The following is a 144,179-nucleotide window of genomic DNA, read 5'->3' as shown; positions in this document are numbered from 1 at the left end:
CCTGATGCTAATCACTCATACACCAAGCACCTGGGCAAGGCAGGTCTTATCATCCTGAATTTAGAAACTTCAGTTTCCTGTTCATAGGCAGCTTCAGCAGCACCTACATTGTAGGGTGCTGTGTACACAGGAGAGCTAAGATATATAAGAAGTGTAGGCTTCCCACCCTAGAGTGTGACCTCTGGCTCCACCACTAACTAGCTGCATACCCCTAGGCAAGTTTATTTAACTTTGCAGTGTGTTTCCTCATCTGTTTTTGTTGTTGTTGTTGTTTAGTCGCTAAGTCGTATCCAACTCTTTGGGACCCCATGGACTGTAGCCAGCCATGCTCCTCTGTCCGTGGGATTTCCCAGGCAAGAATATTGGAGTGGGTTGCCATTTCCTTCTCCAGGGGATCTTCTTAATCCAGGGATCGAACCCGTGTCTGCTGCATTACAGATCGATTGTTTACTGCTGAGCCACCTGGGAAGCCCTTTCCTCATCTGAAACATGTGCTAATAGTAATACCTATTTTATGGAATTGATGTGAGGGCTAAAGGAGCACATGCATTTAAAGTAGGCATCCCCAACCTCTGGGATCTAATGCCTGATGATCTGAGGTGAAGCTGATGTAAAAATAATTGAAACAAAGTGCACAATAAATGTAATATACTTGAATCATCCTGAAACCAGCCGCTCCCCTCCACCATAGGAAAATTGTCTTCCATGAAACTGGTCCCTGGTTCTAAAAAGGCTGGGGCCTGCTAATAAAGGACTTGGTACAGGCATGCAATAAGCTCTTAAATCACAATTGTAATGATTTTGATTTTGATTACTATTATGGAGAAGGAAATGGCAACCCACTCCAGTACTCTTGCCTAGAGAATTCCGTGGACAGAGGAGCCTGGTGGGCTGCTGTCCTTGGGGTCGCACAGAGTTGGACATGACTGAAGCAGCAGCAGCAGCAAGGAAAGATCAAGAAAAGCAAGAAGATTCAGCAAAGTAAACTGAGAACCAGGCACCAAACAGGTCAGGGAAGGGGGGACCATGAGACAGGGGCATCATGGAAACCAAGGGAAAAGAATGCCAGGAAGGAGGGATCCTTAATGCAGAAAGGCCGGTTTCTTCTGACAAGACAAAAGAGTGATTTTCATCTCTTAGCGACCAATGAGAATGAAGGCAGAAAGGAAGAAAGAAGCTTAGAGTTTGAAATGAAGGCTTTTTTTGGCTAACCCCATTAGTCTGATCTGAATGCTCAGGCATTGGGTCCATGTCTCCTAATTAGGGAGAATATGTATTTCTCAAGTAAAGGAAAAGCCAGTGTCACACAAAGTGAAACAGAAAAGAAATGTCAGATGGCATCAGGTTGGTGAAATAAAAATGTAGACAGTCTCAAATTCATACACCAGAGAGGAGGATGAAAGAGGGAAGAAAAAGGGGGTGAATCACAGAATATATTTTCAAAGCAGTGGTCTAACTGAACTCCCAAGCTAACTCCAGTGAAAAGGAGGTTAGTGAAGTGGGCAGGATTTATTTTTGTCTTATTTCAGCTATCTCTTCTACTGGATACTAGAGAGACATGGCAACATAGAGTGTATCTTTGGGCAAATATTCAACAAGTGTTTATAAAGTAAAATTAAGAAAACAACAGCAGAGATGGAGAGGTAGAGAAGAATTAAAGGTTAAATTCTATGTTATTGTTGATGTTCAGTTGCCCAGTCGTGTCCAACTCTTTGCAACCCCATGGACTGCAGCATGCCAGGCCTCCCTGTCCCTCACCATCTCCCAGAGTTTGCCCAAGTTCATGTCCATTGCATTGGTGATGCCATCCAGCCATCTCATCCTCTGACACCCTCTTCTTCTACCCTCAATCTTTCCCAGCATCAGGGATTTTTCCAACTCTATATGATCTGGGAAATTTTGGGGGTCCATATGGCTTTGGGGGCCTGAGTGGAGCTGCCTCTTGCCTGGAGGTGAGGGAGGGGGTCCCCTTTGGCTCTGGAGAGATGGTGGTGGCTACCAGGGTCCCAGAAGTGCCAGGGATGGATGCAAGGAGAGTGCCTCTGGAGTCTGCACACTGGGCCGGTTCTCAGCTAAAGGGTCCAAGGCAGAGAGGCCCTCCCAGCCTCCCTCTGGTCAGGAGGGTTAAGGAGGCTGAGGCTTAAGGCAAACCTCGGATGCTGGGGTCCGGGGGAGGGGTGATGGCAGAACAAGGGAGGCTGAGCCTGTACCCTTTCCACCGATGGAGAATGTGCCTGGGGGTGGGGGGTAGGGTGTTCTTTCTAAGCAGGTTCTGGAGGCGTGACAGCCCAGGAAAGGCTGCACTGGCTTCTTACAGCACCTGGTGTCTCCCTCTCCTTCCTCCCTCAGTTGCTAACACAATGGGAACCCCACTGTCTCTCTCTGGGCACATCAACCAGTGCACTGCTGGTACCCTCAGCCTGGAGTTGTATACACAACCCCGGGGTCTGTGATTCTGACTAGCCTTCCTGTCACTGTCAGTCTCCTGTGAGTGTCCCTGATGGGCCCTCACTTGCTCTCCTCTTACTCTCTAGCCCCTGGCACACCCTCTCCAGCCGCTGGGCTCCCTCCTCTTGGCTCTGAGGAGCACCGATTTCCTGTACATCAGCTCCTTCAGGTTCTCAGGTGAACCCATTCCTTCCCTCCACCACCTGTCTTAAATGCAGTCCTCCCCACTCCCGTGCCCCCAGCCCTGTGCTGCTCACAGAGGTAGGTATTTATACACCTACAAGAAGCGTTAAGGACCTTGGGGTCTGAGGTCAGATGAGTCCTCTTTAACCCCCTCCAATATCTCCAATATGAGATCGGGAGAAGGGACAGGGCAAGTTCCTGGGAAGATGTTCCCCACCCCCCGCCCCGCCACCCTGCTTCTTCTCTCCAGGACATGAATGTCCTCCACTCCACTAAAATAATGTGGAAGGCTTCCTGGCTTTCTGACCGCGTGTTCCTTCATGTGTATGGGCAACTATATTGCTTTTCATCCCTCCCCAGCTATTCTCAGTTGCGGGATTGAGCGGGGTTGCCTTGAAGTCGTTGGGCTGACAGTGTCCCCTAACATGTCACTTCAGGGCTTCTGGGGGCTGAGGCCCCTGATGCTGGCTCCCACCAGTAGCTGCTCTCTCCTTCCTTAACTGGGGGAGTGGGGTGGGGGAGGGGCCGCATCAGCCCGCAGGAGAGATTTCCTACTGTGACCTGGACGAGAAGCCATGGCAATGGCAATGTCAGAAACCCGCCCAGAGCAGAGAGAGCTGCCCCTCCCCACAGTAATCAGGAATGGACCCCTGGCATCCTCCGTTTGGGCTATTACCTCAGCACCAGCCTCCCCACCCCCCCGTCAGAATCTTCTGGATATGTTAGAGAAGAAAGCCTTTGAACGTTGTCAACTAGCGGGTGCCACAGTTTGGCTCTGTGACCTAAGGGACAGGTCAGCTGTGGTAAGGGGCTCTGTCCATTTACCTCTGAGGAAGATTTCAGCCCATTTCTTCTTCCCTTTTCCTCATCTGCAAAGTGAAGTTAATCAAAAGCCCACCTCAGTGTATAACCCCCCCCCCGTTTATAGCTTTTCACTGTATTTTTCTTATTCCTTTTTTCCTCTACTTCTTCCTAAAATAATACACAGACAGTAAACTAGCTGCTGCTGTTTATTGATATAGAAAGAAGCTCACAACATATATTATTTTCTTAAAAAATACAGACTTTAGAACAACACTTATATTTGCTCACTGTTATCTATACATATATCTATCTGGGTACATAGGTAAACAGAACTACCTAGAAGGACATTCATCAAAGGGTTGACAATGGTTATTTAAGGGTTGAAGGGTTTGGGGTAATTTGTACATTTTGCATTTGTCTTTACTGTTTTAATATTTAACAATGAATTATATCACTTTCACAGAGAGAATAAAGGCATCAAGGAAAGCAGCACGCACAGAGGATTAGGATTAGGCAGCAGGGGATTAGTAGCAAGGATGGAGGTCAGGCCATCTCCCTCCACTATACCAATATTCAAGACCCTCCATCCTTCACCCCAAAAGAAAGCTGCTTTGTGGATTAATTTATGTGGTTAGAAGCATCCTCCCCCCATTTTTCCCATTGCTGGACTCTGCATATAGGTTAGGGTTCACTTAAAGCTGGGGGCTAGCACCTCACTGTAGCTCAAAAGGGTCACTGGGTTCGACAGGGGCCTCTCTTGACCTCTCCTCGCTATGTGCCAGCTCCTGCAGGGTGATGATCAGATTTTCAAACATCTGGGCCTTGTTGCTCTCGTTGTCACAGCTTTCCTTTGAGTGGCCCTCTTCACCACAATATGAACAGCAAATTGTGTGTTTTCGTTTCCTGGTTCTACGCATATTCCCAGGACCATCATTCTTATACCCAGAACCCCCACTGGTGCAAGGAGATGGAGGCTGGGAATTGTTGGGGGAATCAATGATTAGCACTTGATCCTGAGGTCTGGCCCTGCATCTGGGGGGAGGAGAATCCGAGAATGAAAGTGGAAGGTCCTGAGACTCCTCCACCAGGATCACATCCTCATCTGAGTCATCGGGGGTATCATCTATCTCGATCACGTTACAGTCTTTATTATCAATCACTATGGGTGGGGAGCCCCCAAGTGCCACTGGGCTAGTTGCCCTTGCCACCACTGACTCAGATCTCTTGGCCCGCTTCTGTTTAATGAAAGTGTCATCCCAATCCTCTTCCTCCCTTATCATCCTGATTAACTCCAGGAAAGTGGGGAGACGCTCCTGCTCATTTGCATACATCCTGAGAAGATTCTTCAGCCTGAAGCGCAGGTCCCCATTCAGCTCGGCCCCTAAAAGGAACTGGTGCAGGCGAGACTGGTTGGCGTCTTTCTGAGCTATGATCCCTGCCTGAATAGCATTCTGGAGCTGCACCTCTAAACGGATCACATAAAGGGAGGCTTTCTCCCCTTGCGCCTGCAGGGTGTTAAAAAATTTACTATGAGCAGTCACACTGCTTTCAGACTCCCCAAACACCAATTTCATGGCGTGCAAGAAATCTGCCACGCTGAGGTTGGGGTTGGCCGCCTGCAGCAAAAGCATCACCTCCCGTGCGGGGCCCCTCAGGGTTTTAATCAAGCGCCTGAGCTTTTCCTCTTCAGACATATTCCAATCTGGCAAGACCTCATTGACTTGGATCAGCCAGTTCTCAAAGGTTTCTTCCCCCTGGGCTGGCACCACCCTCCCCGAGAACAATTTCAGGTTTCTCTCTGCCAGGATGGCCATTAAAGGACCAAGACTCCTCTCCAGAGACCTTAGCATAGAATGGGCCCAAGGTGGCAAGGGTGCGTTTTGCCGCTGGCTGTTACCCACGCGCGCAATGATGCTAGTCATGACGGACGATGTCCGGGTCTCTAAATGTTAACAAGATTCTCAGGCTTTTACAAAAAGCCTAATCTGCAGGCGTCCTGGGGGATTCTGTAGTCCTCCTACCTCAGTAGAAACTGTAAAAAAGAAACAAATGAGACAAAAGATGGGAGCAGGGGTTATTTTCTCCCTTCCGGAATATCCTGCAGTACATTTTATATCTGCCCACTACCCTAAAAATATCCTCCAGGAGACTGGCAATTAAACCTCACGGAGCCAGCCGGTGTCTCGTGTTAGCACGATGCTTTTTACAGCCACTTCTATCCCTTCCCTCCGTTCCTTCAAGAGGGACGGCAACTGTTGCTTCTAAGTGTAATAGTGTATGGGGAGGATAGTGGGCTCTCAAAATAGAGCACAGCGGTCACAGATTTGTGGGAATAAACAAGATCTCATTAACCTCCTCCGGTCTCAACCACACCCCCTTCTTAAAGTCCACTCCCCAGCCCGCCCCGCTATTTCTCAGATTCTTACAGGAGCTCAGGAGCAAGTGCGCGCCTTTATTTCACTTCCAGCTTCTGCAACCAGTGGCCTCCGTGGGAAAGCTCGCCTCTGGGCTTCAACCGATCGCTGTCCACCGGGGGTCGCCGATCTGGGACCTCAGGGCGTCAAGACTGCGCCGCCGCAGAGGGCAGGGCAGGGTAGGGGAAGGGTCAGAAACAGCCTCACTCCTCATCCCGCTTCCTCCTCCCCGCCTCCCACCCCCCACCCCGCGGCCTCCGCAGCAGCCAGGTGGAAAATTCCTTCTCCCACCTTCTGAATACAAGCCAAAGAAGGCCCCCGCCCCCCATTCCATTTCCCCCGGGGAAATCGTCGTCCTACCAGCTCTGTAATCAGCCGCACAGAATTCAAGTTCAGCTTCGGCTCTGGTGGCCTGCCACCGAGAAAGAGAATCAGAGTTGGAGACGCACACCCACATATTCCTCCCGCCGGAAGGAATGGGGAGATGCAAAGGGGCTTCAAGGCAGTTTGCGATTCTCCCACCTCCCAAACGCGCCCCTTGCCCCCTCCCCCTGAAAACGCCCCCTTTCTCAATCCAGGCAAATCCTACCCATTCGGCAGCATCCAGTGGAACCCCACCTCCTCCCTCAGCGCAGCCAGGCCGCGGGAGGGCTCCTTCCCCTGCCGCGCAGTCCTCCATTCCCTAACCTGGGAGCCGCCAGTCCTGGTAGGGCTTCCCCCTGCTCTCTCCGCGCGGGGCAATCGCGCCCCCCTTTCTTTACCTGTGTTGGGCTTGTGGGCACCGGACGCTTTGGCGTCGACAGCTGCGTCTCCGCCTTCGGTCTCCGCGGCCCTGCAGGGGAAAAAGATGGGCGCCTCCTCAGCCGCTGAGCTAGCCGGGACTACCCGATGAAGCTGCTTCGCACGGCCACCCTGAGACTGGTAGCCGAGTCGAGGCAGCAGTTCCCACGGCAGCCGCGGCAGCTTTTATCCTCAGCTAACCGAGACAAAAGAGCGTGACGGGCGGGCGGGCGCGGCCAATCAACGGGGCGCGGGGGCGGGCTTCCCGCGCAGCCTCGGGCGGGATACAAATGCTCGCCGGCGGTGGAGGGTGGAGATGAGCAGCAGGTCCCCGCGAGGTCAAGTGCGGCTTGGTTGTGGGAACTGGAGTTTTCTCGAGTCTTCCCTTCTCCCTCTCTCTGTCGGTTCAACTTTGGGCCTTGGAGCCATGTACATTAAACATGAGGCGGAATCCAAATCAAATAAGCAGTAAAAGTTCTTCACCTTTGTATCGGGGGAGTGGAAAATAAAAGCATTAGCGTTTTCTTTGTGCAAATAGCTTACACAGACTTTTTTTTTTTTTTTTTTACACTGTGAAGGAGGTGGCAGTACTGCGTCCATTTAACAGTGAGGGGACTTGTGCCCTCAGACTGTTTAACCAGTACTCACCAAAGGATGTGTGCAAGGCTGGCTGCCTCAATCATTTTGGGGTGCTTATTGGAAATGCAGATTCCTGGGCCTGGCCTGTGGGAGATTCTGACTTACTAGGGCTAGAGCTGGAGGGTGGGGGGTTGTATTTTTTTAATTGGTGTTTAGTTGCTATACGATGCTATGTTAGTTTCTGTTGTACAGCAGAGTGAATCAGTTATACATATATCACCTCTTGGTCACTGGAGTATTGAGCAGAGTTCCCTGTGTTACACAGCAGGATCTCATCAGTTATCTATTTTATACATAGTAGTGTATGTATGTCAATCCCAATCTCCCAATTCATGCCCCCTCCTGTCCCCTCTTGGTGTCCATCCATTTGTTCTGTACATCTGTATCTCTATTTCTACTTTTTTAGAAAAAAAAACACACTATATTTGATTTGGAGGTGCCAAGAGGATGGTGAATAATAGACCTGCTTCCGACGTATCTCTGGAAGGACTGATGCTGAAGCTGAAGCTCCAATACTTTGGCCACCTGATGTGAACAGCCAGCTCATTGGAAAAGACCCTAATGCTGGGAAAGATAGAAGGCAGGAGGAGAAGGGGACAACAGAGGATGAGACGGTTGGATGGCATCCCTGACTCAATGGACATGCATTTAAGCAAGCTCCAGCAGATGGTGAAAGACAGGGAAACCTGGCATGCTACAGTTCATGGGCTCACAAAGAGTCAGACATGACTGAACTGAACTTCCAGTGTATATGTTCACAGCATACCTATGCTGACATGCAACGACAGGGCAGATATTCTTCCTGGGGTCCATGATCTTCCTGAAATTGTTTGCAAAGGTTTTGGATTCTGTAGGAGACTGAATAATGTTCACCTAAATATATCAAGTCCTAAGCACTGGAACCTTCCAATGTTACCTTATAAAGTGAAAGAGTCTTTACTGTTCAGTTCTGTTCAGTTCATTTCAGTCGTTCAGTCATGTCTGACTCTTTGCAACCCCATGGACTGCACCATGCCAGGCCTCCCTATCCATCATCAACTCCCAGAGCTTGCTCAAACTCATGTCCATCGAGTCAGTGATGCCATCCAACCATCTTATCCTCTGTCGTCCCCTTCTCCTCCTGTCTTCAATCTTTCCCAGCATCAGGGTCTTTTCCAATGAGTCAGTTCTTTGCATCAGGTGGCCAAAGTATTGGAGCTTCAGCTTCAGCATCAGTCCTTCCAATGAATATTCAGGACCGATTTCCTTTAGGATTGACTGGTTTGATCTTGCAGTCCAGGGGAACATCAAGAGTCTTCTCCAACACCACAGTTTAAAAGCATCAATTCTTTGATTCTCAGCGGTCTTTATAGTCCAACTCACACATCTATACATGACTACTGGAAAAACCACAGCTTTGACTAGACAGACCTGTGTTGACAAAGTAATGTCTGCTTTTTATTAACTTGTCTAGGTTGGTCATAACTTTTCTCCCAAGGAGCAAGTGTCTTTTAATTTCATGACTGCAATCACCATCTACAGTGATTTTGGAGTCCAAGAATATAAAGTCTGTCATGATTTCAATTGTTTCCCCATCTATTTGTCATGAAGTGATGGGACCAGGTGCCTTGATCTTTGTTTTTGAATGTTGACTTTTAAGTCAGCTTTTTTCACTCTCCTCTTTAACTTTCATCAAGGGGATCCTTAGTTCCTACTTGCTTTCTGCCATAAGGGTGGTATCATCTGCATATCTAAGGTTATTGATATTTTCCCCAGCAATCTTGATTCCAGCTTGTGCTTCAACCAGCCCGGCATGTCACATGATGTACTCTGAATATAAGTTAAATAGACAGGGTGACAATATACAGCCTTGCTTCTTTCCCAATATGGAACCAGTCTGTTGTTCCATGTCTGGTTCTAACTGTTGCTTCTTGACCTGCATACAGGTTTATCAGGAGGCAGGTAAGGTAGTCTGGTATTCCCACCTCTTTAAGAATTTTCCACTGTTTCTTGTGATCCACATAGTCAAAGGCTTTGGCATAGTCAATAAAGCAGAAGTAGATATTTTTCTGGAACTCTCTTACTTTTTCAATGATCCAACGGATGTTGGCAATTTGATCTCTGGTTTCTTTGCCTTTTCTAAATCCATGTTGAACATCTGGAATCTCTCAGTTCATGTACTATTGAAGCCTAGCTTGAAGAATTTTGAGCATTACTTTGCTAGTGTGTGAGATGAATACAATTGTGCAGTAGTTAAAACAGTCTTTGGCATTGCTTTTCTTTGGGATTGGAATGAACACCAACCTTTTCCAGTCCTGTGGCCACTGCTGAGTTTTTCAAATTTGCTGGCATATTGAGTGCAGAACTTCCACAGCATCATCTTTTAGGATTTGAACTAGCTCAGCTGGAATTCCATCACCTCCACTAGCTTTGTTTGCAGTGATGCTTCCTAAGGCCCACTTAACTTTGCACTCCAGGAGGTCTGGTTCTAAGTGAGTGATCACACCATTGTGGTTATCTGTTTTGTATCGTTCTTCTGTGTATTCTTGCCACCTCTTCTTAGTATCATCTGCTTCTGTTAGTTCTATACCATTTCTGTCCTCTATTGTACCCATCTTTGCATGAAATATTCCCTTGGTATCTGTAATTTTCTTGAAGAGATCTCTAGTCTTTCCCATTCTATTGTTTTCCTCTATTTCTTTGCATTGATTACTGAGGAAGGCTTTCTTATCTCTCCTTGCTATTCCTTGGAACTCTGCATTCAGATGGGTATATCTTTCCTTTCCTTCTTTGCCTTTAGCTTCTCTTCTAGTCTCAGCTATTTGTAAGGCCTCCTCAGACAACCATTTTACCTCTTTGCATTTCTTTTTCTTGGAGATGGTCTTGATCACTGCCTCCTGTATAATGTCATGAACCGCCACCCATAGTTCTTCAGGCACTCTATCAGATCTGATCCCTTTAATCTATTTGTCATTGCACTGTATAATCATAAGGGATTTGATTTAGCTCATACCTGAATGGTCTAGTGTTTTCCCCTACTTTCTTCAATTTAAGTCTGAATTTGGCAATAAGGAGTTCATGATCTGAGCCACAGTAAGCTCCCAGTTTTCTTTTTATTGACTATATAAGAGCTTCTCCATCTTCAGCTGCAAAGAATATAATCAATCTGGTTTTGGTATTGACCATCTGGTGATGTCCATGTGTAGAGTCTTTTCTTATGTTGTTGGAAGAGGGTATTTGCTATGACCTGTGCATTCTTTTGGCGAAACTCTTTTAGCCTTTGCCCTGCTTCATTTTGTGCTCCAAGGCCAAACTTGCCTGTTACTCCAGGTATCTCTTGACTTCCTACTTTTGCATTCCAGTCCGCTATGATGAAAAGGACATCTTTTTTTTCTTTTTTTTTTTTTTTTTGGTGTTAGTTCTAGAAGGTCTTGTAGGTCATTGCAGAACCAGTAAATTCAGCTTCTTAGACATTAGGTGTTGGGGCATAGACTTGGATTACTGTGATATTGAATGACTTGCCTTGAAACCAAACAGAGATCATTCTGTCGTTTTTGAGATTATACCCAAGTACTGCATTTTGGACTCTTTTGTTGACTATGAGGGCTACTCCATTTCTTCTAAGGGATTCTTGCCCACAGTAGTAGATATAATGGTCATCTGAATTAAATTCGCCCATTCCAGTCCATTTTAGTTCACTGATTCCTAAAATGTCAATGTTCACTCTTGTCATCTCCCGTTTGACCACTTCCAATTTACCTTGATTCATGGACCTAACATTCCAGGTTCCTGTGCAATATTGTTCTTTACAGCATCAGACTTTACTTCCATCACCAGTCATATCCACAGCCAGGTGTTGTTTTTGCTTTGCCTCCATCTCTTTATTCTTTCTGGAGTTATTTCTCCACTCTTCTCCAGTAGCATATTGGGCCACCTACCAACCTTGGGAGTTCTTTCAGTGTCATATCTTTTTGCCTTTTCATACTGTTCATGGGGTTCTCAAGGCAACAATACTGAAGGGGTTTAACATTCGCTTCTCCAGTGGACCACATTTTGTCAGAACTCTCCACCATGATCCCTTCTGTCTTGGGGGGCCCTTCATGGCATGACTGATTGTTTCATTGAGTTAGTTAAGGCTGTGGTCCATGTGATCAGTTTGGTTAGTTTTCTGTGATTGTGGTTTTCATTCTGTCTGCCCACTGATGGATAAGGATAAGAGGTTTATGAAAGTTTCCTGATGGGAGAGACTGACTGTGGGGGAAACTGGGTCTTGTTCTGATGGGCGGGGCCATGCTCAGTAAATCTTTAATCCAATTTTCTGTTGATGGGCAGGGCTGTGTACCCTCTCTGTTGTTTGGACCCAACTATGGTAGGGGTAATGACGGTAATGGCGACCTCCTTCAAAGGAAGAAGAATCCCACAGATAGAGGAGCCTGGAGGGCTACAGTGCATGGGGTCACAAAGAGCCAGACGTGAGTGAGCACACATAGGTGCATCTCTAAATACAGTCACATTCTGAGGTGCTAGGGCTTAGGTCTTCCACATATGAATTTTGGGGAGACACAATTCAGCCCACAACACTATCTTTCCCCTTACTGCTGGTTCTAGGAAAGCATGTTTACTTTCCTTCATGTAGATTGTGATTAGGAGGTCCCTGTGGCAATTGATGCTTTTGAACTATGGTGTTGGAGAAGACTCTTGAGAGTCCCTTGGACTGCAAGGAGATCCAACCAGTTCATCCTGAAGGAGATAAGTCCTGGGTGTTCATTGGAAGGACTGATGCTGAAGCTGAAACTCCAATACTTTGGCCACCTCATGCAAAGAGTTGACTCATTGTTAAAAGACCCTGATGCTGGGAGGGATTGGGGGCAGGAGGAGAAGGGGACGACAGAGGATGAGATGGCTGGATGGCATCACTGACTCGATGGGCATGAGTTTGAGTAAACTCCGGGAGTTTGTGATGGACAGGGAGGCCTGGCATGCTGCGATTCATGGGGTTGCAAAGAGTCGGACACGACTGAGCAACTGAACTGAACTGTGGGGCTTTTGGGGGTCAGGGTGGTGGCAGCATGTGCTGCACAAATGGACTGCCCAAGGGCAATGTTGTTGCTGTTGATCTTGTTCTTGACTGTTCTTGCTTGGAAGAAAGTGAATGATCTGATGTCTTTTGGCTGCTGTGGGGTTCCTCTTTAGCTTGCCAAGGTACTTCATCTGCTCCTTTCTGCTTTCTTATTCCCAATCCCAATAGTTAGAATGCTTTGGAATAGACAGTTCCAATTTGGAGATGAGGCACCTTCCAACTCAGGAGTGTGGCCTTTATCTTGTGGACAGAAGAGTAGGGTGCTGGTGGTGGAGAGTGGAGGGTGATGGAGGAAGAGAGAAGGTAGGTTGGTCACCTGGCAGGGATGAGGATAATGCTGGCAGTAGCTTATGGTTTACCTTCAGACTCTCTCTTCAGCTCCCCAGTGCTGTGAAATCTGACCCTAATCTCTCATCACACCCTTGTTCTGAATTTCTTATTAATTGATGAAATAATTTTTATTTTTGGTTGTGCTGGATCTTTCTTGCTTTGCACAGGCTCTCTCTAGTTGTGGCAAGAGAAGGCTACTCTCCATTGCAGTGCATGGGCTTCTCATTGTGATGGCTTCTCTTGTTGCAGAGCATAGGCTCTAGGGCACGTGGGTTTCAGTAGTTGTGGCACACAGGCTCAGTAGTTGTGGCATAGGCTTAGTTACTCTATGGCATATGGAATCTTCCTGGACCAGGGATTGAACCCATGTCCCCTGCATTGGCAGACAGATTCTTATCCACTGTACCACCAGGGAAGTCCCCTTGTTCTGAATTTAAATAGCTTTAAGGTAGAAATTACTAGGCAGTCAGTGTAGAACTCTGAGACCTCTATCTTGTGATCAGTAAACATCCCACTCCATTGTCCTGAATTTCTGAAATGTGTCTTTAGTCTGATAAATTATCAGCACTCAGATCCAGGGAAGGGCAGTAATTAAATTCTGTTCCATATGCTTGAGGGCAAAACAACTGGTGATCATTATTCTTAAGCCCATACATCTGGTCCATGGTAAAATGGCCAGAAGGTATGAAAAAGGGTGGAGACTTAATCCAAGGATCAAGAGAGGCCATAAAGAAGTTAAGTATTTTGACCTTTAAATTGATTGGTTAGAAATAATGTGATTTAAGGAAGGATATAAAAACTGTTGTAAGTCCCACCTTGTGGAGACTCTTAACCCCTCTGACTGTCTATGCTGAGAGCTTTGTACTTTACTCCTCTTTAATAAATCCTATTCACTTGCTACCACAAGTGTCTGAGTGTTCCTGGATTCCATTCTTCGCTCTGCAGATAAGAACTTGGATTCCCATCTCAGCTTCATCACCAAATCAGGTGACCTGCAGTTGGACATGGTGGCATCATAAAAGACAGACTGGACCTCAGAGATCTGGCAAAATGTTGGAAGAAAATGGATTGTGTATCATGGTGCCTGGGTGGGGTCATTAGAACAAAGACAGGGTCACTCCATGTAGTGCTAGAAGAAGCATGTTGGTTATTGAGCATCATGGTCTCCAGTCTTATCTCTGGTCTCATGTTGCCAGGTGTCAGGGAACACTTCCAATTGCAAAGATTCAGGCTCTGGTGGCTCGGAGGAAGCCACATTTTATTTTCCAATTTCAAAAACATAAACTTTTAAAACCTGAAGGTTAGGAGTTAAAGCTTTCAGTTGAAACAGTATAAGCTACTTTTGACAGCCTTACTCCTCTCTGTTACCTGTTTATCTTCATCTGTTACCTGTTTAAGCTTCTCCTGAAACTTTGTTGAGATAGACACTGTTCCCTCATCAAAGGACTGAGAGCATACAGGCACTTCACACCAGGGCTTTGACTCAGCCCTGGAAGTCAAAGCTGGGGTGAGGATGCTTACAGGAGATCCTGCCCATATGGGACCCTGGGGGCAGCATATTTCATGAAAATCTTCAACAAGAGGGTGAAATAAGGTATTTTTAAACAAACAAAAGCTAAGAGGGTTTGTTACCAGTAGACTGCACTAGTGGAAATTTTAAAGGATGTACTTCAGGAGGAAAATGATTTGGGAAGAACTAAATGCAGGAAAGAATGTAGAGCAAGAAAAGCCATAGTATGTGGACAATGTAAGGGAACATTGACAACAGAAGGGATCATAAAAAAGTCTATGCTATTTTTTTAAAAATAAACTTTAAATACCATACAGTAAGAAAAGACTTCAGAAGGGACATAAATGGAGTTCAACTTTTCTAAGAGACTTGTATCATATCAGAAGTGATTTAGGTATTTATTAAATTTATACTTTGATAAGGTAGCTATCTATGTAAGAATTAATAGGATGTAACTATTAAAATAATAGCGACAGGGACTTCCCTGGGGGTCCAGTGATTCGGACTCTGAGCTCTCATTGGGCACAGTTCAAGTTTGATTCCTGGTCAGGGAACCAAAATATCACAAGCCACATGGCGTGACCAAAATTAATAATAATAATAGTGACAGAATAATTGAATAAAAAAAATTCTGAGTCAATTTTTTAAGTCAAGAAAGAAGAGGTTAAAAGAATAGAAGGGAAAAAAGATAGATGAAAACAATACAAGTACAGAAACCCAAATATATTAATAATTTTATAAATGTTTCTGTACTACATGCTCAAGTTAAAAAATATTGTCAGAAGGAATTACTAAATACACCCATATGCTTTTCAGGAGAGATTAATCCAAAATATAAGGGTACAGATAGGTTGCCAAGAAAAGATGGAGAGAGACAAATCATACAAATAACATTTCAGTGATAGAAAACTTGTACAGCTGTGTTCGTATCAGACAAAATACACTTAAAAGCAAAAAGCATTATCAGAGATAGAAGGTTATTTTTAATGATAAAAGGTTCAATTCACCAGGAATGATTTTGCACTTATAACAAAATCCCAAAATACATAAAGGAAAAGTTAACTTATGTAAAGGAGAAATAGACAACACTCATAGTTGATCAAGGAGAGGAAAAAAATTGTCTCTGAGGATATAGAATATATATATTATATTCAAACAATATAATTAATAATTTTGAGCTAATAGCCAATGTATAGAACACCGCCCACCAACAACTACAGAATACACATACAGAACATTTGTAAAATTTGAGCATGTACTAGGACAGAAAGCAAGTCTCAATACACTTCAAAAATTGAAATCTGATCATAATGCAAATAAACTACAAATCAATAAATAGAAAAGATAACTGGAAAATTTCTATGTTTAGAAATTAAGATACTGACTGAAATAACAGATTGGTCAAAGAAGAATCATAGTGAAATTACAAAAATTTGTAGTTGAATAATAATGAAAATACTCATATCAAAACTTGTGGCATGTAGCTAAAACAGTGCTTAGAAGGAAAAGTATCTTTTGACAATGATGAAAGGCTAAAAGTCCATGTGGTAAGTATCTATTTCAAGACTTAAGAAAGCAAAAAGTATAAGCCCAACAAAATTAGGACAACATGAAATGATAAAATTAAGAATATAAATTAATGAAATAGAAAGAAATAAAGACAACAAGTCAAGAATGTCCTATCTTGAACTGGAGTTCTAGCCAGGGAAATCAGACAAGAAAAAGAAGTAAACAGCACTGGACTGGAAAAAAAGAAGTAATTATAGAGGACGTGATTTTGCATATAGAAAAGACCACAGAAACCATTAAAAAAAACTTCTAGAATGAATAAACTAGTTCAGCGCGATTGTAAGATATAAGATCAAGACTGGATGCTTGGTATACTGGGCAAGTTCATATAGTACAAATAAATGGCAACCCACTCCAATATTCTTGCCTGGAAAATCCCATGGACAGAGGATCCTGGTGGGCTACAGTCCATGGGCATGCAAAGAGTTGGACACAACTGAGTGACTGAGCATACACTCTTTCAGAGAAAACTTTAGTCCCTTGCATTCAGTAGACAAGTGTTCTTAGAAGTTGCTTAAATCATATTGTAAACATTTCTCCAGGGATGGTATAGAAATGGCCAATAAACATGTGAAAAGATGCTCAACATCATTAACCATGAGGGAAATGCAAATCAAAACCACAATGAGATACCACTTTATACCTACTAAGATGTCTGTAATAAAAAAGAGACAAGTGTTGGCAAGGATATGGAGAAACTTGAATCCTCAAATATTGCTGGTGGGAATATAAAATAATACAGCCACTTTGGAAAACAGTCTGGAATTTCCTCAAAACATCATTAAATGTGGAATTACCAGATCATGCAAAAATTCCACTCCTAGGTGAATACTTGAGAGAAATGGAAATGTATATCAATATAAAAACTTGTACATGAATGTTCATAACCGCACTATTAGTAACAAATGGAAACAGCCCAAATGTCCATCAACTGATGAATAGTTAAGAGGAAGGAAGTTCTGATACATGTTACAATATGGATAAACCTTGGGGACATTATCCTAATCCATGAAAGAAGCCAGTCACAAAAAGGTCACATATTGTATGATTACATTTATAGGAAATGTTCAGAACAGGCAAATGTAAAGAGGTCAAAAGTAGATCAATGGTTGCTAGGAGTTGATGGAGGAGGAAAAAGGGGGAGACTGTCAATGAGTTTCTTTCTTTCTTTTTTTTGGCCATGCTTGGCAGCATGCAGGATCTTAGTTCCCAGACCAGGGATAGAACCCATGCCCTTTGCTGTGGAATATAGAGTCTTAACCACTGGACTGCCAGGGAATTCCCCATGGTTTCTTTTTGCGAATATAAAAATATTTGCTGATATAAAAATATTCTAAAATGATTGTGATGATGATTGCACAACTCTGAATTATTTTTAAAAACATTGAGTTGTACAACTTAAAAGAATGAATTTTATGGATGCACACTGTAGCACAATAAAGCTGTTTTAAAAAAAAGAGTACTTGTGGTATGCATCCATTTATATAAAGCTCAAACACAGGTGAGACTATATTGTTCAGACATGTATTCAGAGATCATAAAACTAAAAGAAAGCAAGGAAATATTAAATATATACATATTAAATAAAGTCGGGATAGTGTTTACCCTGCAGGTGAGGGTGGAGTTTTTATTGAAAAGTAACCTCCAGCGGGCTTCCCCAGTATTTTATTCCTGACCTTGATTGGTGGTTACATAGGCATTTTTTTTTCTGTTTGTTAAAATGTACATATGTGTTCTGTGCACATTTCTATGTAAATGTCCTATTTTTGATAAAACAATAAAATTAAATTCATTCACGTGAGTTTATGTGGACTACATCGAACTGTTAAAATGTTGGACTGAGCCAAGTTATTCATTCCAGATATTTAAAGAAAAGAAGTTCTGTATTAACTGTCAGTGAGAGTCAAAGACATCATAGAGGTGGACAGGAAGTAGGGCCGAGGAAGAAAGAAGAGGATTTGACTTTCTTAAGAAGTACTACTACTCCTTGGGGTCCTGAGCAATGCACTGAAGACGGGGTAATTGTGGTGAAGTATCCAGACTCCGCAGCCAAAGCAACTAGGTTCAAATTCTGCAACTGCCACTTAGTTTCTGACTCCTCCTCTGTCTCAGTTTCCATATCTGTCAAGGGAGTTTATAATCCCATCTTGCTTTAAATGTTATTGTGAGGATTAAAGAAGACTACCCTTGTAAGGTCTTGTGTTCTCGGTAACTATCATCTGTTACTATTTCTTCCTAAAGCTCCTAATAGGGCTTCCCAGGTGGCGCAGTGGTCAAGAATCTCCCAGTCAATGCAGGAGACACATTGGGTCAGAAGACTTCCCTGGGTCGGGAAGATCCCCTGGAGGCAGAAAGGGCAACCCGCTCCAGTATTCTCGCCTGGAGAATCCCAAGGACAGAGGAGCCTGGCGGGCTACAGTCCATGGGATTGCAAAGAGTCAGACACAACTGAGCGGCTGAGCACACACAAGTTCTTAATAAGGTGAAGAAATTCATTCTGAGTCCCCGTTGTATGTCTATGAGATACACAAAAATAAGTTCTTGCACTTCTCCACTTGGAGCCCTGTCCCTTTTCTATTGACAAGGTGGTGCCCCACACGTATTAAATATCCAGTGTCCTCATGCTACTGTGTTTTCCCTCACACAGCCCTCTTGGTACCAGTCATGAAAAGAATGAGAGCTGCCATTCATTGAAGGTTTTGATGTCTTTGGCACTATCTTCTACAGGCACATTCTCAGCTTGATCTTTGACTTCACCCCTACGTTTAGTAACTATTTTTTCTTGGGGAAAAATATATGTTAATAGCACTAAAGTTTTCTTATCCAAGCCATAGGGAAAATCCAGCTACAGGAATGGGCATAGTTACCGCTGGAGTTTCCTTTCTCAGAACTCTTCTAAGGCCAACTCAAACTCAGTCTCGAAATTGTGTGGGAAAGGGCCCATCTGCCATTGCTGTGCATCAGGCATGGTTGTGATCACTGGGGGCAAGAGCAAGGGCACGGCAGAAACTGGAGCTCTTTGTTCCTGAGGATGTCTCCAATGTTCTGAGGAATTAGCTAAGGACTCTTACTTTTGGTGGGTTCCAGCCCGTACTGAGGCCCTGAGGCTGTTCTATCTCTCTCACAATTACATTGCTGGGACAGAGTGGCTATCCTTCAAATCCAGGCAATTTTTTTCCAATGTTCTGTGACATTTAAAGAAGCAGATGGAACAACTTGTCAGATGCTTGTCTGAAGCTGCTCACCTGAGCCCCCAAATCCTTCCCCTCAGTCAACAGATTTTTCATAAAGGAACACCAATCTCTCTGGATCACCACCCTTTGCATCCCTACACCCTTAGATGCTGAGGCCATTTCTGGATTCAGAACTTTTGGGTAGGCTCTTTTATACCACCCTCTGCCCTCATGGGCCCCTTGTAATTCTATCACAGTTAGAAAGAATAGAACTAGTTTGTGGAATGATTTTGATTTATTCAAAGTTTCCATGACAGCAGATGGAATTGAGTATCTTCTCTGCTATAGCCACAGTGCCCAGCTTTGCACCTGCCACAAAGCAAATACTCAATCAGTATTTGTCAAAGAATGAATGAATGAACAAGAGAGAGCAAAGTAGAAATGAACAAATGTAATTGTTCTAAAAATTTTGCAGAGCTGTCATACAGAAGACAGAGGATTTTTTAAATTAACTGTTTATTTTGAAATAATTTCAAAGTTACAGAATAGTTACAAGAATATTACAAAGAATTTTCATATGCCATGTTATACAGATCCCACCAATTTAAACTATTTTGGCATTTTATCACTCTTGCTACTTTTTTCTGAACTAGGTCTGTTAAACATACCATGTTACTTTATTTCTTAATATTTTAGTGCATAATTTCAAAGGACAAGGACATTTCCATAGATAACCACAGTCCAGTTATCAAATTCAGTAAGTTTAATGTGATACACTATTGCAGTTCTTATTCCAGTTTTTCCAATTGTAAGGGAAGATTTTTTTTTCCTGTTTGGTTCCCCAAGGCAGAAGGAAGATTAAGAGGTAGACATATGAGGAATGTAATTTTTGGCTATATAATATAAAGATTGTAGAATGGTCTACCAATGAATAAAATGGCCTTTCTCCAAAGATAGGGAACGCTCTGTTGTTGGAGGTATTTAGGTAGAGACTAGATGACCTGTTAGGAATGAAGGAAGAGGAGATGACTTTTGAACATGACCTACAGAACAAGCTTCTATGTACTTCTCTAAACTAGATGACTTACATGCAATATACTGGGCTTGATTCTTTTTTTCCACTTACCATTTCTTTTTTCTTTAAGTTTTTTGATGTGGACCATATTTAAACTCTTTATTGAATTTGTTACAATATTGTTTCTGTTTTATGTTTTGTTTTGTTTTTGTTTTTGTTTTTTTTGGCCAAGAAGCAGGTAAAATCTTAGTTCCCCAACCACGGATTGAACCCATTCCCCCTGCATTGGAAGTGGAAGTCTTAACCACTAGACCACCAGGAAAGTTCCTCATCTAGTGTCAGAGTTGGCCCTATGTGTAGCTGGAGTAGCCAGCCTCTTCCATGACATGGTGTTGAAGCAACCTCAGTGTTCCATTAGCCTGAAACTATTTCCTCTGACATGTTCTATAAACAGGTCAGCTCTGAAATAATAATACTAATGAAAGGTTGCTGCTACAAGCTGTGGATGACGCCAGGATTCTTGGCCTCCAGAGGAGAGGAATTTGATCTGGGGCCAGTGACAAGTCTTGATCACTCAGAGTTTTTTGTGTAGCAAAGTTTTATTAAAGTATAAAAGAGATAGTGAAGGCTTCCGACATAGACATCAGAAGGGGAGAGCGAGAGTGCCCCCTTGCTAGTTTTTAGTAAGAAGTTATATACCTATTAACAAGTTGCAAATTAGAGAAAGGAAATGCCTCAAAATTGAGAGAGTTGCACCAGGCCCTTCACCCACAATATGCATTTTGAGATAGTATTGGCACAAGGTGAGTCATCCCAGGCCATACAAAAATTGACATGAATTTTGAAGAAAGGCAGATTTTCAAGCAAATACATAGTTCATTAAAACATAGCTTAAGGAAGACATTTCCATGAGAGAAACACATTGATTAGCTCAAGGTTTGAGATAAAGTTAAGCTCAGGTGGAACTAGATAACCACAATGGTGTGATCACTCACATAGAGGCAGACATCCTAGAGTGTGTGAAGTCAAATGGGCCTTAGGAAGCATCACTATGAATAAAGCTGGTGGAGGTGATGGAATTCCAGTTGAGTTATTTTATATCCTAAAAGATGATGCTGTGAAAGTGCTGCACTCAATGTGCCAGCAAATTTGGAAAACTCAGCAGTGGCCATAGGACCAGAGGAGGTCATTTTTCATTCCAATCCCAAAGAAAGGCAATGCCAAAGAATGTTCAAACTTCTGCACAATTGCACTCATCTCACACACTAGCAAACTAATGCCCAAAATTCTCCAAGCTAGGCTTCAACAGTACGTGAACCAAGAATTTCCAAATGTTCAAGCTGGATTTAGAAAAGGCAGAGGAACCAGAGTTCAAATTGCCAACATCCACTGGATCATTGAAAAAGCAAGAGAGTTCCAGAAAAACATCTACGTCTGCTTCATTGACTACACCAAAGCCTTTGACTGTGTGGATCACAACAAACTGTGGAAAATTCTTAAAGAGATGGGAATACCATCTGCCTCCTGACCTGCCTCCTGAGAAATCTGTATGCACGTCAAGAAGCAAAAGTTAGAACTGGACATGGAAAAATGGACTAGTTCCAAATTGGGGAAGGAGCACCTCAAGGCTATATATTGTCACCCTGCTTATTTAACTTATATGCAGAATATATCATGTGAAGTGCCAGGCTGGATGAATCACAAGCTGGAATCAAGATTGCTGGGAGAAACATCAATAGCCTAGATATGGAGAAGGCAATAGCAACCCACTCCAGTACTCTTGCCTGGAAAATCCCTTGGACAGAGGAGCCTGGTGGGCTGCAGTCCATGGGGTCGCTAAGAGTCGGACACGACTGAGTGACTTCACTTTCACTCATTGGAGAAGGAAATGGCAACCCACTCCAGTGTTCTTGCCTGGAGAATCCCAGGGATGGCGGAGGCCGGTGGGCTGCCATTTATGGGGTTGCACAGAGTTGGACACGACTGAAGCGACTTAGCAGCAACAGCAGGATATATGCAGATGACATTACCCTTATGGCAGAAAGTGAAAAGGAACTAAAGAGCCTCTTGATGAAAGTGAAAGAGGAGAGTGAAAAAGCTGGCTTAAAACTCAACATTGAGAAAACTAAGATCATGGCATCTGGTCCTATCATTTCATGGTAAATAGATGGGGAAACAGTGGAAACAATGACAGACTTTATTTTTTGGGGCTCCAAAATCACTGCAGATGGTGACTGCAGCCATGAAATTAAATGCTTGCTCCTTGGAAGAACAGCTATGACCAACCTAGGCAGCATATTAAAAAGCAGGGACATTACTTTGCCGGCGAAGGTCCATCTAGTCAAAGCTGTGATTTTTCCAGTAGTCATGTATGGATGTGAGAGTTGGATTATAAAGAAAGCTGAGTGCCAAAGAACTGATGCTTTTGAACTGTGGTATTGGAGAAGACTCTTGAGAGTCCCTTGGACTGCAAGGAGATCAAACCAGTCAATTCGAAAGGAAATCAGTCCCGAATATTCATTGGAGGGACTGATGCTGAAGCTGAAGTTCCAATACTTTGGCCATCTGATGCGAAGAACTGACTTATTGGAAAAGACCCTGATTCTGGGAAAGATTGAAGGCAGGAAGAGAAGGGAACGACAGAGGATGAGATGGTTGGATGGTATCACTGACTCAATGGACATGAGTTTGAGCAAACTTTAGGAGTTAGTGATGGACAAGGAAGCCTGGAGTGCTGCAGTCCAGGGTTCGCAAAGAGTCAGAAACAGCTGAGCAATGAGTTGAAGTGAACTGATGACAATACAGGATTAGAAGAGAATAGAAAAAAAAATGCCTGCCACTTGCAGTTTTATTTCCTCCTGCTGCTTGGGGACTTCTGGCCTCCCTACTGCAGCTATTAACACTCTTACTTAACACGTTCTACGTGCTTAAGGCCAGGCATTGGTGTAACTGCTTTGGATATGTTAATTCATTATGTCTCCAAATCCGCCCCCCCACCCCCCCCCCTCGCCCCACCACATGATGCAGCTCTTATCATTAGCCCTATTTTAACAACAAGGAATCTGAAGTTCAGATAGATTTTGATATATTAACTTGATTCAAGTTCAATGTGCTAGAACACTTAAGACATTATGTTCTAGTTCAAGTGAGTGTATATGGAGATTTTTTAAATTGGTTTAATTCTTAGAAAAATAAAAATGAAAGAAAGAAGTCAAAATCTAGTATTTCAAGACTTCAAGAAAATTAATATTTCTTTATCTACTTATATCTATTCTTTTCTGAAAGGGGCAGCCTAATCTGTAGTTACTATTTAATTTCTACTATGTTTCCTGATTTTCTGATTGTTGCTGTAATTATTATTTTTATTTTAGACACATACTTTTCACTTTAATTGACATGCCAGCTCAGGATTAAAGGGTCTCCTAAGGATTGTCTATGTAAAGCCTGGAATTTCTCTACTGCACTATCATTCTAGAAGACAGGGGAACCAGGAAAATGGTTCCTTCTTTGCCCAGCCTTATGGGATCCATATTCTTCAGAACAGTTAACTCCTGGCTAATTCCACTAATCCTTCAAATTTCAGCTTAAATGTCACCTCCTTAGAAAAGTTTTTGTTACCCTTCAAGACTAGGTCAGATTCCCTTGTTACCTGCTCTCACTGCATCATGAAACTTTCCTTTATAGCAATGATCACATTTTATATGATTATTTTTCTGTCTCTATAGTTAGACGGTAATACAACTTTTTGAGGAGTCCCACTTGTTTAAGTATTTACTGGTATTATTATGAACAACAAGCTCTCTGTCAAATTCAAACCTTTCATTTTTTATTTTACTTATTTACTTATTTGGGATTGTACTGCACAACATGTGGGATTACTTCCCCTACCAGGGATCAAACCCGCTGCCTTGGAACCATGGAGTCTTAACCACTGGACCACGAGGGAAGTCCCAGGGTCCCATCTGTTTTTGCTTCTCAAAGTGTCTTCAGCACCTAGCACACTATCAGTTCAGTCACTCAGTCGTGTCTGACTCTTTGTGACCCCATAGACTGCAGCGCGCCAGGCTTCCCTGTCCATCACCAACTCCCGGAGCTTACTCAAACTCATGTCCATCGAGTCAGTGATGCCATCCAACCATCTCATCTTCTGTTGTCCCCTTCTCCTCCTGCCCTCAATCTTTCCCAGCAACAGGGTCTTTCCTAGTGAGTCAGTTCTTCGCATCAGGTGGCCAAATTATTGGAGTTTTAGTTTCAGCATTGGTCCTTCCAATGAATATTCAAGACTGATTTCCTTTAGGATAGACTGGTTGGATCTCCTTACAGTCCAAGGGACTCTCAAGAGTCTTCTCCAACACCACAGTTCAAAAGCATCAATTCTTCAGTGTTCAGCTTTCTTTATCATCCAACTCTCACATTCATACATGACTACTGGAAAAACCATAGCTTTGACTAGATGGAACTTTATTGGCAAAGTAATGTCCCTGCTTTTTAATATGCTAAGTTGGTCATAGCTGTTCTTCCAAGGAGTAAGTGTGTTTTAATTTCATGGCTGCAGTCACCATCTGCAGTGATTTTGGGCCCCCCCCCAAATAGAGTCTCTTACTGTTTCTACTGTTTCCCCATCTATTTGTCATGAAGTGATGGGACCAGATGCCATGATCTTAGTTTCTGAATGTTGAACTTTAAGCCAACTTTTTCACTCTTCTCTTTCAATTTCATCAAGAAGCTCTTTAGTTCTTCTTTGCTTTCTGTCATAATGGTAACATCATCTACTATCTGAGGTTATTGCTATTTCTCTCTTGATTCCAGCTTGTACTTCATCTAGCCTGGCATGTTGCATAATGTACTCTGCATATAAGTTAAATAAGCAGGGTGACAATATGCAGCTTTGATATACTCCTTTCCCAATTTGGAACCAGTCTGTTGTTTCATGTCCGGTTCTAACTTTTGTTTCTTGGCCTGCATACAGTTTTCTCAGGAGGCAGGTCAGGTTGTCTGGTATTCCCATCTCTTGAAGAATTTTCCACAGTTTGTTGTGATCCACACAGTCAAAGGCTTTGGTGTAGTCAATAAAGCAGAAGTAGAGTTTTTTTCTGGAACTCTTGCTTTTTCGATGATCCAATGGATGTTGGCAATTTAATCTCTGGCAATTTGATGTATAGCATACTATAGCCCGTTTGTTGAATGAATGAATGAAAAGATGAAGGTCCAGTTCCATTACTAAAAAGGAGGCTGGCAAAAGAAAACATTCAACAATTAAGTGGACCCCCTGAATGCTAAATGTGGGATATTCTACAACAGTATCAAAAATCAGGGCAGCCAGTGATTCAGTCAAAACCAAGAATTCGATGGGTCCCACAAGGAATTGCAGTCCAGGCTAGCATTTTGGTCAGTAGCTAGAAGACAACAAGGGCAGCATGAAAGATCTCAATCTAGTGCTGGGATGCCAGACTGGAAGCAGTCTGTGGTCAAGGTCAAGCCCATCAGGAAAGAAATGATACTATGGAACATCTGCCCCCAGGTTTCTTCCCTGGTGACAGAGAAATAGATCTGGCGGAAAAGAATTTGAGGGGGAATTCCCCGGCTGTCCAGTGGTTAGGACTTGGGGCTTTCGCGGCTGAGGGCCTGGGTTCAATCCCCGCTGCGGGAACTAAAATGCCTCAAGCCACGTGGCACAGCCAAAAAAATAATAAATCGAGGAAGAACTGTAAAAGACTTGCGAGAGGCGAGGTCTTTCTTGCTGGCTCCAAAATACGTCCCCTCTCACTAAGTGGTTTCCGCAAAGCCGCCCTTACAGTTTCTCCATACAGCCCCCAGAGGGCAGCAGTGCGTTAGTCTTCAGCTAGAAGGTCCTGCCTAGCGCTCCGTCTCTCCGGCTGTCCCATGACTGCCTCACCGTAAGCTTAGGTTTGGAGTTTCTTCACCCTGTGCCCAGAAGGCTTGCAATGTGTCCTCTTCTGGGAGTGCCCCACATCGGTCTTCCTGGTGTTAGGCTTCCGAGACCCCGACTCTTGAAGTCACTCTCCTCTCACTGTCACCCCTGAGTGCCCTCCACCCTGATGGAAATCATGACCCAGTGGTTCCCTCCACCAATCCATGTCAACATGTCCAAAACAGAATTCCTATTTCTCGTCTGCCCCACCCCCACCCCCACTCAAGCCTGCCCATCTATCATCTTTTGTTTGTTTCTTTTGGCCGCACCGCAATGCATGCGGGGATCTCAGTTCCCCCGACCTGGGATGGCAGCCACATTCCTGGTTTGAAGTGTGGCATTTTAATCCCTGGACCACCCGGGATGTCCCGTCTCTCTGTCATCTTGGACACCTTCCATCCATTCTTGGTGAGTCCACCTCTGAAATATTTCAGATCTGCACCCTCTTCTCCAATTTCGCTGGCACCTCTTGCCTGACCTCCTATCTCATCTGTTTGTCTCCATCATCTCGCCTCCACAATCCATCCTGGTACCGTGATCTCTGCCTTCACTCCAATTTCTCCGAGGATAAGAGCGTCCCTTTTGATAATCTCTTCAAATTCTACTCACACTTCAAATTGCAGATCAACCAGTACTTTCTTTAAGAAATTTTTCTGGCTCTCCTCCCAACCACATAACCCATGTCACTCGTTACCCTGCCTGTCTACAGCACTTTATTTAAACCTCTTTTTCTAGCTCTAATTTTTAGCATTCTGCCTTGCATAATATTTATTATTTATATAGATGAATATTTCCTTCCATCCCTTAGCTCAGGACGGCAACTGCGTGGCACAAATTCTTCAACTCATCCCCCAGCAGCACCCAATAAGAGACATCGTTATTAGATCCTAGCTGTAATCCTACTGGGTCCAAATCCTATCTCAAAATCCTTCTCAAAACAGTGCTCTAGGCAGAACTGATCCACAAGATGAAACAAATTTTCCATCCCTGCCCCGGGCTATGAAAAACATTAAGACAGAAAGCATATGCTATTCTTCTTTTAATAATAGCATCGTGAATATAATCTATACTCATTTAAAGACTTCTTGGATGAATGAATTTAAAAAGTGGAATGGAGCAGACCCTGGCAGCAGGAATGCTGTTCCCAGACTCCAGGGTTCAATTTAATCCATTTTTTTTTCACTCCAATATATCTACTCTATCCTGCTGGTAACAGATATAGTGTATATCAATATTTCCCAATAGTATTCAAGGCAGAAACTTACTGAAAGCTGCATGACTAAGTGTACACTCAGCAGATTTAAGGAGCATGTACTTAACCATGTGTTAACTTTTCTGAGCTTAATATTCAGACTCATAAACCTGTTTTTCTACCCTGCTTTCAGATTTTCAGTGCATTTAAAAATACCATAAAGGGGTTGCACTATTTTGGTCTTAATCCATGCCAAAGTGCTCTTTCAGTGTCACATTTCCAGCATGCTCATATCGGTCATTATCCTGAGGGGAAAAAATGATGCAACACATGTATGCTTTGTACTGCCATTTGCAAGACCATTCCCTACATATATTAAAAGTTGGCAAAAAAAAAAGTTGGCATTTGGGTGAGTGTGTGTATGTGTGTGTTTGCATACAAGCTTGCAGGGTTTTTGTTTTTTGGTTTTTTTCCCAAGGAAAACAATGTTGTGTAAGAACTTTGCGATTTCAAGGCCAAACTTGAGTTTTCACTTATTTCACAGGTGTCTTACTGTTCTTATAACGAATTTCTGGAGTCCAATTGGACATTTAACTAATGTTTAGTCATAGCAATCTGGAAAGGAAAAAAAAAAAGCTACTTTGTGGTAACAGGGTCATATTCTTTACTGGTTGTCAACATCGTATGGTTTGAGGGCCAACGATTGTTTCCAAATCCTTGCCCCTGAGTATCACAGAGCAACAGTATTCAAAATTCCACCTTGAGACTTTTTGGATCTCAACTTAAACAAATTAAAAAAGATTTATGAGACAATTGAGGAAATATGAACATTGACTGGATATTTGGTAGTATTAAGCAATTATTATTCATTTTTAAGTGCAATAATGGTATTGCTGCTGCTTTTAAAATAAAAGGGTCCTCAGCTTTTAGAGATGTATGCCCTGATATGTTTGCTGATGAAATGATAGTGTTTGGGATTTACTGTTTTTAGGTTTTTTTTTTTTTGACATGGACCATTTTTAAAGCCTTTGTTACAATATTGCTTCTGCTTTATTATTATTATTATTGGCCACAAGGCTTGTGGGATCTTAGCTCCCTGACCAGGGATCCGAACCTGCACTCCCTGCATTGGAAGGTGAAGTTTTAACCACTGGATCCACAGGGAAGTCCCTGGGACTTACTTTAAAATAATTTATTGTGTGGGGGGTAGAGAATGGGTGGAGGTTTAGCTGAAACAAGAGTTTCCATGTTGATAATTGTTGAAGCCAGATGATGAGTATATGATTGGTCATTCATTGTAAAAATCTCTACTTTTATGCTGGAACTTTTCCATAATAAATGATTTTCAAAAATATATGAATCTTACCCAGGAACAATTATCCACAAATATCTTGGCCATCCTTGACTTTAGCAAAGATGAACTGATCAAATTTCTTAAAGGAGGTGGAGGCCAAAAGGAAGATAAAATGAGGCAGATAAATCTGAAAAGAGAGGAAGTTGGGAAAGGCCTGGAACATAGACTCTTGCCAGAGTGGACAAGCCACTGCCAGCCACAGAGAGAGAGCATTTGGGAGTGGGAGTAGCTGGAGAGAGAATGCTGTAAGAAAGTAGTAAACTCAAAAGAAGGAAAGGATCCTGTGTATGCATGTTGGTGAGGGCTAGTGAGATGCAGCTGGAATGTCAAAGCTGTAAAACAAACTTACCTTTTGGGTCAAGCTAGCTTTGTCTCCCCTCTAGTGCCTTTGGAAACATCATGGAGATAAGGCATTTAGAATTCACTCCTGGTCCAATTCTCAAGTCAAACAGTAACTTATTGAATCATCTTCTGTTTTTGTCTACATTTTCAAATATACAAGTCTTGGGTCAGCTACTATTTTTCTATATTTGCTTCCATTTTTGGTCTAAAAACACTCAAAAGTTACCATTTTAATGATGGTGGATGGCAGACCTGAAGGGGCTCCTGTAGATCACCTACTCCTTTTCCCAGGAGAGAAAATAGAAACTAAGAGGAAGGAAGTGAGTTCCCTAGCATTGTACAGTGTGGGGACATGGTAGGCACTCAATAAATGTCTGTTGAATCCAGGATTGGTACATTCTAGTATAACTCTTCCCTATAGCTCAAACGGTAAAGAATCTGCATGCTATTCATGTTGAGGTTTGACAGAAAACAACAAAATTCTATAAAGCAATTATCTTTTAGTTAAAAAAATATTTTTTTAAATAAAAAAAAAGGAATCTGCCTGAAGTGCAGGAGACTCAGGTTCGATCCCTGGGTCCAGAAGATCCTCTGGAGAAGGGAATAGCAATCCACTCCAGAATTCTTGCTTGGAAAATTCCATGGACAGAGGAGCCTGGAGGGCTACAGTCCATGGGGTCACAAAGAGTCAGATACAACTGAGCAACTAATACACACTGTATAACTCTACCAAGAAATTACAGCTGGCATCAGATATGATTGGTTGGTGCCCAGCTCACATAGTTGTAATACCATTCCTGGTTGGAAAAAATGAATAAATAAATAGAGAAAGCAAAGTTAGATCATCCCTGACTTACAGGCCTTCTTTCTCTATAATTCTAGTTCTGGTCTCCATGGGATCCCTATGTGCAGGCAGATCCCTATGTGCAGGCTCTTGGCTGTGAAGGTCATAGCTAATCCAGGTCTCTCTTGGGTCTGTTTGTTGATTGTCTGTTAGCCTCCTTAGTGCCACAGGCACTGGCTAGCCTTATTTTGGGCTGCATGGCAGAATGTACATCACTCCATACGTTCAAGGTTTGCACTGCACTCCCATAGTGAGAAAATGGTGAGTTGGGCTCCAAAGTACCTATTTCACTGTCAAGGAGTATTATCATTATTTTTCCAATTTTTGATCTCCCCCAGGGGTGAGGGGAGAAAGTGAAGCTGTGGAGTGTTTTTTTCCCCCCAACAGCTTGAAAAGTAGAAAAAAAAAAGAAAGAAAGGGAAAAAATAACAAACCTACTTTTAATCTTAAGCATTTCAAATGTAAACAAAAGAGTTAAGCTTTGAATTCTAGCATTCTAAGATTCTAATATTGCTAACTAGATTTATACCATATTTTTCTAAAACAGTACAATTAGAAAATGTCATGCCATTACAAATTCAGTACAATGAAGGTTAATAGTATAATAAGATATTGTAAAAGCAAGATATATTGCTGCCACTAGGATTGTCATTTTCACATAAGAAGGAAAAAGGAATTGATGCTAGAAAAACAGTATGTGCAATTATAGCCATCATTTATTGAAGTTCACTTTACACGGTTTATTTCCTCAACATCTCAAAATAACCTGATGAGGTAGGTCCTTTTATCACCATTTTACAGATGAGAACTGAAGCTCAGACAGATGAAGTTGAGGAAACCCCCCAAAAGTGGAACCAAAAGATGATTAGCTAGAGCATGAAAGATGTGAAAATGAGAGAATCAGTCTAAGACATACAATATCCAATTTGTAGGAGTTCTAGAAGTAGAGAAAACAAAAAAGATATTATGTGAGAAATAATACAATGTCTCAAAAAAGAAAGATAAGTTTTTGATTGAAAGGGCTCACGAAAGCCCAGCCCAGTAAATGGAAGATAATGGATAAGAAGGTATATTACTGTTTAATGTTAAAACACTAAAGATCAAAAGAGAACATTTAAAGTTTGTAGGAAAAAAGTGTATCCAAAAAAATAAGAAATCTTTCAAAAAACATAAGAAATCAATAGATGATCAGACTCTTCAAAAGCAACACTAGAACCAAGAACATTGGGATAAGGTTTTCAAAATTCTTACAGGAAATTGTTTCTAATTAAGAATTCTTCAACTGGTGAAACTTTGAATGATGTATGAAGACATATTCAGACACAGAAGGGCTTTATTCAAATTACCTCCCATGCAATCTTTCTAAAGAAGTTAGTGCAGGGTATGGTCCAGCAAAACTAGATCATAAAGCAATCGAGAGGACAACCTGAGATCTAGGAAACAGAATCTAACACAGAAGAGAAGCAAAGAGAATTTCTGGGATGACAGCTGGGTAGCAGACAAACGGGGCAACCCTTCCAGAATGGAGCAGGAGGGCAGCAAACTCCACCAGGGTTGTCTCTAAGAAAAATACATGAATCTCATATATTACCTAATATACTTGACCATACTAAGTGGAGTTTAATGGTTTCGATAAAGTTTGAGCCTGGACTCACAGTAGGTTTATAGAAAAACAAATCAAATCAAATGTACAGTGTGGGGAATATAGTCACTAACTGTAATATCTTTGTTTGGTGACATGTTGGAACTAGACTTACTGTAGTGATCAGTTTGCAATGTATATAAATATCGAATCACTATGTTGTATAACAGGGACCAACATAGGTCAATTACACTTCAAAACCAAACAAATAAAGTCATAGAAAAAGAGATCAGATTTGTGGTTACCAGAGGCAGGGGGCAGGGGAATTGGATGAACACAGTCAAAAGGTACAAACTTGCAGTTACAAGATAAAACAAGTACTGGGTATATAATGTACAACATGACAAATATTGATGTATATATACATCATATAATGATGAAATATAATGTACAACATGATAAACATGGCTGTATGTTATATGTGAAAGTTGTTATGAGAATAGATCCTAAGAGTTCTTACCCCAAGAAAAAAACTGTTTTTTCCTATCTCTTTAATTTTGTATCTATGTGAGATGATGGATGTTTGCTAAACTTACTGTGGAAATTATTTCATGATATATGTAAATCAAATCATTATGTTGTACACCTTAAATTTATGAAGTCAGTCAGTCAGTTCAGTTGCTCAGTCATGTCCAGCTCTTTGCGACCCCATGGACTGCAGCACACCAGGCTTCCCTGTGTTTCATTATCTCCTGGAGCTTGCTCAAACTCATGTCAGTGATGCCATTCAGTCAGTGATGCCATTCAGCCATCTCATCCTCTGTTGTCCCCTTCTCCTCCCGCCTTCAATCTTTCCCAGCATCAGGGTCTTTTCCAATGAGTCAGTTCTTTGCATCAGGTGGCCAAAGTATTGGAGCTTCAGCTTCAGCATCAGTCCTTCCAATAAATATTCAGGACTGATTTCCTTTAGGATTGACTGGTTCGATCTCCTTGCTGTCCACTTATTAAGTACTGTATGACAATTATATCTCAATAAAACTGGAAGAAAAAAAACAAATCAAAGTAAAAGAGACAATTTGGGAATCACAAAATAAAGGCACTGCAGTTAACAGCATTTTACATGGATCAACTGTAGACCAATAATTATACAGTATAATGCAAATATTGAATATTTAAGCCCAAATTTGTTACATTTGCGGAAGGGAATTATGGGTGCACATGGTGTGTATGTAAAGCTAGTTCCTCAGGTTCTATAGTAGAAATTTAGAAATAGATAATCTCTAAGCCTAAGTAAAAATAAGAAATAGCATAAGTATTAGGGTATTATTCCAAAGTAAAGAGTTATATGCCAAAAGAAACAGCTACAAATGTTGAAAGAAGTTTTAAACAACACAGATTTATTAGCTTACAGCAGGTCAGAAGGGCAGCCCAGCACGACTGAATTCTCTGCTCAGGGTCTCACAAGGCTGAAATCACACCAGGCTGGCCAACCTGGGCTCCTCTCTAGAGGCACTGGGGGAGAGTCTGTTTTCAGGCTCATTCAGATTGCTGGCAGGATGCGGTTCCCTCTAACACTTTGTCCATGGCTTCTTCCATCCTTAAGCCAGCAACAACATTTTGGGTCCTTTCTGTGTTTTGAATCTCTCCTCCTCTTATGTTTTCAACCAGAGAAATTTCTCTGCTTCTAGGGGCTCAAATGACCACACCCAACCCACCCTCATAATACAAGATAATCTCACCACTTAAAATTCTGTTATGTTAACCACATTTGCCTAGTCCTTAGAACTGACTCATTGGAAAAGACCCTGATGCTGGGAAAGACTGAAGGCAGGAGGAGAAGGGGACGACAGAGGATAAGATGGTTGGGTGGTATCACCGACTTGAAGGACATGAGTTTGAGCAAGCTCTGCAAGTTGGTGATGGACAGGGAAGCCTGGCGTGCTGCAATCCATGGGGTCACAGAGTTGGACACGACTGAGCAACTGAACTTTGCCATGTAAAGTAACATTGTCATGGGTTCCAAGGATTAGGGTGTGAGCCTCTCTCCTGGGAGGTGGAATCAGCATAAGAGTGGCAGGGAAGGGGAACTGTCTTTTTTTTTTTTTTTTTCCATTTATCTATATTAGTTGGAGGCTAATTACTTTACAATATTGTGGTGGTTTTTGTCATACATTGACATGAATCAGCCATGGATTTACATGTATTCCCCATCCTGATTCCCCCTCCCACCTCCCTCTCTACCCGATTCCTCTGGGTCTTCCCAATGCACCAGGCCTGAGCACTTGTCTCATGCATCCCACCTGGGCTGGTGATCTGTTTCACCCTAAATAATATACATGTTTCGATGCTGGAACTGTCTTTTTTACAAGCCCCGTGGTACTCTTTGAGTTTTAAAATTGTTGTTCAGTCGCTCAGTCATTTCTGACTCTTTGTGACCCCCATGGGCTGCAGCACACCAGGCTTTCCTGTTTTTCATTATCTCCTGGAGCTTGCTCAAACTCATGTCAGTGATGCCATTCAGCCATCTCATCCTCTGTCGTCCCCTTCTCCTCCCACCTTCAATCTTTCCCAGCATCAGGGTCTTTTCCAATGAGTCAGTTCTTTGCATCAGGTGGCCAAAGTATTGCAGCTTCAGCTTCAGCATCAGTCCTTCCAATATTCAGGACTGATTTCCTTTAGGATTGACTGGTTTGATCTCCTTGCTGTTCAAGGGGCTCTCAAGAGTCTTCTCCAGCACCACAGTTTGAAAGCATCAGTTCTTTGGTGCTCAGCCTTCTTTATGGTCCAACTCTCACATCCATACATGACTACGGGAAAAACCATAGTTTTGGCTGTATGGACCTTTGTCCACAAAGACTTTTAAAATTAGGTACATGTTTTATGTTGATCAAATGAAATCCCAAAAGTTAATTGCAATGACCCAATTTCCAAGTATTGAATTCAAAGGGACTATTTTAGAGAATGCATCAGATGTAGTAGCAGATGTACAAGCAATCTGTATTATACAAAGTCCATTTTGGCATTTCTAGCAAAATGACCTAAGACCTGCAAAGTATGTTAAGAAATACTTGTTAGGTACAACCATAGCTGGGCCCTTGGGAAAATTCTGGTTTGGATGAATCACAGTATTCTTCCAATGTATCAATTCCTTTGTTCTTACTGTTGTATGAAGGGCCGACTTTGGTTATTTTTGGCAGATACTGCTGATAGCTAACTATCTCCCGTAGTGAGAATAGGAGGTGACCATAAACATATTCTCTTGATATGTAAAACAAAAGTCATCATCTTAATTTTTGCAGGATATCAGAACAGAGCCAATCTAGTCCAACCTCCTCATTTTACAGATGAGAACACTGAGGCTGAGAGAGAGAAAGGAAGCTGCCTATGGCATTGCTAGTGCACACAGCAAAGATCTTCACTTCTAAATGAGCTCTACAGCTTATGGCCATTGTTATGAGCCTGGATGGGATGATAAATCACTGTCTAACATCTTCACTTTCTAGATGGGGAAGTAGACGCAGACAGGAAGAGATACCTGTCAAAGTCATTTGAAACTCCTAAATTCTAATCCAGGTCTCTTTCCCTGTAGAAAGTAGCCTCTCCCTGACTAACCACCTGAAAGTGAAAGTGTTAGTTGCTCAGGCAGGTCTGACTCTTTGCCACCCTGTGGACTGTATCCCATCCTCTGTCCGTGGAATTCTCCAGGCAAGAATACTGGAGTAGGTAGCCATTCCCTTCTCCAGGGGATCTTCCCAACCAGGGACTGAACCTGGGTCTCCCAAATTGTGGGCAGATTCTTTACCATCTGAGCCACCAGAAAAGCCCACTAACCACTCGATACCAGGACACACCCTGCTGCTGCTGCTGCTGCTAAGTCGCTTCAGTCGTGTCCGACTCTGTGCGACCCCATAGACGGCAGCCCACCAGGTTCCCCCATCCTTGGGATTCTCCAGGCAAGAACACTGGAGTGGGTTGCCATTTCCTTCTCCAATGCATGAAAGTGAAAAGTGAAAGTGAAGTCGCTCAGTCATGTCCAACTCTTTGTGACCCCATGGACCGCAGCCCACCAGGCTTCTCTGTCCATGGGATTTTCCAGGCAAGAGTACTGGAGTGGGGTGCCATTGCCTTCTCCAGGACACGCTTTGCCCACGTCTAAATTTCTAGTGCCTAGCACACTGATTGGCTCATAGAGGAATCACAAATGAATCTTAAGACAGTGTATAAAAGTTTGCTTTGCAATGAAATGATTTATATTCTCAGTCTTCCAGTTGATAAGAAATCTGGTAATAATTTGAAATAAGATGTTTCTTCCTTAGCCTCCTAGGACAAATAAGTACATCACTGGCTATATCATACAGGCTCTAAAGTCAGGTGACTTGTTTTCCAATTCTGTCCCAGTCACGAGCTATGTGATCTTGCACTCCCAACTGAATCACATTATGCCTTGCTTTCTTCATCTGTAACATGAAGATAATAACACAATTTATCTCATAGGACTCATATGGGGATTTAGTGAAATAACACATGTAACTTGGTAGACAGTAGCTACTGGGTAACTATTAATTTTCTCTTTTTATATAATGGTCTACATAGTAAATGTTGAAAACTAACAGTGAAGTATTTTCCTGTTGCTAATGGCAAACTAAGTGTGACCATTAGAAAAGACAGCTAAAAGCCAAAGAACTTTCAGAAAGAAATCATGTTGGGGATTGATATAAAAGTACATCCAAATGTCAGCAAGACTCCTCCCTCACTTGAAGTAGAAGCATGCCAAGACTTTGCTACAGTATTTACAAAAAATGTTATTGCTTGATCTAATCATTAGGGTTTACAAGAAAATAGTCTCTGAAATAAGTGTTCTGTTGTTGTTGTTCAGTCGCTAAGTCATATCAACTCTTTGTGACCCCATGGACTGCAGCACACCAGGCTCCCCTGTCCTTCACTGTCTCCTGGAGTTTGCTCAAATTTGTGTTCACTGAGTTGGTGTTGCTGTCTAACCACCTCACCCTCTGCCACCCCTTTCTCCTTTTGCCTTCAATCTTTCCCAGCATCAGGGTCTTTTCCAATGAGTTGGCTCTTTGCATCAGGTGGCCAAAGTATTACTTTCTTCTAAAACTATTAATATTCTAGTAGCATGAAACACTACTCATGTGAGCACAAAGTTGTGCTTGTAAAAGAGCAGGACTGCATGGAAATGACAAAATGATAAATTATCCTGGAAAGCAAATGGGTTTAGATCATTCTGGCTCCTCTGCCCTGAGATGAGGTGAACACATTTGTAGCTACAGGAATTTGTTTTCTATAGATCTCATACAGATATATAACCTCAAGTGTCCCCAGTTAAATGTTTTCTGTCCTAATAGTGTTGATGTGTTGAGAATCAAAAGGCAGTTTCTTAATCAAAACTATACTTACCTGGAGATGGATTTCCAGAATCTTCCTGTATCATTTTAAATAATTACAGAAGTAACCTGACCAAGACCAGCACTTCCTATCCATACCCTAGGGCTTGGATCCTGGAAAGTTGCAGGGTAAGTGACAAATGTCAGGTTAAAGACCCACTCCTAGAACATAATACAAATGAGAAACTCTCCATGACATTCAAACCATTTTGCTGTAGTTACAGAAAACATGGAAATATATTACTACCTCTTAAAAGGGAAACTTTTGAAAATGGATTTTCTTAGTCTCACATCTAACTTGCTTATGTGATTCATTCATAACTAGAGGTCCCTCATCATGTATATACCATGACAGTCTCCTGAAGTACACTGCACTCTGTGCTGTGCTTAGTCACTCAGTCGTGTCTGATGCTTTGTGACCCCATGGACTGTAACCTGCCAGGCTCCTCTGTCCACGGGGATTCTCCAGGCAAGAAGACCGGAGTGGGTTGCCATGCCCTCCTCCAGGGGATCTTCCCAACCCAGGAATCAAACCCAGGTCTCCCACATTGCAGGCAGATTCTTTAATGTCTAAGCCACCAGGGAGGTCTGAGAATACTGGAGTGGGTAGCCTATCCATTCTCCAGGGGAACTTCCTGACACAGGAATCGAACCAGGGTCTCCTGCATTGCAGGCAGATTCTTTACCAGCTGAGCTACCAGGGAAGCCCACACTGCACTCTATTGGAAGCTTAAAATCAGAAAGGACCAGTTCCCCATTTCCCTTGTTAGAACCATGATTTATCAAATACTTATGTCCCTTTAGGTACTGTTTGCAAAGGCTGTGCTAATATTAAACCACATGCACACCTTTATCAGAAAACCCAGGCATGCCAAGAACAGCAGAGAAGCTCATGATAAATGGTTGTAAGATAAATTAGCAGTCTTGGAATTTTTTCCCAACTTACATTCTTTTAACTCCAATTTTTTCTGCCACCTACTCCTCATAACACTTTCTTTGAAATAAGACAAAAGGAAAACATTTGGGTGACATACAAAAAAACAATATTTATTTTACTCAAGCTTTTCTGCAAGAAGTTAAACAAAATGATCCCCAGTTGAAGGCATTACCAAAAATGTTAACATAGTTTCATGTATCCCTTCTGTGCCAGATGAGGAAAAGACTTATCTGAATGAAAGAATAAGAATGACCATTCTTACAGTGGGTTTACTTAGCTATGTGGAGAAAAAAAAACATATATGTTAGACATCAAATAGTACACAAACCTACTAATTTCCTATAGGTAGTGGGAATTAAGCTGATGTATTAAAGTATCCAATTGCTCTCAAGACCTCGGGATCACTTACCAGGAATTATAAAACAGCCATAGGCACTCCCATAATTCACCGCCCCATTTCCCCCCCCAACTATTTTGCTACCAAAAGAGCAAGATGGAAACAAAACACAATTTTCCCACTCTCAGGCTGCAGGACTGTCTGGCATCAGTAGTTCCTTAGATCATCAGAATATTAGAGCAACCCCCACCACTGCCATCTAAGTAGGATGACAGGAAAAATGGCTTTGGGTGAGGCATTTAGGTGTTGTATTTTCTGGAAGTATAAGATCTGGCTAGGAAATAATGATCCCCTCCCTACACAGGAAAACCAAATATTCTTTCTGGAGAACAGTAGGGCAGAATGGAACATCCATGCCTGTCTTCCAGCCTCAACCTGACCTCAAATATAGAAGTGCAGGGAGGAAACATCTTGACATCAGCCATTGCCATGAGCCCCAATTTCCTCCTCCACTGTGGTGCAAGGACATTGCCACTTTCGCCCAAACCTGTAAAGAGTAGGGATGTCTTATCTCCCTTCCCTCTAAGAGCAGGAATTGGAACTAGCACTATCTTATTAATATGAATGAATGAATGTTTGGAGAACTTGTGACATAGAGTTCTCAAGTTCCTACCAGTAATCTGAGTCTATGTGAGGAAGGGGACTTCTCATTTCCATACTCTGAATATAGAGGAAGTAGAAATAGAGGGAATATATATATACACATATGAATATGTTGTGGGGATGGGTGAGGATGGAGCCCTAACATAGGCAAAAAAAAAAAAAAAAAACCCCACAAAGGACTAACGTTGGAGCCTGGGATGGCTGGCTATCAGTATTAGAAACGAAGCCTGCTAATAACCATTTGGGAGAGTAAGGGAAAAGAGAAAGATACAACTATTCTTTTTTTCTCAAGCAAATATCAAAGTTCTAAGTGAAGAGAATACTTTTCTGTGTAGAAAATGCATAAACAGTAAATGCTGAAAACCTTCAAATAAATGCAGACTCACACAGAAGTTACAAAATATGCGAGAATTAGTCATTGTTTGTCAATCTACTCACACTTTTCCTGAGATGCAAATTACTCCCTGCTCCTCTAGGTGCTGTGAACAGATTTATATTCTAATTGCTAATGAGAGGTGAAAGAATACACAGAGGGAGATGAGGGAGAATGCAAAAGGGGAAATCAGGGTGGGGAGTGGGGAGCTGAAACATCTGAAAAATGACGGGTGGGGAGAAAAAACTGATTGAGCCCCAACTAGACTGTGAATTCTTTGAGGGAGTCAGCACTTCACAGCTGGAGGCCCAATACAATCTGGACATGTGCTAAATACTTGATCTGAATAGCAGTGGTGAAGAAGAAATTCATCATTAGAGATTGTGTCCTTCAAACTCTAATATCCAATAAGTTGTTCTGCCTCCACTGCCATTAAAAGCCTGCAGTGGCTTCAAAAGTTCTCAGTAAAGAAGCTGCCTCTGCTTTTTCTATAGTCACAGCTGGCCGACATGGATGCCTGGGCCTTTCAAAGCAGAGGAAAATGCTGCTGGAGGGGATGAAGATTCCAGACTATTAAAGAGTTTTAATAGCCGTAGCCCCAACTCAATGGGATCCCAAACAATAGATAACAGATTCTATCAATTCTGTTTTGTTAGATGTTCTCTATGACTCAAGTTTGACTTCAGCATTTACACCCAAAATGAGTTCTCCTACAAATAGTATGTGTTGGTATTATCTGAGAAAAAGAATTCAAAGCAGGCATAGATCCCTCAGGAAGTTGTCACAACTCTTGATAAGATTAACTCAACTGCCATCATCACTTTCTAGCTTTTGCCCCCTAGTGTGAAGCCTTCGCAAAAGATGTCTGCTTTTATAATTCAACAAAAATGACTCCGTTCTTTTTTCCAAAGGGCCTATTATTTTTAGTTTTTCGGTGCATGACTCAACAGAAAGACCTGTGGCTCTTATGAGCTGCCTGTTTTAAAATGGTCCAGTAGTCTCAGTTTTCCTTTAACAAGTTCCCAGATAATAAATGGAGAACGGAACGAATCTTCACAAGGTCACATTGAAGGTTAAAATAAATTATCCCCATCACTGAGAGGCTCTCTTCAGGCTTTCTATCAGCACTACAGAGTCAGTTTCTTCTTTGGTTTGTTTCTCATAGATGTCATACTTCTTCCAGTGCTAGAAGGGAAGAAAAAACACATAATGAATTTTCTAAACAGTGTTCTTTTCCTGAGTACCCACAGTAAGTGCCTATTTTTAGATTTGTGTGCATGGAACCCTGAGTGTATATTTTCCTGTTTGTTTCAGGTTTTTTGTTGTTGTTGTTGTTTTGACCCAAGAATCTTCTTCATCTGTTTGGCCAACTGAACGAATTGATCAAGAAAAAAGCATGGGATTGTTACAGGATGTTTAATAACTATCTCAAAAGGTAAACTTATGTGGACATCTCCAAAACTGGAAACAAAGTAATCTGTAGAAGAATGAAAGAGTGACATGTTTTTCTTACTTCAACTGTTTCTATCTTTATTTTTTTACTGCTCAAATTTGACCATTGCTCCAGAGTTGTCGGAGGCTCAGAAAGGCATCAAGGTTTAGGGCAATATACAAAATATCCTAGAAGACAGTGCAGTTAAAAGTTTTGAAAGACCTTGCATTAACAACTTCATGGAACATCATTTGCAAGAACAGGGAATTGTGCATACAAAGTAAGCACATCTTGAACTCAAGTTAAGTGTGTCTCTTATGGTGAAAGCCAATATCCTAGTCCTTGCCTTCCTTCCTTCCAAGTCAGAGGAAAGGGTGAAATGTGAGCTCAGCCCCCTCATCTGTAAAACACAGTTGTTAGACTACACCAGGTGACAGCAAACTATGTTCTAAGGGCCAAATCTAGCAGGCTGCTTGTTTTTGTAAATGAAGTTTTATTAGAACACAGCCATGTCTATTTGTTTCTGTATCATCTATGGCTGTTTTCATGCTACAACAGCAGAGCTGAGTTGCTGTAATAGACCCAATGACTTGTGAAACCAAAACTATTTACTATCTTGTTCTTTACAGAAAAAGTGTGTCAATCCCTGCACTAGATTATTTCTAAGCTCCTTTCTGCTCTGCTGTTTTCTAGTTCTGTAAGACTAGAGAAGTAAATGGAAAGAAGAAAAGCTAAAAACAAATGACAATGATGATTCAGCTGCCTCCTGTTGTGCAACTGGAGATGGACCCAGCAAGTCAGGAGCATCCAGTCTTAGAGCACATATAGAGGGATGAGTTGGGAAACACTGCTTAAAATATCCAAATTATTCTAAATATTTAACTGTGATACTCCTAGTAGAAAGGCTACAATAAAAAATACTGACAATTCCAAGTGCTGATAAGGATGCAGAGTATCTGGACTTTTTATATATTGCTGGTGGCAATGTAAAATAGCACAATCACTATGGAAAACAGTCTGACAGTTTCTCATAAAACAAAATATACACTTACTGAATGACCCAGAAATCTCACTCCCAGGTACTGACAAAAGAGAAATGAAAATATGTCCACACAAAGACCTCTATATGAATGTTTATAGCAGCTTTATTCATAAAAGCCAAAAATCAGGAATAGTCATGATGTCCTTGAACAAGTAAATGGTTAAATAAAAATAAAAGCAATGGCACACAACAACACAGCAACATCATGCTAAGTGAAAGAAGCCAGACTCAAAAATCTGTGGGTTGCGTGATTATTTTGGGCTTCCCTGGTGGCTCAAATGGTAAAGAATCTGCCTGCCAATGCAGGAGACCTAGGTTTGATCCCTGGGTTGGGAAGATCCCCTGGAGAAGGAAATGGCAACCCACTCCAGTTTTCTTGCCTGGAAAACCCCATGGACAGAGGAGCCTGGCAGGCTACAGTCCATGTGGCCACAAAGAGTCAGACACAACTGAGTGACTAACACTTTCACCATTCCATTTATATAATATTCAGGAAAAGGCAAAATCTTATGGATAGAAAACAGATCAGTGGTTGCAAGGGTACAGGATCAGGGAAGGGGGTGTACTGTAAAAGAGTATGAGGGAACTTGGAGGGATGATGAAGTTTTCTATATCTTGATTGGAGTGGTAGCTACAAAATTGCATACATTCGCTAAAACTCTTATAACTGTACACTTAAAAGTAAAATCTTAACACACTAAATTAAAAAAAACAGAAAAAGAGACACAGAAGTACAGAACAGACTTTTGAACTCTGTGGGAGAAGGTGAGGGTGGGATGTTGCGAAAGAACAGCATGTATATTATCTATGGTGAAACAGGTCACCAGCCCAGGGGTGGGATGCATGAGACAAGTGCTCGGGCCTGGTGCACTGGGAAGACCCAGAGGAATCGGGTGGAGAGGGAGAGGGGAGGGGGGATCGGGATGGGGAATACGTGTAAATCTATTGCTGATTCATGTCAATGTATGACAAAACCCACTGAAAAAATAAATAAATAAATTTTTAAAAAAACGCACAGATACCTAATAAAAATCTAAAAACATATAACCTTAAATAATGGTTTATCCAATAAATGGCACTAAGACAACTGGCTAAACATTTGAAAAACAAAGTTAAACCCTACCTCACAGCCTATATGGATAAACGCTCTATGGATTAAAGACCTGTATCTGAAAAACAAAATCAAGTAAGTCCTGGAAAAATGTATTAAGGAGCAATTATATAAATCTGTAGTAGGAAAGAGCTTTCTACATATAACAAATAAAGGAAGAGGGAGAATAAGATGGTGGAGGAGTAGGTGGACATGGAGTACAACTCTCTCCACAGATACATCAGGAATACATCTGCAGACACAGAAGTGCATGCAGAACACCAGTGGAAAGCAGACAGGAGTACCTGACCAGAGGAAAAGAATATATAGAACCATGTAAAACTCGGTAGGATGAAGGAACTAGGGGGAAAAACAGGAGTGTTAGTAGGACTGGACCTGCCCTCGGCGGGTGGGGGAACTGAAGCAGGGGTCCGATCCCCACATTGGGGCAATCATCTGAGTCAGAGGAGAAACATTTAAGGCTGAGAGTGAAACAGCTGATCTGTGGCAGCCTAAATGGAATGAGAAATGGAATCAGACAGTCCTTGCTGCAGCCATACATACACCAGACAGGGACGCAGGTCTCCTGGAAGGTACAGAGGCTGGGTGCTTAAGTTTAGGAATTGTGGAGCAATCCCAGGGCAAGGGCTTCTGTTGACTGGGGCGAGACCAACTGAGGGGACCTGAGGGAGGAGACTGTGGTGGGAAATGCCTGTGGAGGAAAGCCAGGCAGCCATGGAAGCAAGGCAATACTGCTGAGTCACATGCAGGGGGTGGAGCCATCACCATAGACTCTCTCTCCCCACATGCCAGCACTGGCAGCTGAACAATAGAGAGTCTGGCCTATCAAACCCCTGACTGCACTCAACTACAGAACAGGACCCCACCCAGGGTGCTCCTTTAAGTGTCTGATGCACAGATCTACAGAATAAGACCCCAGCCAGGGGGGCCCCTCCATGTACCTGATACACCGAACAACAGAGAAGGACCCCAGGCAAGGGAGCCCTCTAAGTGCCTGAGTAGGCAGAGTTATGGAGAAAGACTGGCCAAAGAGGCCTTCTGATCACCAGCTACAAGGGGCTTGAAAAAAGACTCTGATAGGGCCACAACTCCTGCGGCAGAGGCAGTCCGTGTCCCTGCACACTTGGTGCCACCAGGGTCTCTGCAGGCCAAGCAGCTGCGCCACCTTCATGCTCAACTCTCACTGGGGCAGAGCTGCCACAGGCAAAAAATTCTTGCATCTACGCATGCAGGGTCACTTCGATAGTGTCTGACTCTTTGCAACCCTATAGATTGTGGCCTGCCAGGCTTCTCTGTCAGGGAGTGGGGTTCTCCAGGCAAGAATACCGGAGCGTATTGGCCAATACTGGTTGCCATACCCTTCTAGAGCACTATATTTCCTGCTGCCCAAGCTGCCAACTCCCCTGAGGACCTGGTACTGCCAGAACCCCTGCAACCCAAGCAGCTGCACCATCTCCACACCTGGCCCTCACAGGTGCAAACCCAAGCCCTCCAGGGCAGCCTCAGGAGCAAATCTCAAAGGAATCCCAATGGAAATACCCACATGCAGAGGTGGAAATAAAACCACAATTGAAACCCAGGGACAGCGTGGCTAAGGAAGAAGACCCAAAACCTTCCCACCAGCTGTACAAGCTGTAGATTAAATCCACACAATCAACTAGGCAGACTCTGTGTCTTTGGAATATATAAAAGGTCATGAGAGCTCCCACAAAAGAAAATGCACTAGTTCTGATAGCTGAGGACATTGGAGGCAAGAACACATAGGAATTGGACCAGATTAGAATATGAGCTGCCCCCACAGCAGGTCCAGAGATCAGCACAGTGTTGGACTACATCCTAGGGAGGTGAGGTTGACTTTGACTCCCAGAGAGGGAAAGGACTCTGACAGCAGTGACTCAAGAAAAATATTTATTATTCTTAGGTTTTGACTTGTTCTGTAGATTCTTGTGGACTTTTTCTTTCTTTTTTCCCCCTTTTTTCCACCCTCTGTTGTAGTTGCACAATTTATTGGCACTATAAAATCTAGTTAAGCTTTTGAGTTTTTTCTTTTTTTTCCTCAGTAACATTTTTTATTGTTATTATAAACCTCTGCCTGTATGTTGTGCTTTTGCAACTCTGTGGAGTTTTCCCTTTTCTCTTCTTTTAATTTTAATTTTTTAAACCTATCATTATTTTTCTACATTTATTCCTTTGTTTGCCTTTCCTACTGTTCTTTTCCCCTTGCAGTTAATCTTTAATGTATATGAATCTTCTTCATCTATCTCTATTTAACTTTGCATATTTATTCTTTCTTTCCTTTCCCCTCAACATATAGGTTAGCTTTGTTTTCACGGCTTTATTCCCCACTTGGCATCTTGAATTAGTTTTGTTTTCCAGTTTGTGCTTTAGTTAGTTTTTTCTTAACTGGTAAATATAACTTTTGATTTCCATTGTTCCCTGGGTCAATCTACTGTACTTTATTTTTGTTGGACTTTTTTGACTTTGCTCATGGGTATATATGTATATGTGTATATTCCATTATTTTAATTATTATTTGCCTGATTTTGTAACTGCCATTTGTCTGGGGTTCATCTTTGGTTTCTTGTTTTTGGATATTTGTTTTAATCTCACTTAATGCCATAACAAACCACTTGTGGAATCTTCACTCCTGACCAGAGATCAAGCCCTGAGCCTTTGGGAGCACTGACTCCAAGACCCTAGACTACCAGAGAACTAACCCTAGGGAGTATCAAATACTGAGAACTCACACAAAGGAAACCACTTGAATTCAAGACCCGGCATCACCCAACCACCAGTAGCACCCTGTGAAGGACGCCTCATCTAAATAACAAACAAAACAAAAATACAAACCCAATCATTAGCAGACAGGATTACCACCTCACTCAGCCTTGCCCATCAGAGGAAAAACAAAGAAACACACAAAAGCTCAGCATAAAACGCACCCTATACAAAGCTCACACAAACCACTGGACCAAACTTAGGAGGGCAGAAACCAAAAGGAAGAAAGAATTCAACCTTGAAGCCTGGGAAAAGGAAACTTTAAACACAATAACTTACAAAAAAAATAATGAAAAGGCAGAGAAATAATACACAAATGAAGGAACAAACTAGAAACACATAAGTCCAAATAAATGAAGAGGAAATAGGCAAACGACCTGAAAAAGAATTCAGAATAATGATAGCAAAGATGATCAAAAACCTTGAAAACAAAATGGAGAAAATGCAAGAATCAATTAACAAAGACCTAGGAGAATTAAAGAATAAATGTGCAGAGACAAACAACACAATTACTGAAATTAAAAATACTCCAAAAGGAATCAATAGCAGAATATCTGAAGCAGAAGAATGAATCAGTGATCTGGAAGATAAAATGGTGGAAATAACTGCTGAAGAGCAGAATAAAGTAAAAAGAATTGAGGATAGTCTCAGAGTCCTCTGGGACAATATCAAACACACCAACATTCAAATTATAGGGGTCCCAGAAGATGAAGAGAAAAAGAAAGGATATGAGAAAAGTTTTGAAGAGATTATAGTTGAAAATTTCCTCAACATGGGAAAGGAAATAGTCAATCAAGTCCAAGAGGCACAAAGAGTTCCATATAGGATAAACCCAAGGAGAAACAGGCCAAGACATATACTAATCAAACTAACAAAGATTGAACACAAAGAAACAATATTAAAAGCAGCAAGGGAGAAGTAACAAGTAACACACAAGGGAAACCCCATACATTTAACAGTTGATCTTTCAGCAGAAACTGCAGGCCAGAAGGGAATGGCAGGATATATTTAAAGTACTGAAACGGAAAAATCTACAACCAAGATTACTCTACCTGGCAAGGATCTCTTTCAAAACTGATGGAGAAATCAAAAACTTTTCAAACAAGCAAAAGTTAAGAGAATTCAGTACCACCAAACCAGCTTTACAACAAATGTTAAAGGGACTTATATAGTCAGGAAATATAAAAGAAGAAAAAGATTTACAAAAACAAACCCCAAACAATTAAGACAATGGCATTAGGAACATACATATCAATAATTACTTTAAGTGGAAACAGATTAAATGCTCCAACCAAAAGACACAGACTGGCTGAATGGATACAAAAACAAGACCCATGTATATGCTGTCTACAAGAAACCCACTTCAGACCTAAGACACATATAGACTGAAAGTGAGATGGAAAAATATATTCCATGCAAATGGAAAGCAAAAGAAAGCTGGAGTAGCAATCCTCATATCAGAAAAAGTAGACTTTCAAATAAGGAATATTACAAGAGATAAAGAAGGACACTACACAATGATCAAGGGATCAATCCAACAGGAAGACATAACAATTGTAAATATCTATGCACCCAACATAAGAGCACCTCAATACATAAGACAAGCACTAACATACATAAAAGGAGAAATTAACAGTAACACAATAATTGTAGGAGACTTTAACACCCCACTCACACCAATGAACAGATCATCAAAACAGAAAATTAGTAACAAAACACAAGTCTTAAATGATTCATTTGATGAGATGGATCTCACGGATATCTTCAGGACATTCCAGCCAAATACAGAAGAGTACACCTTCTTCTCAAATGCACATGAAACATTCTCCAGGATAGACCACATCTTGGGTCACAAATGAAACCTCAGTAAATTTAAGAAAATTGAAATTGTATCAAGCATCTTTTCTGACCACAACGCTATGAGATGAGATGAGGTTTTTTTTATAAGAAAAAAACTGTAAGAAACACAAACACATGGAGATTAAACAGCACGTTTCTAAATAACCAACAGGTTACTGAAGAAATCAAAAGGGAAATCAAAAAGTTTCTAGAAACAAATGACAATGAAAACACAACTCAAAACCTATGGGATGCAGCAAAAGCAGTTCTAAGAGGGAAGTTTATAGCAATACAATCCTACCTCAATAAACAAGAAAAACATCGAATAGACAACCTAACTTTACACCTAAAACAACTGGAAAAAGAAGAACAAAAACAACCAAAATTAGTAGAAGGAAAGAAATCATAAAGATATGAGCAGAAATAAATGAAAAAGAAATGAAAGAAAAAATAGTAAAGATTAATAAAATGAAAAGCTGGTTCTTTAAGAAGATAAACAAAATTAACAATGCTTTAGCCAGACTCATCAAGAAAAAAGAGAAAAGCATCAAATTGACAAAATTAGAAATGAAAAAAGGAGAGGTTACAACAGACAATGCAGAAATACAAAGAATTGTAAGAGGCTATTATGAACAACTATATGGCAATAAAATGGATAGCCTGGAAGAAATGGACAGATTCTTAGAAAAGTTCAATCTTCCAACACTAAACCAGGAAGAAATAGAAATTATGAACAACCCAATTATGAGCACTGAAATTGAAAGTGTGATAAAAAAAATCTCCTAAAAACAAAAGCCCAGGACCTGAAGGCTTCACAGGAGAACTCTATCAAACATTTAGAGAAGAGCTAGTGCCTATCCTTCTTAAACTCTTTGAAAAAACTACAGAGGAAGGAACACTTCCAAACTCATTCTATGAGGCTACCATCACCCTGATACCAAAACCAGACAAAGACAACACCAACAAACAAAACTACAGGCCAATAATACTCATGAAATAGATGCAAAAATCCTCAACAAAATTTTAGCAAATAGAATTCAGCAACACATCAAAAAGCTCATACACCATGATCAAGTTGGGCTTATTCCAGGAATTCAAGGATTCTTCAATATTTGCAAATCAATGTGATACACCATATTAACAAATTGAAAGATAAAAACCATATGATCATCTCAACAGATGCAGAAAAAGCCTTTGACAAAATTCAGCACCCATTTGTGATTAAAACTCTTCAAAAAAATGGGCATAGAAGGAACCTACCTCAACATAATAAAGGCCATATATGATAAGCCTACAGCAAACATTATTCTCAATGGTGAAAAACTGAAAGCATTCCCCCTATGATCAGGAACAAGACAAGAGTGTCCACTTTCACCATTATTATTCAACATAGTTCTGGAAGTCCTAGCTATAGCAATCAGAGAAGAAAAAGAAATAAAAGGAATCCAGATCGGGAAAGAAGTAAAGCTCTCATTGTTTGCAGATGACATGATACTGTACATATAAAATCCTAAAGATAGTATCAGGAAATTACAATAGCTAATCAGTGAATTTAGCAAAGTTTCAGGATACAAAATCAATACATAGAAATCACTTGCATTTCTATATACTAACAATGAATAATCCAAAAGAGAAATTAAGGAATCAATCTCATTCACCATTACAACAAAAAGAATAAAATATCTAGGAATAAACTCACATAAGGAGACAAAAGAATTGTATACAAAAAATTATAAGACACTAATGAAAGAAATCAAAGATGACAAAAACAGATGGAGACAACAAAAACATAATCCATGTTCCTGGGTAGGAAGAATCAATATTGTGAAAATGACTATACTACCAAATGCAAACTACAGATTCAATGCGATCCCTATCAAGTTATCAATGACATTTTTCACAGAACTAGAACAAAAAATTTCACAATTCATATGGAAGCATAAAAGACCCCAAATAGCCAAAGCAGTCTTGAGAAAGAGGAATGGAACTGGAAGAATCAACCTTCCTGACTTTAGATTATACTACAAAGCTATAATCATCAAGACAGTATGGTACAGAAATATAGAACAATGGAATGATAGAAAGCCCAGAAATAAACTCATGCACCTATGGGTACCTTATTTTTGACAAAGGAAGCAAGATTATATAACAGGGCAAAGAGAGCCTCTTCAATAAATGGTCCTGGGAAATGTAGACAGCTACATGTAAAAGAATGAAATGAGAACACTTCCTAACAGCACACACAAAGATAAACTCAAAATGGATTAATGACCTAAATGTAAGACCTGAAACTATAAAATTCTTAGAGGAAAATATAGGCAGAACACTCGATGACATAAATCAAAGCAAAATCCTCTATGACTCACCTCCTAGAGCAACAGAAATAAAAACAAAAGTAAACAAGTGGGACCTGATTAAACTTAATAGCTTTTACACAGCAAAGGAAACTATAAGCCAGGTGAAAAGACAACCCTCAGAATGGGAGGAAATAATAGCAAATGAAACAACTGACAAAGGATTAATTTCCAAAATATACAAGTAGCTCATACAACTCAATGCCAGAAAAACAAACAACCCAATCAAACAGTGGGGAAAAGACCTAAACAGACATTTCTCCAAAGAAGACATACAGATGGCTAACAAACACATGAATAGATGCTCAACATTGCTCATTATTAGAGAAATGCAAATCAAAACTACAATGAGATATCACCACACAACAGAATGGCCACCATCAAAAAGTCTACAAACAGTGAATGCTGGAGAGCATGTGGAGAAAAGGGAACACTCTTGCACTGTTGGTAGGAATGTAAATTGATACAGTCACTATGGAAGACGGTATGGAGATTCCTTTAAAAAGTAGGAATAAAACTACCATATGACCCAGCAATCCCACTCCTAGACATATACCCTGAGGAAGCCAAAATTGAAAAAGACACATGTATTCCATTGTTCATTTCGGCACTATTTACAATAGCTAGAACATGGAAGCAACCAGACGTCCATCGACAGATGAATGGAAAAAGAAGTTGTGGTACATATACACGATGAAATATTACTCAGCCACAAAAAGGAACACATCTGAGTCAGTTCTGATGTGGTGGATGAACCCAGTACCTATTATACAGAGTGAAGTGAGTCAGAAAGAGAAAAATAAATATCATATTCTCTGGCATATATACAGGATCTAGAAAAATGGTACTGAAGAATTTATTTGCAAGGCAGCAATGGAGAAACAGACAGAGAATAGACTTATGGACATGGGGAGAGGGGAGGAGGGGGTGAGATGTATGGAGAGAGCAACATGGAAACTTACATATGTAAAATAGATAGCCAATGGGAATTTGCTGTATGGCTCAGGGAACTTAAACAAGGGCTGTGTATCAACCTAGAGGGGTGGGATGGGGTGGGAGATGGGAGGGAGGTTCAAAAGGGAGGGGATATATGTATACCTATGGCTGATTCATGTTGAGGTTTGACAGAAAACAACAAAATTCTGTAAAGCAATTATTCTTCAATTAAATAAAGAAATTTAAAAAATAATAAAGGAAGATTTGACTGCAAAAAAGAAAAACCTTTTGTACATCGTTAATCACCCTAAATACAATACAAAGGCAAACATGATGACAAACCAAAGGATTACTAATTGATATATTAACAGTTTTACAAACCACCAGGGTAAAGAATACTGCAGGGCAAAAACAAGCAATGAACAAGAATTTCACAGAAGAATTAATTCAAGTCAATGAACACGTGAAAAATATAAAATTTGATATGTACCCCCAATGTTCTTTGCAGCACTGTTTATAATAGCCAGGACATGGAAGCAACCTAGATGCCCATCAGCAGATGAATGGATAAGAAAGCTGTGGTACTATACACAATGGAATATTACTCAGCCATTAAAAAGAATACATTTGAATCAGTTCTAATGAGATGGATGAAACTGGAGCCCATTATACAGAGTGAAGTAAGCCAGAAAGATAAACACCAATACAGTATACTAATGCATATATATGGAATTTAGAAAGATGGTAACGATAACCCTATATGCAAGACAGAAAAAGAGACACAGATGTATAGAACAGACTTTTGGACTCTATGGGAGAAGGCAAGGGTGGGATGATCTGAGAGAATAGCATTGAAACATATATATTATCAAGTGTGAAAGAGATCGCCAGTCCAGGTTGGATGCATGAGACAAGTGCTCAGGGCTGGTGCACTGGGATGAACCAGAGGGATGGGATGGGGAGGGAGGTGGGAGGGGGGTTCAGGATGGGGAATACATGTAAATCCATGGCTGATTCATGTCAATGTATGGCAAAACCCACTACAATATTGTAAAGTAATTGGCCTCCAACTAATAAAAATAAATGAAAAAAATTTTTGATATGTAAATTTAAAACAAGATGCCCTATCCTCATCTATCACATTGGGAAGAATATTTTTTTTTAAATTAGATACATTCCTGTGGGCAAAAGCATGACCAAACCACCAGTGAGTCATACTACTGGTTGCTATGTAAGTCAGTACAACTTAGTTGTAATTAGTGCTTCTTGTGAAAAATTTAAGTATGTGTATTCTAATGCCACCATTTCCTTAATATGAAGGAATAATACCCTAGATATTGAACCAGAGGGTTTAATGAGACAGCATATATTATATATTTTTATACATCAGTAAAATAGACCTTCCTCATTTTCTTGAACCTCTGTATAATATTTCATTGTATGACTGCACTATAATTTATTTAACCAGTATCCTTAATATTAATATTTTTTTTATGATATTTAGCCCATTGAAATTTATTATATCATTGAACATGTTCTTGTATATTAATAGATATTTAACTTGTACATCCTTTCTGGATAACAATTTGTCAATGGCAATTCAAGAGTTTAAAATGAATATAATCTCCTTTAATCTGGGAATCTTAACTGTAACAATTTATCCCAAGAAAGTAATGAAATGTATATGCTAATATTAGCTGTGAAATGATACCTATAATAATAAAATTTAGATTAATCTAAATGGCCAATAATAGGGAACTGATCAAGTGCATCATGATATTGACACTCTGCTGCTGTAGCATGAAAGCAGCCATAGACAATATACAGATGAATAGGCATGGCTGTGTTCCAACTCAACTTTATGGACACTGAAATTTGAATTTCATATAATTTTCTTCTTTAGATTTTTTTAAACTACTTAAAAGTATACACACCATTTGCAGCTTGCAGCCTGTATGCAAACAACTGGCAGACAGGAGTTGGCCCATGGTCTGTAGTTTACAGAGAAATCCTATGAGGAGGGTCGTGGATGGCAGCGTATTTTTTTTAAATTGAAGGATAATTGCTTTACAATGTTGTGTTGGTTTTTGCTGTTAACGACAGCATGAATCAGTTATAAGTATACACATATCCCCTCTCTCTTGAGTCTCTCTCCTCCCATCCCACACTTCCATCCTGCCCACCCTTCTACCCTCTAGGTCCTCACAGAGTGCCAGGCTGAGCTCCCTGTGTTATCTAGCAACTTACCACAAGCTATCTGTTTTACACATGGTAATGTATATATTTCAAGGCAGCATAGTTCTTCTGTTTCCCTAAATGCCACAATAAAAAGCACAAGCAGGAAAGGTGAGTCTGCAGTCTAAATAGGAAGGCAAAGCCAAAATCCACAGACACAGTCTGCAACAAGACCAGATCAAAGTGATGCTCCAATGAACTCTGAAATATGACTGGATGGCCAAATTAGAGATGCTACAAGAGCAGGATGGTATTAGTTACAGGAGAGTCTGGAGACAGAATCAGCAGGGCCTCTGGTAGATGTGAGGACTCTAAGACAACTCACTGAAAGGTCAGCAAGCTGATGTATAAAGTGAGTGAGTCTGGCAGGAGTCTGCATTGTCCAAGCATGACCAAGTGCAAGGAGACCATGGGACAGCCTGAGAGCCACCTGGGCCCTTTGAGCTCTCAAAATCACCCAAAGCTCCCTTCCTGGGCCAAGTCCACTCTGAAGAGAAACTGATGGAAACAAACTCCACACTGGCTAGGATAGAGCCAGGAGACACAAACTAGAGTTCAGATAAAAGTAGAGGAGGTGAACAGGCAGAATCAGATTTCAGAAAGGAATTTACTATAATTAAATTGGCAAAAATAATAGAAGATGGAACTCTATATCTGTGAAATTAGGAAAAAAAAAACTATCCTAAATCAAGCCTCCTTCTAAAACTTCAGGGAAACTACTTTCATGTAAAAATAAACAACAGAATAATACTGTTACAGAATTAAAGTAGGCCAGAAAGATGTCCACCAAAAAAATAGATGAAAATTATAATCTAATGTTTTAAAACTAGTGAAAAGATATTAAGAAAAAGTTATATGATATGGAAAAATGTACATGATATCAAAGAATATAAAAATTCAAAATAAGAGCAACTCAGAAATTATATGGTAAAACCCAAGAAATAGTTAGAAGTAAAAGAAAATAATCATTTCAGAAATGAAGACTAGCTAGAGGAAACATGGGCAAATAAACATAACAGATAATACCTTCAGTGAAACAGAAGATGAAAAGGATGATGATTTTTAAATCAAAAAGAAATGAGATTAAAATAATCAAAAAGAAAGTTATCAAAAGGATGTGACAAACATAGAAGACAGGCAAAGAAAATAAGGGGACAGAATAACAAAGTCTATAAGCAAAGAAATTTTTACTGAAATTTTAAAAAATGATTTGAAACTACATACTGAAAACGCACACTATATACCTTGAAAAATCAACCCAGAATGACTAACATCAAGACATATCCTAATAAAATTATTAGACTTGAAGGAAAAAAGTCTTTTGACAACCAGGCAAAAAAGACCAAGTGTTTCAATCCAGAGAAAATTGTCAGTAGACTTTGACAACATTTATGCCAGAAGAAAATGGATGACATATTTAAGACACCCAAGGCAAGAACATGTAAGTCGAGGATTTTATATCTAGCTAAAATGACTTTCAATTATTAATGAAGGAAACTCCATCAATATGTAAATAATTCAGGAAATGTTGGTCTCATGAATCCTGAGAAAACTTTTGGTGCTTCATAAAACCAAAATTACTGGAACGACATCAACAGAAAGACTGGGAGTTAGCATGAAATACACACCATACAGAATTAAGACTAAAAAGGACTGCTGCTGCTGCTAAGTCGCTTCAGTCGTGTCTGACTCTGTGTGACCCCACAGACGGCAGCCCACCAGGCTCCGCCGTCCCTGGGATTCTCTAGGCAAGAACACTGGAGTGGGGTGCCATTTCCTTCTCCAATGCATGAAAGTGAAAAGTGAAAGTGAAGTCACTCAGTCATGTCTGACTCTGTGCGACCCCATGGACTGCAGCCTACCAGGCTCCTCTGTCCATGGGATTTTCCAGGCAAGAGTACTGGAGTGGGTTGCCATTGCCTTCTCCACTAAAAAGGGCTATAAGGGAGAAAATATAGTACATAATGACCTTATGTAGATACTAGACAACTTCAAGAATGGGGAGAGAATGGGAAGAACAAATGGAAAATTTGCTATTTTTGATAATCATTAAAAATTATTTTATAGCTTTGTCAAAAGTTCAGAAATTCCTTCAGTTCTACCTGCTTATTTCTCATCTGTTAAATTCAAATAAAGATATGAGCATTTTATTAAAACATGTTATATAATATGATTGGTTAAAAGTGTAGACTTGAGGGGGCTTCCTTGGTGGTCCATTGGCTAAGACTCCCCAGTCTCAATGCTGGGGGCCTGGGTTTGATCCCTGGTCAGGGAACTAGATCCGACATGCCACAACTAAGAGTTCACATGCTACAACTAATATCAAAGATCCCACATGCTGCAACTAAGACCCAGCACAGTTAAAAAAAAAAAGATATATATTTTTTGAAAACTGTGGACTAGAGGATAAGAATGCCCGAGTTCAGATCCCAGCTCTAACACTTGTTAGTTGAGATCCTAGCTCTGCTAGGTAGCAGCTGTGTAACCTCAAATGAGTTACACATAATCCCTCTGGTGCTTCATTTTCTTCATCTGTAGAGTGGAGATAAAACCTACTGCAGAAGAGGGACAAATTAATGAAGGAAAGGCTTGGACAAGTGTCTGACACATAGCAAAAGTTCAATAAGTATGAACTGTTATTACTATTATTGTTACTATTTTTCCATTTACCAGTAAAAGTGCAGTTAGTCCTCCAGAAGATATTCATAGGTTATGTGCAAATACTACATTTTATATGAGGGATTTGAACATCCATGAATTGTGGTATTTGAGGGGGTCCTGAAGTCAGTCCCCACAGATACCAAGGGATGACTGTAAAAATGATTTTAATTAAAAAAAAGTAACCTGAATATTACCTTTTCATTGGTTTCTGCTCATTAGACCCAATGCTTAAACTGTGTTGGACAGGAAAAAAGCAATCAGCACACTGCAGCAGAAATAGCTTCTAAAGATACATTAATTTTTTAATTGCCTTTTTTCATTCCTGAAACTTTGATTACTCTCATTTTTACCCACCATCAGCATCAGGGCCTTTGAGCACTATGTCTGCGAATATGTTCATGTAAGGTTAAAGGGACAAAAGCAAAAGCTCTGACCTATTATCCAATTATATGTCAGTCTAATTTTGAAATTACTTGTAGAAAAAACCTAAATCCATAAAATTACAGTCCACGACTCAATTCTTACCTGATTGATTTTTTTTCCAATTGATTTTTTTAAATAAGATAATCAACAACAGAATAATGGCCAAAGATGAAAAACATCCTAGGTGAAAAAATAATAGGTGTTTGGGTGGTGAACACAACTAGTTTTTAGTTGTTAGTCATCCTAGAAAAATACATGCATGTAATAATATTTTTTTAAAGAAAGAAACAAAAGTCATAGAATAATGGAACATCAAATCTCAATTGAAGAATACTTTCAAGATTTGGTTATTTCCTGCAGTGAATTACCCACAGGGGTGAAGTGGGCTTCATGCACCTTAGCATCACACAAAACACTGGACTTTTATGTGCAAGTCAATGGATTACGTGCCTGTCTTCTTCAGAGCAACATTCACAATAGAAAATTGTACAATATGAATCATAAATCCCCATGCCTTCAAATCACCGTAGCTTAGAAAGAACTAGCTGAATGTGGTGTGGAGGGGACTAATTTGATCAGCTGAGGTGGTTATCAATTCAAACCCTCACTTTAAAAATTGATAATTAAAGGGAAAGAATTAAATACGTTTCCTGCCTTTCTAGCAGAAACTGAACTTGAGAACAATTAAAAAGAGCCTAGCTGATAATTGAGAGCAGTGCTTATAGAAAAGTGTCAGCTTAGAAATGTAGATTAAATGATAGATGAGAAAAATCATCATCATTTCACAACCACTAATGAGATTATTGAATCAAGCAAGGATACTAACTGGCCAATAAAAAGCATCAGCTGAAGAGTTGACAGGGTGCTAACATGACACCACACAGATTATCTTCCAGTGACAAGGGGAGGCAACGTGTAGATGGCAAGTGGGGACATGTTATTATCACCTTAAAGACAATGGTCAATCAGCCTCACTGTGGGTGGACAACTGGATATTATCTGTCTCCTGACACCCGGGACAGCTGGAAAGATTGAAATATGGACTGAGCATTAGATGATATGCATGCATGCTAAGTTGCTTCAGTTGTGTCTGACTCTTTGCGACACTATGGACTATAGCCCACCAGGCTCTTTTGTCCATGGGATTCTTTAGGCAAGAATACTGGACTATGTAGCTATTTCCTTCTCCAAGGGATCTTCTCAACCCAGGGATTGAACCTGCATCTCTTATGTCTCCTGCATTGGCAGGCAGATTCTTTACCACTAGTGCTACCTGTTAAGCCCGTATTAGATGATATTAAGGAAATAATCATTTTTAAAGTGAGGTCATCTTAGCTTTTAAAGATACATACTGAAGTTTAAAAAAAATCAGCAGTATTTGGAAGTCAACTTCAAGTTAAAAAGGCTGTTTTCTAATCAGGAATTCAAAACTGGCACAGGACTGAAAATAAAATTGGTTTCCAAAAAAAATAAAAATAAAAAAAATAAAATTGGTTTCCAAGAAGCAGGGGAAGAATAGATAATATTTTAGGGATGAAAAAGAAATGCAGATGCAGAAGAAAAGCAATTCCCTCTGCAAAGCCCCCACCCCCCAAATATGGCCCGCGGCCCAATTAGTCACAAAGAAAAGGCAAACAGCAAAGCAACAGGAAAAAATGCTGTTGGCCAAAATGTTACTACAGTGATAAACAAAACATTGTCAAAACACTAGAAACCTTAAGGAGAACTATACAGAAGATTTAATTTATTGGTAGCCACACCTAAATACATTTTAAGTACCACTACTTATGGTACAGCATGGAAGAAGAAAGTGTTTAGAAAGGGCATGGATTATTTCTTGGGATTAGAAACTGGTCACTTTGGGCTACAATGACTTTTAGTGCAGGTTCTGGAATTATCTGTCTATGTGATAGTCCTTGAGAAATTTCTCCGTGGCCCCCAGTGTCTCCATCTTAAAAGTGAGAGGCTGGACTAGAATCTGGAGTTTTGATAATTAAAGGCAACTAAACATGTAAACATATACCTCATTAGATGACCTCTAGGGCAATGTTCATTCCGTAATTATTCATTCCATAATTCCATGGTGCTAGAAGTAAAAGGACAGTCTTTCTGCTAGCATATGCAGTTCAATTTGTGAGGTTTGTTGCCATGTAGAGAAAGCAGATTAGTCATCCAGTTAAAAAGCAAACATGGAGATTTGTTCTATTACCCTTTCCCCTGCCTGGCATTTTTATTATACTTTTAGTTTTAAACACTAACTTTATTTAATGGTCTGCAGCCACCACAAACAAAAACATCTTATGCTTTTAGTGGTCCATCTTGTCAGTGTATCTGCCTCACTAAATTATAGAATTATCTGACTCATCAGGACAACATATTATCCTCTAGACAGCAAATTGAAAAAAAGCAATTTTCCCGTCTCTGAGAAAGATACTTGACTTGATTTTGCTGTCAATGTTACCATCATTCACTCTATCACCCAGACCTGAAATTAATTTTTACTCTCACTACCTTTCATCACCCACACAGAGTCACTGAGTTGTAATGAGTTTCCTTTAATAATGTCTCTTGCATCAATCTCCTCTGCCATCACCTAAGTTCAAATCCCTATTATCTCACAGGCTTGGATAACCATGATATTCTCTTTTCCCTTAATGACTTGTATGGTGTTTCTTTATTATAAAAGTAATACATGCTCATTACAGGCAATTTGGAAATTTCAGAAACATAGAGGGAGAGACAAAATAATATCAATTATCCACAATCTTTCTGCCCAGAGATGATTATTTTGACCTATTTCCTTCCACTAATGAGTTCTATGTATATATTGATGAATTTTTATAAAAATTAGGATTGTAATACACTACACATTTATGGCACGATTTTTATACTTATGTCATAAGTATTTTGTTAGGACACTAAATGCTTTGAAAACCTAGTTTGTTAAAAAACTTATTCTTGATTGTTGATGTTTCCTTGGCTTCTAGTTTTTCGTGTTAGAAACAAATTCTGCATTGGCCATCCTTATGTCATTGTTGGATTATTTTCCTAAAATAAATTCCTAAAGAAATAATTATAAGATCGAAGATGATTCTGGTTACATTTTACTGAGTTGCCCTCTGGAAAGAAGGGCATTTTACAGGCCCACCAGTGGTGTGTGAAGAGTGCCAGTCCCCCACCCATTTGTTAACACTGGATATTATCACTTTTTAGAAATTTAATAAGCTGGAAATTCATATATCTTTGGTTATATGTCTCATATATATCAGTGAGTCCAAACACGTTTTCACAGACATTGGGCATTTGTGTCATGGCACTTTGACTGTCTTCATTGCTAAGAGTGGTAGCAAACTCAAATGCCTTTCAGGGGTCTAGCATGTTAGGTCAATGGGTGAAACCACAGTGGCAATTGGGAATGGTAGGGCCTGAGATGAATTGGTAGTCCATGCCCTGCTTAAGATCCCAAATTGAAAAATTTTAAATACACCACACTGGCCAAACAAAACATCTGTGGGACAAATTCAGGACTAGATTATCAGTTTGCTACTGTCTAGCACTTCCTCTCTCTAATTCATTCCCTTCAGGTTGTTGTCAGAATGATAGGTGTGGAGACAAGGGAATCCTCCTACACCACTGTAATGTGGTGTATTGTATTACACTGAATGTAAATTGGTACTGCCACTATGGAGAACAGTATGGAGATTCCTTAAGAAGTTAAAAATAGAGCTAAAAAAATAGAGTTAAATAAATAGAGTTAAAAATAGAGCTTAAGAAGTTAAAAATAGATCCAGCAATCCCACTGCTGGGCATATATCTGGAGAAAACCATGGTCCAAAAGGATATATGCACCCCAGTGTTCACTGCAGCACTGTTTACAGTAGCCAAGACATGGGAGCAACCTAAATGTCCATCTACAGGGGAATGGATAAAGAAGATGTGGTAATATTTATACAATGGAGTACTACTTGGCCATTAAAAAGAATCCCATTTGCAACATAGACGGACCTAGAGATCGTCTGGGAGTAAGTCAGACAAAGACAAATATCGTATATATTGCTTATATGCAGAATCTAAAAAAAAAAAAATGATACAAATGAACTTATTTATAGAACAGAAATAGACCACAAACTTACAGAATAGATTTATGGCTACCAGGGGCAGGGAGGGTGGGGGAAAGGAATAGATTGGGGAGTTTGAGATTGACGTGTACACACTGCTATTGATATATTTAAAATGGATAACCAACAAGGACCTACCATATAGCACAGGGAACTCTGCTCAATATTATCTAACAACCTAAATGGGAAAAGAATTTGAAAAAGAATAGATACATGTATATGTATAACTGAATCACTGTGCCGTACACCTGAAACTAACACAACATTGTAATCAGCTCTACTCCAATTTTAACTATTCGGTTGGCCAAAAAGTTCGTTAGGGTTTTCCATCCCATCTTACAGAAAAACCTGAACAAACTTTTTGGCCAGGCCAGTCAGTCAGTTCAGTCGCTCAGTTGTGTCTGACTCGTTGCGACCCCATGGACTGCAGCATACCAGGTTTGCCTCTCCATCACCAACTCCCAGAGCTTGCTCAAACTCATGTCCATCGAGTCAGTGATCCCATCCAACCATCTCATACTCTGTCATCCCCTTCTCCTGCCTTCAATCTTTCCCAGCATCAGCATCATTGGCCACGCCAATGAAAAGTTAAAAAAACAAAGAATGATATTCCTACTACCTTCTCATAGAGACCAACCAAAATGTGACTCCAAATCTATTTCTGGGAACTCCTCTATCCCAACCCAGTATTTCTACCACACAGAACTCTAAGGAGACTGTGAGGCTCTTGAGGACAAACATCCTGTCTTACAAAAGGCCCTGCAGCATGGTGGAAAGAGAGAAATCTAGAATCAGACAGTTCTTGGTCAAATCCCACCTTATTATTTCCTTGCTGTGTGACTGCAGTAAAGTTATCTAACCTCACTGAGGCTCTAATTCCTCATCTGCAAAACGCTACTAAGAGCACCAACACCACAGGGTGGGTGTGAAGATGGAGCACTGAATACACTGTGTACACATGGGTGACTGCCAGTCGCTGGTTACAGGTATTGTTAGAATACTTGCACAATTCTTAGCCTCCAGCATTTACCACAGTAGCTGGCAAAATGAAAACAGAGGGGTAATCCTAAGGAAAATGTCTGTAACAGTGATTTTCAAAGTGTGGTCTGTGAATGATCTTGCCAGGAGAGGTATCATTGTTGGGCTCCTGTTAAGTATGCAGTTTCCCGGGAACCATCCCAGACCCAGTGAGTTCGAACTTCTCGAGGCAGGGCCCAGGATTCTATATTCTTACAAGCATTCCAGTCAACTGTGACCACCTTGGTCACAATATATGAGCCCTTCATCAGGCACCTGACTTCTGGATCTCCCTGCCTAGTGGTGCCCTATATAGCAGAGTTACCCACTGTCTGTGACCCTGATTTGGTGAAAAAGATCCAGATGACTTCTCCTCTGACAGCATGCGAGCCTCTGTGCCTTCCTTCCCTAGCCACGTAGCATCACTGCCACTGTGAACCACCAGTTATTACAAGAACTGTTTGGGCATTAAAGAGAAATGGAAAGTATTATTAATAGTAATACTAAGCAATAACATTTGTTGTGGTTGTTTAGTTGTTAACTAAAGAGTTAATAAAAGAATCATATCTGACTCTTGCGATCCCATGAACTGTAGCCTGCCAGGCTCCTTTGTCCATGGGATTTTCCTGGCAAGAATATTGGAGAGGCTTGCCATGCCCTCCTCCAGGGGATCTTCCCAACCCAGGGATCGAAGCCAGGTCTCCTGCATTGCAGGCAGATTCTTTTACCACTGAGCCACCTAGGAAGGCCCAAGCACTAATATTTACTAAGCACCTATAAAGTAACTGCCAGGCACACTAAGGAATTTCTATGTATTAATTTAATCCACATAACAACATTATGCATGCTAAGTTGCTTCAGTCATGTCCGACTCTTTGCAGCTCCATGGACTGTAACCTGACAGGCTCCTCTGTCCATGGAATTCTCCATGCAATAATACTGGAGTGGATAGCCACGTCCTCCTCCAGGGGATCTTTCCAACCCAGGGATCGAACCCACATTTCTTATGTCTCCTGCACTGGCAGGCAGGTTCTTTACCGCTAGTGCCACGTATTATTACCTTCACTTTACAAGTGAGAAAACTGAGACACAGGGAGGTTAAGGAAGTTACCAAAGGTCAAATAGATGGTACATGACACAGCATAGATCCAAATCCAGACAATCTGACTCCAGAGCACAGGCTATTATCTACTATGCTCTACTATTTCCCCGAATTAAGTGTCTTATGCCTGAAGTGATTACTTTAAGATATATACAATAATATTGATATTTATTTTATTTAGTGTCTTTATTATCTTATTTGGGTGAATATATCTATCAGAGAAACCACAAACTCTGTTGTTCCCACAAGGTCTTAGCTTTCCCAGCCACAAATTCCAGCAGGAATGTCTGTAGCCACATAACTCTTAATAGTTCGGGGGGTGAGAGGTTGCTCTAGTTCCATGTCTTCTGAGGCCAGCTTTCCAGGCAATAGCATGAATAAAATCTATTTCAACTGTTTGCATGCATGTGTACTTAGTAGTTCAGTCATGTGTGACTCTTTGCAACCACAAGGACTGTAGCTCACCAGGCTCCTCTGTCCATGGGATTCTCCAGGCAAGAATAATGGAGTGGGTTGCCATTTCCTCCTCCAGGGGATTGTCCTGACCTAGGGATCAAACTCACATCTCCTGTGTCTCCTGCATTGCAGGCAGATTCTATAGCACAGAGCCATGAGGGAAGCCCTTTGACTGTTTATCTTATGTTTATATTTCCCCAAATGAAATTTGAAAGATTATCCAAGAGTCAGAAGACCTACCTATCAGTTTAGTTTCTTAAAGGAGGCTCCTTCCCCTGCATGTTTGGATCAAATACATTCTCTTCCCCAGAGAGAGAATGAAGCCCAGCGATACGAGCTGGATGAAGTATTCAGGGGATTTCTTTTTTTTTTTTTTCATTTATTTTTATTAGTTGGAGGCTAATTACTTTACAATATTGTAGTGGGTTTTGTCATACATTGACATGAATCAGCCATGGTTTTACATGTATTCCCCATCCCGATCCCCCCTCCCACCTCCCACTCTACCCGCTCCCTCTGGGTCTTCCCAGTGCAGGGGATTTCTTAAATGGTATGTTTGGCCTGAGATACAACATTTTAAATCAGCTCTTTAATCTTTTAGACAAAATGTACTTTAAAATAACCAATTTTGAAATGAAATTCTGACCCATGCTACAACATGGATGAACCTTGAAAACGTTATGCTAAGTGAAAGAAGTCAGACACAAGAGGCCAAATATTGTAGGATTCCATGTATATGAGGTACCTAGACTAGGCAACTTCATAAAGATAGAAAGCAGAACAGAGGTTATCAAGGGTCGAGGGGAATGGAGAATTATTGTTTAATGGGTACAGTTTTTGCTTAGGATGATGATAACATTCTGGAAATAGTGAGGATGGTTGAGGATGGTCCAACAACATTGTAAATGTACTTAATGTCACTGACCTGTATACTTAAAACTGGTTAAAATGGTAAAATTTATGTTAAGTATGTTTTACCAAAAAAATTTTTTTAATCCCATAGCCTCCCCTCATAAAATCAATTTTACACCCCCATTGAGTCAGAACTTACCAGGGTATCATCATTCTGGTCTCCAAACATTTCTTTAAAAATCTTGCCAGGATCAGGAATTGGAGGGAATATAATGATCTTGAGCCTTTAAGAAAACAGGGACATTTCTGATCAAATCTTCCAGTCCATAGAAATGTTCCTCTTAAATACAGCCATAGTAAAAGAGGGCTTAGACAAAAGACATGGTACACAAGTCATCTTTAGTGATAATGCAGTTGTGAAGAAATTTCTAAAGCAGGCTGAGAAATCAATGTCTCAAGAATATCAAGTGTGGGTAAAGCAAAGGACCCATCAGTAGCAGACTACTTATAATCTATCATTTAAATTTTTTTTCTAGCTTTATTGAGGTATACTTGACAAACAAAAATTGTATAAATTTGAGGTGTGCAAAGTGAGTTTTATATAGGTGTACATTGTGAAAAGATCATCACAATCAAAGTAATTAACATATCCATCACATCACATACTTATAATTGTGTGTGTGGGTCTGTGTGTGTGTTATACCCTATCATTTAAGTAACAATGGTGTTTTACTTTATCACAGATCAGATGGGAGCCTGCTATTTATAATTTTTAAAAAAATTCTTCTGAGAACAGGGGACATTCCTCTTTAACTTTTCTTTTTCTAATTTGTCTTCTCTCTATTTTAAATTTTTTTCAATTTTTCTAATTGAAGTATAATTGAGTTACAATGTTGTGTTAATTAGTTCTATACAGCAAAGTGACTTATACACATAAACGTATATTCTTTTCCACTATGGTTTACCACAGGGTACTGAATATAGTTCCCTGTGCTATATAGTAGGACCTTATTATTTGTCCATTCTATACATAATTGTTTGCATCTGCTAATCCCAAATTCCCAATCCATCCCTTCCTCACACCCCTCCCCCTTGCAACCATCAGTCTATTCTCTATGTCTGTGATTCTGTTTCACAAATAAGTTCATTTGTGTCACAGTTTAGATTCCACATATAAGTGACATCATATGACATCTGTCTTTCTCTTTCTGACTTACTTAGTATGATAATCTCCCATTGCATCAATGTTGCTGCAAATGGCATTATTTCATTGTTTAATAGCTGAGTAATATTCCACTGTATAAATATACTACATCTTCTTTATCCATTCCTCTGTCAATGGACATTTAGGTTGTCTCCATGTCTTGGCTATTGTAAATAAATAGTGCTGTTACGAACATAGCAGTGCATGTATCTTTTTGAATTACCATTTTGTCTGAATTCTGTTTTTGCATCTGATAGTATTACACTGGCCCAAAAGTTCATTCAGGTTTTTCTGTAAGACGGTGTGGAAAAACCCGAACGACCTTTTTGGCCAATCCAACAGTACCCTCTGGTGGACCTACCTCATCTCCTAGGTCTCTAAATATTGATGTGTCCTAGGGTTCAGTGTTTTGTCCTCTTTATCTCCCTCACTTTATAAGCACTCTCTTCTGGTCTTAAGGGCTTTAAATCTATTTATATGCTGAGGACTCCCAAATTTCTAACTCTGGTCCAAACCTCTTCTTTAAACTCCAGATTCATGTATACAGGTAATGATTCAGCATCTCTACCTGGATATTTAATAGGCATCTCAAACTTACCATGTTCAAAACTGAAGTCCTCACCTTTTCCCTAAAGCCAGATCTCCTCCCAATCTTCCCCATCTCAGTAAAAGGCTGCAATATTCACTCAGTTGCTGAACCCAAGAATCTAAGAGTTATCCCTTGAATCCTCAATTACTCTTACACCTCCAAAAACAAGCAGCCATCAGCAAGTGCTATTATTAATTTCATCTTCAAAATACATCCCACATCAGAATATTTCTTACTACCTTCATTGCAAACCTCCTGGCCTACACTACTCTCTTCTTTCCACCCAAACACTACAATGTTTCTTAACTGGTCTACCTGATTTTACTCTTGCCCAAGTCAAGTCTTCACTAAGCAATACAATGATCCTTTATGATTGTCAATCCAATCACATCCCTCTCCTGCTTAAAACTCTCGAATATTTTCCCATCATGCTTAGGATAACAACTCAATTCCACGCCACAGCCTACATGATCTGGTCTTGCCTCATATCCTCTCCTGCCTCATATCCTCTTGTTCTCCCCCCTTGTATGCTCTCCTCTAACAAGACACACTAAGCGGATTCTAGCCTCAGAACCTTTGCACTTGCTGTTCTTTTGGCCTAGAATGTTCTTTCTTTGAATATCTGACTGGCTCACTCCTTTAAGTCTGTCTTCAAATGTCACTTTCTCAGAGAGGCCTTCCCTGGCATTCCATGTAAGATTAGCTTCATATCACTTCCTAGCCTTTCTCCCCAGCCCAACTCCATAACTTTACTACTCACTATGTGAACCCATAGGTAGGGACTTTGTCCTGTTCAGCACCACAACTCTAGCAATTAGAACAGTGCCTGGCACATAATGCCGACAAAGGTCCATCTAGTCAAAGCTATGGTTCTTCCAGTAGTCATGATGGATGTGAGAGTTGGACTACAAAGAAAGCTGAGCACCGAACAATTCATGCTTTTGAACTGTGCTGCTGGAGAAGACTCTTGAGAGTCCCTTGGACTGCAAGGAGATCCAACCAGTCTATCCTAAAGGAAATCAGTCCTGAATATTCACTGGAAGGACTGATGCTGAAGCTGAAACTCTAATAATTTGGCCACCTGATGTGAAGAACTAACCCATTGGAAAAGACCCTGATGTTGGGAAAGACTGAAGGCAGGAGGAGAAGGGGATGACAGAGGATGAGATGGTTGGATGGCATCACCAACTCAATGGACATGAGTTTGAGCAAGCTCTGGGAGTTGGTGATGGACAGGGAAGCCTGGCATGCTGCAGTCCATGGGGCTGCAAAGAGTCAGACATGACTGAGCAACTGAACTGAACTGAGCTGGCACATAAATGGGCACTCAACACATGCATGTTTAAAGAATACTGAAATAATGATAAAATATTGATTCTAGAACCAGCTTAGTAAACTTATTCCAACTTTAGGTATTTTCCTGAAAGAGCAAACAATAGCACCAGACTAGTCCCTATGATGAAATCCAGAAAGTAAAAAATTCTCCAAGAATGAGTATCATGTCTTAGAACTTGAAGTACTTAATCCTATAGCATTAAGTAGCAACCCATTTTGCCTTCACATTAAACAAGTCATTAAATTGCTAATGATCTCCATTTCTAAAACTTATGAACTAGCAACTAACGGTTGACAAATTAGGTGTTTTAGAGGGTTGAGTGAACGTAAGTCTTATCAACATTCTAAAAATGTACAAACAGAGCACTGCCTGAGTAGCACCTTGGAAGACCAAGACTTTCCTCACCAGAAAACGGGCACAGTAATACTTGCCACGCCATCCTACCAAAAGCCAGGTATAGCCAAAATGCTGCCAACACACTGGGCAGACATCAAACACACCCACAAAGAATGATAACCATAGCAGCCAGGCTAGCAGAAAGTGTCAGGCCTGCCTGAGCAGCTGCCTTACCTTTTCAGATACAGCAGAAGGACAATGACTGCGGCTGCAACAATGACTGGAATGATGAGTAATGTGGTTATGTAAAATGTCAGATTGGCCTTCTGACCTGGAAAATGGAAAGCAAACAGAAAGACATGAGAAATAAAACCTTTTGAGAAATAAACTAAGCAATCTTGTTATATTAGACTAACGAGATTACAGCTATTTATGCCCTCTACACCAAAATATTCCCCTAAATTCTTCAATTATCTTGTCTTCTGTTATGTTAATAGTGGGGTTGGGGGGAAGTCCTGCTCTGGTGCCTAAAATTCCATGGATAAATAAGCACCTTAAGGATCATCTGAAACCAGGATATCTTAATTGGTTTTAGACAATATTAACAAAGAAGTTATATTTTTAAAATATGTCATCTCATTAACACTATCTTGTTTTATTGGTTGCTTAGCATTATTGTTGTCATTGTTTTAGTCGATAACTCGTGTCCAACTCTTCTGCGACCCCATAGACTGCAGCCCACCAGGCTCCTCTGTCCCAAGGAATTCTCCAGGCAAGAACACTGGACTGGATTGCCATTTCTTCCTCCAGGGGATCTTCCCAACCCAGGGATCAAACTCATATCTCCTGCACTGGCAGGTGGATTCTTTACTGCTGAGCCACCAGGGAAGTTCTAGAGATAGATAATATTATTTCCCATTTATACAGATGAGAAGTATAAGGCTGAGAAAGGTTTAATGGCTTGTCCAGAGGGCTTAATAAGTAATGGAGTCAAGCCTAAAACCCAGCACTGTCCAATTCCAAAGCCTTTCATTAACTGCCTTGCTACACCTAACACTTAGAATGGCATATGTCTATTTATATGCTCATCTTTTCCATGAGGGCATGAACATCCGGAAAGCATCATCAGGGCCTAGCCTTCTGTTAGGCAGCCTCTAGGATGACTCTAAATGACCCTTGCCTCCTGATATTCATACCCTTGTGTAATTCTCTCCCCTTTCGGGTGGGCTAGACTAAATGTGTGAACCACAACAGTGATGGAATGTCCCTCTGAGACGAGGTTATAAAGGGCTGTGGTTCTTATATTGGGTGTTCTCTCATATGCTCTTTCTTGCTTGGACCACTCACTTGGGGAAGCCAGCTGCCATGTTATGAGGTAGCCCTGTGGGGAGGGTCAAGTGGCAAGGGACTGAGAGAGACCTCCATATTAGTTTTCTAGAGCTGCTGTAAAAAATCAGCATACACTGGTTGACTCAAAACAATAGAAATATATTCTCTCATAGCTCTGGTGGCCAGAAGGCCAAAATCCTAGCTCCTGGTGGCTTTCAAGAATCCTTAGCATTCCTTGGCTTGTAGCTGCACCACTCCAATCTCTGCCTTCATCTTCACATGGCCTTCTCTGTTTCTGTATATTCTCTCTTCTTTTGATAAGGATACTAGTCATTGGAGGGCTTCCGTGGTGGCTCAGAGGTTAAAGCGACTGCCTGCAGTGCGGGAGACCTGGGTTCGATCCCTGGGTCAGGAAGATGCCCTGGAGAAGGACATGGCTACCCACTCCAGTATTCTTGCCTGGAGAATCCCATGAACGGAGGAGCCTGGTGGGCTACAGTCCACGGGGTCGCAAAGAGTCGGACACGACTGATCGATCTCACTTTCACTTTCACTTTTCACTCAGCCCTTAAGGGCTTCCCTGGTGGCTCAGGTAGTGAAGAATCTGCCTGCAAGGCAGGAGACCTGGGTTTGATCCCTGGGTGGGGAAGATCCTCTGAAGACAGGAATGACAATCCACTCCAGTATTCTTGCCTGGAGAATTCCATGAACTGAGAAGACTGGCGGGCTACAGTCCATGGGGTCACAAAGAGTCAGACACAACTGAGCGACTAACACTTTCATTTTTCACTCTTCACTCAGCCCTTATGGCCTCTTCTTAACTTGATTACATCTGTAAAAATTCTATTTCCAAATAAGGTCATATTCATAGGTACAAGGAATTACAACTTGAACATATCTTTTGGAGGTTCAAAATGAAACCTTCTAAAGCCTCCATCCAGCAGCCAGTGTGAAAATGAGGATTTCCAATGACCATATAAGTGATCTTGAAAGTGGATTCTCTAGCCCCAGTCAAGCCTTCAGATGGAACCACAGTCCCAGTCAACAGCTTGACTGGAACCTTACGAGAGAACTTGAGCCAGAGGTACCTAGCAAAGTTGTGCCCAGATTCCTGAGCCATGGAAATTGTGAGATAGTGAATATCTGTTTTTAAGACACTAATTTCTTATGCAATAATATAATGTAGCCTGGCATATAGCTTGTTCAATCTCTCAATTAAAAGGGCTTGATTACTTCAATAGCCTGTTTCTCTTATTGTTAGGTAGCTGTTAGGAAGTTCTTAAGTTGGTCCTGTTTTGCCCCATAGAGCCACAAAAAAAGACAGCCTATTCTCTCTTCTACTTGACACTTCCTCAAATATTGGAATTCAGCAATCATGACTCCCTAGGCTTACTTCATTAACTATGCCTCCCCAAATTTTAACATTCTTCAACATCTTGATTATGCTTTCAAGGAAAAATTCCAGTCTCCTAATGCACCTCTTACAATGTGGTGCCCAGGATGGAATGCTGCACACTTCTGATGTAGCCAGGACATTGTGCCACATGCTGCAGCATCCCCTTATTCTGGATGCTGTACTATCACTGCTGCCCATGACTATATATGCCTTTGGGGGACATTTAAGGGTCTGATGTTGAGTCACTTTGAGCTTACCATCTAATAAAAGCCTAGCTCCCACCCCACAATACACATATCCATAAGGCACATGTCCTTCCAATCCTATACTTGATTCTAGCACATAGCTTGTACAGCCTCTCAATTAATAAGTGAGGCTGATTTTTTTTCAAACCTGAAAGTGTGAAAGTCACTCAGTCACGTCCAATTCTTTGCGACCCCAAGGACTATACAGTCCATGGAATTCTGTAGGCCAGAATACTAGAGTGGATAGCCTTTCCCTTTTCCAGGGGATCTTCCCAACCCAGGGATCGAACCCAGGTCTCCCACATCGCAGGCAGATTCTTTACCAGCTGAGTCACAAGGGAGGCCCAAGAATACTGGAGTAGGTAGCCTATCCCTTGTCCAGTGGATCTTCCCAACCCAGGAATCGAACCAGGGTCTCCTGCATTGTAGGTGGATTTTTTACCAACTGAGCTATCAGGGAAGCCCAGATACAGGTTTATTTCTATAAAATGTCATCAAGGTCATTGTCGTACACTTGATTCTGTTACCAGCACATAGGATAGTCCTCTAGCACTGCACAATCTGCAGATTTAATCATGCCTGCCTTCTGTAGTTTTGTTTAGGTTGTTCACAAAGATGGAAACAGGACAGAAGAGAGAATAACATCATTTGGATGGCAAATTTTCAGTGAGCTGCATAATGTAAATTAACTCTGAGTGATTTGATAATAATTAAACAGAAAGTACATTTCAATTGTAAGTGTTCTCTGGCTGATGTCAAGAATGAAGAACAGTCCTTTCCCATAATGTTTTCTGCCTCAATTTAGTTTCCATGCATCAATGGTTTAAATTTTAATGAAAAATTCCATTCTCTTACCTATACTCATCGCTTGACTCCAATTACTCCAGAGTTTGTCATCCTCATAGCATAACTTATTTGTTTTGACTCTTATTCTGACTGTGTTCAGAGCATCAGAACGAATACCAGGAATCATGAAACAAATTGTACCCTTAGATACAAGATAAAAATACAAGGAATATTACCAGTTTATTCTCTTTCTCTGCTTCTGAATTCTAAATATAATTATCTGCCAAGTTCTGTATATGATGAAGATTTTGTATTGCAATGCAAATTATCTGACTTTAACTCTCGTAAAAGAAAATTAGCAATAATCCACAGAACAAAGTAGTTTGTTTTCCTCAAATTTCCTCAAATTTAGGATATGCTTACCCTGCCTCATCACCAATTACCATATGAGTTTAAGTCCAAATAGTTCAAGTTGAATTTACTGACCTCTAGGTTTCCTTTAAATTCTGTATTCTGACATTTGGCCTCTTCAACCTCAAAAATATAAAAAATACATAAATTCAAAAGAAATTAAAGACCACATTTTATATCATTTAACCATTTTAACAAGTTTTCTTTTATACCATTAACAGAAGACCAGTTATAGTGGGGAAAAGGGAGGTTTTTAAAAAAATAAATGGTGCTAGGATTGTCATACTGAGTGAAGTAAGTCAGACAGAGAAAGGAAATATCATAGGATGTGTGGAATCTAAAAAGAAATGAGGGGATATATGTATACTTATACCTGATTCACGTTTTTGTATGGCAGAAACCAACACAACATTGTAAAGTAATAATCCTTCAATTAAAAATAAAAATTAAAAAAAGAAATGATACAAATGAATTTATTTATGAAACAGACTAACAGACTTAGAGGATGAATTTATGGTTAGCAGGGGGAAGGGTTGGGGGAAGGGACAGTTAGGAAGTTTGGGATGTACCAGTATATAGTGTTACATTTAAAAAGGATAACCAACAAGGACCTACTGCACAGCACAGGGAACTCTGCTCAATGTTATGTGGCAGCCTGCATGGGAGGGGAGTTTGGGGCAGAACGGATACATGTGTATGTATGGCTGAGTCACTCTACTGTGCACCTAAAACTATCACAACATTGGTAATTGGCTATACCCCAATATAGGGCTTCTCAGGTGGCGCTAGTGGGATTAGAAGTCCAGATAATAATTGCTCTTTGGGAAAGTAGTGACCAAAAGAGGTCACAATTGAGCTTATGGGGAGCTGGTTTTGTAACTGACAAATCATTTGTGAATAATGACTTCTGCAATTTTTCTATAGTATACTACATAGCAATACATAGTTTAAAAATATTATGCTCCCTTGTTGAGAATATGTGCTCAGACGCTCAGTCATGTCTGACTCTTTGCAACCCCATGGGCTGTAGCCAACCAGGCTCCTCTGTCCATGGGAGTCTCCAGAAAAAAATACTGGAGTGTGTTGTCATTTCTTTCTCCAGGGGATCTTCCTGACCCAGGGGTCGAAACTGCATCTCCTGCATTGGGAGGCAGATTCTTTACCACTAGCGCTACCTGGGAAGCCCAATAATATATCAAAAAATGACTGAGTTAGGACTTGCCTGGTGGTTCAGTGGTAAAGAATCCACCTGTCATGCAGGAGACACAGGTTCGATCCCTGGTGCAAGAAGATCCCACATGCTGGGGTGCAACTAAGCCCATGAGCCACAATTACTGGGTCTGTGCTCTAGAGCCCAGGAACTGCAACTACTGAGCCTATGTGCCACAACTATTGAAGCCCGTGTGCCCTAAAGCCCATGCTCCGCAACAAGGGAAGCCACAGTAATGAGAAGCCTGCACACCACAAGAAAGAGTAGCCCCTGTTTGCTGCAACTAGAGGAAAGCCCAAGCAGCAACAAAGATCCAGCACAGCCAAAAATAAAAAAGTTAAACAAAATTATTTTTTTTAAATGACTGAGTTAGAGAAAAGAAAAGAAAATGAAAATTTCTCCTCTACACAATTTAAGTCACTTGTTGTATGATGTAAAGAGAATAACCAATTCCTAAAATGCAGATATTTCAAAATCAACACATGAAAGTCTCTTGCTTCATTTCAATAGTCTACTTTTGGCAACAGGTCCATGAAAATACATTCAACATCACTAACATACACTATTATACACTAGTGTATAAAATATACACTAATCATTAGCAAAATATACATCAAAATCACAATCATCTTACACTGCCGGTGACAGAATGGCTGTTGTCAAAAAGATAAGAGATAACAAGTGCTGGAGAGGGTGTAGAGAAAAGGAAACCCTCATGCACTGTTGGTGGGAATATAAACCAGTGCAGTCACTTTGGAACAGTATGGAGGTGTCTCAAAAAATTAAAAATAGAACTATCATATGATCTAGCAACCACAAGGAAATCCTGCCATTTGTGACAACATGGAAGAAACTTCAGGGCACTATGCTAAGTGAAATAAGTTAGACAGAGAAAGACAAATACTATATGATCTCACTTGTATGTGGAATTCAAATAAGTCAAATTTACTGAGGCGCAGTGCAGCATGGTAATTGCCAGAGGCTGGCGAGTGGGGAAAATGGAAAGATGTTGGTCAGGGGTACAAATTTTCAGTTATGAATTCTGGGGAGTTAATGGGGCTTCTCTGATAGTTCAGTTGGTAAGGAATCTGCCTGCAATGCAGGAGATTCTGGTTCGATTCCTGGGTTGGGAAGATCCACTGGAGAAGGAATAGGCTACCCACTCCAGTATACTTGGGCTTCCGTTGTGGCTCAGCTGGTGAAGAATCCACCTACAGTGCAGGAGATCTGGGTTCAATCCCTGGGTTGGGAAGATCCCCTGGGAAAGGGAAAGGCTACCCCCTCTAGTATTCTGACCTGGAAAATTCCATGGACTATATAGTCCATGGGGTCACAAAGAGTTGGACATGAGTGAGCAACTTTCACATGATGACTATAGTTAATAATACTGTACTGTATACCTGAAATTCGCTGAGAGATCTTGTTTTTGCACCACAAAAAAAGCTAAGTCTGTGAGGTGATGAATGTGTTAATTTGATTGTGATAATCATCTCATAATGTATATGATTATTATAACCTTGTATACCTTAAAATAATATTGCACAACCTAAATACATATAATTTCTACTTGCCAATCATACCTCAGTACAAATGGAAAAAATAGTCAACTTCTATCAGAGATGTGTAAACATGGGACAAAGACCAGAACATATGCTATGATTCTGGGCATTCAATGTCATTCACCGAATGATTCCTACCAGCATTTGTGAAGAGTGAAAGGCCAACTGAATGATGATGAGCCATCCTATCAATACTTCATATAAGGTCAGAGAAAAAGCTCCTCAGGGGTTACTGTACCCCAGTGCTGGCCATATGGAGTCAGAGGCCTGCTGGGGAATCACAAGTGGCAACTACCCCTTGAGGGACCAGGCTGCAGGCTGATGTACCCCCCTCCCCTGGACCATCTCCCTGATGTATATATTCCAAAGTCAGCAAATTATTGTGTAAATTGATGGTTCTGGGCTCTTGTTCAAATGTAAATCTCCTTGTGTAGTTTATCAGCTGCTCAGATACTTCCGTGAGAAAAGGGAAACAAGGACACAGATCACCAAGTGGATAGCTGGCGGGGATGGGCATGCCCAAAGACAAGTCACTTCATGCTTTATGATTCTGTCATAAGCAACCCTGACCCAGAGCCATGGATGGCACCAGTTCATGCTCCAGCCTACTTCCCCCTCTTAACTAGAACACCAGGCCAAATAGCTCCTCAAAAAGTCTTGCAAGAAGAACCAAGAAAGGGTCTAACCAGCTGAGCTCACAATCAGTGAGCACACAAAAAGCTGATGACAATCTAGGGGATGGAGCAGCTGGTGAACATCTGCTAAGAGAGAGAACATTAAACTCAAGTGTATAAACAGAGTTAATTCCAATTGACTACAGTTCTGGTTTTGATGGATAAATTCCACAGTATATGTGCTCTCTTCAGTTCAGAAGTTTTTTTTTTTTTTAAAGGTAACAATTCAATAAGAATTTATTAATTGACAACTGTATACATGGTCTTATACCCAGAGTTCTTGGTTAAAATGCAATACATGGAGACCAACCTCTGAAGTCATACTTACTAGCTGTGTGGCCTGTAGCAAGTTACTTAACCTCTCTGAGCCTTAGTTTCTCACTAAAACATAGGTTAAAAAGGAACCGATTTCATGGATTGCTATGAGCAACTATATAAGAAGTACATAGAAGACTGTATTTGTAATATATCATGAGTAATAAGTGATGGCTATTACTAGCAAGAGGAAGTATTGAGGTAGTCCCCAGGGGATTAAGAATAAAAGCTTTGGAGTTAGACTTTTGCTGAAATCTTGGACTCTAACCCTTACTAGAAATGTGACCTTAGGAATAACCTTTGAGACTGAAGTTTTCTCATCTGTAACAGGCCTAGATCCTTGGGGTCATTGTGAGGACTAAATGAGACAACTCAGATAAAGTACTTATTAAAATAGCTGCTATTGTTGCCGCTGCTGCTGCTGCTAAGTCGCTTCAGTCATGTCCGACTCTGTGCGACCCCATAGATGGCAGCCCACCAGGCTCCTCCATCCCTGGGATTCTCCAGGCAAGAATACTGGAGTGGGTTGCCATTTCCTTCTCCAATTAAAATAGCTAATACACAGCAATTGCTTAATACATATTAGTTGGTATTAGTAGCCAGAACAGTACAAAGTAAATACCACCTAATTCCTCCCCCTTACAGGAGCTTATATTTTTAGTCAAGATCATGGGTAACTAGTAGGACATCATTTACTGCCAAGTGAGTAATACAAGTGGCATGTGTCTCTGGATTTCAGACAGAAGAGAGCAGTCAAGGCTGGAATAGTCAAGCATATTCGACTTTCTGATAACTCACTTAGTTGTAAATTCAAGCCTCACCCCCTCCCCGCTTGGAAGCCCTTTGCTTTTTCCTTTTGTGGCATTATTTGGGGACCCTGATTTCTGGGATGAAGAATGATTATTCTGCTTCAGCAAACGCTTTTATTTGCAAATGCCCAGAAGAGCTCTGCTCAGCTGGGGACCTGGTCGCTCCCTCCAGAGTTACAGCCTGTCAACAGAGGCTTATTTTAGTAAATAAAATACTTTAGTTTTCGAAATTCCCATGATGAGCTAAAACAAGTGAACCAAGGGATCTTCCCACATGTGAGCTGCAGGACTCCTGTAAAAGCCCATGGTTTCTAATCTCTCAAACTCAAATGGACACAGGGCCCAGGCAGGTAACTCAAGTGAGTCGCACAGTCCCTGTGGTCCTAAGGCACCACCTTATAGCAATTACACCCTCAGGTACCACAGTTTTCAATCTGGGCAGAAAATTCAAATGTAATATACAAGCAAACAAAACCCCACTTTGTTTTGTGGTCCAAACAAAAATGTCTGAGGCCTGAGTTTGAGATCTCTGTTCTAAAGCATAACAATGCAACTGGGCCCTGAGGTTATGCCACACCCTGTTAGGACGAGTGCTCCAATGCATGCGTGTATGCTCAGTCGCTCAGTGGAGTCCAACTCCTTGCGACCCCATGGACTGCCAGTCTCCTCTGTCCATGGAATTTCCTGGAGTGAGTTGCCAAGATTACTGGAGTGGGTTGCCATTTCCTACTCCACAGGGACCTCTTATCAGCATGCTTTATATTAGATTCCAAAGAGCATAAATGTACATGATCCAAAAAATACTAACTACTCAGTATTGACTACTCTAGTTGCTACAAGCTCCAAAAAAAAACTGAACGACCATACAGGAGCCTCTAAGTAGCTACATAATCTGATCCCGGCTCTAGGCTCAGACACCTCTTCCTACTATGTTTTGGTTATGCCAGTCTCCTGTTTCTCACACATGCCAAGCTCATTCCTGCCTGAGTCTTTGACCATGCTGTCCCCTCCACCTCCAGATCATCAAATGACTAGCTCCTGCTCATTGTTCCAGTCTCATCTCAAATCTCATCACTGTGGATACCTACCCTACCTAATATTCCCTCAGGCCTTGCCATCACCCCACTTAAATTTCTGCATAGCATTCATTCTCTAAAATTAGTTTGCTCATTTATGCACTTATTTTCTAGTAGGTAAGCTTCATGGGCAAAAATTTTTTTTATCAGGTGTCACACGCACATAAAATAGTGCCTGGTAGTACATGATAGACATGTAATAAAAAAACTTTTCAGCAAATGAATTAATGAATGACTGAATTCTTGTAGGCAATACTACCATAAACCGTCAAACCTTCCACCACATGCTATTTCAGAGAAACCATCATCATCAGGTGACAAATCTATGAGCTACTTTTCATTGATATTTCAATTTATGACACTGTAAGAAATGCAAGAAAAATTTCTAAATAACAACTATCTAAAAAAAAACTTACATAGAAAATATCATGTGTCTCAGCGTGGCTGTTATTGACTTCTACTTGATAAGACAAGCATTTGCTTTGAAAATTCTGTGGATTTGTCCACTGCACGTATAAGTCACCATTTTGGAAGGAGAGATTTTTAATATGTGGAGGATCAGGTTTCACTGAAAAACAGAAACAGAAGAATACAAATTAATTTCCAGAGTTAATTTTGATGAGATACACATATGGGCTTCCCAAATAGCTCAGCTGGTCAAGAATCCGCCTGCAATGCCAGACAGCCCGGTTCGATTTCTGGGTCAGGAAGTTCCCCTGGAGAAACGATAGGCTACCCACTCCAGTATTCTTGGGCTTCCCTGTGGCACAGATGGTAAAGAATCCACCTGCAATGTGGGAGACCTGGGTTCGATCTCTGGGTTGAGAAAACCTCCTAGAGGAAGGCATAGCAACCCACTACAGTATTCTTGCCTGGGGAATCCCTATGGACAGAGGAGCCTGGCAGACTACAGTCCATGGGGTGGCACAGAATTGGACAGGACTGAGCGACTAAACACAACACAGCACTTATGTGTAGAGACAATGAAGGTCACAAAGGTAAATCAAAATAGGTCTGATGCTTTTAATGGCCTTACATGATCAGGCATACAGTTCTAGAATTTCTGATTAATCACAATTAATGTAGGAAGCTTATTTTTTTTCTTTGTTTCTTTTTCTTGTTTTTGGCCACACCCCACAGTATGCAGGATCTTATTTCCCCGATCAGGGATTGAACCTGGGTCCCCTGCAATGGAAGCTCAGAGTCCCGATCACTGGACCAGAAGGGAAGTCCCCTGTAGGAAGCTTAAACTGCCTAGCAAAATAGATCTAAGGAACATCTTTGGGGCTGGCAGATGACACAGATTCTGACCTGCATCTGGTTAGGGCATGGCTGGGGTATAATCCAGACATATAGCTACAATAAGAGGGTGGGGTAAAGAAGTGCTTGGGTCCAGATGGACTCTTCCTGATGGTACTGAGGGGCATCAAGTACAAGGGGTTCCCCCAGCCAGCACTCATTTATGCCAATCAAAGACCACAATGAAAACATCAGCATAGTTTTGTCATAGATTACAACAGGGATGAAGGGCTTCTCATGTGGTGCAATAGTAAAGAACCCACCTGCCAATGCAGGAGACATAGGAGATGTGGGTTTGATCCCTGGACTGGGAAGATCCCCTGGAGGAGGGCATGGCAACCCACTCAAGTATTCTTGTCTAGAAAATCCCACGGACAGAGGAGCTTGGCGGGCTATAGCCCACAGGGTCGCAAAGAGTCAGACACGACTGAGCGTCTAAACAACAGGGATGAACTTTGAGGACATGATGCTAATGAAATAAGTCCATTACAAAAGGACCAATACTGTATGATTCCACTTATAAGAGGTATCTAAAGGAGTCAAAGTCATAGAAACAGAAAGTAGGAAGGTGGTTACCAGGGGCTGGGGGAAGGGGGAGGGGTGAGGGAAGGAGAATTAGTATTTCATGGGCATGAAGTTTCAGTTTTACAAAATGAGAGAGTTCTAGAGATCTACTGCACAACACTGTGAATATATTTAACACTACTGAACTGTACACTTGAAAATGGTTAAGATGGCATATTTAATGTTATATAATTATAATCATGATTTAAAAGAAATTAAAAAAAGAAATTAGCCTAGTCAATTCAGTTTTTCAGGAGTCAACTATGCTTAAGACCAAGCAACAAAAGAGAGTGGATAATTAACAGAAAACAACTTCACAACATCCCCTTCTGGCTAACAAGAATCTCCCACTCATCTCTTATATCACCACTCATCTCTAGCTAGAAGAGCAGAAAAATGAGCTTTAAAAGGTCCATCAAGGACAAGCTTCCAAGCAAAGGGGAGGAGAGAGAAGGGCTTTGGTTCAAATGATCCCATTTGGCAAGTTGCCTCAACCTCACCCCTAGCTTACAAACTAAGCTGCCTTGGGTGCACTATTAGAATTCACTTCCATAACTGTCTGAAAGGGCAGTAAATAGTGTTCTGCTCACAGACTTGGGAACCTTTGTCAATTCATGATTATTTTCTTGTAAATTTTCTGTGTACCACTTTAGCTAGAATCGGAGCTCCCTGTTGGGATACTACAGCAAATAAATAAATATAATGTGGCTTCCCTGGTGACTCAGGCGGTAAAGAATCTGCCTGCAATGTGGGAGACCTGGGTTCGATCCCTGGGTTGGGAAGATCCCCTGGAGGAGGGCACGGCAACCTACTCCAGTATTCTTGCCTGGAGAATCCCCATGGACAGAGGAGCCTGGCAGGCTACGGTCCATGGGGTCGAAAAGAGTCGGACACGACTGAGTGACTAAGAACATACAAATCTGCTTTAGAGATTTACAAAATGCTTTTACACATGTCACATCATTCGGACCTTACAACAATCCTCTGAGTTCAAGAGGGACTGTGTATCCCCCTTTTATAGATGAAGAGGAAATCAGAGTGTATATGCCATATCCCAAGTGATGAAGCTAAGACCTTAAGCAGGTATTTTGTTTTCAAGTTGAGGGAGGGCTCTTTGTAATGGACTGAAACTCGGCTGCAGTGGTTGTTCTCATTGATCTGTGCCTGGGTTATTCAGAATGTTAGACAGTTTAAATATCACTCCTGATCACTCCATCTCTAGTCTAAGCTTTTTGTTGTTGTTAAACAAAGAGACAGGTTATTCAGGAACTATATTAAATCACATTTATTCTGCAGCAGCATCCTCTGGAGTGTAAGTAAAAGAGAATAGATCTTAAGAGTCAGAGAGGGACGTCCCTGGTGGTCCAGTGGCTAAGACTCTGTGCTCCCAACGCAGGAGGCCTGGGTTTGATCCCTGGTCGGGGAACTAGATCCCATATGCTGTAACTAAAGATCCTGTCTGCCACAATGAACATCAAAGATTCCGCATGCCTCGACAAAGACCCAGTGAAGTCAAATAAATAACTAAACATTTAAAATTGTTAAAAAAAAGTCAGAGAGCCTGAGTCCCAATCTCAGTTCTACAACTAACTGCTTGCTCTAAGGCTCAGCATATGCATAAGTAAACATGGATAAAGCATGTGGCATATGTGCACAATAAATATGAGAATTTACAAGCTTGCTACTTTTAACAAGGAACAAAGAAAAAGATACATGAATATAGTCCCTTTTTTCTGGGAAGATCTTCAAACCAAAATCATCATTTTTTTATCAGTCGTATTGATGACATAATACTTTGATCCACACTGTCGTGAAGTACTTCTAAAACTTACCATGAGAAGTTAAAGGCACTATATTGTAGGATGGTCTGATTTTTCCTGCATTGTCTTTAACCATTACTTGGACGCTGTGCTGTTCAAAACTGGAATCCTTCACCTTAGTCAGATCAAAGGAACAAGCAATGTGCTGGCCTTCTCTGTAGATGTTTTCACACTGAAGAGTTTTTCCTAGGCTTCTGTGCCTACAAGATAAAACGAGATAACTTTCTGCATTATTTTTTAACTACATATGCAAGAAACAAATACAGATGTCTGTTTGTTTTCAAATGATTAAAGATGTCCATGAAAAGCCATATTTGCAATCTGGCAGGGTAGCTTTTTTTTAAAGCCCTGTTTTATAATATGGCTCCATTTCACACTTGAGGAAGAAATGAATGTTCCTTTTTCATGAATATGGTATTTTCAATAGCTACGGAAACCATAGGAGTCCTGACTCTTTTTCCTCTTCTGTATGGGAAATGGTACGAGGCCAGGATGAGAAATTTTATGCTTCCTGAAAATGCCTTATCTGCTCAATTCCAAGTTTCCCCACTCCCTCTGTCTGCTCCTTCCTTGTTCTCTTGGCTTGTTCCTTTCCTTTCTTCTATTCTCAGAATTCACATCCAGTCTTCAGCCCTCTGTGTATTCCTCTCTATTTCTTACTCCCTCATCCACTCGCCCACTTATCACTTCCACTCCTCAACTAGAATTTCTTCACTGAGGATTCCTAATCCTGACCTACTGCCTTGGAGCCAGTCCCAGATTTCTAACTGCTCCACTTTAGAGTTCCATTCTTGCCTCAAATTCAACAGCCAAGACAGATGCCCCCTCTTCCTGGACAAACTGCCTTTTCTTCTAACCATCCCAATTGCCATCAGCCAGAGCTCATTTTCTCTGGGCTCCTTGATTAGATTAGAGCCTCTGAAGTCACCCCTCCCCCCTTTTTTATATCTTATCACCAAATTCGGTTACCTCTTTCTTTGCAAACCCTCTGGGATTCTCTGTGATATTCCCCTCACCCTATTTCATGCCCTAATCACTTGAGGCTTCATGTCTTCTCCAGATTGATCTCTCTGACATTATTAGTATCCTTTAACCACAATCCTTACCTATCAGGGGTCAGACAGAATGAAAACCACAATCACAGAAAACTAACCAAACTGATCACATGGATCACAGCTTTGTCTAACTCAATGAAACTATGAGCCATGCTGTGTAGGGCCACCCAAGACGGATGGATCATGGTGGAGAGTTCTGACAAAACGTGGTCCACTGGAGAAGGGAATTTGACTTTGGAGGCCAATGGGATTTGCTTACAGAACTTCCATAGGTCTGGGGAAACAGACTCTTGGAGGGCACAAACAAAACCTTGTGCACACCATGACCCAGAAGAAAGGAGCAGTGTCCCCACAAGAGACTGAGCCAGACTTGCCTGTGAGTGTCCAGGACTCTCTAGCAGAGGCGTGGGTCAACAGTGGCCTGCTGCCACCCAAGACAGACAGGTCATGGTGGACAGTTCTTACAAAACGTCCTCCACTCAAGAAGTGAATGGCAAACCACTTCAGTATTCCTGCCTTGAGAACCACATGAACAGTATGAAAAGGCAAAAAGATATGACACTGAAAGATGAATTTCCCAGGTCGGTAGATGCCCAATATGGAGAAGAGTAGAGAAATAGCTTCAGAAAGAATGAAGAGACGGAGCCAAAACGAAAACAAACCCCAGTTGTGGGTGCGACAGGTAAAGGAAGTAAAGTCCGATGCTATAAAGAACAACATTGCATAGGAACCTGGAACGTTAGATCCATGAATCAAGGTAAATTGGAAGTAGTCAAACAACAAGAGTGAACATCAACATACTAGGAATGAGTGAACTAAAATGGACACAAACGGGCAAATTTAATTCAGATGACCATTATATCTACTATTGTGGGCAAGAATCCCTTAGAAGAAATGGAGTAGCCCTCAGAGTCAACAAAAGATTGTGAAATGCAATACTTGGATGCAATCCCAGAAAAGCAAAATGATTTCTGTTCATTTGCAAGGCAAACCACTCAATATCACAGTAATCCAAGTCTATACCCCAACCACTAATGACAAAGAAGCTGATGTTGAACAGTTCTATGATGACCTACAAGACCTAGAACTAACACCCAAAAGAGATGTCCTTTTCATCATAGCAGACTGGAATGCAAAAGTAGGAAGACAAGAGATACTGGAAGTAACAGGTAAGTTTGGCCTTCGACTACAAAATGAAGCAAGGCAAAGGTTAACAGAGCTTTTCCAAGAGAACCCACTGGTCATAGCAAACACTGCCTTCCAACAACACAAGAGATGACTCTGCACATGGACATCACCTTATGGTCACTACCAAAATCAGACTGATTATATTCTTTGCAGCCAAAAATGGAGAAGCTCTATACAGTCAGTAAAAACAAGACCGGGAGCTGACTGTGGCTCAGATCATGAACTCCTTATTGCAAAATTCAGACTTAAATTAAAGAAAGTAGGCAAAACCACTAGACCACTCAGGAATGAGCTAAATCAAATTGCTTATGATTATACAGCAGAAGTGACAAATAGATTCAAGGGATTAGATCTGATAGAGTGCCGGAAGAACTATGGACGGAGGTTCGTGACATTGTACAGGAGGCAGTGATCAAGATAATCCTGAAGAAAAGGAAAGGCAAAATGGTTGTCTGAGGAGGTCTTACAAGCTGAGAAAAGAAGAGAAGCTAAAGGCAAAGGAAAAGAGGAAAGATACCCAACTGAACACAGAGTTCCAAATAATAGCAAGAAGAGATAAGAAAACCTTCTTCAGTGATCAATACAAAGAAATAGAGGAAAACAATAGAATGGGGAAGACTAGAGATCTCTTCAAGAAAATAAGAGATACCAAGGGAACATTTCATGTAAAGATGGTCAAAATAAAGGACAAAAATTATGTGGACCTAACAGAAGCAGAAGATATTAAGAAGAGGTGGCAAGAATACACAGAAGAACTATACAAAAATGATCTTCATGACCCATATAACCACAATGGTGTGATCACTCACCCAGAGCCAGAAATCCTAAAATGTGAAGTCAAGTGGGCCTTAGTAAGCACCACTATGAACAAAGCTAGTGGAGGTGGTGGAATTCCAGTTGAGTTATTTCAAATACTAAAGGATGATGCCATGAAAGTGCTACACTCAATATGCCAGCAAATTTGGAAAAGTCAGCAGTGGCCACAGGACTGGAAAAGGTCAGTGTTCATTCCAATTCCAAAGAAAGGCAATGCCAAAGAACGCTCAAACTACTGCACAATTGCACTCATTTCACACACTAGCAAAGTAATGCTCAAAATTATTCAAGCCAGGCGTCAACAGAACGTGAACCAAGAACTTCCAGATGTTCAAGCTGGATTTAGAAAAGGCAGAGGAACCAGAAATCAAATTGCAAACATCCCTTGGATCATCGAAAAAGCAGGAGAGTTCCAGAAAAATCTACTTCTGCTTTACTGACTATGCCAAAGCCTTTGATTTGTGTGGATCACAACAAACTCTGGAAAATTCTTAAAGAGATGGGAATACCAGACCACCTGACCTGCCTCCTGAGAAATCTGTATGCAGGTCAAGAAGCAACAGTTAGAACCAGACATGGAACAATGGACTGGTTCCAAATTGGGAAAGGAACACCTCAAGGCTGTATATTGTCACCCTGCTTATTTAACTTATATGCAGAGTACATCATGTGAAATGGTGGGCTAGACGAAGCATAAGCTGGGGTCAAGATTGCCGGGAGAAATAGCAATAACTTCAGATATGCAGATGACACCATCCTTATGGCAGAAAGTAAAGAGGAACTAAAGAGCCTCTTGATGAAAGAGAAAGAGGAGACTGAAAAAGCTAGCTTAAAACTCAACATTCAAAAAACAAAGACCATGGCATCTGGTCCCATCACTTCATGGCAAATAGATGGGGAAACAGTGGAGACAGTGAGAGACTTCTTTTATTGGGCTCCAAAATCACTGCAGATGGTGCATGCAGTGCATTATTAATTCAGTGAATTATTAATTCAGCCATGCAATTAAAAGACGCTTGCCCCTTGGAAGAAAAGCTATGACCAACCTATATAGCATATTTAAAAGCAGAGATATTACTTTGCCAACAAAAGTCCATCTAGTTAAAGCTACGGTTTTTCCAGTAGTCATGTATGGATGTGAGAGTTGGACCCTAACGAAAGCTGAGCATGGAAGAATTGAAGCTTCTGAACTATGGTGTTGGAAAAGACTCTTGAGAGTCCCTTGGACTGCAGGGAGATCAAACCAGTCCATCCTAAAGGAAACCAATCATGAATATTCATTGGAAGGACTAATGCTGATGCTGAAGCTGAAGCTCCAATATTTTGGCCACCTGAAGTGAAGAGCTGATTCATTGGAAAAGACCCTGATGCTGGGAAAGATTGAAGGCAGGAGGAGAAGAGGATGATAGAGGATGAAATGGTTGGATGGCATCACCAACCTGATGGACATGAGTTTGAGAAAACTCTGGGAGATGGTGAAGGACAGGGAAGCCTGACGTGCTAGATTCCATGGGGTTACATAGAGCCGGACATGACTGAGCGGCTGAACTGACCCGCACTGAACCACTGCCAGATCAATGTTCCATAGCATGGGGTCATCCTAAGTGTCTTACTCTACTGTGTGGCTCTAAATTCTGATATCTTCTTTCTCATTTCCAAGAACCTCTACATTGACCTTTCCCCAATGATCATCCAGCACAGTAGAGGCAGACAGAATGTGCTCATTACAGTTTTTGTTTAGGTTATCAAAGGATTCTGTTTTATAGTAACTAGCAGAAGACACAGAGTTAAGCCTTACATCATCAGTCACAAGGGAGATGTACAAACGTTCTGCAGAAAAGGAAGACAATCTAGAAAATGAACTAAGAGGAAAGAGTCCCAAACCCTTGATTTGTTTACTTGAGAATCATCTGTGGTCATGTGAAAAATGCAGGTCCCTCCACCCCTCTCCCAGAGAATCCTACTTAGAAGGTTTTGCCCAGGGACTAAGATAAGCATTTTGACAGCAATTCTCCAGGGGACTGTGCTACAAATCCAGTCTTATAAAAAGCATATCTTTCCCATAAATACAGTCAGTTGATCTTTGACAAAGGAGCAAAGGCAATACAATGGAGCACAGATAGTCTCTTCAACAAATGGTGCTGGAACAACCGGATATTCACATGCAAAAAAAAAGAATCTAGTCACAGACCTTATATTCGTCACAAAACTAAACTCACAATGGATCACAGATCTAAATGTAAAGTGCAAAACTATAAACCTCCTAGGAGAAAACCTAGACAATCTTGGGTATGGTGACGACTTTTTAGATACAACATCCAAGGCATGATCTGTAAAAGAAATAACTGATAAGCTGAATTTCATTAAAATTAAAAACTTCTGCAAAAGATAATATCAAGAGACTAAGAAAAGAAGCCAAACACTGGAGGGGCAGGAGAGAAAATATTTGCAAAAGACACATCTGATAAAGGGCTATCAGCCAAAATATACAAAGAACTCTTAAAACTGAACAATAAAGCAAAATACTCAACTAAAAAATGAGCCAAAGATCTGCAGAGACACTCTACCAAAGACATACAGACGGCAAATAAGCACATGTCATTGGAGAAATGCAAATGAAAGCAACAAGATACCACTACACACTGGTCAGAATGCCCATAATCCAGACATTGGCAATATCAAATGCTGATGAGGGTGTGGAGCAACAGGAACTTTCGCTTATTGCTGGTGGGAATACAGAATGGTACAGCCACTTTGGAAGACAGTTTCTTAAAAACCAAATATGTTCCTACCATATGATTAGCAATTGTGCTGGTATTTACCAAAAGAAATTGAGACCTTACATCTACACAAAAACCAGCATACAAAAGTTTAAAGCAGCTTTATTCATCATTGCCAAAGCTTGGAAGCAACCAGAATGTCCTTTAGTCGCTAAATGGATACATAAACTGTGATACATCCAGACAGTGGAATATTATTAAGCACCAGAAAGAAATGAACTATCAAGCCATGAAAAGATATGGAGGAATGTTACATGTGTATTACTAAGTGAAAAAAGCCCATCTGAAGATGCTACATACTGTCTGATTCCAACCAGACGAAATCCTGGAAAAGACAAAACCAGGAGAATAAACAAATCAATGGTTGCCAGGGGTTGGGGTAGAGGAGAGATGAATTAGTGGAACACAGAGGATTTTTAGGGCAATGAAAGTACTCTGTATGGTAATTATAACAATGGATATATGTCATACATTTGTCCAAACCCATAAAATGTAGAAGACCAAGAGTGTGTCCCTAATATAGACTATATAGAATTTTGGTGGTGATGATGTATATCAGTGTAGCTTCATCAATTGTAACAAATATACTATTGGTGAGGGATATCGATAATGGGGGAAGCTATTAATTGTAGGAACAGTTGGTATATGGAAAAATCTCTGTACCTTCCTTTCAATTTTGTTGTAAACCAAGAACTGCTTTAAAAATGTCGTTTTAAAAAAATGAAAACAAAAAAAATTTTTTTAATTCATATCTAAAGTATTTACTTCTTCAAAGGCTGTTCAAAGAAATGTTTCAATATAGAAAGTGACCTTGTCCTTTAAGAGATAGTATATCTCCTGGTTGTTGGCCCCTGTGGTTCATGAATGAAAACAGTTTTTAAAAAACTAAGTTACAGCCATGACTGGTTCTTAGATTAGACAGGCCTGAAATGTTTTGCACCCACACAGAAATAGAAACTGAAGAAACTTACGACATTATTGTTACATAACTAAAGAGAACTATGTAGAAAGTTAATTTTTTTCAATAATGAAAGGAACTCCTCTAATGAGTAACCTTTGAGATTCCTTTTTCATTGTACCCTGAGTATTTCACACATTCTCATGGACTCCAGATAAGAAATTTTTTAAAAATCTTTTGTTGTACTTTAGAAACCATAACAAAAGGGAAAATACTGATTTTGAAGAGAAAATTTTTGAAATCTTGTGAAAGATTAGATGATAACCTAAGATAGGAGGCATTTGAGTGCTTCCTGTTAAAAACCACGCACTGAAATCCACACAATCACCCTGAGGACAGAAGGAGGAAATGGACAAATTAAAGACTATTTCCTGCACTCTAAAGATGATAAGTTTGTTAAGAAATTCCCTAAAATTCATTGGCTTGGCTAGTCTGTAGCTATTAAGGTCAGGCTCCCTTCAATGCCAGACTATCCCTGAAAAACTGGAAGTCATCGCCCTGGGGCTTCAAAAATGACTCCACGTTTTTCTGACTGGAGATTAGGGAAAAAGTCTCTGGCAGTTTGTTTGACGTGATTTTAAACTAGTATTTAAACAAATTCTGACTGTTTGATAATGAATGAGCCATGTGTCTTTCTTCTGTGGTTTTGATTGGAAAGGATCTCTCTAAGGGAGAGCAGGGAGGAAGAGGTGTGGGCTAGGTGCCAATTCTGTGAGGTGGTGGAAGAGGTCAGCTCTGTGTACTGGCTGCATCCTCAAGGGAGTGGGGATGAATAATAAAAAACCATATAGCTAGCATGTATTGCATGATTACTCTACAGATGTTAGCAATTAGGCCAACTCCAAACACTCTTCATATAACAGCCCTCAAAACATCCTTAAGAGGCAGCACTATTGTTACTACTCCCATTTTACAGATTACAAAACTGAGGCTGAGAGAAGTGACTTGCCCCAATCACGCTGCTAGTATGAAAGAGAGTCAGGATTTGAACCCAAGCAGTATGGCTCCAGAAAAGAGAATAAGGTGGTAAGGGCAAAAGGTACAGAATTTATACCAGCCTGTCCAATATAATTTTCTGAGATTATGGAAATTTGTGCTGTTTGGTACAGGAACCACTAGCCATATGTTAAATTGGCTAGTAAGACTGAGCAACTTAAGTTTTAATTTAATTTTAATTAATTTAAATTAAAATGTAAACACGGTCATGTGTGACTAGTGGCTCTTGTATTGGACAGTACAGGTCCATGTTATAGGAAGAATCCATGCTAATGACCGACTCTAGGAATGTGTATGACAAGAAGTGATGTCCCTGCTGCATTCCCCCCACCATTGCATGCCAGCAAACCCCCACTCTCTTGGGATGGATGCTATCCCATGGTTGTAGCTTATCCCTGCACCACAGCAGGAACTAAGGGCTGAAAGCCAGCCAACCAGCTCAAGCACCATTGCGGTCAGCTTTGGTAAGTACTGGGCTGAAGATGAACACTTCAGCCCAGAGGAAGAAGAATGCCTTCTTATTTGGTTGGGCCAGTTTTTGATAATTTGTTCATCCAGAGGGGATGCTAGTTTTATAATCTGCACTAAGATTCATTTTGTGCTGGTATATGCCCCAAGTTGGGGCTTTCCAGGTAGCTCAATGGTAAAGAATCCACCTGCCGATGGAGGAAATGCAGGTTTGATCCCTGGTCAGGAAGATCCCCTGGAAGAGGAAATGTCAACCTACTCCAGTATTCTTGCCTAAAAAATTCCATGTACACAGGAGCCTGGCAGGCTACAGTCAGTGGGGCCATAGGGAGTCAAACACAACTGAGTGACTGAGTACAACACGCTACTATATATAAAACAGATAACTAATGAGGACTCGCAGGAGATGTGGGTTTGATTTCTGGGTCTGGAAGTTCTCCTGGAGGAGGAAATGGCAACCCACTCCAGTATTCTTGCCTGGAAGAACCTCATGGGCAGAGAAGCCTGATGGGCTACAGTCCATGGGGTTGCAAAAGAGTCAGACACAACTGAGCAACTAAATAAAAACACATGCTCCAAGGCACTTCCCTAAATTTGTCTAATAAGAACTCCAAGAGCTAGGTTATCATCTCTCTCAGGGCTACCCTAATTTCTATATTTGGGTTACTTTCCTGCACAGTCTGCCATGGACTGAGATAAAGTTTTAAGATTTCTTCCCTTCCTTTCCCTGCCCCTGCTAAAGAGAGATTCTTTGAAGGTTTTCCCTGTGATTTTACCAATAACAACTTTAGGAAAACCAAGGGGAATTAATAGCTTAATAAACTCAGGGATCCTACAAGTTATAAGACTTCAAAGTCTATAGTAATGGCTCTCTCCAGACTTCACCAAAATATCACCAGGGCCAGGCTGCTTCTTTAAAGGCTTAGTTCTTGGGGAGGCAGATCTATTCCATCCTTCTTTCTTTTTATTCCTGAATTATAATGCTCCTGAGTTGCTTAACCTTGCCCCCAAGTCCTCACCCCAATCCTGAATGTTGTCTAACTTTGGATACTACCAAACGTTCAAAAACCTATTCATAGAGCACCTCCCGTGTATCAGGCATGGGGTGGAATAAGACACAGCCCCTGCTCTCAAGGGAGACGGCAGCCTGGAGAGGGTGACCACTAAGTAAACAGGAAATGACAATACAATGTGCTGAGTATTATGACACAGGAAAGTACAAGGTGCCATGGTACATGACAACTGCGCACGTACCTAGGCTAGAGAGGTCAAGGAAGGCTTTCTGGAAGGGAAGAGATGCCTGAGCTGAGATAAGAAGGACAAGTTAGAAGTGTCCAGGTGAACCGGCGAGGCCTGGGCCACAAGGGCATGCAGAGTGCTTCTGCTATTCTGCCTGAATGCCGGGTCTGTATGCCACTCTTCTGTTTGAGTGTCTGAAGAGTGAGTTTGAGGAACTGAAAGAAGTTCAGTGTGGGCTGGGTGGTGGGTGCAAGATGACACTGAGGCGACAGAGCCAGTTAGGAGAGCAAGCATAAAAGGCTTTGTTGCTCCTGCTGATGAGTTTGGACTTTAGGCCGCAGGCGCCAAGAACCACTGAAGGGCTTAAAGGAGAAGCAACAGGTACCACCAGCAGGCAAGTGAAACTGCAAACCTCACATGAGAATGATCTGTACTGGGGAGTCAGGGGGACGCCAGACTGACCCACGTGAATTCAATGCTGTCTGCCTTCACCCACCGTGCCCCTCAGCTTGCCTGGGAGCACCTCTGGGGACAGGGGAAGAGAGGGAATGCCAACCCCCAGGCCACCTGGGAGGTTTCTGTTCAAAAGTTCATGCGATTTTTTTGGTGTCCTATTCCATGATAGAGCCATGAGGGTTGTCACATACCAAAAATATTCATATTTTTCATCCAGTCATTGGGCAAAATGGACATTCCAGGATAAAGGCCCTGTTCATCCTATAACTTCAGAAGTTCTGGATGTGGCCCTCCATACCCCACTCTCTCAGAAACAGTCTGAATGAACGATAGATGGGGGGACAAGGCCACGTGCAGGGCACTCTGCCAACATCAGACCTCCTGATTCCCTACCTGGAATCACATAAACTAAATACCCCCAGTCCTGAGACCATTCTGCCTCAGCGCCAGCCTCCAGCCTCAGAGACATTTCCCCATCTGGGCAGTCCACCCCTTCAGCAATGCCTCTGACCTTGCTCCACCACCATGCCAAGCTCCACCCTCACTTCTCACAGAGCCTATCTACACTTCTGCAAGCCTCCATCGTGCACTCTTCTTTGTATATAAACAACTGTGTCCAGCGCTGTCACCTCTACATTGAAGCTCCAGGAGTAAAGAGACAGGTTTCTTATCTCTGCTCACCATTCAGAGCTTTACCCACTATGTATGCTGAGGTTTTATTAAATTCAGTTGATTATCCTGGTTCTTTCTTCCCTGTTCTGTTGTTAATAATCAATTCTAGGCTCCAAAGGAAAGGAAATAATGAAAGATTAATTTAGAAAGTTAACAAATTTTGTAGATACAGTCACACACAGGAAATATAAGTTATTGTCTGGGGGCACTAAACTACTTTTTAAACTCTGGGAATGATAATTTTCCTTTTGAAAGATAAATACCAATCACTCATACATTGCTGGTGAGAATGTAAAACAATACAGTTACTCTAGGAAATAATTTGGCGGTTTTTTAATAAAACTAAATATGCAATTACCATATGATCCAGCAATTACACCCTAAGGCATTTGTTCCAGAGAACTGAAAAGTGATATTCACATAAAAACCTGAATATGAATATTTATAGCAGCTTTCTTCATACTTGCAAAAAAACTGAAAATAACCGAGATATCCTTTAGTGAATAAAAGGTTAAACAAACTGATATATCCATATCATAGAACACCATTCAGCAAGAAAAAGGAATGGACTATTGATATATACAACAGCTTGGATGGATCTCCAGAGTATTATGCAGAGACTGAAAAATATAGTCAGCCTCTGACAGTTATTAATATATTTTGTATGATTCTGTTCCTGTTACATTCTTAAAATGACAAAATTATAGATGGAGAACAGATGAGTGGTTGCCAGAGGTTAGAGACTTGGGGGAGAGGAGTGTGGGGAGAGGGGGTGCAGGAAGGAGGTGGGTGTAGCTATAAAAGGGCAACTTGGGACTTCCCTGGTGGTCCAGTGGCTAAGATTCCTCACTCTCAATGCAGGGGGCCTGGGTTCAATCCCTGGTCAGGGAACTAGATCCCACATACCACAATTAAAGATCTCTCATGTAGCCACTAAGACCAGGTGCAGCCAAACTGATTAACTGATTTTAAAAAATAAATAAAAGGGCAACTAGAGGGATCCTTGTGGTAATGGAACTGTTCTGCATCTTTGCATATGATAAAACGGCATAGAACTACACACACATCCAAATGCCTGGACGGAACACTGGTGAAATTGGAATAAGGTCAGTGGACTGACTGTACCAATGTCAATTTTCTGGTTTTAATACTGCACCCTATATGAGATGTTACCATTGGAAGCAACTGGGTAAAGGATAGATAGGATCTATAATTATTTTTTAAGGTTTTCTTTTTAAATGAGACACCAAAAGCAGATGCATTTTTCATTGCAGCAAACTGTAGAAAGGAATAGGGTATTCTGTTTATGTTTTAACTAGGTTAGTTCCAAAGGTTCCTAATGCAATCACAGTCAGTCCCTCCGCAGTAAGTGTACTGTCCATACTCACCAGTAGGATAGAGTGTAGTTAGTGTCAGGACTTGTATTCCTTCCAGGGAGCCAAGTGCACTTCATGTACCTTAGGTTGTGCCAAATGCATTGGAGCTCAGTAACAGCAGACTCAGGATCACCTAGAACATCCAGCCAAGAGTTTACGACTGTCCTCTCCTTATAGTGCCAGCTAGCCAATCACTCTGAGGCCTGGGGGTGATGAGGGTGCTTCAGGCTGCTTTCCCAGAAAACTGACCCCTAACCTCTCACTCCCATTTGACCCAGAAGGCACCCAGGAGGGAGAAAACCCAAATCTAATTTGCTCACAACTTTCTCTCTCATCTCAGATTAAGAAGACATCTTTACTATCAAGGGACCCTAACTCTTGTACTCCTAACTAGAGACAGAGTTTAAAGGTCAAACAATATTTCAATCATAGGAAATGACTATGAAGTTTCCCAAATGAATGTGAAAACATAAACAACCATTAGATCTACTTGTCGTTACAAAAAAATACGTTTACTGAGTTATAATTTACCTTCCTGTCATTTGAGCAATACTGACACATCTTGTTTTAAAAATTAAAAAAACATTCCTCTTGAAGCAATTTAGGGAAAGGTAAGCAAAATATAACTCTTAGTCACTGCCTATTGTGTGTTATGGTCTTAGGAGCCAGAAAATCTTATTGATCTGAAATCTCTATGCTTAGAAAGCCTTTTAAGTTAAGATATAACATCTCTAACTTAAACGCCTTTGTTTAAAATTCACACCTGCTATCTCTCGTGATCCTTAAAAGGCTATTTTTTGTCATAATACAATTTTTGGCATCACCAATCACTTTTTGGTCATAATACAGTTTAGGCTTTATTCAGATTATTAAACTCCTCGGGAAATGAGAATAGGGGAGGTTAAGTTGTTATAAACCATGATCCCAGCCTCTTACCCATACTGAATAACATGGCTGTTATTTTTTTAAGGCACTGGACCTAGGATCTGAAGATCTACAGCAACTCACTCAGTTTCCTTCTTCCTCATAAAATCAATCAGGATAATAATACACACCTTTGTCATTTCACAGAATAAGCTTAAGAAGCTCGATTCAGGGGAAAGGCGTGTGCGTGTGTGCGTTGAGGGTGTGCCATTGTATATTACTTTCCAAATTATTCAGTACTCTATAACTACCATTATTCATTCAAGTTGTCTGTGAGCATCTCACAGTTATCAGTGTGTTGTCAGCATCTAGTACAAGTGCCTGACACTTATTAGACTTAAGTGTTTGAAAATGGAAAGAATTAATGAACACTGAACATAAGCAGGTAGATAATTTGGATGTATTCTCTAAATGCCAAGAGATAGTGCTTTCAGTTGTTACCTTCAGGGGGAGAGATGCACTTTTCCACCAAAATGCTGGGCTTTTCACTTTCATTGGTGCTGCACTGGGACCCCACCTGCAGACAGATCCTCTCATTCAGGGGCACTTCTTTTGAACGATGAGTTTCTGGAGCAATTTTCTAAGGTAAAGAAATTTGGTATTGCTGTAGCCAATGCACAGAAATACATTTATGTAATAAAACATTTGCATGCTGAAATGTGTAAAGAAAATGAAAAGTTAGCAAATGGTATGCAGTTCAGTGATTCTCAACTGGGGGTGATTCTGTTCTCCCACCCCTTGATGACATTTATTGATGTCTAGAAACATGTTTAGTTGCCATAACCGGCAGGGGGCAGAGTGAACTGCTACTGGCATCTAGTGCTGCTAAACCCTCTACAAGGCATAGGACAGCCTTCTCCCCCCCCTCACAACAAAGAATTATCCTGCATCAAATGGCAGTAGTGCCACCATTGAGAAACCCTGGTAGAAATAAAAGACAGTTCCTCACATTTTCATGTATAAACATCATGACATTTTCTATAAACCTACCATGCTAACATGTCAACTGTCTAAGAGCAATCTCAAAGGAAACACAGTGAGATTATCAAAATTCAATTCCAAGTAGATGCAGTGTAACATCAAGACTAAGGTCAAAGGAACTGGTCTAAGAATCTGGCAACTCTGGACACCTCTGAGGAGAGGAAGTAAATAAGGGGAACCTGAGGGCTGAGGAACGACTTTTCACCAAACATCTTTCTGCACTGACCATTTTGACGATCTCACATAAACATAGGAATGATAAGGGCTGACGTTATATGCACTGAGTGCAGCACACTCTTATTCTGAAAGGTAAGCTTTGTGGAACCACAGAAAGCCAACTTATAGACAGCCTACAGATAAAAATCACAAATCGTGTTATGATTTAGAATAATGAGATTAAAGGACTCTTCAGGAAATTCACATTTTCCAAGGTGAAAGAGTTGGAATTATTAAGAACGGAGCTGCTTTTAATCAGAGTTCCAAGGCGCTTCCTGTTTTGTAATAGTTTCTGACTCAAGTTGGAGACAGCATTTCCTTTTATATACGTGCTGAGAGCCATGAAGGAGAAATTTTGTCACAGTTACCTCTATCTACCACTCTAAAGGGGCTACTCTGCCATTTCACACGCCTGCCAGCAGCTGAGCATGAAGGCGACTGTGAGAGACTCTCAAAATGAGGACCCAAGGATGTCCTCTGAGAGGTAGCCAGCCAATCATCAATCAACAAACCATAGCAAAGGCACAGGGAAAAAAACAAAGACTTTATGAGACACTGAATAGCTCTAAGGACTAGCCAAGACAGCACTCTAAAAGAGGAGTTCGTTGGTCAGCCCTGGAAGAAAAGAAAAAAAATGTCTGCAAACAAAATTGTGATGGGGAGAAAAGGTGATTCGGTCCATGAACATTGAGTAGGTTTGTCCCAGCAGCAAAGCCATGCCTACCCTCAGTGGTGCCTCCAGCTATTCTGAGCCAAGGACATTTTCACAACAAATTCCTGACTCCTTGCCAAGGAACCTACTTATCATTTGGCTTTCCATATAGTTGCTGCCTACAGGGATGGAACATACTAGCTGTGCCAACAAAAGCCTCTTGAGACTGTTTTACCATTATTGTTCTCATGGTGAAGTAAGGAACTGGTCCTGGATTGATAAATGCATGCTGAGGAAATGAGGTTTCTCAAAAGACTCTTGAGAATGTTTTGGCATTATTGTTCCCATGATGAAGTAAGGAACTGACCCTGGATTGATGAATGTGTGCTGAGGAAGTGAGGTTTCTCAACCTGTGAAGCTGATGACCAGTCTCAGGATTTTTGGTGATGATGGCAGGGAAGCTCTGAATGCACATTTCACCAACCACACTATTTTACTGAGCAAAAAATATACCCCTGAAGGAGCCGCCCTGACCAAGAATCCTTGATAATTCTTTGAGTTTGCCCTTTGAGGACACCCAGGGGAAAATGTATGGTCAAATGCCATCAGTGAGAATCATCAATGAAAAATCTCAGTTCTCTTATTATACTAGATATTGTTCCAGTGAGTGGGCTGGGGAGTTTTATTACACAAGTATTTTTAATAAATAGAATTTCTTAAATTAAAAACATACTTTAGTACCTAAATCTGAATCTTTTGTTTTGGGCATATGAATAATAAAATAACTTAGAAAAGACATGGTAGGGGAAAAGATAAAATACTTAAAAAAATATTCTCTTCTGAAGCTCAAGGCAAATAATATTAAACTGGCATGAATAAAGTAGGAATCCCAGTTGTCAATGACTGCCAAGTCAAGTGTGCCTCTCTCTATCAGACCAGGAACCAAATCCCTCCCAGCAGATCTTGATGAAGTATGTCTGATGGCTCCCACGTGACTTTCGGCTGTGGTGACTCATTCTACTGGTAGCTGTTGTATGACATTATGCTCCACCCCTCAGAGAGTCTGGGCTTCTTTGAAAATTTATCAGAAATCAAGGCCAGAGTCCTGAGCCTATCCCTCCCCCTCAAGACCAATGTTCATTTGGCTAGGTTGCAGCTTTCCCAATTCCTAATCCTTTCTCAGAAGGAAAGGGGGGTCAGCTTGACCTTTAGCCTCTTTGGATTCCTAGACAGAACAACAGCCTTTTAATTTATTCACCGAGTGAGACTCACCTGTCTCTTGGTGATGAAAGAAATCTAAAATCTGAGGCCAGATCCTTCTAATTGCCAGATTAGATATCACTAAAACACTGGTGGAGGGCAGCCACTTGAACTAGTCTTCTATTTTTTTTTTTAAATTATCTACGATTCTCTATGTCTCATCTTAATGTTTCTCCAATCTGAAGACTGAAAATGACCTCAATGATTTACCTCATTTAGCAATCTGGGACCATTAGATGGTCACAAAAACACCATAACACATACATGCTATTATAATGCCACTGCATCAATATGCTTCAAAGCATATATACACCCCATGGGCCTTCCCTGGTGTCTAAGTGGAAAAGAATCCACCTGCCAAGCAGGAGATGTGGGTTCAGTCCCTGAGTCAGGAAGATCCCCTGGAGAAGAAAATGGCAATCCACACCAGTATCCTTGCCTGAGAAATCCCATGGAGAGAGGAGCCTGGCAGGCTACAGTCCATGGGGTTGCAAGAGTCAGACACGACTTAGTGACTAAACAATAACAATATGTACATCCCAGTGTAATCTCACAACCTTAATGCTATATTCAAAGTACAGAGAGAGGGGAAGAAAATCTCTCCTGCCATTGATTCTCAGACTCAGGATTGTAAACTTCAAAAGGACCAGACAGGAAATCCCCCATCACTGATTGGAAGTGATAATCTGTGTTTATCACAATCCTGACATTGGTAGCCTTCAATGCTGCAAATGCCTGCAATAAATGAATAGGCCTTAGGCAGAGGCCACCCTTTATAGGTTTCTTTGGGAGCAAAAGGGAGGGACCAAGATTAAACAATAATACTGGTTGAACCATACATATGACCTATAAAAGAAACAATTTTACATGATTCGATCTAACAGTAATCATAATAAAAGCTAACAATTACTGAACACTAACACTGTACCAGGTATATCACAAACCTTATCTCCTTTCATAAATGTACACCATTCATATGAAGTAAGTATTTTTACTAGACTTCCCCCACCCTCCAACATTTTACAAACAAGAAAATGGAGGCTCAGGCTCAGAGAAGTTAAATGACTTGCCTGTCTAAGGCCACAAGACTTGAAAGGGGAAGAGACAAAATTTCCAACCCAATTCTGATTCCACTGCCTCCTAAAGTTACTTTTATATCTAAGTTTCTGTAACTATACTGAGGAGTCAGCCCCATTTCTAGGCTGGCATATCAGCATATTTAGCTGACTGATCCTTGAGCATGGCTGACAGGCTAATGAACAAGGCCCTGTTAGAAAGATGGTGATCTCTCCTGGGGGTTTCAGTTAGATTATTTAGGTGACACACTAAAAAGGGTCTTTCCTGTAATTTCTCAAGGCTGAACTACAAGAAGCTGTCACTAAGACTCCAACTGTCTAAGGCCCATCCTTGGGAACAAGAGGAAGCCAACAGTGTGAAAAGGGGAACTGGTCTACCAGAGTTTCACTGGCTTCCGCATTTGGAGGACCTCTCTTAAAAGGCAAATACTCGGAACTGATCAGTCTCTTATCAATCGACATCTAAACTACAATTAACACCTCTGTGGGAAGGCAGATTAGCAAGTTCCCCTCCAGAGGGAGAGCCCATTTCATCCTCACTTCATTAAGCTTTCCCATTCATTAGTTTTGGTGTCCTAGCAAGCCAGAGAGGTGTAAAGCCACAGTTTACACACAAGGAAATGAAGGCTCAGAGAGGTTAAGGACTTTACCCCAGGCCACTGAGCTAGCTGCATGGTGCACTAACTAGTTCTCCAGACTCTTCCTGCCACCAAACTGCCTGGACATGATGATTCCACAGTTCACTGAGCCAAAGTACTGTCATTAATAACAACTTCTCATTGGCCTCCTCAAAATCCTGGGCAAATTCAACCCCAAACATCCTCCATCTTCCCCACCCACACACTGAAAGAAGATAGAGTCACCCCTCTTACATGGGAGGGGCATTGGTTCCAGGGCCTCCTGTGGACACCAAAATGTGTGGATGTTCAAGTCCTTTATTTAAAATGGCCTAGTGTTTGCATATGACCTCTGCCCATCCTCTCCTATACTTAAATAATCTCTGGATGACTTATAATACCTAGTACAATGTAAATGATATGGAAATAGTGGCCAGTTTGAAAAATTCAAGTTTTGCTTTCTGGAACTTTCTGGGATTTTTTTTTCCTGAATATTTTCCACCTGCAGTTGGTTGAGTCTGCAAATGCAGAAACCAAGGAGTGTATACAGGTATAAAACAGTTCTGAACAGAAAATATGATGCTTTGAGGAACCTGTCAACTATAAGGGGCTACAAACCAATAAGGCTCTTAAGAGAAATCTCCATTAAATATGATTATCAAAAAGAATCCGAAATCTTGTTAACAAAAATTCACTGAAATCGGTTGCACATCCGACTGGGAAAAGCTGAAAGTTTCTCTCATTTTTCCTCAAACATCAGGGAATCTTCTAGTCAATCCCACCTTTCACAGACATCTTATTTTTTTCACTTTCCATATGGCCATTTTCTTTGGCATCACATAGATCTTGCATATCTACCTGTGCATGTGATTAATGAGATGGTAAATGAGAAAATTCCCTGAGAAACTGAGAGTCTTATATAAATACAGTGCTTCAGGCAGCAACACAGAAACCAATTTTAACATAATTAATTATTCATGGAGTGCCTATAGGAACCAATTTTAACATAATTAATTATTTATGGAGTGCCTACTAGACAATGATACCTAATATTTCCTAGGACAGTAATAACCTCAATTGTATTTGATTAGCAAATATTTTCTGATGTTCACAGTTTTGGACATAGTTGTTTCCATAATTTTCCCAGTTAAAAAATTTGGACACAACTTAAAGTAAAAACCCCACTTTGAAGTTAGAATGTGGCTCATTCTTAGCTCCAACTCACAGTTGTTCACTTTACCTTATCAGTGTGATTTGTTCCAGAAAACTTACCTTATCCTGGTTGTTGCCAAAATGACTGAAATACTTTAGACTACAATTCGGACTGGCTCCCTCAGGAGGATTCCATGTCCATATGATGGTGCAGAGGTTTTCAACAGAAACACTCAAATTTGTCACAGGTGGCTGAGATTCTGTTCAAATCAAGCACAGGAAACACATTTATCAACAGCAGCCAGTGTTTTCAATGGTTCATTTCATTTTTCCTCCAAGTCCCAGAGGCCAGGAAACATAAAACTGAGTTAATGAGAGCTAACATTTACTGACCCAGGTAGTATCCTAAGTACTCTCCACAAATGAATCTGCTCAGTCCTCACAACCTTAGGAGACAGGGACTATCAGCTTGTAAAGATGAGGCGACCGAGACAAGGGCTTTGAGTCACTTGCCCCATATCCCATGGCTGGTAAATGACAGAGCTGAGATGCAAACCCAGGAAGTGTGGCTCCCATGCCGCATCACCTGCCATAGGGTAAACTCAGAGGACAGTATATTCTTAAATGTCCAACTTTTCCTCCTGTGGGTATTTGGGGTCCCCTACACTTCCTCACCAAAGGGCACTCGATATAGACACCTCCCTCTCAGCAGTTCTGTGAATGTGTTGAAGCGGCTCATCTTTAACTGTGCTTGCTAACGTGACCTGGTAATTGTTTTTTAATGACTATTCCAAAGAAGTACTGAGAGAGAGATTTAACAGCCCTGGTTGCTCCCCTGAGGTCTGACACTAAACAGCTGGAACTGTAGCTTTGGCGAATCTGAAGAGGGAAGAGAAGAGGAGAAACAGTGAACCAATGTCTTGAAAAATGTGTTTCATTTGGAGAAAACCCACCACTGTTTCCACCAAGTATTTACTGACTCTATTATTTTGGACTCAGCTCTAAGACCAGGGAAAGGAGTTTTCATGCTTCTGCCAAATGCAGGGAAGGAAACAGAGAGGGAAAGGAAATATCATTTCAAACTTTCCTGAGAACTTCCAGGACTACCAAAATCACCCCCCAGAGACTGGATAAGGGCTTCTCTGTACTATCTTTGCAACTTTTCTATAAGTCGAAAATTATTCCAAAACTCAATTATTTAAACTAATGGAAACTTAATCATTATTAATTACTTAAGAACTACAGCTATATTAACTTATCAATGGGTAGTTATATTTTATACTCTATGCCAACACTTTGGAGTACTCTGGGCCTCTTACATGATATGCAATATTTACAGCATTACCTTCCTTTTTAACGGAACAAAAAAATGCCATCTGTCCCAAAACATCAACCCGACAGGCACTATGTAGTTGTGATTCCCCCCAAAATCAGTTTTCTACACAGCAGCCTGCACCGGCCCTGAATTCTCAATATTCGGCCCACCATTCCTGACTCAACTACCATTAGCATTTCTGAAAGGTAGACCAAAGGCCCAGCTGTGGGGAGGAGCAGCCCATAGCAGGCCAAGTCCTTGTAGAAGCAGGGCGTTCCTATTGCACTGCATTTAAACCCAGCTGGTGCCAGGGGGCACCAATGGCTCAGGCGACAATGATTTTAAGGTAAGATTTTAAGTGATTAAAAGTTAGGATTTAAGTTAGGACTTAATATACAGTTATTCCATTTTGGCTTTTCTGGCATCACATCAATGATATTTCTGAAGACAAATCGTTTATCAGGTATACAGCCTTTAATAAAAACTTTGTTCCTACTGGAGACCACACTCTACTTTAGGATTATCTCCCTTACTGTGCAGTTTCCAGAAACGCACTGCACCAAAAGTCCAGGAGAGCTGGTTTAGCCCTTCCTGACATATTTATTGCCTTCTCAACCACCTCCCACTCCCACACAGAAATTAAAGCCCTCACAATAAAAATATTACCTATTTATGGTTCGCTTTAAATCATACCCCAATTTTCAAGGTAGTTTCAGACTTTTTAAAATCTATCTTTTAACCTTGGTGTTTTAATAGAACATTAGCCTCCCCTATTTCCCATCTCTCAAATGGATTTCTTTTTTGCCCATTTGTTCTGAAGTAGATCCCTGGCTCAGGAAGATCCCCTGGGGAAGGGAATGACAACTGACTCCAGTATTCTTGTCTGAAGAATTCCATGGACAGAGGAGCTTGGCGGGCTACAGTCCATGGGGTCGCAAAGAGTAGGACATGGCTGAGCGATTAACACACAGAGACACACACACACATCCTTTAGTCAGATCTTCTAACTCGTTTGCATTTTAGGGTATTTGTGGCTCTCTGCCATCCTTTTTTTCCCTAATAATTCCTTCCATTTCTCTTGAGATTCTTCTACTTCCTATACTTTAAAACACACACTCACAGAAAGTTTAAATACAATCTGCAAATGTTTAAACGTATCTGAATACATGTATGTGGGTATAATACATCCAGACTAATTCATAAACAAGTGGAGACTGTGCTTCTTGTAAAGCTCTCTAACAGCTCTTCATCTGTAAGACATTTCATTTCAGCATAGTATAGTGATTAAGAGCACAGACTATGGAGCCAGGCTGCCTGAACTCAGATGCCAGCTCTGTTACTTACTAGCCAGCAAGTTACTTAACCTCTCTGCCTCTCTCTGCATCTATAACATGAAGATGATAATTATAATCAAAGAAAATTGTTATTATGAGGATTAAATGAGTTACTACAGATGAAAAGCCCCAAACAGTGCCTGGCACAGAACAAGGGCTATGTAAATACGTGCTATGTGTTTTCTTTTTGAAGAGACCAACAGTTCTGAACGGTTGCTTTGGTTTTCTATGGAATTGATATCTGCCCATGGCCTTAGAGACAGAACAAGCTTATCTGCCTGATAAACTTTTCTTAGGCACCTAATTCCAACCATTTCTTAAGGGTTGATCACTGACCGGAAAGGGGAGTGGGAAGGCCAGGGGGACTCAAGTTAACTACCCTTGATTAAACTTCAAACCTCAAGTGACTCTGTATGGTCATTTAGTGCAAGATCCCATTCTAATTCCGAATGAATATGTTCAATGCTGTCTCTAATAATAAGGCTTAACTCAAAGCTTGTGCTCCCTCTCGTTCAGTCACAGGAGCTGGCAGAAGCATGCATATGTTGGGAAAAGTCAAGGAAATCACGAGTCATACGTGAGTCATCCATCTCCTTCCTTTACATCTTAATCACCAACCTCTTTCAGTGCTTTCCTTGCAACACCTCTCTTAATTATCCTGATCATATTCAGGTGCTCTGCTGGGTCTCATGAGGCAGGCAAACATACAGCAGTAAGGCCCGGGCCTGGACAGAAGATGTGCATGACCCATCTTTTTCTAGGGGCCACCTCCAATCCTAGATTCCTGCAGAGCTTTGCACTCTGGTGACCCCCCCAGCCCCACACTCAGTCAAGTCTTCCTGTTGACCTCTCTTTCAGTGTCATTCCCCTCCCTCTGCACCCCAACTCAGCTTCAAGGGCAAATGAAGCCTTTCTGCCTTGACTGGTTTGGCCAATGCACCCTCCTGCCAAGCTGGACTCCTCATTGAGCCCACAGGGGCACACCGCCATTACTTCTGAGCCTCTGCTCCTGCTCTCCTCCTGAACTGGGAATAACTTCTCCTCCACCAACTCAAATGTCACCTACCCTAAAAGTCTAGCTCAAATTTTATTTCTTCCTCAGAATTCCCAGCCCTCAGCTTCCCCTCTTCTGAATGCCTATGGTACTTATTGTTTGGACTACACAGTCTGGCAGTCATTAAGCAAGTCCCCAATACATGATCATTCGCTTTTTACCAACGGCCTGTACACACTTGCATGAATGCCAACCAGTCCTGCCCTGCTGCTCTGAGAGAGGCCCAGCTCCCCTCCCAGCCAAGGACTCCCCTCATTTCTGCAGAGGGAGGCACTGAATGCAGTGGTTAGGGGCATGGTCTCTGGAAGCGACTGCTGGGGTCAGAAGCCTAGCTCCCTCCTACAGTCTACCACCTACGAGACTCTGAGCAAGCCTCTGGGCCTTGCTGTGCCTCAGTTTCCTCCTATACAAAACAAGAATGGTAACAGCACCAACAGGAGAGGTTCTGTGGAAAGATAAAATAGGTCAAGTGGAAAACTTGAACACTGCCCGGCATAGAGTAAACACTATATAAATGCTAGTTGTTATTAAGAATGCCAAAATGTGGGCTTACCAATCTAAACAGACTAAAACTAAGCTGGTAACCTAATCATTTTTATAAACACTCAAAAGATTAGAGCTGAAGGAGCCCTTAAAACTTACAGAGTTCAATCTCCTTTCACAGAGAACACTGTTGCACAAGGGAGGGAAATGACCAGTCCTGAAGTCCCACAGCTGGGAAAGGTCAGACCATTATAATAGTCAAGTCCCCTGTTTTGTTTTGCTTTTTTTCCCCCCACCATATCTTAATGCAATTGTATCAATATTTCCAATGGGAAAAAGTTCCTGTATTTCTAAGTAACTAAGTCACCAATGAACCTCTGTGACAAAACTGATTAAGTTGGGGATTGCCAGTATTAGCTAGAGTCAGCTGTTTGTTGTTCCAGGTGTGAGGTGTGTGGGAGAGGGAGTCTGAAGGAGGGAGGGGACTGGAGTAGCACTGTGAAAATCAGGAGACTAAGGAGATGGGTGGCTTCCCTGCTGGCTCAGCCGTAAAGAACCCGCCTGCAATACAATGCAATGCAGGAGATGCGGGTTTGATCCCTGGGTTGGGAAGATCCCCTGGAGAAGGCTATGGCAACCCACCCCAATATTCTTGCCTGGGAAATCCCATGGACAGAGGGGCCTAGAGAGCTACAGTCCATGGGGTCGCAAAAGAGTTGGATGTGACCAAGTAACTAAATGACAACAACCAAGGGGATGGGTGACTCTCCTCCCTTCTCTGGACTGTAGCTGCCCCATGATTATGGAAACCAGATCCCCCCCCCCCAAGTGAAGTAGGAGCATGGGGGGCACAACGATTACACAATATACTCTAAGGCTCTAAGCCAATGCACAAAACCTGGCTCAGTACTAAAGAAGGCAGGCACTTGAATGAATGACTGACAAACTACAAACTTCCCTCAAGTCTCTACTCAAATGCCGCCTTTTCAGTGGCAGTCTACGTAGTCCACCCTATTTACGATGGCAAACCCCTGGACTGCTTTGTTTTTCTCCATAGTACTTATTGCCCTCTAACATACTTTATATTTTACTTTTCCCCCCTTATTCCGACTCTACCAATAGCATACCAGCTCCAAAGGGCAAGGACTCGATCTGTTTTGCTCATCACTGTATTCTCTGCCCCTAGAACACTGCCTGGCACAGGGCACACAGAGTCTGCATACGTTTTGTTGACTGAATCAATAGAGGGCATCCAAGTTTCCTAATCAACATTTCAACTTGGATTTCAAAGCCCAAAGCACCGGTTGAAAAAGCAATAAACAAACTGTGGGTGTTCGTGTCAACGTGACAATAAAACCTATCAACTCTGGAGCTGCTATCGTCACCAAAAACACGTCCAGAAGGCCGCTCAGGCCAAAATCTGTCCCTCAGGAATTCATTAGTGCCCCCTCCCCCAAGTTTTCACAGTAACTCGGGTTGATTAATTTAAATGGCCGCACCAGGTGAGGAGTATATGAGAACTCGTATCTGTGCAACTTTTCTCTAAATCGAAAATTATTCCAAAATATAAAAGTTACTAAAGAAAAAAGCATCCACGCGGATGGTGCTCTGGATTTTTCCCATGGATTTCTTGTACGACAGAGGAGACACGTCCTTTGCCTACAGGGACTAGGCGCTTCAGAGGTTCCCTTCGACTGCCACCTCGCTGGACCCGCCGCGCAAGGAGCCTCGGAGCGTCACCCGCTCTCCCGGACCTTGGTCGCCGTCCCCGCGGGCTCCCGGCCCCTCATCCCCTCTCCGGGCCACGGGCGACACTCCCGCCGCCGACCCCGCGAACTCCTTTCGGGCCCCAGGCCTTGGCGCCAGGCTCCTCGGCGCTGCCCGACGGCCAAGGGAAGTGTGGCGACAAGCCGTCGTCCTCCCGCCCCGCCGCCCCCGCCGCCCGGGATCCGGGAAAGCCCGGTCGTCCCGGGTCCCCCAAGCTCGAGCGGGGCGCGGGAGGCGCCTACTGCCGCGGCCGCGGGTTGTCCCGAAGAGGGCCCTCGACCCCGACTCCCGCCGCGGCCCTCGGCCCCAGGCGCCCCGGCGGGCCTCTCGGCCGCGATTCCCGCTGCCCCGGCCGGGGGACCGTACTCACCCGCGGGCGCAGCCACGCCGCCACGGCCGGCGTAGAGCAGCAGCGCCCACAGCCCGCAGAGCCGCGCCGGCCGCTCCATGCAGCCCCTCGCTCGGAGCCCGGCCGGGCTGCAGCCTCCGCAGTCTCCGCCTCTTTCGCTCCCTCTCCCACTTCCCGGCTCCGCCGCCCTGGAGGCTGGGGGGGGGCGGCGCAGACGGGAAGGGCCGCCCCGCCCACCGGCCGCAGGTAACCCCGGGGCCAGCGCCGCGGAGGGGCGGGGCGCCCGCGGCTCCAGCAGCGGCTTCCGAGGCGCGACACCTGGCCCCGCGGCAGCCGAGCCTCCGTCGCGTCCCGGGAGTTCGATCGCCGGCCAGGCAGAGCGGCCCGGACCTCGTCGCGGCCCGGCCCCGGCGCCGCCGGGCTCGGTGCGAACGGTGGGCAGCCCGGAGGAGCCTCGGACATGCCCAGCCGATCACCCGGGCAGGGCAGGGCGGGCTCCGGGAAGGAGACTTGACCTGGACTTCTGGAGTCTCAGAGTGCAATCGTTGGCCTCAGCCCTTGTTTCCTAAACTCTGAGTCCAGGGTTAGAAATCCCAGGCCTGACTTCACACGGTGCGCTTGGAAGACCAAAGAGGGCCCTTGGTGGGAGCGCGTTATGTGAAGGTATATTTAATGGAAGATAAATTTGAATGCTGGTGATACATAATGCTAAGTTGAACATAGAAAGAAAGAAAAAGGCTAAATTTTAAATATGAGAGACAGTGCCATACTGGGCTTCCCAGGTGGCTCAGTTGGTAAGAATCTCTCTGTAATGCAGGAGACCCAGGTTCGATCCCTGGGTGGGAAGATCCTCTGGAGGAGGGCATGGCAACCCACTCCAGTATTCTTGCCTGGAGAATTCCATGGACAGAGAAGCCTGGCGGGCTACAATCACGGGGTCGCGAAGAGTCAGACAGGACTGAGCGTTTGAGCACAACAGAGTACCATACTATGTACTTGGATTTTTCAAAACTCACAGCCAACTTTCTACACACTTCTTTTTCATAGATATATATTGGGAGATGGAAGGTGAGCTGGAAAAATATGCACTGAATAGGTTGAAAGTGGGTGATTGTGAGGATTAAGGACGATGAGGATGGAGGAAGAACCCTTTAGTTTTCCTGTGGCTGCTGTAACAAATTATCACAAATTTAGTGGCTTTAAACGACCCAGTTTTATTATATTCATATTAGAATTCTGTAGGTCAGAAGTCTCATTGTACTAAAATCAAGCTGTAGGCAGACCTGTGTTCACTTCTGGAGGTTCTGAGGGTGAATCTATTTCCCTGCCTTTTACAGCTTCTAGAGACTGCCTACATTCCTTGACTGGTTCCTGTACCACTTAGACCTCTGCTTCCCTTGTCACATCTCTTTCTCTGACTCTGACCCTCCTGCCTTCCTTTTTCATTTATAAAAATCCTTGTGATTTGATTGGACCCACCAGATATAGAGAAGCTAGTGGTTGGGATAGGGGAATGGGAGGTACAAACTACTGGGTGTTAGATAGGTAGCAAGGATGTATTCTACAACACGAGGAATATAGCCAGTATAACTGTAAATGGAGTGTAATCTTTTAAAATTTGTGTACAAAATATCTTTAGTGTAAAAGGGAAAAAATAGATAGGACCTACTAGATAATCCATGATCATCTTCCTATCTCAAAATCATTGATTTATATTAATAAAAAAGCTACTGTATGGCACAGGAAACTCTACTCAATACTCTGTAGTGACCTATATGGGAATAGAATCTTAAAAAGAGTGGATATATGTATATGTATAACTGACTCACTTTGCTGTAGTGTAGAAACTAAAACAGCATTGTAAATCAACTATATGTCAATAAAAATAATTTTTGAAAATCATTGATTTAATCACACTTGCAAAGTCACTTTTGCCATATAAGGTAACAAACATGCACAGTTGTCTGGGATAAGGTCATGGACACCATTGAGAGGGGATTATTTTGTCATTATGTGCTATGTGCTTAGTTGTGTTCAACTCTCTGACCTCATGGACTGTAGCCAGCCAGGCTCCTCTGTCTATGGAATTTTACAGGCAAGAATACTGGAGTGGGTTGCCATTTTCTTCTCCAGGGGATCTTCCTGACCCAGGGATTGAACCCACATCTCCTGCATTGGCAGACAGATTGTTTATCACTGAGCCACCTGGGAAGCTCCCCTCACCCTGCCAAAAAAAAAAAGAAAAAGAGTCTTGTCTGGATGGATGATGAGACCCACTAAATGGGATGTATTTTGGTTGAATTAAGCCAATTTACACACCTAAAGTCTATTGCAAAAAGTATAGCAATAAAAATACTGATAGTATACCTAGAGTCTACACAGGGGCTTCCCAAGTGGCACTAGTGGTAAAGAACCTGCCTGCCAATGCAGGAGACATGAGACACGGGTTTGATCCCTGGGTCGGGAAGATCCCCTGGAGGAGGGCATGGCAACCCACTCCAGTATTCTTGCCTGGAGAATCCCATGGACAGAGGAGCCTGGCGGGCTTCAGTCTATGGGGTCGCAAAGAGTAAGACAGGACTGAAGTGACTTAGCGCACATGAAGAGTCTACTCAAAGGGCATGGGAATGTTTAACCTATCCAAAACAATGGCCTCACTCTTGGTATTAAGACCCTCAAGTTCAGTAAACTGAGGTAGAAAGTCATTAAAAGCAGGCCCTGCCAACAAAAAGTTGCAGCCATTGTGAGGGGAGATCATAAAGGCAAGAACAGGGAACTGTGGGACACAAAGAAGGGACAACTTATTCGAGAACAGAGGCAGGAGAGGCTTCCAGAAGGCAGGCCTGCCTGCTCTGAATCTTGAGATATTGAGTCTTGTGGTTCAGTTTTCAGAATAAATTCTTGACAGTATATTTTTGTTGTTGTTTAGTAGCTAAGTTGTGTCTGACTCTTGTGACCCCACAGACTGTAACCTGCCAGGCTCCTCTGTCCATAGCATTTCCCAGGCAAGAATACTGGAGTGGGTTGCCATGCCCTTCTCCAGGGGATCTTCCCGACCCAGGGATTGAACCCGTGTCTCCTGCATTGACAGGTGGTTTATTTTTTTTTACCACTGAGCTACCTGGGAAGCCCTTGCATGTGTACATTACTGTACAAAATAATGTTTATGAAAACACTATGTAAACTATCAAAACCAGCAGAACTGAGACATTACTATTATTTCTAAATCCCCCCACAAATATGCCAGTCACCCTCTAACATAAGAACCCCCTCCCCCATCACCACACAGATACACTTGTTGACTTTTGCTATAAACATTATACATTTATGACATAACATAAATAAGTTTATAATAATGTTTCCATTCCAAAATGATTATATTATCTGCCTTTAAAGAAGTCTCCAGTTGGAACAGGAGTCCCTGGGGACTGGCTGAGTGCCACCATGGGCACTGTCTCGCATAGACTGAGCGAGTACTTAATGAAATGAACAGTAATGGCAGCAAATTATTGGAAAATAAGATCATGACTTGTCATTAGCCTCCAGAAAAGGCCCTGAAAATGTGAGCACTGTGAGGAAAAAAAAAAAAAAACCCAGGCAGTGGCACGGCCAAGGTAGTCCTGGCTTGCTGTCCTGAGTAAGAGTCTTATATATAAGTCAGTTTCATTTCCTCTAGATCCTAAACATCAAGCAACATTTGAAAAAAGAATTTTTTGGTAGGGCTAGGCAAGGGTTAGGAAGGCTGTTTCTTCAGCATCAAACTCTTATTTGTAATCTCTGTGTACAGTTATTCAAAGACCATATTGGATTGAGTTAGGCCACTGCCCAGGTCTGCAAGAAGATGAAGACAAAAGGAAGACTTTCCAGGGACTGCAATAAACACAGAGTTCTCATTTTGGTTTTGTGTAATCAAAGTCCTGATGAGTCAACATCAAGTTGAGCTTTAACCTTTAATCCATTGAGCCTTAATGACTTGGGTGTGAGACTCCCAATCACAGCTCTTTTTGCTTTGACTGGGTGGGGCTGGAGTTCTGGGCTGACTGGTGCATCCAGTTGGCTTTCTTGATCTTTACCCTTCTGCCTAGGGCTTTCTTCTTTTCTGTAAGTGGAGTTAGAAAAGGACTTGTTGTTCAGTCACTAACTCATGCCCAACTCTTTGTGACCCCTTGTACTGTAACCCTCCAGGCTCCTCTGTCTATGGGATTTCCCGGGCAAGAATACTGGAGTGGGCTGCCATCTCCCTCTTCATGGGATCTTCCCAACCCAGGGATCAAACCTGCATCTCCTGCATTGGCAGGTGGATTCTTTACTGCTATGACCAGGGAAGCCCTAGAAAAGGGCGCAAGAAAATATCTGGGAGGAGAGAATGATATCCTTCTTTCCACCGTCAAATCTCCTTCCCGCCAGTTAAACGTCACCTCCAAAGTTCATAAAGGACAAGACCCTAGCACAGACCAAGGGCTTAACCAAGATTTCTGGCTCCTTGGGCAAAGATCTCACAAAAGGTCTTCTACATTTTATTAAGCAAAACCAGCACAGACCCTCATCACCACTGTGATGTGAAGCAAAAAGGGAAATAGCAAACAGGGAACTTCCCTCCAGTCGCTAGAGCAGTGGTTCCCAAACAGGGGCAATTTTGCCTCTGCAGGGGACATTTGGCAGCATGGTCTAGAGATATTTTGGGAGGACATGACTTGAAGTGTGGGGGCGTGTACTACCAGCATCTAGTGGGCATAGGACCATCACCCACAGTAGACTTTCCCAGTGCAAAAAGACAATAGTTGAGAAATTCTGAGCTAGGATACTCTGTAACCTTTTGAACTTTATCCTTAGCCAGCTACCATCCCTCTGCCCACTAAAAATCAGTGAGACATGAATGCTAAAACTTATCCTTGACACCTCACTTCCCTGGATCCAGTGTATATAGTTTGCCCATTCCACCGATTAGCCATGCAGTCACTTAAATGCAATCAATCCGAAAGGAAATCAGTCCTGAATATTCACTGGAAGGACTGATGCTGAAGCTGAAGCTCCAATACTTTGGCCACCTGGCGCGAAGAGCTGACTCAATGGAAAAGACCCTGATGCTGGGAAAGATTGAAGGCAGGAGGAGACAGGGACGACAGAGGATGAGATGGTTGGATGGCATCACTAACTCGATGGACATGAGTTTGAGCAAGCTCCAGGAGTTGGTGAAAGACAGGGAAGCCTGGCATGCTGCAGTCCATGGAGTCGCAAAGAGTTGGACACAACTGAGCAACTCAACAAGAACACTTAGATGGGAAACCACCTCTCGGATCTACTCTCCTCCCATCCTCACCTGTGCTGTTCTGTTCAGGTCCTTATTGCCTCACCCTTATAGGTCATGGGTGTGTGTGTGTGTGTGTGTGTGTGTGTGTGCTGTGTGCTAACTCACTTCAGTCGTGTCTGACTCTTTGCAACCCACTGGATTGCAGCCCACCAGGCTCTTCTGTCCATGTGGATTCTCCAGGCAGGAATACTGGAGTGGGTTGCCACGCACTCCTCCAGGGGGTCTTCCCAACTGAGGGATCAAACCCTCTTCTCCTGCATCTCTTGCTTTGGAAGGCGGGTTCTTTACCACTAGCACCACTTGGAAAGCCCCTGAGTACCCGTGGCACTTGACAAATTCCTCTACTGTAGCAAACAATACAGAGGATTGTAGGCATGTCCATTTTTCCCACTGGATTCAGGTTTCTGGAAGCCAGAGACTGTTCAGGGTGATTCCAGGATTTCCACCTAGAAGGAGCTTAGGGCCAGCAATCTGATTGGAAGGGACAACAACCAGGGGCTTCTCTGGAAGCCATGTGTATAGCATGCAAGCACAATAATCTTACTTAAGTTCTAAGTTTATTTGTGGTGGCTAGAGGGAAGACACAGTGTGGCACCATGGAGACTATAAAGATGGATGTAACCTGATCAGTCTGGGTTTAATTAACTCATAGGTTCTTTGCTCTTCAGCAAGTACTTTCCATCTAGAAATGTTGCGGGGGTACACTCAAGGCAGTGCTGTTGACACAAGAGGCCTGTGATGGGATCCTCTGAATTTAACCTTAGGCAGAGTAGAAAGGTGCTGAGCAGAGTCTTCGTCAATGTCGTGAAATCCATTGATCTCTATGTCTTTACACTTAACAGTAGTGATTAAATTGACTCTTTAAAACAATTTTTATTGGGTTATAATTTACAAAGTTGTATTAGTTTCAGGTGCATAGCGAAGTGAATCAGTTATACATGTACATATATCTACTCTTTTTAGCTTCTTTTCCCATATAGGCTATTACAGAGTATTGAGTAGAGTTCTGTGTACTGTACAGTAGGTCCTTATTAGTTGTCTATTTTATATGTAGTAGTGTATATTTGTTAATCCCAATTTTCAATTTTATCCCCCTCTCCCTTACCTCCCAGTAACCATCTCGGTAACTCTTTTTTTTGTAGATAAGTTCATTTGTAGCCTTTTATTTTTTAGATTCCACATACAAGCAGTATTATACGATATTTTCTTTTCTCTTTATGACTTCCTTCACTCTGTATGACAGTCTTCAGGTCCATCCATGTCTCTGCAAATGGCACAATTTCATTCCTTTTTATGGTTGAGTAATATTCCATTATATACATGTGCCACATCTTCTTTATCCATTTCTCTGTTTATGGACATTTAGGTTGCTTCCATATCTTAGCTATTGTGAATAGTGCTGCAATGAACACTGGGATGCATGTATCTTTTTGAATTATGGTTTTCTCCAGATATTTGCCCAGCCGTAGGATTGCTGGATCCTATGATAGTTCTATTTTTAGTTTTTTAGGGGACCTCCACTCTTGAAATCAACGAGGCACTCCTCTCCTCAGAACTCTCCAATGGCCTCCAAGGCCCTACCCCATCCTACCTTGCTAACCTCCTTTCCCACTGCTGTCCCCCAGTGTGCCCTCCTCTAGCCCCAGGGACCTCCAGTCCCTTCCTCACACAGGCCTATTGCACTTCTGCCTCAGGGCCTTTGCCCTGCCTATGTCCTCTGCATCTTGCCCCACTCCTTCCCCTCATTAAGATCATTGTTCATTGAGGCCTGTCCTGACCACCTCCTTGAAAATTGAAAACCGCATCAATACTCCCTATCTCCCATCATGGGTCACTCTGTCTCTCTACAGTCAAAATAAGCTTCAGGAGGGCAGGGAATTTGCTCTGATTTGTTCCCAGCTGTATCCACAGCACTCAGAACTACACCTGACACATAGTACATACTCAATAAATATATTTGAATGAACAAATAAATTATACTTTGCTAGGTGCTGTCTGGGATACCAACCAACCAACAAAAGGCAATAGTTCTGGCTGTTGCCTTTGGGAAACTACCAACCTAAGTTATGGAAAGACATAGAAAACAACTAGAAAAAATGAAGCAAATGAACATAAATGGCAAAAATGCTCTTTTGTGTTACAGGTTTCAGAGAAAGGTAAGACAAACCAATATGGATGGAATTGCTTGTGAGAGCTTCTTGGAATAGATGGGAGTTAAACTGGACCTTAAAGGATGACCAGAACTTAGAGAAAGAAGTGGGGAGGGGGCTGGAGAAGTGGAGGGAGGGAGAGAGCACATGAGTGAACAGCAGTCAGCTTATGGCTGGATCTCAGAATCAATAAGGAGACTTTCAGGAGCGTATGTAGTGACATACATAATACAAGTGGTATTTAGGAGATCTGGTGGTCTAAGATGAGTCCTCAAGACTTCTTCATTCTTGCCTAGAGGGAAGAAGGTAGTGGAAGGACAGTTTAAGGTTTGGGCAGTCAGGAACAGGGTCCGCCTCTAGGCAAAATACGGGCTCCACCATTAGATCACAGGGGCCTGGAGGCTGATTCTTCCATGGGCCAAACAACTTGGGGCACTCTGCTAAAAAGAGTACACGGGGATGGGGGGTTGGGGCCTGGCATCCCTACCCTCTCTCTCTTTCCCCTTGAGAGCGTTCAATATCACCTGCAGGGGCTCCACAGCCTCACTCCCTTCAGGCCACAAACCCTTCTTCTATGGAACTGATCCTCTTCTGCTTTCTGACTCTTTGGAGGAAAGGCCTCTGTCAATCAGTTCACTTGCTCAGTCATGTCCAACTCTTTGCAACTACATGGACTGCAGCATGCCAGGCTTCCCTATCTATCACCAACTCTTGGAGCTTGCTCAAACTCAAGGTCCATCGAGTCAGTGATACCAACCAACCATCTCATCCTCTCTTGTCCCCTTCTCCTGCTTTCAATCTTTCCCAGCATCAGGGTCTTTTCCGATGAGTCAGTTCTTTGCATCAAGTGGCCAAAATATTGGAGTTTCAGCTTCAGCATCAGTTCTTCCAGTGAATATTCAGGACCGATTTCCTTTAGGATTGACTGGTTTGATCTCCTTGCAGTCCAAGGGACTCTCAAAAATCTTCTCCAACACCACAGTTCAAAAGCATCAATTCTTTGGTGCTCAGCTTTCTTTATAGTCCAACATTCACATCCATACATGACTACTGGAAAAAACATATCTTTGACTAGATGAACCTTTGTTGGCAAAGTAGTGTCTCTGCTTTTTAATATGCTGTCTATGTTGGTCACAGTGTAACAGGAGAGAAAGGGGCAAGGCACAACTTTTGAAAGAATGACATAGCCCAAGGACACAACATAAACTGATTAGAATCAAATGGGACCAAAAGGCAGACAAGACTAGACCTTAATCCTCAATCAACAAGTGAAATGACGCACCCAGAGTTGCCATGACAGTTTCACAGTACTGTTAAAAAACCAAGGAGTGGGCGGTGGCCCAAATCTAGGAAATCTCCGCCCCTTCCCCAAAATAGTTTGAATAGTCCTCCCACTCTTTAGCATATGAAATTACCCAGCCTATAAAAACTAACAATGCCACATTTCTTTTTTTTAAGTAATTAATTTATTTTAATTGGAGGCTAATTACTTTACAATATTGTAGTGGTTTTTTGCCATACATTGGCATGAATCAGCCATAGTGTACATGTGTTCCCCATCCTGAACCCCCTCCTACCTCCCTCCCCATCCCATCTGTCAGGATCAGCCCAGTGCACTAGCCCTGAGCACCTGCATCTCATGCGTCTCATGCATCGAACCTGGACTGGTGATCTATTTCACATATGATAATATACATGATTCAATGCTATTCTCTCAAATCATCCCACCCTTGCCTTCTTCCACAGTGTCCAAAAGTCTGTTCTTTACATTTGTTTCTCTTTTGCTGTCTCGCATATAGGGTCATCGTTACCATCTTTCTAAATTCCATATATGTGCATTAATATACTGTATTGGTGTTTTCCTTTCTGACTTACTTCACTCTGTATAATAGGCTCCAGTTTCATCCACCTCATTGGAACTGATTCAAATGCATTCTTTTTAATGGCTGAGTAATATTCCATGGTGTATATGTACCACAGCTTCCTTATCCATTCATCTGCTGATGGGCATCTAGGTTGCTTCCATGTCCTGTCTATTGTAAACAGTGCTGCGATGAACATTGGGGTGCACGTGTCTCTTTCAATTCTGGTTTCCTCGGTGTGTATACCCAGCAGTGGGATTGCTGGGTTGTATGGCAGTTCTATTTCCAGTTTTTTAAGGACTCTCCACACTGTTCTCCCTAGTGACCATGCCACATTTCCTGGTGGCCGCATTCACCCTCTGCAATGGCCCACACTCTGTTTGTGGAGCGTGCTTCTCTCTGAGTCTGAATAAATCCTCTTCTGACCTGTCGCTTTGTCTCTCACTGAATTCTTTCTGTGATGAGACGTCAAGTAGCTGAGTTTCATTAGGTCCTGAAACCAGGTACTGTGGGTTTTGGCTGGGTTTGAGCCCCAGCCACATGGGTTCAAGTCCCAAGCACAGTTTTGGCTGGATTCAAGTCCCAGCCATGTAGGTACAAGTCCCAATCTGAGGTAAAAGGTTTCAAAAGCTTTTCATCCAAAGAGCAAGCTTCTTTTAATTTCATGGCGATAGTCAACATCTGCAGTCATTTTGGACCACAAAAAATAAAGTTTCTCACTCTTTCCATTGTTTTCTCATCTATATGCAATGAAGTGATGGGACTGGATGCCATGATCTTCGTTTTTTGAATGTTGAGTTTTAATCCAGCTTTTTCACGCTCCTCTTTCACTTTCCTCAAGAGGGTGTTTAGTTCTTCTTCATTTTCTGCCATAAGGGTGGTGTCATCTGCATATCTGAGGTTATTGATATTTCTCCTGGCAATCTTGATTCCAACTTGTGCTTTATCCAGTCCAGCATTTCTCATGATGTACTCTGCATATAAGTTAAATAAGCAGGGTGACAATATACAGCCCTGATGTACTATTTTCCCAATTTGGAACCAATCTGTTGTTCCATGTCTGGTTCTAACTGTTGCTTCTTGACCTGAATACAGATTTCTCAGGAAGCATGTCAGATGGTCTGGTATTCCCATCTCTTGAAGAATTTTCCAGTTTGTTGTGATCTATACAGTCAAAGACTTTGGCATAATCAATAAAGCAGAAGTAGACGTTCTTCTGGAATTCTCTTGAATTTTCGAAGATCCAAGGGATGTTGATAACTTGATCTCTGGTTCCTCTGCCTTGTCTAAATCCGGCTTGAACATCTGGAAGTTCACGGTTCACGTACTGTGAAAGCCTGGCTTGGAGAATTTTGACCATTACGTTACTAGCGTGTGAGATGAGTGCAATTGTGCGGTACTTTGAATATTCTTTGGCATTGCTTTCTTTGGGATTGAAATGAAAACGGACATTTTCCAGTCCTGTGGCCACCTCTGAGTTTTCCAAATTTGCTGGCATATTGAGTGTAGCACTTTCACAGCCTCATTTTTTAGGATTTGAAATAGCTTAACTGGAATTCCATCACCTCCACTAGCTTTGTTCATTGTGATGCTTCCCAAGGCCCACTTGACTTCGAATTCCAGGATGTCTGGCTCCAGGTGAGTGATCACACCATCGTGGTCATCTGGGTCATGAAGATCTTTTCTGTATAGTTCTTCTGTGTACTGTTGCCACCTCTTTTCAATATTTTCTGCTTCTGTTAGGTCCATGCCATTTCTGTCCTTTATTTTGCCCATGTTTGAATAAAATGTTCCCTTGCTATCTCTAATTTTCTTGAAGAGACCTCTAGTCTTTCCCATTCTGTTGTTTTCCTCTATTTCTTTGCATTGATCACTGAAGAAGGCTTTCTTATCTCTCCTTGCTATTCTTTGGAACTCTGCATTCAAATAGGTATATCTTTCCTCTTCTCCTTTGCCTTTAGCTTCTCTTCTTTTCTCAGCTATTTTTCTCTCAGCTTTTCTCTTCTTTTCTCAGGGATTCTGTGCCTCATTGTTAGTCCAGGGCTTCTCCTTTGGGCTCAGGTTGGGGTGCTATCATTGCGGCCACTAGCCCAGGTCTTAGGCAGGACCCCTGCCACCTTCTCACTGCACTCTCCATCCTGCAGGTAAGCCCTATTCAGGTCCTTCCCCCTTCCCTGACCCAGGCAGGACCAGTCTGTACACACCATCAAGTCTTCAACAACCCCATCTGTGCTGGTACAACAGGACTCAGGACTCTTCACTTTAAAGATGCAAATACATCATTTGCATGTTAGTTTCCTGCAGCTTCTGGCCCTGAAAAGTCTCCATTGTTTGTCTAGAATGTGTAGGGCAGTTGCTATTTACATCTGAACACTGAAATCTCCAGTCCCTCCTGCCTCTTCTCCATCCCCTCTATCCAAGGTGTTTCTCTGAGGAGGGGGGCTCTTTGCAAAGCTGTGACACTGCTCTGGGCATCAGTGTGCTAATTTGCACTTCCAAAGAACAGAAGGAAAAGGCAAAGGAGAAAAGGAAGGCTATACCCATTTGAATGCAGAGTTCCAAATAATAGCAAGGAGAGATAAGAAAGCCTTCCTCAGTGATCAATGCAAAGAAATAGAGGAAAAGAATAGAATGGGAAAGACTAGAGATCTCTTCAAGAAAATTAGAGATAGCAAGGGAACATTTCATGCAAAGATGGGCATAATAAAGGACAGAAATGATATGGACCTAACAGAAGCAAAAGATATTAAGAGGTAGCAAGAATACATAGAAAAACTATACAAAAAAGATCTTCATGACCCAGATAATCGCGATGGTGTGATCACTCACCTAGAACCACATCTTGGAATTCGAAGTCAAGTGGGCCTTGGGAAGCATCACAATGAACAAAGCTAGTGGAGGTGATGGAATTCCAGTTAAGCTATTTCAAATCCTAAAAAATGAGGCTGTGAAAGTGCTACACTCAATATGCCAGCAAATTTGGAAAACTCAGAGGTGGCCACAGGACTGGAAAATGTCCGTTTTCATTTCAATCCCAAAGAAAGCAATGCCAAAGAATATTCAAAGTACCGCACAATTGCACTCATCTCACACGCTAGTAACGTAATGGTCAAAATTCTCCAAGCCAGGCTTTCACAGTACGTGAACCGTGAACTTCCAGATGTTCAAGCCGGATTTAGACAAGGCAGAGGAACCAGAGATCAAATTGCAAACATCCCTTGGATCATCAAAAAATGCGAGAGAGTGGCAGAAAAACATCTACTTCTGCTTTATTGGCTATGCCAAAGTCTTGGCTGTGTGAATCACAACAAACTGTGAAAAATTCTTCAAGAGATAGGAATACCAGACCACCTGACCTGCCTCCTGAGAAATCTGTATGCAGGTCAGGAAGCAACATACTGGTTCCAAATCGGGAAAGGAGCACCTCAAGGCTGTATATTGTCACCCTGCTTATTTAACTTATATGCAGAGTACATCATGAGAAACGCTGGGCTGGATGAAGCGCAAGCTGGAATCAAGATTGCTGGGAGAAATATCAATAACCTCAGATATGCAGATGACACCACCCTTATGTCAGAAAATGAAGAACTAAAGAGCCTCTTGATGAAAGTGAAAGAAGAGAGTGAAAAAGTTGGCTTAAAACTCAATATTCAGAAAACGAAGATCATGGCATCCGGTCCCATCACTTCATGGCAAATAGATGAGGAAACAATGGAAACAGTGACAGACTTTCTTTTCTTGGACTCCAAAATAACTGCAGATGGTGACTGCAGCCATGAAATTAAAAGAAGAAAAGCTCCTTGGAAGAAAAGTTATGACCAACCTAGACAGCATATTAAAAAGCAGAGACGTTGCTTTGCCAACAAAGGTCCTTCTAGTCAAAGCTTCGGTTTTTCCAGTAGCCATGTATGGGTGTGAGAACTGGACTATAAAGAAAGCTGAGTGCCAAAGAATTGATGCCTTTGAATTGTGGTGTTGGAGAAGACTCTTGAGAGTCCCTTGAACTGCAAGGAGATCCAACCAGTCCATCCTAAAGGAAATCAGTCCTGAATATTCATTGGAAGGACTGATGTTGCATCTGATACTCCAATGCTTTGGCCACCTGATGCGAAGAACTGACTCTTTTGAAAAGACTCTAATGCTGGGAATGATTGAAGGTGGGAGGAGAAGGGGACAAGAGAGGATGAGATGGTTGGATGGCATCACTGACTCAATGGACATGAGTTTGAGTAGGCTCCAGGAGTTGGTGATGGACAGCAAAGCCTGGCATCCTGCAGTCCATGGGGTCAGAAAAAGTCAGACATGAATGAGCAACTAAACTGAACTGAACTTAGAGATCACTTTGCTTATCAGGCTGTTGGACATTTGCTTCAGCAAGCAAAGAATGAAAGTCTCACTATTCACTTGGAAAACACCAGGCTTGGGGGAGGGCAGGGGAGCAGCAACACCTATCTTGATTTAGTTCCCCAATGAAATGACACCATATCACCCACAGCTCCCTACCTGGATTGCTCTTTCTGACTCTGCTACTTAAAGGAGCATGACTGCAGCTAGACCAAGTTGTGGGTCGCATTCCTGGTGCCGGGCCGTGGCCTTGGGCTCTCTGGGCCAGCCTCCCCACTTCTAAGTCACAGAAGCGAAGGCCAACACTTAACTCCTCTGCATCCTCACTTCCCAGGATGGTACCAAGCAGTGCAGATTTGATTAGGTTTGCTTTATGATACAATGCATAGTTGATATTTGTAAATGTTCCATGAGTGTTTGAGGAACAATTCTCCAATTATGGAGCCCAGTGTTCTGTGTGTTTACATTATATCAAGTTTATGGGTGGTGTTGGTCAAATCCATGCCCTTGCTGAGTTTTTTCTTTTCTTATTGAACCCGTCAGTCATTGAGACATGTTAAAAATCTCCCACTATGATACTCTGATGGTGGATCTATCAAGCTCTCCTTATAATTCTGTTCATTTTTGCTTTACAAAGATGTATTTTTGAAGCTATTTCATCAGCGGCATGCAAATCTAGAACTGTTATAGCTTCATAGTGAACCATCGAGGGCTTCCCCAATAGCTTAGTGATAAAGAATCTGCCTGCCAATGCAGATTCATGGGTTCAGTCCTTGGGCTGGGAAGATCCCCTGGAGGAGGGCATGGCAACTCACTCCAGTATTCTTGCCTGGAGAATCCCATGGACAGAGGAGCCTGGTGGGCTACAGTCCAAAGGGTCACAAACAACTGGATATGACTGATGGATTAAGCACATAGAGAACCAAGTTATTAATCACAATGAAGTAGGTTTCATTAATCTGTGAATGTTATTGGCCTCAGGTTCTGTTTTGACTAATATTAGTCTAACTTCATAAGCTTTCTTTTGGTTAGTAGTGTGTACCTTGTACCTTTCCACACATCCTTACTCACCTGTCTCTGCTACTATGTTTTAGATGTGCTCTTGGAAACAGCATAGAGTGCAAATTTCTTTCTTTTCTATCCTATTGGCAATCATTGTCTTTTAACTGTAGAGTTTAGTTCTAATATGTTTAAACTTATTTCTACCATCTGGTTTTGTGCTTTCCATTTGTGCCATTTTTTTCTGTTTCTTTTTATCACCTCCTCTTTTGATTTCTTTTAAATGTGTATGGCTGGGGGGGGGGCTCTTCATTGCAAGAGCATGTTTTATTTTTTGTAAAATATGCATACCACAGTGTTTCTTGTCAGTATTGAATGAGATGAACAAACTCACATGAAATGCTTATCCAGTGCCTAACACAGAGTGAGCACTCCTAAATGGGAACTATTATTAGAAGTTTTAGTACTCTTTCATCTTTAGTGTTCCCTTGTATCTTGCAGTTCTGCTTCTGTTGTTCTCCTTTCTGCTGACAATATCCCATTTGTTTTCAGTCCCTTTTCTTTCATTTCTCCTTTACGGCCATTTGATTTCCTGTTTCTGCTCAGCCCTCCATCCCCAAGGCAGCTCGGTGGTGAAGCCCTTTGGGGAAGAGTCTGTGTGCTGCGGCTCTGTGGCACAGTAGGTGCGGGAGAAGACAGTGGCACCTTGACTGATTCCCATTCCACAAGGTGATGGAGGTCCTCCCCAACACGGGGCTTCATTTGCGTGTCATTCTAGGCTGGCCACAGTGAAACTGAATCAGCTGCGATTATCAGTTTCTGTGAAATGGTTATAAGGCCGCAGAACCCACCAACTAGGAAACAGTTTAATTCCTTGTGTCTCTTCCTAGAGAGGATGGCTGGATCCTGGCTGTCTGCTCTCAAGAAGTTGTCCCACTGTGAGAGTGTGGGTGTCACCATACTAGGAATTTGTATATGTACTAAGCAGAGCCTGGAAAGAGGAACCATTTGTACTCAAACACATTGTGGTCAGAAGAAAATTTTGTCATCATTGTTGTGACAGAACTGCAGCTAAATTTAGCAAGCTACGTACTTTGTGTGTGTGCATGTGCACATGTGTGATGCCTGGAGAAAATAACACATTATGTTTCCAAAAAACAAAATCTCCCCAGACCAAAAAGAAAGACTTCTTCTTACCTGGTATTTGATTGCCATGACGATTCCTCACCCCACTTACTTCATGTCTTCGGTTTTTCTATGTTCTGTGTAGCATGACATTCTTTCAAAAGAGATTATATCACTAGGGGAACATTGGAACTTGGTGGAGTTTTAGGTGTTTTTCTGTTCTCTGGTGGTTTCTGTGCTTGGATTGAAATAAACTGAGGTGTTGAACATCTGTATTTTGAATGGGCTTCACACAAATATGAGAGTCTAATCTCTTTTTTAAATTAATTTATTTATCTTAATTGAAGGATAATTACAATACTGTACTGTGATGGGTTTTGCCACACATCAACATGAATCGGCCATAGGTATTACATGTCTTCTTCTAATTCTGAACCCCCTTCCCACCTCCCTCCCTACCCTATCCCTCTGGGTTGTCCCAGAGCACCAGCTTTGGGTGTCCTGCTTCATGCATCGAATTTGCACTGGTCATCTATTTTACATATGGTAATGTACATGTTTCAATACTATTCTCTCAAATCATCTCATAATCTCTTGATAGCAATTTTGTATATACTTTTATTCTTCATAGTAAACGTTAAATAGATGCTGTCAGTATTTTTTGAAGTTCGTTCCAAAATTGCAATATCAGCTTACAATGTGAATGAGATTCTATACATCCTTGTTGGCATGTACAATAACAAAAGGCCTCTCTGTCATTCTAGAAGTTCTAAAAATACAAACTATATATAATGTATTATAACTGTCTTCACCAAAGTGAATGCTTCTGCCAGTGTGGAAAATAGGAGCAGTTTAATTTCTTGAAATCCACAGGAAAGATGTGGGGAAGGTGGTGAGACAAACATATGCTGGAGGGGACTCCCCTGGTGGTCCAGTGGTTAAGAATCTTCCTTCCAATGCAGGGAACATGGTTTCCATCCCTGGTTGGGGAACCAAGATCCTATGTGCCCTTAGGCAACTAAACCTGCATGTTGCAATGAAGACCCAGTGCAGCCAGAAACAATAAAACCCTAAACTATATGCCGGAGACCTGGTGCCGAGTGAAACACACCTAGAAACGTGAGACAGTTTTAGGAAAAAGTAGGAAAAGGAATAGAGGAGAGAGAGGGAGAAAATAGAAGAGAGGGTATTAGAATTATATTTTTGGCTGCATCAAGTTTTAGTTGCAGCACTTGGGATCTTTGACCTTCATTGTGGCATGCAGTTTTTCTTTTTATTTTAGTTGCAGCATGAAGGATCTAGTTCCCTGACCCAGGATTGAACCCAGAGACCCTGTATTGGGAGCATGGAATCTTAACCACTGAACCACCAAGGAAGTCCTGGGTCTTCCAGTTTTAGTAGTCAGGTAAGAATTTGATTTGAAGTGACTCTGAGGGGGTTTTACCTCCCCTAATATGTTCTAGGCCTGTGGCTCTCAAATTTTTTGATCTCAGGACTGCTTTAAACTCTTAAAAATTTTGGGAACCACAGTTCAACTTTGTTTCCCCATCTCCCACAGGTGTTCATCCCAAGGGCACTACTTCCTTAACAGCCTGCACTCCGAACTACCTCAGAGTTCACTTCCTGGGAAGATTAACCTATGACAAGTGTCCATCCCAGGAACTACCATATTCATGCAATTTACTTTCCTCAGTAAGGGATATACTTGACTTCAAATAAGTAAATTTAGTAATGTGTGTGGGGATTATTTGTTTTGTATACAGTTTTTTTTCAATCTCGTAAGGTAGTTCTTGGATAATATAGCTTAGGAAAAATATGGCATAATCATTAGGGAAATGCAAATCTTAACCACAATGAGGTACCACTTCCCATTCATCAGGATGACTATTATTTTAAAAAGAAAGGAAAAGAACAGGTTTTGATGAGGATCTAGAGAAATCGGAATGCTGGGTCACTGTTGGTAGGAATATAAAATGATGTAGCTACTGTGGAAAACTGGCTACTGTGAAAAGTCTGGCAGTTCCTCAAAAAGTTGAACAAGTTTGTCACATGATCCACACATTCTACTTCTAGATATATATCTAAAAGAATTGAAAGCAGTGACTTTAACAGGCATTTGTATATCCATGTTCATACCAGCATTTTTCACAACAGCTGAAACATGGAAGCAGCCTAAACATCCCTTGACGGATGGCTGGATTATCAAAATGTAGTGGAATATTATTCAGTCTTAAAAAGGAAGGAAATTCTGACAATGCTAAAACAATGATGAACACTGAAGACTTTATGCTAAATGAAATAAGCCAGTAACAAATGGACAAATACTGTATTATTCCTCTTATCTGATTTATCTAGAAGAGTCAGATTCATAGAAACAGAAAGAACAGTGGTGGTTGCCAGAGGCTGGAGGGGAGGGAAGAGTGGGGAGCTATTACTTAATGCACACAGCATTTCAGATTGGGATGATGAAAAAGTTCTGGAGATGGATATTGGTGATGGTTGTACAGCAATATGAATATTCTTAATGTCACTGAACTGTACACTTAAAATGGAAAAAATTTGTGTTACAAATATTTTACTACCAAATACTATTTTTAAAACTAAGTATAAATATGTCTGGAATCTTGCAATACGTTAGTAAGTTGCTTGCATAAAATACTTAATGAGTCTACTACCAAATAATAGTACGTTGTTAAGGATATTCATTGGAAGGACTGATGCTGAAACTGAAACTCCAGTACTTTGACCACCTTATGTGAAGAGCCAACTAATTGGAAAAGACCCTGTTCCTGGGAAAGATTGAGGGCAGAAGGAGAAGGGGACGAGAGAGGATGAGATGGTTGGATGGCATCACTGACTCAATGGACATGAGTTTGAGCAAACTCCTGGAGATTGTGAAGTACGGGGAAGCCTGGTATGCTGCAATCCATGGAGTCACAAAGAGTCGAACAACAGCCACCTTAAAAATATTAAGCTAAGTAAGAGAAGTTAGTCACAAAAAACCACGTATTGAAAGATGTCTGGAAGATGTAAGTCCTTAGAGACAGAAACTAGTTTAGTGCTTGCCTAGGGCTGGGAGGAGATGTGGGAAGAAAAGAGGAAAGGCTGCAAAGTGGTGTTAATGGACACAGGGTTTTTTGAGGCAGAGTGATGATAAGGTTTTAAGTTGATTGTGGTGATGATCATACAACTCAATGGCATTAAAATCATTAAATTCACTTTATATCTCAGTAAAGCTTTTGTTAACAAAAAGATTAATGAAAACCAAAATCATAGAAAAGTCTCTTGAGGAATATCTTTCCTGATTGACCTAGGAAGTTAACCTTTTATGCCTCCATGTGGAAAGGTTCATGGATTTTCTTGTATTTTGCTTCAATCATTCAGTAAATATTTATTGCAAATTTTCTGTGGGTAAATAACACTATTGAATGACATAGTGATCTACAAAAAAATATTGTCTTAAAACATGGTGTCTGCCTTTCAGAAGCTTTCTCTCTGATTAAGGAGACAAGCCATACACACACGAAATGAAATTCATTAAGGCAGTGCCACATTGGAGTTCAATTATTGACTCATGTCCATTTGCCACACACAACAAACTGAAAGCATTATTATTGTAAAATTAGCAATACTGAAAATAAGATTTCACAGTGGTTAAGAGCAAGGGCTATGGAGCCAGACTGTCAGGTCTGAATCTTGGCTCCATCATTTACCAACTGTGTGACCTTGTGCAAGTTACTTAACTTCTCTGTGCCTCAGCGTCCTCCTATTGAAAATAGGGATGATTATGATAATAATGTCACCTACTTCAGAGAGTTGTTGTGAGGATTAGATGTGTTAATACAGATAAAGTGCTTAGAACAGATCCTTATAGTAAATGCTCAATGAAAGTATTAGTTACTGTTATTTCCAGAAAACTGTGGGTAACCTCTTTGATGAATAGTGAATATTTGTGCAGTGAGAAGCTTTAAACCTACATTTCAAAGATATTTCTTAACAGAGCTGCAACCCTATGCTGGAGATTTTGGCAACACGTATGGCAGGTGTCATTCAGGATGTCATAGTTTTACTGGTTCAAGACATCTACAATGCCCCGTATCCTGACTGAGCATGAAGTACAGGCTCAATAAATATTAGAATTCAAAGAAAAAACTTAGATTAAAATGTTAACATTTTGTATGATGCAATTATGTCATTTTTTAGCCATTTTCTAATTTTTTTCTCTAAATGACTGGATTACTTTTATTTTTTATATATTTTATTGTTAATATTTCAAGTCCACAGAAATATATAGAGACTAACATGCTGAGTCCTTATGGCAGAAAGTGAAGAAGAACTAAAGAGCCTCTTGACGAAAGTGAGAGGAGTGTGAAAAAGTTGGCTTAAAGCTCAACATTCAGAAAACAAAGATCATGGCATCTGGTCCCATCATTTCATGGAAAATAGATGAAGAAATGGTGGAAACAGTGGCAGACTTTATTTTTGGACTCCAAAATCACTGCAGATGGTGATTACAGCCATGAAATAAAAAGACGCTTACCCCTTGGAAGAAAAGTTATGACCAACCTAGACAGCATATTAAAAAGCAGAGACATTACTTTGCCAACAAAGGTCCATCTAGTCAAAGCTATAGTTTTTCCAGTAATCATGTATGGATGTGAGGGTTGGACTGTAAAGAAAGCTGAGCTCTGAAGAATTGATGCCTTTGAACTGTGGTGCTGGAGAAGACTCTTGAGAGTCCCTTGGACTGCAAGGAGATCCAACCAGTCCATCCTAAAGGAGATCAGTCCTGAATGTTCATTGGAAGGACTGATGCTGAAGCTGAAACTCCAATATTTTGGCCACCTGATGCAAAGAACTGACTCACTGGAAAAGACCCTGATGCTGGGAAAGATTGAAGGCGAGAGGAGAAGGGGATGACAGAGGATGAGATGGTTGGATGGCCTAACCAACTCAATGGACATGAGTTTGAGTAAACTCCAGGAGTTGGTGATGGACAAGGAGGCCTGGCGTGCTACAGTCCATGGGGTCGCAAAGAGTTGGACATGACTGAGCAACTGAAATGAAATGAACTGAACATGCTGAGCACACATATACCCGTTACTTAGCTTTGTTAAACTGTAACCCTAGGAACTTCCCTGGTGGTCCAGTGACTAGGACTCTGCTTCCAGTGCAGGGATTCAGGGTTCGATCCCTGGTCGGGGAATTAGATCTCACATACTCCAACTAAAAGTTCGAATGCTACAACTAAAAAATCCTACATGCCACAGCTGAGGATCCTACATTGCACAACTTAAAAGGAAAGAACGGGAAAGATTCCTTGTGCCGCAATGAAGACCAGGCTCAGCCCAACAAATAAATTTTAAAACATTTTGAAATATAATAAGAAGTATGGCTGGAGCTTTTAAATAAATAAAAGCAACTAGTAAATAAAAGTTCACTTTAAAAAATAAGTAAAAATAAACTGTAACCTTAGTGTACCTGAGTTTCCTTTCTTAAGAATCAAAACGTTACAGAGTTGACACCCTGTATACACCTTTCTCAGCCTCAGACACCATCTCTCCCTAGAAGTGCCCTTATCTTGAGTATTTTTATACTACTACTACAGTGAGGGTATTCATAAATAATATAGGGTTTTTGCATATTTTGAAACTATATACACAGAGAACGAACTTGTGGTTGGAAGGGATAGTCAGGGAGTTTGGAATGGGTATGTACACACTGCTATATTTAAAAAGAATAACCAACAAGAACCTACTATATAGCACATAGAACTCTGATCAGTGTTATGTGGCAGCTTAGATGCTGGAGGCAGGTGGGGGAAGTTTGTATACATATGGCTGAGTCCCTTTGCTGTTCATCTGAAACTGTCACAACATTTTTCACTGACTATACCCCAATACGAAATAAATAAAAAAAACTATATACAAATGGTAATCTGTACATGTATCATTCTGAAACACCTTTTTCATTTAGCACTTTCTGAGACTCCTTCATGTTGATACATGTAGTTTTAGCTCATTTTCCATTTTGTAGAGAATTCCAGAAGGTCTATGTTTATTTATCCTTTCTTTTGATGGAGGACATTTATATCTTTTCCATTTTTTTCCCTATGACAAATGGGGTTCCTCTGAAAATTCTTGGGTATGTGTATGCTGCTGCTGCTGCTGCTCGTTTATGTATAGATTTCTCTAAATGTCCATCTAGAAGAGATATCTGCATCTTCAACTTGACCAGATATTGCCAAATTTCTCTGTAAAGTACTTCTATTCTCACCAGCAGTGCCAGGAACTTTCCATTGCTTCACATCCTTGCCAAAAGTTGATATGTGTTGTGCTTTTAAAAGTTTTGCCAGTTTGATGGATGTGAAATGATATCTTATGGAAAACACATAGAATTTTGCTTGGCACATAGTAGGGTCTGAGTAAGGGTGAGTTACTATTTTAATGACAACATCCATAATCAGTATGATAATCAATATGGGTTGAGCACCTTTTCATTTGTTTGTTGGTCATTAAAAGTCTCCTGTAAGGTACCTCTTCATGTCCTATTCCCATTGTTCTACTACATTGCCTTTTTCTTAGTGATTTACAGGATTCTTTATATTTTCTTGCACTAATCCTTTGTTTCTTATGTATTCTTCAGCATGTCTTTAACTTCATTTATGGTGTCTTTTGTCATTCAGAATTATGTTTTCTAATTTAATATACTCACATTTATCATTCCACCCTTTGGGTTGTGCTTTTTATATCGTATTTAAAAAAAATCCTTCCCTATTAGTGGGGCTTCCCAGGTGGCGACAGTGGTAGAGAATCCACCTGCCAATGTAGGAGACTTGAGATGAGGATCTGATCCCTGGATCAGGAAGATCCCTTGAAGAAGGAAATGGCAATTCACTCCAGTATTCTTCCCTATTAGGGGTTATGAATTCCCAAGGGAACTCTATTTTTCTGGACAGAACCCAGGCCTAGGTAGGCAATCTTTCATTTAGTCTCCTCTGCCAGTGGACACATGTTTTCCCCTAATTTTCCATTTCACTGAGGGAATAACTAATTAATGGTCCATGTTTAATATGAGGGTCTTGGTCCCAAAACCTTGGCTCCTCTCTCTGTATGTACATTGAACTGGTTAGTATTAGGTTAAGTTGAGAGCTGAACCTGATACTCCAAAAATAATAGAGACATTGATAAGAGGAAAATTGACTCATATACCAGTCCAGAGAAAGGCAGTCCACGCTGGCATAGAGTGTTTATCTTCACCATGTCCTCAGGTACCCAAGCTCTTTCAATCTTGTTGTTCTAGTCTATGTGGCCTCTGTATCTCAGGTCACTTCATAGTCCAAGAAGGCCCTAGCTTTCACTTTTACATTCCAGCCAGCAGAAAAGAACAAGAGGTCAAGAAAAAGGGACATGGCAGCTATCTTTTAAGGAAGATTCTTAGTAGCTTCCAAATGACATTGTCTTTCATATCCCATTGGTCAGAATTTAGTCATGGTAGTCTTTATTCTGGGTGACTGTGTCCAACTGAAAATTAGGAGTTTGGTTTTAGATACACAGGAGAATGTATGTTGGGGGCTAACAGTCTTGGCCACAGAGATCAAATCTCAAGTCATTAGATGACAAGTTGCCCATATACTACTCTAGTTTTTAGTTCTCTCATCCTTTCTGGTACCTTATTTTCTTGTACTCTCAACTGTGCCTTTTAGACAGTCATTCAATAATTATTTATTGAGCATCTACTATGAAGCCAGAAACTGTTTTCAGAGCAGGACTTATACCAGTGAAGAAGATAAAAACCCTGCCCACATGAAGCTTACATTCTAACTGAGGGAGGCAGACCACAAGCAAACCAGAAAATGCAATACCATAATGTCAGAGGGTATGAGTTGGGATGGAGAAAAGTAAAGCATGTTTACTAAGGGGATGAGGACTGCTGGGAGTGGAGCGAGTGGTTATTATTTCAGGGGAGACCAGCATTTGGGTGAGCGTATTTCAGGCAGAAGTAAGACCAAGTGCCCTGAGGTGGAAGTGGACACTGTATGTTCAAGGAACAACAATAGGGTGTGTGTCACTGGAGCATGATGAGAAAGTGGAGAGAGAGAAAGATGCCAAAAGCACCAAAGATGCCAAAGCACCAGATCAGCCAGAGCATAGCAAGTTTTTGCTTTTATTGGAGTGAGAAGAGATCCACTGGAGGGTTTGAACAGAGGGGCATGCCACGATCTGACTGATGTTTTATTTATTTATTTGACCTCACCACGCTGCATGTGGGATCTTATTTTCCCAACCAGGGATCAAACCTGTGCCCCCTGCCAACAGAAGAATGGAGTATTAACCACTGGACCACCAGGGAAGTCCTTGTCTTAAGTTTTATGAAGACCACTTCGGTTGTAGAGTTATGAATAGACTCTAAGGTAGTAAATGGTGGATGGGGGGAGGTAAGTGAGAAGACTACTGTGGTTGGCCAGGCAGGAGATGAAAGTCACTCAGATTAGGATGGTAGTAATGGACGTGGCTTCCCCAGTGGCTCAGTGGCAAAGAATTTGCCTGCAATGTAGGAGACTCAGGAGACCCAGGTTCAATCCCTGGGTCAGTAAGATCCCCTGGAGGAGGGCACGGCAACCCACTCCAGTATTCCTGCTTGAAGAATCCCAGACAGAGGAGCCTGGCTGGCTACAGTCTATTGGGTTGCAAAGAGTCAGACATGACTGAAGTGACTTAGCACAGGACAGCAGAATGGGGGTGACAAGAAAGGGTAAAATTACAGGTATATTGTGAAGGTTCAGCCAAAAGTATATGCTGAAGGATCAAGACAAGGTGTGTGTGAGACAGAGAGAGGTGGTAGAGCCAAGTCTTAGGTTTCTGGCCTGAGCAAACATTGAGCGGTGATGTCATTTACAGAGATGAGGAATTCTGGGAAACAAGCAGGCTTGGGGGATGGAAATCAAGAGACCTGGTTAAATTTGAGATATGCAAGGGGAGACATGATACAGTTGGGCATAGCATTTGCAAGTTTAGAGATATTTGGGTTGGAGACATGCCTGTGGGAGTCATCAGCATATACGTGGCCATGAGATGGGGGAGATCAGGAGGAAAGACAGCATAGAGTTTGGGAGAGTTGGCAGTAGGGAAGATGGGGACATCCTCTTCTGATTCTTATTATTTCAGTGAAATCAGAAGAAAGATCATTTGCTGAGAGTGACACGATAGAGAAGAAACTGGAGGTTTGAGGAGAGGGGAGACAGTGTGAAATATCTATGTGTGATGCTGTATTTTATACAACATTTTTAGGTGTTTGTTTTGGAACAGAGCTTTGTGTTGTTCAAGGAGCAGTTTGCTGTGGGAGTTCACTTTTTATAGAAAGGAAAAAGACATGTAGTTACTTCTAATCATCCTATCCTTGGCAACATAGAAAAAAGAAACAATCAGAAATTGAAAATGTTTCTTACAGATTTCCAGTTGCCATGAGGGAGCGGGGTGGGGGAGGGAAGTATTGGGAGTTTGGGATTAGCAAATGCAAACTATTATATATACCATGAATATACAACAAAGTCCTACTGCATAGCACAAAAAGCTATTTTCAGTATCCCATGATAAACTGTGTGGAAAAGAATATGAGAAAATATATGTGTGTGTGTATACTGAATCACTTTACTATACAGCAGAAATTAACACAAAATTGGAAATCAATCACACTTCAATAATATTTTTAAAAATCTAAAATATTTCTTAAATTCCAGCAAATGAATAAAATTGAAATGAAATTGGCTTTCCCCTTTCTTCACACGGGAGGCATGACATCAAAGAGTGATTTGCCTAACATCTCTTGCTCCCACCAGGACTAGGTGACTGTCATCCTACAGATAGGGTGAACTCCAGGGATGTTTGGCCACTGGTCCCGTTTCCAGGGAAGAATGCTGCTGCTCTACAATGCTTCACTGAAGGTGTAGACAGGACAGAGGACTAGGAACTGAGGAGCAATGCTTCGGCTGTCTTGGGCAGATTAGCTGAGTTCTAGCCACCTGAAGATGTCATGGCCCCTAACCAGAGTGGATCTGAGTGTCTCAGTCTGGAGATCACTGGAGATAAGGGCCCGACCTTGGCCAGGCAGTCAGTCCCTGTGGTTAGACAGAGCCAGCGTGTACTCAGGAGCTCTCTCCCATTCTCTGCTTCATAGTCCCTTTCATATGGACTAGATTACAGAGCATCATTTCCCCTCTCCTCCCACGCCACCTCATGAAACACTGGCAGTCATTAACAGATTTTTTCTGCAGTTCCAGATGTAGAAAGAAGCAAACTCTTCTTTAGCCTATCCTTCACAATATGAGGAACTTAACCTGGGAGGGACATGTACTTCTGCTTACCATAGTCAGAGAGGATATTTCTTTGCAGTCTTCAATTTTGTTTAACTGTCCATGTCAGGAAGCCATGTGGACAAGTGGTGTAGATATGGACAAAGATCTCACATGGTGTACGTATGGATGAAGAAGTGGGGCAGATTCGAGATGTGTTCAGGAACTGAGTTCTGTAGGACTTGCCCGATTAGATGTGGGAAGGAAGGAGCGTGAGGATTCTAGACCAACCAAATCCAGCCCATTTATTTCTGTACGACCCACAACCTAAGAATGGATTTTACATTTTTAAATAGCTGGGAAAAAATCAAAAGGAACCTATCATTTTGGAACCTATGAAAATTATGTGAAAACTTTTTAGTGCACCTAACTGAAGATTGATTGGAACACAGCCCACGCAATTGCTACATGCTGTCTAATGACTGCTTACATTCTGCAACGGCAGGGCTGACTAGTTGCGACAGAGGCCGTATGTCTGGCCAAGCCTCAGATATTTCCCATTTGGCTTTTTACAGAAAACGTATGCTGACCTAGGTGGCTCATGGGTTCCTGGCCTGGGTAACTGGATGGGAGATATTGTCATCACTGAGATGGGGAACACAAGAAGAGGAGCAGGTGTCCAGGAAAGAGCAGGAGGCCAGGTGGGGGCATGGTGATCCTGAAGTACCCATGGGTCTCCAAGAGAAGCCCAGCAAGCAACTGGGTATAGGCTGTAGAACTTAGGAGAGAGGCTGGAGCTGGATGCCAAGCCGGGGAATATTGATACCCTTCCAGTTCTACCTACCAAAGTAAACACGGCAAACCCCATAGTCTTCTTCCCACTCTTTGGGTAAGGAGCTGAGAGTTCCAGGTTTGTTCTCAGGGCCAGTGTTTGCTTTAGCCATAAAGCTGTCATTTCTTTTAGAACCCTAAAGATGTGGCAAGGTGCAGGTGAAGACGAGAGGGCTTTTGAGAATTTATTTGAGAATTGGAATGATCTTCAGTTTAGTCTCCAGTCTTCCTAGGATTTTAAGGCCTGTTCTTGTTTAAATTGGGCTTCCCAGATGGCTCAGTGGGTAAAGAATTCACCTGCAATGCAGGAGATGCAAGAGACTCAGGTTCAGTTCCTGGAGGAGGGCACAGCAACCTACTCCAGTATTATTGCCTGGAGAATCCCATGGACAGAGGAGCCTGGTGGGCTACAATCTATGGGGTTGCAAAGTATCTGACACGACTGATGATACTTGGCATGCACACATGCACACACTTGTTGAAATTACAGCTATATGGTGAGGGAGGACATAAATGGATCTTTTGATTTTGTTGTCCTAAGTTGTGCTTTGGTAGAGAGATGAAAAGCAAAACCAAAATGTAGCATTTCTCTATTCCTGAATTCAGATTCCTTTGGAAAACCATTGCTTTTTTTTTTTACTATATAAAAATAACATTAGAATGTTACTCAGCCATAAAAAAGAAGAAAATAATGCCATTTGCAGGAACACGAATGGACCTAGAGATTGTCATATTGAGTGAAGTAAGTAAGACAAACATCATATGATACTGCTTATATGTGAAATCTTTAAAAAATTGGTACAAATGAATTCATTTCCAAAACAGAAATAGAGCCACAGATGTAGAAAACAAATTTCTGGTTACTAGGGGGTAAGCTGGTGTTGGGGAGGGATAAATTCGGAACATTAGGATTGACACATATACACTACTATGTATATGTATATGTATATGTATAACTAATGAGAACCTACTGTACAGCACAGGGAACTCTACTCAGATGGTAGAGGTCTACTCAGATGATTTAGGTCTGTGATGACCTAAATGGTAAGGAAATCCAAAAAAGAAGGGATCTATGTACACATGTAGCTGATCCACTTTGCTGTACACCAGAAACTGACAAAAACATTATAAAGCAACTGTACTCCAATAAAAAATTTTTAATGAAAGAAAACAGTGATTCCTCTGGACACCATTTATTTCATTGATTTGAACTCTTGCCTAAGTCCGATGTACTTAGGAAGCTTTGGTAAAGAGACAGAAGTGGGTAATCCAAGGGCCTAGAAAAAGAGGCTGGGTACCGTCTAGCAACTGCCTTCCGATGTCAGGGAACTGAAGCTTTCTTCCTCCTTCCTTCCTTCTTCATCATTTTATTCTCCTGCATCTGTCCTCTTTTTCCCTTGATTCATCTCCATGTGGTGGTTCAGAGTGTGAATTTCTACACTAGACTCCCTGGGTTCAGATTCTAGCTCACTACTTACTGATTGTGTGATCTCAAACAACTTATCTAGCTTCACTGTGCCTCAGCTTCCCCAGTCATAAGGTGGTGGGTGATATTAGTAATTGCCTCACAAAATTGCAGTTAGTATAAAATGAGCTTGTGTATGCAAAGCCCACCTGTAGACCAAGTGGCAGATTAGAAATTAGGGTCAGGAGGCCCACTCCTGCTTGTGATATGCAGGTACGTGTGTGTGTGCATGCTAAGTCCATTCAGTTGTGTCTAACTCTTTGTGATCCTATGGACTGTAGCCCGCCAGGCTCCTCTGTCCGTGGGATTCTACAGGCAAGAAAACTGGAGTGGGTTGCCATGCCCTCCTCCAGGGGATCTTCCTGACCCAGGGATGGAAGCCACAGCTCTTAAACGTCTCCTGCATTGGCAGGCGGGTTCTTTACCACTACCGCCTCCTGGAAAGTCCAGTATGCAGGAACACAAGTGGGTAACAGTTGCAGTTGAGGGTAAAAAAGTCCCTAGTAGGAAAGAGATCTCCCAGTGGATTTACTGATGGGATGACCAGCAAAAGGGTCCTTGAGGACGAACCAGCCGGTGGAGCAGCTTTCAGGGAGTTCAGTGAGGCAGGTGGTAGTGGTACTCCGCACTCCTGACCTTAGAGGTCAGGTACATTTTTGTTGTGGGGTGCTGCCTGTGCACAGTAGGGTGTTGAGCAGCACCCCAGGTCTCTACCCCACTTCCTAAAATGTCTCCAGCCATTGCCAAATGTCTTGCATTGATCCTGCCCAATGATAAATCCCAATTAATAACCACTGTTCTAAGATCTAAGGGACCAGGGAACAAAGGAATAACCAAAGAAGTGAGTATGTGTGAGGTCGGCCAGCAGGGTGATGGTGGGGAAGGTCAGGGTATATACACACATACCTGCATACCACAAGCAGGAGCAGGCAGCCTGACCCTCATTTCTAACTTGGCAGTTGGTCTACAGGCAGCCTATGTTTAGGAATCTGAGGATGCTCAAGGTCTGCCTAACCATCCCTGTAGCTGTCTTTTCCACTTCCTGGTGAAGTCTTTCTCACTACTAGTGACCCTCCAACTTGTTAACTTGGACAAACAATTTCAGTTCTATTACTGCTGCCAAGTATAAAGCAGTTTAATTCCTCTAATAAGACCCAAGACTTCTAAGATATTAGCCCTGAAGGAAAAAAGCATTAGGTGGAGAAGACTATCTACTGAAAGACATAAAAATAAAGTCCTGAATCAATGGAGGTGCGTGTGTGTACCTTGTCAAAATTACAAAGATGTGGTGGCCTGTTGGCCTCCTGGAAAGAGGAAGTGCAAGATACCCACCCCGCCCTGCTACCTCCTGGAAGAGGGGGTGGGATGATGAGGTAGCTGACTTCCTAGGGAGGGAGGGGCCAGCACGTGACTGCTAGACCCAGAGACTGTAGACCTCCACTCCAGGTCCCATCACCCGAAGTGAGGATGAAATGTCTTTAAACAAGATTGGGTGGGCGAATTTTCCCCAAAGGATTTCTGTAGCTGCAGAGAAATGGGTAGGAAATGGGGGAGGGAAACTGAAAACTTTTTCATCTTTTTTAAGGGAGCCGGTTATCTGTGAACAAGACAAATCCAAATGAGAAACATACATTAAATTCAACTGAAGGAGGCTATGGCTTTAGAGACTCTCTAGAGAGGAAATACTGAGGGAGTAACTCATATCAGCTCAATCGCAAACCGAAAACCACCTCTGTGTCATTCTGATAGTGGAAGGAAGCCAGAGGAGGTAAGCAGAGAGGCCCGAGAGTTTGGGGGCATAAGGGACAGATGGTCGGTGCTCAGATGTGTGTGGAAGCTACAATGATCAATAACTGGCTACTGTTCAGGAAGACAGACACAGGGCAGGGTTCATATGCAGTCAGCCTGTGCCAGTATGGCAGTGTTGATTGCTATCAGCCAGCATCTTTGTATGTTTTGTCAGTGGGCTTCCGTGGTGGCTCATATAGGTAGAGTCTGCCTGCAATGCGGGAGAGCCCGGTTCGATCCCTGGGTAGGGAATGTCCCCTGGAGGAGGGCATGGCAACCCACTCCAGTATTCTTGCCTTGAAAATCCTATGGACAGAGGAGCCTGGTGGGCTACAGTCTATTGGGTCGCAAAGAGTCAGACATGACTGAGTGACTTTCACTTTCCATAACAAAGGAGGATGTGGTGGTGGTGGTGTTGGGATTGCCTTATTTTCAAAAACAAAACATTCTGTGTAAATACCCCCGATTACCTCCTTGAACATAATTTCTCTTGCATGTGACCTGAATTGTATTCAGCTGACCCTGTACCTACTTGGTGTTCCGGTGGAACAAAGTGAAGCCTAGTTTCCTCCCAGAAGCCTTTCACTTTCACTGTACTTGTTCTGGTAGGGCCAATTCTGGCTGCTCAGCCCTTTCCCTTCACTCAGCCTCTTTCATTTTGTGTGTTTGTGTATCTAGATTTAGTTTGGGCTATGGAGGCTTCTAGTATTATCTTCATATCTAGTACTATCTTCATATTACAGTGCTTCTGGAAGCATTTCAAATCTTGACTTTGGCAAGGAAGAATTATGAAATAATTCAGTGCATGAGCACTATAGGACCTAGTCAGCTTTGCACTGAACAGAACTCCATGTCTATATTAGCTCTGATTTGCTTCTCGGTATCAAACACCCAAGTATAACAGTGCTAGGCACTATTACTTACATCTCTCAAACAGATACAGAATCCAGAAGACCCAGTTCAGTTAATGACAGAAAAAGGCCACCCTTGGAATAACTACTAGATTATAATTATAATCTTTTACCTCTATATCCCAGGTGGCTCAGTAGGTAAAGAATCTGCCTGCAATGCAGGAGACACAAGAGACTTGGGTTGGATCCCTGGGTTGGGAAGATCCCCTGGAGGAAGGGATGGCAAACCACTCGAGTATTCTTGCCTGGAGAATCCCATGGACAGAGGAGCCTAGCAGGCTACAGTTCATGGGGTCGCAGAGTTGGACACCACTGAAGTGACTTAGCATGCACCTGTGTATCTACCCACTGAATACAGCCTTGATCGTCCATATAGCTGGCTTACAATGGTAGATCAAAAAATTGTGACAGATGGTCGACAATTCCCAGATTACAGCCCTCAACAGTTCATATGATAGCTTCCCTTGGTTTCCTATCAGAGGCACACACTCAGCGTGCCAGATGAGAAGTCCAGAGCCTGTAAGACTCTCAGCCCTAGGCGATCTACAGAATCTGTGATTATTACAAAATGCTGCAAAACACAAAGAACAAGATTTGTTGGTCAGAATTTGACTGAGGTTGGCTTCAAATTTTTTCTAACATGGGGACAAAGCAACTAGAGTGAAAATGTTCTGACCAAAGAATAAAAAGCTGCTTTATTGAGTTTGAGTCTAAGGCAAAAGGATAAGGGGGTCAGAAGAACAAGATAATGTTACCTGCTTTTATATGCACTCTATTATTATTTTTCCTTTGCATGGCTGTTATTATAGTGATCGGTTCTAATGGTCAGTGTTCATATAATAGTTAAAATGAAGTTTTTAACTAAACTGCCTAAGGTCCTTCCTTAACACACACATGCTGGTTCCTACCCATCCTTCAAGGCTGTCATCCTTCATGAATCCTTTTTTGTTCTACATCTAAAAAAGCTCTGCCTATTCAAGCACTTGTCATGACCACTGATTAGCTATTATCAGACCTTCTTATATCTCCTTATGTGACTATGTCTTATCTTCCTCAGCCACAATCTCTTTGAGGGCTGGGGTATTGTTCACACTGCCTTGCCCATACTAAAAGCTCTAGAAGGATCTGCTTATCTAAACTGGCTTTCCTGAGACTGTTCAAGTACTTATTCTTTGGCAGGTGCTTTTATGTTTCAGGGAAACAGAGACAAAAAATCAGAAGAGACTCTACCCTTAAGGGGCTTACCTTCTTAGCAAAAAAGTGGAAGAGAGGAAACTTTTTGGGTCTCTGTACAAAGCTGCAGCAGGAGACTGTAGGAAATAGTATATAATAGCTGAAAACACTTTGGACTCTGAATTAGGATGTTTTGATTTCATTTCTAATTTGATGTGTATCTTGAGTACATTTCTTAACCATTTGTCATCCATTTCCCTATATGTCATACAGTACATGTCATATTAACATTAAGAAATGTACTCTTTCTTAATAGGGTACATTTGCCATCTATTTCCCTATACGTCATACAGGGATCATATGATTACTGGGGGAACTGATTGAATCGGAAAACAGATGCAAATCATGTTGCAGGGAACTTCCTCAACCTGATAAAAAGCATCTATGAAAAACCCATAGCTAAAACTACACCTAAAGGTGAAAGTTTGAAAGCTTTCTCCCAAAGATGAGTAATAACACAAGAATGTCTTGCTCTTACCACTGCTATTTAACTTTCTAACTGAAAGTCCTAGCCAAGTGCCAAATGAGAACATGAAAAGAATCAAGATTAGAAAGGATGAAGTAAAATTCTCTTTATTTCCAGATGGCACAATATTATATAGAAAACACTAAAGAATCAGTCAAAAAGAAAAAACTATTAAAGCTAATAAATGCATTCAGCAAGCTTTCAGGATACAAGGCCAATATACAAAAGTCAGTTGTATTTCTATAAACTAGCAAAGAATAACTGGAAAATGAAATTTTAAAACTCCCTCTATAATAGCATTAAAAAGAATAAAATACCAAGGAATAAATTTAACAAAGGAAGAGAAATACTTCTACTCTGAAAACCACAAAATACTGTTGGAAGAAATTAAAGAAAACCAAACTAAACAGAAAAACATCTTATGTTCTTGAATTGAAACTGAATATTGTTAAGGTGGCAATACTCCCCAAATTAAATTATGGATTCACAGCAAATCCTATCAAAATCTCAGCTTTATTTATTTTTTTTTTGCAAAAACTGACAATCTGAATCTAAAATTCATATGGAAATGCAAGGGACCAGAATATCCAAAACAGTCTTGAAAAAGAACGAAGCTGGAAGACTTGCACTTCCCAATTTTAAAACTTACTATAGAGCTACATTAATCAAGACAATGTAGTCCTGGCATAAAGACAGACATATAGATCAATGGAATAGAACTGAGAGCCCAGAATAAAACCATACATTTATGGTCAATTGATTTTTGAAAAGAGTACTAAGACAATTCAAGGGGGAAAATGTCTTTTCAACAAATGGTACAAAGACAACAGGATATCCACATGCAAAACAATGAATTGGAACCCCTTTCTCACACCATATACAAAATCCAGCTTGAAATGAATCAAAGACCTAAAAGTAAGAGTTAAAACTATAAAACTCGGAGGTGCTGATAGTCCCCATGGCGGCTGCACCAGAGCCCGGGGACCCTGGGAAGGGGAAGGTAGATTTAGAAGATTATGTGACATTGGAGCAGGAGGATTTATCTTGGTGACTTTAGGATGCTGGTTCCATTGTAGGTATAATTATGCAAAGCTAAGAATCCAGGAAAGACTTGCCAGAGAAGGAATTAAAAATAAGATTATATATGAAAGTGCCCATCTCGATCCTGAAAGAAAACAAATCACTGGCGGCAGCAGCAATTGAGCATAGAAAACAACTCACTTCAGTGTGAACAAAACTGAGATGAACTACAGAAAACATTTTATGTACCATAAGAAGACTTGCAATTTGTAAATAAAGTATGGGTAAGTAGTAAAATTTAAAAAAAAATTTTAACTCAAAGAAAATATAGGTATAAATCTCTACGACCGTGGATTAGGCAATGTCTTCTTAGGTACAACATCAAAGCACACATGACAAGAAAACATAGAGAAATTAGACTACACCAAAATTAAAAACTTCTGTCTCAAAGAACACCATTACGAAAGTAAAAAGTCAACCCCAGAAATATATGGAAATCACATTGTTGATAAGAAACTTGCATCTAGAACATATACAAAACTTTTGCAACTCAACGATCAGAAGACAAACCAGTGTTTAAAAATGGGTTAAGAATCTGAATAGATGTATTTCCAAAGAACGTATAAGAGTGGTCAACAAACACATGAAACAATGCTCAACTTCATTAACCATCTGGGAAATGCAAACAAAAATCACATTGAGATATCACTTCACACCTACTAGGAAGGTATAATCAAAGAGGCAGATATAACAAGTGTTGTTGAGAATATGAGGAAATTAAAATCCTTATTTAGTGCTGCTGGGACTGTTCAGTTCAGTTCAGTCACTCAGTCACGTCCGACTCTTTGTGACCCCATGAACCGCAGCACGCCAGGCCTCCCTGTCCATCACTAACTCCCAGACTTCACCCAAACCCATGTCCATTGTGTCAGTGATGCCATAACCATCTCATCCTCTGTTGTCCCCTTCTCCTCCTGTCCTCAATCTTTCCCAGCATCAGGGTCTTTTCAAATGAGTCTGCTCTCCGCATCAGGTGGCCAAAGTATTGGAGTTTCTGCTTCAACATCAGTCCCTCCAATGAACACCCAGGACTGATTTCCTTTAGGATGGATTGGTTGGATCTCCTTGCAGTCCAAGGGACTCTCAAGAGTCTTCTCCAACACCACAGTTCAAAAGCATCAATTCTTCGGTGCTCAGCTTTCTTTATCGTCCAACTCTCACATCCATACATGACTACTGGAAAAACCATAGCCTTGACTAGACAGATGTTTGTTGGCAAAGTGATGTCTCTTTTTAGTATACTGTCGAGGTTGGTCATAACTTTCCTTCCAAGGAGCAAGCGTCTTTTAATTTCATGGCTGCAATCACCATCTGCAATGATTTTGGAGCCCAGAAAAATAAAGTCAGCCATGGCTTCCACTGTTTCCCCATCTATTTGCCATGAAGTGATGGGTCCAGATGCCATGATCTTAGTTTTCTGAATGTTGAGCTTTAAGCCAACTTTTACACTCTCCTCTTCATAGTGCAATTACTGTGGAAAACAGTCTGGCAGTTCTTCAAAAGTTTAAACACAGTTACCATATGACCCAGTAATTCAACTCCTAGGTATATGCCCAAGACAAATGAAAACATATCCATAGAAAAACTTGTAGGCAAATGTTCATAGCAACATTATCAACAATAGCCGAAAAGCAAAAATAAACCAAATGTTCATTAACTGATAAACAAACAAAATATGACATATTCATACGAAAGGAGTTATTATCCAGCCATAAAAAGGAGTGAAGTTCTGATACAAGTTATAACATGGATGGACCTTGAAAACATCATGCTAAATGAAAGAAGCTAGTCACAAAAGGTCATACAGTATGTGATTCCATTTATATGAAATGTCTAAAATACTAATCTATAGATACAGAAAGTTGATTACTGATTGTCACGTGCTGGGGGCTGGTTGGTGGGCAAAGGGGAGTGACCGCTTATGAGTATGGGATTTCCCTTGGAAATGATGAAAATATTCTAAAATTAATTGTGGTAATGGTCACACAACTGCGAATGTACTAAAACCCACTGAATTGTGCATTTTAAATGGGTGAATTGTATGGTATACAAATTACAGCTTAACAAAGAGGAAAAGAGAAGACAAGAAAGTATGTTGGAAAAGTCTTAAGATGTCATACATAGAGGCACAATCTTTGAACAATTTAGTCGCAACGTCAATCCAGAGTTGGATAAACATACATATACACTTTTCTTACAGTAACCATTGTGTGGCTAGCGACTAGAAAGAAAGCATTGTCACTGAAACAAGATGAACAAAGCACTCTTACTGGCCAATTCCCAGGACAGGGGACTAGTCCTGTGATACAAAGTCATTCCCCACCCTTAATCACCTTTTATTCTACTCCTCTCCCTGTGTTTTGATAGCTGAAGTAGTGTACTGTTAGTGTAAGACTGAAGGTAGCCCACCATTTTGTGTATGAGAAGCCTGAAATATCTCAGTATTAATATTTTCAAGAGTTAGGAAATTCCTAAGATTTCAATAAATTGATCAGGTTCTGCATTTCAGATAAACTAGTATTTATAATCAAAGGCTTGGGTTTTTATTATGCTGACCTATTTAGTTTCTTAATTAACCAGTGAGTCATCTCTAGTTCTACGATATGTTGGTCACGGTTCCAAGGCTGTTGCTACCACTGCTGCTTTTTGTTTCATTTTAAAAAAGATGTTTCAGTTCAATTCAGTCGCTCAGTTGTGTCCAACTCTTTGTGACCCCATGGATTGCAGCACGCCAGGCTTCCCTATCCATCACCAACTCCCAGAGTTTGCTCAAACTCATGTCCATAGCAGATCAGTCATGCCATTCAACCATTTCATCCTCTGTCATCCCCTTCTCCTCTTGCCTTCAATCTTTCCCAGCATCAGGGTCTTTTCCAATTAGTCAGTTCTTCACATCAGATGGCCAAAGTATTGGAGTTTCAGCTTCAGCATTAGTTCTTCCAATCAATATACAGGACTGATTTCCTGTAGGATTGACTGGTTGGATCTCCTTGCAGTCCAAGGGACTCTCAAGAGTCTTCTCCAACACCACAGTTCAAAAGCATCAATTCTTTGGGGCTCACTTTTCTTTACAGTTCAACTCTCACATCCATATGTGACTACCAGAAAGCTTTGACTAAATAGACCTTTGATGGCAAAGTAATGTCTCTGTTTTTTAATATGCTATGTAGGTAGGTCATAGCTTTTCTTCCAAGGAGCAAGCATCTTTTAATTTCATGGCTGCAGTCACCATCTGCAGTCATTTTGGAGCCCAAGAAAAGAAAGTCTGTCAGTTTCCATTGTTTCCCCATCTATTTGTCATGAAGTGATGGGACCAGATGCCATGATCTTAGTTTTCTGAATGTTGAGTTTTAAGCCAACTTTTTCAGTCTCCTCTTTCCCTTTCATCAAGAGGCTCTTTAGTTCTTCTTTGATTTCTGCCATAAAGGGTGGTATCATCTGCATATCTGAGGTTATTGATAATTCTCCAGCAATCTTGATTCCAGATTGTGCTCTATCCAGTCTGGCATTTCACAAGACGTACTCTGCATATAAGTTAAATAAGCAGGGTGACAATATACAGCCTTGACATACTCCTTTCCCGATTTGGAACCAGTCTGTTGTTCCATGTCCAGTTCTAACTGTTGCTTCTTGACCCGCATACATATTTCTCAGACGGCAATTCAGGTGGTCTGGTATTCCCATCTCTTGAAGAATTTTCCACAGTTTGTTGTGATCCACACAGTCAAACGCTTTGGCATAATCAATAAAACAGAAGTATATGTTTTCCTGGAATTCTCTTGCTTTTTCTATGGTCCAATGGATGTTGGCAGTTTGATCTCTGGTTCCTCTGCTTTTTCTAAATCCAGCATGAACATCTGGAAGTTCACAGTTCACATGCTGTTGAAGCCTGGCTTCAACATTTTGATCATTACTTTGCTAGCATGTGAGATGAGTGCAATTGTGCAGTACTTTGAACTTTCTTTGGCATTGCCTTTCTTTGGGTTTGGAATGAAAACTGATCTTTTCCAGTCCTGTGGCCACTGCTGAGTTTTCCAAATTTGCTGGCATATTGAGTGTAGCACTTTCACAGCATCATCTTTTAGGATTTGAAATAGCTCAACTGGAATTCCATCACCTCCACTAGCTTTGTTCTTAGTGATGCTTCCTAAGGCCCACTTGACTTTGCACTCTAAGATGTCTGGCTGTAGATGAGTGATCACACCATCGTGGTTAACTGGGTCATAAAGATCTTTTTTGTATAGTTCTTCTGTGTATTCTTGCCACCTCTCCTAAGTATATTCTGCTTCTCCTTTGTCTTTAGCTTCTCTTCTTTTCTCAGCTATTTGTGAGGCCTCCTCAGAGGACCATTTTGCCTTTTTGCATTTCTTTTTCTTGGGCATGATCTTGCCCACTGCCTCCTGTACAATGTCACAAACCTCTGTCCGTAGTTCTTCAGGTACTCTATCAGATCTAATCCCTTGAATCTATCTGTCACTTCCACTGTATAATCATAAGGGATTTGATTTAAGTCATACCTGAATGGTCTAGTTGATTTCCTTAGAAATTTCCCTAAAAAGATATTTACAGTATTTATATATGCAGTCAATTCATATAAATGTGGTAACAATAATAATAACATCTATGGACATGATGCCATTGGTGCATTGGTTACTCAGAAAATCTGCATGGAATTGCTTACTTTCTCTATGGGTTACCATTGTCGTGATAAACTAATACTACTAATGGTGACTTTATTCCCATTTTACAGGCTGTTCAAAGACTATCAAAACAGTAGTTTCCAGGGAAACCTGGAGTCAAGCTTAATTGCAAAAATAATCATTATAGCAGAAATGTATTCTTTGATATGAATTCATCTGTAGAGAGCAGATCACTTCATGAAATCTTTGTTTTTTTAAATTTATTTATTTTAGTTGGAGGCTAATTACTTTACAATATTGTAG

At 41.4% G+C, this 144,179-nt stretch overlaps 2 protein-coding genes and 1 non-coding gene across 3 annotated transcripts; all 3 read right to left on the bottom strand.

The window, feature by feature from the left end:
- Positions 1-3,628: 3,628 nt before the first annotated feature.
- On the bottom strand, positions 3,629-6,837 carry ZCCHC12 (zinc finger CCHC-type containing 12). Its single transcript, XM_043459999.1, has 4 exons — positions 6,611-6,837; positions 6,210-6,261; positions 5,862-6,001; positions 3,629-5,467 (listed from the first exon to the last, which is right to left on the bottom strand). The coding sequence occupies exon 4, from the start codon at positions 5,355-5,357 to the stop codon at positions 4,149-4,151; it is 1,209 nt and encodes a 402-aa protein (XP_043315934.1). The 5' UTR covers positions 5,358-5,467; positions 5,862-6,001; positions 6,210-6,261; positions 6,611-6,837; the 3' UTR covers positions 3,629-4,148.
- A 30,761-nt stretch (positions 6,838-37,598) lies between these two features.
- Positions 37,599-105,566, bottom strand: IL13RA1 (interleukin 13 receptor subunit alpha 1). Its single transcript, XM_043458535.1, has 11 exons — positions 105,402-105,566; positions 99,199-99,338; positions 93,566-93,704; positions 92,213-92,333; positions 80,209-80,396; positions 76,930-77,081; positions 70,946-70,993; positions 70,529-70,661; positions 66,938-67,034; positions 63,438-63,522; positions 37,599-40,067 (listed from the first exon to the last, which is right to left on the bottom strand). Exons 1-11 carry the CDS (start codon positions 105,478-105,480, stop codon positions 39,975-39,977), a joined length of 1,275 nt encoding a protein of 424 aa, XP_043314470.1. The 5' UTR covers positions 105,481-105,566; the 3' UTR covers positions 37,599-39,974.
- LOC122436208 lies at positions 100,607-100,734 on the bottom strand. The gene has a single exon (XR_006267964.1). It is a non-coding gene; the product is annotated as a small nucleolar RNA SNORA35 (small nucleolar RNA).
- Positions 105,567-144,179: the final 38,613 nt, after the last annotated feature.

This window comes from Cervus canadensis, chromosome X (genome assembly GCF_019320065.1).
Source record: "Cervus canadensis isolate Bull #8, Minnesota chromosome X, ASM1932006v1, whole genome shotgun sequence".
In the NCBI taxonomy this organism is placed as follows: Eukaryota; Metazoa; Chordata; class Mammalia; order Artiodactyla; family Cervidae; genus Cervus; species Cervus canadensis.
Note: the sequence above shows the minus strand (reverse complement) of the source record. Positions and strands in the feature narration are given on the sequence as shown.

Bases quoted from the DNA above. Each gene is read 5' to 3' on its own strand.
- ZCCHC12 (XM_043459999.1), bottom strand. From the start codon at position 5,357: ATGACTAGCATCATTGCGCGCGTGGGTAACAGCCAGCGGCAAAACGCA.
- IL13RA1 (XM_043458535.1), bottom strand. From the start codon at position 105,480: ATGGAGCGGCCGGCGCGGCTCTGCGGGCTGTGGGCGCTGCTGCTCTAC. The intron at 92,334-93,565 runs GTAACAACTGAA...TGGATGTTCTAG, and splicing joins GTGCATCTCTCCCCCTGAAG to GTGATCCTGAGTCTGCTGTT. The intron at 80,397-92,212 runs GTGAGTATGGAC...TTTATCTTGTAG, and splicing joins AACTACACTCTATCCTACTG to GCACAGAAGCCTAGGAAAAA.